Source organism: Neofelis nebulosa, chromosome 4 (assembly GCF_028018385.1).
Source record: "Neofelis nebulosa isolate mNeoNeb1 chromosome 4, mNeoNeb1.pri, whole genome shotgun sequence".
NCBI lineage: Eukaryota > Metazoa > Chordata > Mammalia > Carnivora > Felidae > Neofelis > Neofelis nebulosa.
Window position 1 is genome coordinate 38,112,134 of NC_080785.1, and position 144,179 is coordinate 38,256,312.

At 38.0% G+C, this 144,179-nt stretch overlaps 2 long non-coding RNA genes and 1 pseudogene across 3 annotated transcripts; 1 reads left to right on the forward strand and 2 right to left on the reverse strand.

Moving 5' to 3' along the window:
- Positions 1–45,136: 45,136 nt before the first annotated feature.
- LOC131508538 (melanoma-associated antigen B16-like) lies at positions 45,137–70,326 on the forward strand (annotated as a pseudogene).
- Positions 70,327–78,958: 8,632 nt separating this feature from the next.
- Positions 78,959–95,113, reverse strand: LOC131509120 (uncharacterized). 2 transcript variants are annotated; one of them, XR_009260301.1, is made up of 3 exons: positions 94,590–95,113; positions 82,633–82,696; positions 78,959–79,177 (listed from the first exon to the last, which is right to left on the reverse strand). It is a non-coding gene; the product is annotated as an uncharacterized LOC131509120 (long non-coding RNA). The 2 variants fall into 2 exon arrangements; XR_009260300.1 differs by lacking the exon at positions 82,633–82,696.
- Positions 95,114–96,157: 1,044 nt separating this feature from the next.
- On the reverse strand, positions 96,158–99,506 carry LOC131508395 (uncharacterized). Its single transcript, XR_009259992.1, has 2 exons — positions 98,274–99,506; positions 96,158–96,385 (listed from the first exon to the last, which is right to left on the reverse strand). It is a non-coding gene; the product is annotated as an uncharacterized LOC131508395 (long non-coding RNA).
- Between the last annotated feature and the right edge of the window lie 44,673 nt (positions 99,507–144,179).

Sequence of the window (144,179 nt, forward strand, 5' to 3'; positions counted from 1 at the left end):
CTTCCTCTCAGCTTCTCTTCACTGCCTATTGGATTTTTTTTCTTACACATTATTCTGTGGAGGTCATAGCCCTTTCAACAAGTTATGACTATATATGCATCTCCAGTTATGTTTCCATGTTCTTCATGGACATAGTCTTAGCTTTTCATTTCCTCAACAATTATAAATCTCAACACACAAGATTCTAGGTATCAGCGTTTGTTCTAGAGTAGTCAGGCTTCTATGTTCACTTTCTCCCCTGATGTCAACTCACTGTTTTGTTTTTTTCTTTTGGCTTTTGAGAATTTTCTTTACTTTCTTGCAAACTCAGCCATTTTTAAAAGTATTTTTGTTGTTTAGGACCTATGTGTATTTCAGCAAAATGGCTTTTCAGAAGATTTTACCCATAATAATGCTAAACATGGATCCCCTACTCTTTCTTTGGTATGAAACCTTTCCACTAATATGGACCTCTGTGTAAAATATAATCAGGTCAGAAAACCATCAGTAGATGAGTACAAGTTCCATCCACATTTCTTAAGGCTATGCCATTGGGCTTTGTAAGATCCTAAAGACCTTTAGATTTTGGTGAATACTCTTTCCATTATTTTCTGGACTGCTGATTGTGGCCAGTGGGGATGGCAGATACAAATATCAAATGCTGATGGTACTCTAGCATGTTACCAAGGATGAAAGTTGTGACGTTTACAGTTCTATGATTCTCCCCTCTTGCTCAGTTAGGTACTGGTCATTAGGATTTGCACACTTTATTAAATACTCATTCACTGCATCATGACTAGTGACCATAATCACTACACCACTGAAACAATGAACTCTAACTCAGAGGATCACGGAAGTCCAGCTGGCTTTCTCACAGCAAAACATAACTTTTGCTTTAGCATCACTGTGATTTCTATGAAATATGAAATATTCCTAAGAGGATGAACCAGATAAATCAAGTTGAGCTAAATAGTTCTCATCAACCTGCTATGAAGGATGCAGATCATGTGTGAGAAGCAAACCTGCTGGTTCATAGGCCAAAGTTTTCATGTTCCACCTGTGGTGGAAAACCCAAGCCAGAGAGAGGATCAAGACAAAGATCAAGGTGCTTGGCATGGTGCAATTACTAAGGACCACTATTAAGAGCCACACCTGTTCTTAGTTACTAGGTCTTGAATTTTTTTCAGCCATTCCCAATGACCTTTCCGTGTGTGTGTGTGTGTGTGTGTGTGTGTGTGTGTGTGTGTGTGTGCGTTTCCAGGCTAGATCTAACCAGAGACAGAATACTCCCATCTGGAAAAGAGGGGAATAAAACCAAGGAGAGAGGGCATGGGGCTTACTCAGTGCCTATGCCCTGACCCTGCCATTGCCACACTTCTCCTCCTCATTGCTGGCCTCTTCATCTAGTGGTACTCAAATTGATGTATGCATTAAGACCACAGGGGAACTTGCTAAAAATATTCTTTAAAGGTCCTTGTCCCACTTTAAAATTAGTGAGAAACTGAGGGCGGGGTCTGGAGTGGTTAGTAAGTTTCTCAGGTGGCCACACAGGTGGTCCCAGCACCACACATTAAGCCACTCTTAGGTTCTGGGCTCTAGCTTACTGGAATTACTCTTGGCCCTCTGCTATTTGTCCACCTTGTTTGCCTGACTTCCTACTCATATCTGTTCAGACTGATCTATTTGGCTCCCCCCTCCATTTCCCCTCCAGCCTTTATCCAGGGTGTAAGTCCTTGCTTCAGTGGCCCTGCTTCAGAGCCTGTCTTTTGCATGCAGGCTGGAACCACCCCTGCAGCCGATCCTATCTGTGCTGGCTGAGGAATCCAGCTCCTGACCCAAAACCAATGAGTGATTTTTCAGGCCTGACCATAGGCAATTACAAAGTCTCTACCTGGCAGGCCTCATGAGGAAACATTGCCCTCTCCACTCCAGACTTGGTGCCCAGCCAATGCATTAATGCCTCTGAAGGGAGCTTCAGTCAAGGACTCAAGTCCCTGTAGCTGGCCAGGCTTCTATGTATATTTGCAGTCCTAGCTCAGGCACCCTTCAGCCAAGGTGACTTTGTGGAGGGCTCCTTATTGGAGGAGGACCTTGAAGACACTTTCCTCCTCTCTCAGACCAAGTACTCTGTACTCCTCCACTCCTAGTCCTCATTTCCACCGCTTCTTCCCCTGTAAAGGCACACTGTTCTATGGAACAAAATGGAACCAGGGACAGTCTTCACCTTCTCTGGTTTTAGCCTCTTACACGGTGGCCATAAGTGATTAAAGCCTTCGCTATTTCTTCCATTTTGGCCTATAGCCTTAACTAGCTACACTAACACCTAACAGCTCACTTGTCTCTTCAGTTTAGCTAAGCTCCTGATACTTGAGATCCTGAGCCAAAGCAACTTACTTTCAGAAACTGAGAGATGATATAATTAATTTCTGGTGTGCCAGTTTTTAAGCTGCTAATTTGTTACACAGCATTAGCTAGCTAATACTATTATTTTTCTACTTCTTGTGTCCATTTTGATTTTGAACCATTTCAAAGTGTTTTTCGCATCTATTATCCCACTTCTTCCTAAATACAATAGCAAACACTTAGCTATAGGAAATTTAATTTGGTGCCAGGCACTACATTAAGTATTTAACAGACACTGAGTAAATTGCCACAACGCTGAGATGGCTCCTTTTACTACCTCTGCTTCATAGAGGAGACTGATACACTAGATGCTAAATAACTTGCCCAAAATTACATATATAGAAGTGCAGCTAGGATGAAAATCCTAGGTCCTACAAGAAACTAGAGCACAGAGAAGAGATGCTATTTAGACAAGGTCACAAGCAGGCCAGTATTGGAGGCAAAACCAGGACTCTGGCCCTGATTCCCCTCCATGAGGCTAGGATAACTGTTAGGGACCGTGAACAGACTTGGAAACCATTTGCAGCTTCCAGCTTGGCAGAGAGACCTGCCCAGAGGTTTGGCAGCAAACCACTCAGGTGGCAAAGTCTTCTGCACCTCTGTGTCTTCATCTATACCCCGGGGACAATAATCTGACTGATGACATGGATCAGGTCTTCTCATGTGTCTACTACATCAGACAAAACTCACTTCAGCATGACAGGAAAGACAGTAAGGAATAAAGTAAAACAGACATAGAGTTGGGACTATTCCAAGCAGTGTCTCCATGGGAAGATATGCCACACGGAGGTATGCTACAACTGCAGAGAGAAGGAAGATTTTAGGCAGGTGGTTTTCTGGAATTAAAAGTTCACTAACTTTAGACCTATGAAATGGGCATTCATGAGGATTCGGGGAAGCACTGAGCTAAAGCTGCACAACGTGGTATAATAAGGAACTGTATTTACCCATGTATTTACAGGATACTGTTGGAAGTGGGGTGCTTAAACTATTTTAGAGAACAAAGACTAAAAACTCTTAAATTTTTTACAGCACTTGAAATGCTCTCTGTGGAAATGAATTTGACAGGCTCTAAAGGGGAGTTTGCAGAAAATCAGATTCCTTGGGGCACCTGGGTGGCTCAGTTGGTTAAGTGGCTGACTTCAGCTTGGGTCATGACCTTGTAGTTTGTGAGTTTGAGCCACATGTCAGGCTCTGTGCTGACAGCTCAGAGCCTGGAAACTGCTTCAGATTCTGTGTCTCCCTCTCTCTCTGCCCCTCCCCTGCTCACGCTCAGTCTCTCTCAAAAATAAATAAACAGTAAAAAAATTTAAAAAAAAAAGAAAGAGGGGCGCCTGGGTGGCTCAGTTGGTTAAGCGGCCGACTTCGGCTCAGGTCATGATCTCGTGGTCCGTGAGTTCAAGCCCCGCATCGGGCTCTGTGCTGACAGCTCAGAGCCTGGAGCCTGTTTCAGATTCTGTGTCTCCCTCTCTCTGACCCTTCCCCGTTCATGCTTTGTCTCTCTCTGTCTCAAAAATAAATAAAAAACGTTAAAAAAAATTAAAAAAAAAAAAGAAAGAAAATCAGATTCCTAGGTTTTTCTTGCACATCCTGATTGCATAAATTGTCTGTGGTCCTGGGAAGCTAGTTCTTAAAGCACCACCAAGTGATTTTGTTTGGGGATCTCTGCTAATTATAATCATTCACCTTATCCATTTATCATTATCTATTAGTTATTAACAGATACCTTAAGGACTTCTGGTCCCCAAATAATTGAAATTTAGAAATGCTTTGTGAAATTTCTGACTACTAGTTGTTTTCACTGGAACTTTACTGATTTATCAGTACTGCAGTAACAGCAGATTAGTAAAACATCATCTGCAACTTGTATTCTCCCATTCTGCACAGAACTTATAATGAGGACAGAGCTCCTGCAACTTGAAGACTCAGCCCCAATGCAGGCTCTCAAAATAGTCCTTAATCAGTAGAATTTAAGAAATAAATGCATACACTACATTATATCTGGATGTCCTGGAAATGGTCCTTGTGCCAGGCTCATGCCTTGTGTCCCAAATCCAATAGCTAAAGCTATACATTCTTGTCCTGGCACAGCAGTCTTTCCAGGTTCATTTTCAATTTCATCAATGGCATTTTTTGTGTGTTCTGATCCCAAGGGCTGAAACTCCACCAGTGAGCCAGCCATGGATCTTTTGAGCTTTTTGGCTTGACCTCTGACCTTTACAGCTACAAGTTTCCCCTTTCTTCACTGATTACCTTTTATCGTCCATCAAGGTAACTTTCTGAATCAAATGCCACACTCTGCTGGATCTGACTATTCTCTATGGCCTTCCCCCACCCAGTTCAAGTTCTGACAGAGACTGTATATCTTACACTCTTGGAAATCCCCAAATATACAGGTTTTTTGAAACAGTATCTTTGGCATATTTAAGAGATACTAAATCTCTTTGGTTGTAATCACTTACCAAACAAACACTTCTGAACAAATTTAAGAAATGAAATGAGCAGGGTGCCTGGGTGGCTCAGTGGCTTAAGTGTCCAGCTCATGATTTTGCCTCAGGATCATAGGACAGAGCCTTGCAGTGGGCTCAGCACTATCAGTGTGGAGCCCACTTGGGATTCACGCTCTCCCTCTTTCTCTGCCCCAACCATGTGCTGTCTTTCTCTCTCTCAAAATAAATAAATAGACTTAAAAAAATAAAATAATCTACTAAAATCAAAACCCTCACATTTTTAACAGAATTTTAATATTCTCTTTTTAGGGGAAAGCCCTTTGTATCTTATTCAAATTCATGAAGAATGGATGACATTTAAGATGTCTCATTATGCTTGCAACATACAAATATACAGTTTCTTAAAATGGCTTCCTGTCAAGTACATATGATTTCTCTTTATCTGCTGTTAATGTAATTGACTAAACACTAGATTCCACTGATTATGCTTTCCCTTGTAAACCACTTACTTTATAGGCATAAGCAGCTGTGTTTATGCTTCTGTGATTTTCGGGTTTCATTATGAAGTTTCATCATGTGATTCAAGAGCCATAGGCAGTATAAGCACCCAAGCAGCAGCTGGCAACTTTTTACTGATAAAAGGAATATTCCAGCAACACTTACATACATTGTATAGAAGGATACATATGTATCCAGATGCATATGTAAAACCATTGCAACCACGTTAACTGAGATGTGAGCAGAAAGAAAACACTATTAACTTTACAGGCAATCATTGATCAACAGTCAAAGACCTGAATTTAAACAAGAACATAAGCACTTCCTCTCCTTCCCCTCTCTCAACTGAGAAATACAGAGTTTTGTTTTTTAACCTGGGAGTTTGGTGTTAAGTATTCAATAGGGGTGGTATAAGAGAGGTAGGCAGAGAGACAGCAGAGGGAGAAAGGCTGACAGAAAAAGCAGCCATCAAGTGTTTGAGGTGGGGGGCCCATGCATGGTTCAGTCGGTTTAGCAACAGACTCTTGGTTTTGGCTCAGGTCATGATCTCACGGTTTGGTGAGTTCAAGCCCTGTGTCTGGCTCTGCACTGGCAGCATCGAGCCTGTTTGGGATTCTCTCTCCCTCTCCCTCTGCCCCTTCCCCAGACTCTTTGTTTCTGTCTCTGTCAAATAAATAAATAAACTTTAAAAGAAAAAGAGAGAGAGAGAGAGAGTTTGAGGAGAAAATTCATGCAGAAAAATATGGAAAGGAGTAGCAAGGAGAAATAGGGGAACTAAGGTATAGGAAACAGAGAAGCAAAGAGGCCCACACAGCAGGTGTTTGTTATCCAAGCCTCTATGACACTTTATTACAATTATTTATTTCTACAGCCTCACATAGAAGAATACTGGAGAAAGAGCTGGATTAAAACCAAGGTTCTGCCATCTACTATCAGTGTGACCTACACCAATTCCATGACCTCTTAGGTTTCAGTCTCCCCATCTGCAAATAATAGCAGATAATACTTAGCCAGGTTTTGGTGAGGATTTAATGAGACAACAAAGCAGTATTGGTAGCAAAGTATAGTGGTTAAGAAGCCAGGCTTTGTGATCAGACTGCTTGGTTTGAATCTCAGCCTCTAGCTGGACACCTTTAAGCAAGTTAACTAGTTGGTCTGTGCTTAGTTTCTTATCTTTAAAACAGTGATCATAAAAACAATCCCTAGGTGCATGTGGTTATAATGGAAGCTCACTGGAAAATACGTGTAAAACACAGCAAACAGGTAGAACAGTGCCCAGCATTTGGTTAGTACTCAATAAATACTGACTGCTAAGGATAAGAGTTGGTGCACAAATTATGGTGTTGATGATGATGTCTCCGTCAGACAAGGGTAGACACCACTTTATTTTTTTATCCCTAGTATCTTGCTGGCATATCACAAGCACTTACCAAAAGTGTTTAATGTGATCAGAAATGATAGAAAGCATTTCAACTTTGTTTTATGCACTCTGGTATTCACACTTACTTTGCCTTGTGTAATACTGACTGGATGGTTATCCAGACTTTCAACTGGTCTTTTCTTTGAAAAGCGTTTAAGTGCATAAGAAATATATGAATATCTTCTCTTGGTTAAAAAAAAAAAGTCTTGATAATACTCAAAACTGCTTCCAAGTTAAAATTCTATCCCAGGTCCCTTCCCAAAGGCAAACATTTTATGGACTTTGAAAAGTATTTTTCCACACCTTGTATTTGACATACATGTATGAATTTACATCTATGGACTTGGGTCATTCAAGTTTCCACCAGAGAAACACAGCCTTTTCATGTCCATGGGATAACAGTGGTAGCCTCTCATTTCCAACATTATTAATTTGTGTCTTCTCTTTTTTTTCTTTGTTAGTGGGATAGAGTTTTATCAGTTTTATTGATCTTTTCCAAGAACCAACTTTGGTTTTATTGATTTTCTCTATTATTTTTGTTTTCAATTTAATTGATTTATGCTGCAATGTTTATTATTTCTTCTGGTTGCTTTAGGTTTATATTACTTTTCTTTCTCCAGTTTCCTGAGGTGGAAGCTTACATTATTATTTACATTATTACTTACATTATTATTACATTATTGCATTATTATTATTATTTATTATTATTATTTCTTGTGCACTAGCCACTCAACACTATATAATGCCCTCTAAGCAATGCTTTCATGGCATCCCACAAATTTTGATAAATTATATTTTCATTTTTATTCAAGGTATTTTTAAAATTTCTCTTGAGCCTTCTTTAAGCCATGTTTAGAAGTCTGTTGTTTCATCTCCAAACTGGGGGATTTTCCAACTCTTTCTGAAGTTGATTTCTAGTTTAATTTCATTATAGTCTAAGAGCATACGTCTTTCAAATTTGTTGAAGTGTGTTTTAACTGGCTTACCAGAATGTCGTCCATCTGGGTGAATGTTCCATGTGAGCTTGAGAAGAATGTGTGTTTTGCTGTTGTTGGATGAAATATTCTATAAATGTCCACTGGATATACTGATTGATGGTACCGTTTACTTTAACTACATTTTTACCGATTTTCTGCCTGCTGGAACTGTCAACTACTGATAGAAGGGTGTTGATGTCTCCAACTCTAATAGATTTATCTATTTCTCCTTGCAGTTCTATCCATGTTTACCTCATATTTTGATGTTCTGGTTGTTAGGCAAGTAGATAGTAGGACTTTTAAGTGTTCTTGAAGAACTGACCCCTTTTGATCATTATATAATGATACTCTCTATCCCTGATAATTGCCCTTACTCTGAATTCTGCTTTGTCTGAGATTAATACAGATACTCCCGCTTTCTTTTGACTGGTGTTAGCTGTGGTATATCTTTCTCTGTTGCTTTGCTTTAAATTATCTTTTTATGTAAAGTGGTTTCTTGTAGACAATATTTAATCGGTCTTGTTTTTGTATCCACTCTGACAGTTTCTGTCTTTTAATTGATGTATTTAGACCATTCACCTTTAAAAAGATTATTGACAGATTAATACTGATCAGTTGTGTAACTGTTTTCTATTCATTGCACTTACTGCTGCCACTATTGTTGTTCTTGTTCTTTCTCTTCTTTCTTTCTTTTCTTCCTCCTCTTCCTTTCTCTTCCTCTTCCTCCTGTCTTTCTTTCCTAACTTCTATGGTTTCTGCTTTTAATTGAGCATGTTATATGATTCCTTTTCTCTTTTAGCCTATCAATAATACTTCTTAAAATTTTTTTAGTGGCTACCCTAGAGTTGACGATATACATTTTCAATCCCAGTCCACTTTCAAATAATAATAGTATACTGCTTCATGGATAGTGTGGGCACTTTATAACGGAGAATGCTTAATCCCTCCTGTCTGTCATTTACTTCACATACTCATATACCATTATCATCAAACACATTGTTGCCATTATTATTCTGAACAAACTGTTATCTGTTAGATATCAGATGTCTATGTAATTTTCCTTCTTTCTGAGCAACTTTTTTTTACCATTTGCAGGCCAAGTCCATGGGCAACAAATTCCCCCAATGTTCATTTGTCCAAGAAGGTCTTTATTCCTCCTTCACATTTGAAAGATGATTTCACTAGATACAGACTTTAAGGCTGGTGGTTTTCAGCTTTATTAGGATAGCTCTGGAACAGACTTTCGCTAAAAGCGTGGGTCTAATTCTTAAGGCCTGGCCTTTCTGACATGTCATCAGGATGCCTGGGGTGATAGCATTTTTTCTGGGCCACAGCTATAATGCCTCCCCAAGTTGCTCAATCTTTAGAATCTTTGTTTAAATCTCTCCCTCATTGTAAATACTCTCTGTGTAGTCTCACCTCATGCATGTTTAGGACACATAAACTTCTATGCCCCTCCCCCACACTGCTCCCTACCCAATTCCTACCCCACACATTGCAGTGATTTTTATCTTCCCCAAATTGAATTTCTTCCAAGCAGGACTTCCACACTCTGCTTGGACTTTATCTCACTGTGCCACAGTTGATTAATTGTTGCCAGGCAGAAAGCCAGGGTGATTATGATATATTATCTGATGAGTTTTCTTTGCAGGGATCATAGTTTTATGCTGTTCATTGTCCAAGAACTGAAAGCAATGGCCTCATATACTTTGTGCAGTTATATGATTTCTTACAGCATGAAAACTAATCTAGTGCCAATTATTCTGTAATAGTTAGAAGCAGAAATGTTCCTTATTCAATCATCTATTCCCAGTACCTAGCACAGTTCTTGGCATTCAGAGGCAATCAACAGGAAATCAGTACATGAATTAATGTGTCCATCAGTGAATTCAGGGAAGGAAGAAAAGAGGGTGAAGGGGGGGGGATTAATTTTGAGAGCATTTGGGAAACATTAACTGAACAGCACTGTACTTGAGCAAATTAAAAGTTTTAGTATGGACTCTGACTCAAACTCAGAAGAATCAAGAGTCAGACTTAGTATCTTTTGGGAAATAACATATTCCATAATGGTTGATTCTTTATTTGTCAAATAATATATATTGAAAATCCCGAGTCAAGATTTCTGGTTTAAAATTCATCTTACATATCATGTAATCAATAAACTAGTTCCAAGGTAAATGAAAGCAAAATGGATTTTATAATATTCTGATTTAGAAGAATTGTAAGATTTCAGTGTTCTACTGATAGGTATTTTTTGAATATTAGCAACTAATAGGCTAGTGTCACCTTTTGAAATCTTTTCAGTTTTGAGGAAATCCTTTTCGGGGATTTTTAAAGACTGCTTGCTATTTCAGATATATGTTTCTGAGTATTATAATCAACCAATTAATTATGTCATTAAAATATATTTATTATTACTACATGATGAAGTAATCACTTTACTTTTTTGAAATAGATTATAGAAGAAGAATTAACCAGTCTTATATTTATCCATTTATTTTTTAATTTTTTTAATTTTTTAACGTTTTTATTTATTTTTGAGACAGAGACAGAGCAGGGGAGGGCCAGAGAGAGAGGGAGCACAGAACCCAAAGCAGGCTCCAGGCTCCGAGCTGTCGGCACAGAGCCCGGCGCGGGGCTCGAACTCACAGACTGTGAGATCATGACCTGAGCCGAAGTCAGACGCTCAACCGACTGAGCCACCCATGCACCCCTCCATTTATTTTTACAAAATATACTTAGCCAAGACATGTATAAAATCTTAAGTTTTCTGTTTAAAATCATTTTATCTTCAAGCTCTCTATATACTATCAGATGGTTTTCTGTTTTCAAGTGAGAGTTCTAGGTACTACAGTTCATTTAAATAAAAGCCATTTCATTTTTTCTGGATTTAATTTGATTTCTCAATTATCAAGCTTTGTCTTTTACATTGAAAATGCGATCTTGCTAATATTTTCTGAAAATGAAATGTATAACTATATTCCAGAAAAGTTTTAAATATGATACTGTTATAGAAGAGAATAGGCAGGATAACTTTTCTTATGCTCAAGCATAAGCTAGTGAACTATATTTAAGGATAATAAAAATATTTTATAATGAAGAAAATAAGATAAGGAAAACGAGAAAGATAAAGATTTGCAGATAAGGAATCAGGATAGAAGGGTAAACACCTCACCTGACTTTAAAGTCTTCAAATACTTACCTGTTATAAAATTTTGGGGCCCTAGTAGTGGGAGAATTTGTCAAAAACTTTTTTGCCTTGAATGATATTTTATTTTCAAGTGAAGATTGAAGGATACAGGGAAAAGTATCTTCACGTGGTCCTGAAAGAAATAAGAATTATTCATTGATAAAAAATAGATTTCAAGGAGAGAGTATATAAAGAAGAATAGCCTGGGGGCACTTGAGTGGTACAATCAGTTAAGCATCTGACTTTGGCTCAGGTCATGATCTCAGGGGTTGGTGAGTTCGAGCCGGAGTCGGGCTCTGTGCTGACTGCTCAGAGCCTGGAGCCCGCTTCAGAATCTCTCTGTCCCTCCCCAACTCATGCTCTGTCTCTGTCTCTCAAAAAATAAACGTTAAAAAAAATTTTTTTGAAGAATAGCCTGAAGAAGAGAAGGTTAAATAGGAATGTGCAATATCCTTTAAAGGTATGTATATGTGTTAGAAAATCTCCAAAGATAGATACTAAGTGTACCAAGACAGAGTAAAAAGATGAGAGAAGCCTGACCCAGAGACCAGACGTTTCATAAAACTGATAGCACAGGTAAACTTACTGATGTTGACACTCACTGTCTTACCTAATAACATTGCAAAAGCACAAGAAGATGTTTGATTAAAGCACTGAAATAATGCATAGGCTGAGACAAAACAAAGAAAACTGAAGATGCAAGCAGAGTCCATGTGTTGGATGTATTTAAACCACCGCAGCTTAATTTTTTTAACCAAAAATGTTGAATACCAATATCATGAACACAATATTTGCAAAAGCACAGTTGTTGTAATATAACTTCCAAATGGGAGCAGCAGACTAGTTGTTTTTTGTTTGATTGTTTTAATATTGTTGCAGAAAAAGCATGAATGGCTCTCTTTTGGCATGCTAATACATGGTGGTCTTTAATTTCTCCTCTTCCTGCTTATTCCTTTCTCTTTTGTTTACTACTGTTCTTTAGAGTCTCCAAAAGGAAAAAGAAAAGAAAAAGAAAAACAAAGACGCTTGATTTGATTGTCTAATGGAAGTCTATTGTGGCTTAGAATCTATTTTCAAGCAAAATTTAATCAAAATATTGTTACATCTGGGTAAAGAAGTTATAATGATTTCTATTGTCTCTTTATTCTTTCTTGAATTTTCCACATTTTTTACAATGCTCATATACTAACTCTGTAATCATAAGCAAACAAACAGATTTAAGGAACTCATGGGTCTATTTCATTCCAGTTAGGCACTTTTTTTGTTTCACTCTCCCTTGGATATTAGATCATCACACCCTTATGAAAATCTAATATTAATTTTAAAATTCTTTAGAGCATTCTAAATAAATTGCTTGTCTTAAATACTCATTATAATCTGAGCACCTTTGGCAAACAGAGGATCAAACACAACAGTCTGTCCCAGGTTTGGGGGAGGAGGGACAAGAAGGCTTTATGCTAAAGAGGGATGGATACTTGTAAGGATCTTCCAAACATTTTAAGAATTCCAAAAATAACATGGATGGTGAAAAGGAGAGAGAAAACTGAGCTTAGAAAAATTCTGAGTAGAGTTGAAGTGGATTAAAGCTAATCAGCGGTTTTGTAAGACTTTACATAAGATATTTAGCATCCGAGGAATTAAGAAAATCAATTATATCCTGATATATTAATACAAGGTAAAGGAAAATGCTAAGTTGAAATGACTCTGGAATTTTCAGAACTTATTGTTATTTAATAAATAAATATATTTATATATTATAGAAATATTAAGGAATCAATAATAAAGGAAATCAATCAATAGGAGGGGAGATACAGAGAGAAATGAAGACCATAGTTCTTGGTATATATATTACGTATGGTGGATTGTTTCTATGTTTATTCTACTTTTAATTAAGGAATATTTTTTTTTTCCTGAAAGAGACGGTGGATGATTTTGTCACTGGTGAATCACAGAAGTCTTACTATTAAGACAAAGAACATTGTCCTGGAGTTCTATGTGCTGTCTTTGAAAATGTGCTCACCAGAGAATCAACACAAATTTTCTATATCATATCCTTTCTATATTCCAAAGTTTGTTGAGCAGTGCACAATGTTAAATTGTGAATTTTTTCCTTTAGTAACTGAAATATTATTCAGGATGTGTGTTGTTGGTATTTTAAACAATGAATCAGAAACAACATTCTTTTCTAAGAGTCTAATAGTTTAGCACTATTTTTTAGCACTTTTTCTAATCGTTTAGCATAATCTTTTAACTACTTGGATAGCAAATATACATGCAAATATACAATATACAAACACTACTGTTAATGATTTGACTGCTATGTTTCAGAGTAGCCCTGCTTATTAATACAAAAATACTAAATACAAAAATACCTAGATTATAAAAAAGCATATTCAGACCAATACTTTCTAACCAAGGTTATTTACAGGTTCCATTAACTATGTGGTATACATGCACAACATTACTAACAATCTAATAATGACACATAAACAGAAACTGAATTGCTGTTACTATCTCACCAGATACTTCACCCACTAATGCCTAGAAATCTGTGTAAGTCTTGATTTCTCCAACTCACCTATCCATCCCAGAAAGCTTCAAGTATGTTGAAAGGAAGCTCAGGATTAATGGGTTGATATTTTTAATGGTTAAAGGCACATATAAATCCTATTTCACCTACATGTTGTGTTAAATTGGCTTCAAGATTGGGAAGGTGAATATGAATATGCCATTGTTTTGTGCTGGACTAAGTCTATTAATAGTAATGCTATTGGCTAGAAATGTCTGGGGGCACTCACTCACCTGGGCCTGAATGAGTTTCCCACAGACCTCTCCCCTTTCCAAATCAATGTTACAACTGGATCCACCCTTGTGGTTCTTATGCACACAATGGCCAGGGGATCTGGTTTTACTGGAGTTGAGGATAGCAGTCAAGAGTTTTGTGGGCTTACTCTTTATGGGCAAATTTAAAGCATGAGACAGATATTTAACGTATAGGGAAAAGACAAGTAACCCAAATGGTCAATTACAAAAATCGACCAAGATCCCCAAAATGGTTTATCTGATATAGCCATCTTTGAAGTGGATGCCTCTTTGAAATGCATGTGTCCACAATCAAAACTTAAGTCAGGCACTTGTATTACAAGATCATAAGAACTATGATCTCTTTAGGGCTGTTCACAAATATTCCTGTTCTCTCAACTTGTGGATAAAGGATAAGAATGCACTTCCTCTTGAATTCAGGTGTGGTGAGATGACTTGCTTTGGTCAACCAAATAAGATTGGAAGTGATCAGGTGATATTTTGTCACATTACGGTCTTCATCTGTCTTACTACTTTCTCTTTTTGGGGAGGAAGGAGGAGTGCCATGTATTATTGGGCCCACTTAAACAATGCAGTAAGAACAGTTTAGTGTATTAATTTTTTTCTTTAGTAATGAAAAATTTAAGGTTTTAAATTTTCCTCTAAGTTTTCACTGGGTCTCAAGTTTTTGTAAAGTGTAATGAAGCATTCTTTTCATTGCTTTCTAAAAGTTTATAAATTTTCTTTTGATTTCTTCTTTGATGTAAGGTTTATCTAAGAATAAAATATTTACAAAGTTTCAAAAATTTTTTTAATATTTATGTATTTATTTTTCAGGGAGAGAGAGAGAGAAAACAAGTGTGTGAGCAGGGGAGGGGCAGAGAGAGAGAGAGAGAGAGAGAGAGAGAAAGACAGTATCCAAAGCAGTCTCCAGGCTGTGAGCTGTCAGCACAGAGTCTGACCTGGGGCTCGAACCCATGAACTGCAGGATCATGACCTGAGCCAAAGTCAGACGCTTAACCAACTGAGTCAGACGCTTAACCAACTGAGCCAACAGGTGCCCCGAAGAATAAAATATTTAATTTCCAAGAGTTATATTTTTGGTCACTCTTTTTAACATATTTCTGGTTTTATTGGATGATGAGAAAAGAATGTGAACTATATTTACTTCTTTAATAAGGTTTTCCTTACAGTTGTAGCATAATCAGTTTTTATAAATCCCTTCAGGAATATATGAGACAAAATTTATTTTCTATTAAAGAGCTAGAATACAAGTACAGACTCTATCCACTACATCACATTTTAAAATTATATATTTCCAATCATGTATTTTTTTTTAACGTTTATTTATTTTTGAGACACAGAGAGACAGAGCATGAACAGAGGAGGGTCAGAGAGAGGGAGACACAGAATCTGAAACAGGCTCCAGGCTCTGAGCTGTCAGCACAGAGCCCGATGCGGGGCTTGAACTCACTGACCGCGAGATCATGACCTGAGCCGAAGTCGGCCGCTTAACCGACTGAGCCACCCAGGCGCCCCCCAATCATGTATTAAAGTCTCACACTATAAATTTATTTTTAAAAAGGTCCCTCTGTATGTGATAGATTTTGCTTTATATATTTATCTATGTTGTTTGACTCACACAGAATTTTGACTGTGCATTTTTCATAAATTGTATCTTTTTCATTACAAATTACCTCTATAGTTTTAGTGTTTTTACTCTAAATTCTACATTGTCTTATATTGTCTACATTTTTTAGTTTATCTAGTATCTCTTTTTCCACTCCTATATTTTCAACACTTCTTTCATATTTTAAATGTGTTTCCTGTAAAGAATTTACAACTAGGTTTACTTTTTAACTTAATCTGATCTTCGCTGCCCTTCAGTGGAGAAAGTCCACTTATATTTAGTGTGATGACATTTATTTTAGTTTTCTATCATGTATTCTACTTATTATTTATTTTACATTGATTTTCTATTTTGTTTTTATTTTTTATCGGATTGATCAAGTTGTACCTCACTCAATTTTTTGTCTTATTAATTTGAAAGTTATTCTATTTATTTTATTTTATTTTATTAAATTATTTTCCTCTCCTCTGGTCTTATAAAAGGCATATGCATCTTTACTTCTATTTGAATACAAGATGCCACAAAGACGCTATTTTTTCTACTCCTCCCCCAATAAAATGAGATCTTTAAATAATTTCATTTTTCCTTATTACTTACTCTCCTCCCCCAATAGATAAGTACTTTGACTTGCCCAGCCCTACCCCTTCCTACTCTTTACTAACTCTTGAGTTTTGCTGATATAACTTACTACACTTAATTTTAAACTATTTTTAGAATATCCCTTACTGTACATCTCTTCTGTGTCTATGGTTTTACTTACAATCATCTTATCCATTTGAATTTCAATTGAATAGGTAATGCTTATTTAATATATAAACAATTAGTGTTCATCACTGCATTCTTATGTCTTTGATTTCCCATATTTAGAATTTTGATGTATTCTATGGCATTTATTCTTTGTTTTTGTTAGTCTTGCTAATTTCCACTTGCATATCCTCAAATATCATTACTTTGCCTTGACAAGTGAATAATTTCTCAACTATATATAAGATTTTCAGATTGAAATTCTTTACTCTCAACAGTCCCCAGATACTATTCTACTGATTTTTAGCTTCTAGTGTTGCAGTTGAGAAGTTCAAAGGCAGTATAATTTTTCTTTACTTTATGGCTAGCCTGTTCTTTTTGACAGAAAGTTTTAAATATTTTCTATTTGTCTTTGAAACTCAGAAACTTTCTATGATATGTCTAAATATAGGTCTCTCTTTATCAATCTGGCCAGGAATGTGGCGAATATTTCAATCTAAAAATTCAGACCTTGGGTCACCTGGGTGGCTCAGTTGGTTGAGGGTCCAACTCCAGCTCAGGTCATGATCTTACAGTTGATGAGTACGAGCCCTACATCAGTCTCTGTGCTGACAGCTCAGAGCCTGGAGCCTGCTTTTGATTCTGTGTCTCCCTCTCTCTCTGTCTCTCCCCTGCTCATGCTCTGTCTCTCTCTGTCTCAAAAAGAAAAAAAATAAATAAACATTAAAAATTCAGACCTGTAGCTCAGGGACAGTCTTCCTCTTTAGCTTTCATTGTAGCCTTATCTTCATTTACAGATTTACTTCTCACCTGGAACTACTATTATTTCCAGGTTTACTTTCCTAGAGATACTAATTCTCTTACCTTTTCTCTAATGATTTATATCTCATTATACTTTTGTTTGTGCTTTGAAATATATTGTGGGTCAAATTGTGTCCCCTAAAAGATATGTTGAAGTCTTAATCCCCAGGACCTATGAAATGTGGACTTTTTTGGGAATGGGACCTTTGTAGATGGGACCTTTGTAGATGTAAATAAGTGAAGATGAGGTGGGCCCTAAATCCAATGACTGATACTGTTAGTGGGAGAGAAAAATTTGGAGACTCAGAGACACAAAGTAGAAGAAAGCCATGCAATGATGCAGACAGAGATTGAACGTCAAAGACTGGAAGCAACCACCAAAAGCTAAGACGAGGCAAAAAAGGATTCTTCCCACAGAACCTTCAGTAAAAGTATAGTCCTGTTGATTTTTTGGACTTCTAAGCATCCAAAACTATAAGAGACTACATTTCTGTTGTTTTAAGCTTCCAATTTATTGTAATTTGTTACAGCTGCCCTAGGAAATCAATGCAAGATAATTCTCCTTCTGGATATTCAAGGTCACTAATTCAAGTCATTTTATTTACTAAATCACTTAATTAAAGAATTATGTTTTGTTACCATTTACAAAATTCAGAGAGTATTTTTTTATGGTTTCCACTTGGATCTCCTTTAGTCATGTTGATATTTTATAACTCAAGTTTTGAATGTGTCTTATGTAACAGCTCCGTTTCACTAAGCATTTGGTTTTTTGGCCCAATTTTCTTTTCTTTATACTAGGTTCCCTTAGATGTAATTTTTCTTAATTGACTGAGTTCAGGTTTGATCTGAAGGTACCCTAAGTGAATGGTGGCAGGCAAAGTGACCTCTACCCCTGTGGGCTGATGATCATGATGGAGTAGGCAAGGGGATGGTTCCCTGCTAAGGTACTGGTGATAACTTCTGCAGCTTAACATTCTTATATCCAAACTTAAAAGGGCAGGATAGGTTTGGCTCATCCATTCAGCAACTGCTTAATCTCCTGGGAATCAGGAAGACATGATAGGTTCATGATGGACTAATGTTCTTTTTCTACAGAGGGCTTAGCTTCTTGAGGTCATGCTCTTCTCAGGGTCCTGTGGTTTTTGGTCCTTACCTAGGAGTCTATCCTGCTCTCTAGGTGCTTTCCCAGCCAAGAGGAAGAAAACTTCTCTTTCTTATACCCCAGCAGTATTATTTTGTACCCAAAGTATTTATACTGCTTTAGTTCTAAATTTTGAAGTAGTGAGAATAAATAGAGTCAAATAGACATATGGATATATAAGTTTAACAATAAATAACTTGCTACTTCTGGCATTCTAGAATGGTTATAAGCTAAAAACCTTGAACATGGAACAAGGATAGGGAACAGGTTACAAAAGAACACAAACATCTCACTAGAAAATATATAGGAAGAGTATTTAAGCATCATTTGGTTAACTTGATGTTATCTTAAACTGTCTTATAAATGTGCCCTCTTGTTTAACATAAAATAATTTTAATTCTATACAAATTCAGTAGCCTCTTTAGAATAATATGATTTGTCACAGCGCTGGGTGGCTCAGTTGGTTAAGCATCCACTCTTGATTTTCGCCTAGGTCATGATCTCAGGGTTGTGAGATCAAGCTCCACATTGGGCTCTGCACCAGGCATGGAATCTGCTTAAGATTCTCTCTCTCCCTCTCTCTCTGCCCCTCCCCTTTATTTCTCTGGAAGGAAGGAAGGAAGGAAGGAAGGAAGGAAGGAAGGAAGGAAGGAAGAAAAATATGATTTGAAAATAAATCTCTGGGTTTTATTAGCTGTGGTATTTATGACCTTGGTATATGGTTTCTTAGAAAACAGTTTTTGGAGATCCAAAATGGCAGAGAAGTAGGGGGATCCCTACTTCGTTCCCTCATCCCTCAAACACAGCAGTGTTGATGCCAAACGACTTTGAACGCCAAGAGTTCAGGTAGCAAAGTGACAGAGATGCCTCCAGGTACCCACTGGGACAACCTGGCAGGCCATAGGTACGTGATTGTGAACTGGGAAAGATAAAACGGGTGGTGAAGGAGTGGAGGAGAGGGAGCCCTTCTGCAGAGAGACAAAGGGAGGAGAAAGAGACTGGAGAAGTGTAGGACTGTATCTGCATGAGAGAAAAACCAAAGACTGAGATGGAGAAAGATCCAATCTCTAACTGTGGGGCTTTCCCCGGACTGGGGCTGGTTGCCCTGTTCACACACCTGGGGAGGAGAGGAGCCAGCCCCGGGCTCAGTAACTAGTTCAGAGGCGCAATCTGTAGTGGGAGAAAGCAATCCCATCCCTGGAAGGTATATAACCGACCCAAGGACAAAGACTGTCTGTATTCACCAGCCAGAGGCAATATATCAGAGGGGGAAGAGCAGCACCTCCCCGAAACTAGGGCGGATGGAGTGGGAACCTTAAAGACATTGAGGTTTAAGCCCCAGCTGAGCACCAGGGAGGAGCAGGAGTCTGAGGAGTGGGACAAACCAACGTGTTCACACCCATGACACTGTGAGGACAGCCTGAACAGAGTGGTTTGGGACTCCCGATACGTGGAGCAGAGACTGGCATGTTGCCATTTTTTCCCCCATCATCAACAAGGTGGGGCCTCAGGGAATGGGCAGTGGGCCCACGGTGGAGGTGGGACTTGCCTACACCAAACCATACCCTGGGCCTGGTAACTGCATATCTACTGGAGGAGGATAGATGCTGATGAAGAAGACAGCCCCTCCCCCAGACAAGCTCTGCCACTGGTTCCAAGACACCCAGTGGTTTTGCATTGCCTGATTTAATTCTCAGACAATTGTTATTATAAATAAATATATATATTTCCTTTCCTTTTCTCCTTCTTATCTCTTCCCTCCTCTAGTCTGGTATTCTGGTTGTTGGTTTGTTTAAGCAGACATATTTAATCTATTCTATTTATAACTGTTCTACACCTCCTTCTTTGTTTTCCTTTCTCTCTCTCTGGATTAAGCCATATAGTTTCTCTGCTGGTCAATTTTATTTTATTTTATTTTCCTTTTCCCTACCCCTGTCATTTCTCCCTGTGTATGATATAAGGCCTCTTCCGTCAGCACCACCTCTGTTGTTTATTTGTATCCGGTGTTACTGGTTTTTTGATTTTGGTGTGTGTGTGTGTGTGTGTGTGTGTGTGTGTGTGTGGTTTCTTTGTTTGTTTTCCTTTCCAGGGCTACTTCAATGAAAAAACCAAAAGCACACCTGATGGAAGGTCCAAAACATCACTACAAGTAGGGATATAAAGTAACCGAAGTCACAAGAACAGAGAGCAAGTAACACACTCCAAAAAACACCTCCTGAAGGGCCAGTTCCTAGATGTGTATGACCCCTCTTTAATATAGTAGTGCTTGCAGGTATAGGGCACACAGCAAGCTTTTAACACACATAAGAGACGGAAAACTAGCCTAAATGATTAAATGGAAGAATTCTCCTCAAAAGAAATTCCATGAAGAAATGACAGCTAAAGAATTGATCAAAACAGATATAAACAATATAATTGAACAAGAATTTAGAATAATAGTCATAGGATTAACTGCTGGGCATAGAAAACAGAAAGAAAAAAGCATACAAGACAGCAGATAATCTATTGCTGCAGAGATCAAGGAACTAAAAAATAGTCATCATTAATTTTTAAATGTTGTAAATGAGTTGCAAAATAAACTAGAGGCAGTGACAGTGAGGACCAAAGAGGCAGAGGGGAGAATACGTGAAATAGAAGATAAATTTATGGAAAAAGATGAAGCTGAGAAAAAGAGAGATAAATAAATTCTGGACCACAAGGAGAGAATTAGAGAACTAAGTGATTCAATGAAATGGAATAATATCTGTATCATAGGAGTTTCAGAAGAAGAAGAGAGAAAGAAAGGGTAAGAAGGTGAACTTGAACAACTCATAGCTGAGAACTCCCCCAGTATGGGGAAGGAAATGGACATTGAAATCCGGGAGGCACAGAGAACTCCCTTCAGACGTAACTGGAATCGATCTTCTACACAACATATCATAGTGAAACTGGCAAAATACAAGGATAAAGAGAGAATTCTGAAAGCAGCTAAGGACAAACAGGCCTTAACCTACAAGGGTAGACACATAAGGGTAGTTGCAGACTTATCTACTGAAATTTGGCAGACCAGAAAGAAGTGGCAGGAAATTTTCAATATGCTGAATAGGAAAAATATGCAGCCAAGAATCCTTTATCCAGCAAGCCTGTCATTCATAATAGAAAGAGAGAGAAAAGTTTTCCCAGACAAACAAAAACTGAAGGAATTCATCACCTCTAAACCAGCCCTACAAGAGATCCTAAGGGGACTCTCTGAGCGGAATGCTGCAAAGACCACAAAGGACCAGAGACATCACCACAAGCATGAAACCTACAGATAACACAGTGACTCTAAACCCCTATCTTTCAATAATAACACTGAATGTAAATAGACTAAATGCTCTGACCAAAAGATACAGGGTAGCAGAATGGATAAAAAAGGTAAGACCCATCTATTTGCTGTCTACATGAGACCCATTTTAGACCTGAGGACACCTTCAGATTGAAACTGAGGGGATGGAGAACCATCTATCATGCTACTGGAAGTCAAAAGAAAGCTGGAATGGCAACACTTATGTCAGAAACTAGATTTTAAGCTAAAGGCTGTAACGAGAGATGAAGAAAGGCATTATATAATAATTACAGGGTCTATCCATCAGGAAGAACTAACAATTATAAATGTCTATGCACCGAATACGGGAGCCCCCAAATATATAAAACAATTAATCACAAATATAAGCAAACTTATTGATAAGAAAGTGATAATTGCAGGGGACTTTAATACTCCACTTACAACAATGGACAGATGATCTAGATAGAAAATCAATAAAGAAACAATGGCCCTGAATGATACACTGGACCAGATGGACTTGACATATATTCAGAACTTTTCATCCTAAAGCAGCAGAATACACATTCTTCTTGAGTGCACTGGGAACATTTTCCAAGATAGATCACATACTGGGTCACAAAAAGGCCCTGAATAAATATAAAAGAATTGAGATCATACTGTGCACACTTTCAGATCACAATGCTATGAAACTTGAAATCAACCACAGGAAAAGTTTGGAAAACCTCCAAATGCATGGAGGTTAAAGAACATCTTACTAAAGAATGAATGGGCCAACCAGGCAGTTAAATAAGAAATTAAGAAATATGTGGAAACAAATGAAAATGAAAACACAACAGTCCAAACCTTTTGGGATGCAGCAAAGGCAGTCCTAACAGGAAAATACATTGCAATCCAGGCCTATCTCAAGAAACAAGAAAAATCTCAAATACAAAATCTAACACACCTAAAGGAACTAGAAGCAGAACAACAAAGAAACCCAAGTCCATCAGAAGAAGAGAAATAATAAAGGTCAGAGCAAAAATAAACAATATAGAATTTAAAAAAAAAACAGTAGAACAGATCACTGAAACTAAGAGCTGGTTTTTGAAAAAATAAACAAAATTGATAAAACCGTAGCCAGACTTCTCAAAAAGAAAAGAGAGAGAACCCAAATAGATAAAATCATGAATGAAAGTGTTTATCACAACCAATCCCTCAGAAATATAAGCAATTATCAGAGAATACTATGAAAATTTATATGCCAACAAACTGGACAACCTGGAAGAAATGGACAAATTCCTAGACACCCACACACTACCAATACTCAAATGGGAAGAAATAGAAAATTTGAACAGACCCATAACTAGTAAAGAAATTGAAACAGTTATCAAAAATCTCCCAAAAAATAAGAGTCCTGGGCCAGAAGGCTTCCCTGGGGAATTCCATCACACATTTAAAGCAGAGTTAATACCTATCCTTCTCAAGCTGTTCCAAAAAATAGAAATGGAAGGAAAACTTCTGGACTCATTCTATGAAGCCAGCATTACCTTGATTCCCTACCCAGAAACAGAGACTCCACAAAAAAGGAGAAGTACAGGCCAATATCCCTGATGAACATGGATGCAATAATTCTCAACGAGACACTAGCTAATCAAATTCAACAGCATATAAAAATAATTATTCACCATAATCAAGTGGGACTCATTCCTGGGCTGCAGGTTTGGTTCAGTTTTTACAAATCAATCAATGTGATACATCACATTAATAAAAGAAAGGATAAAAACCATATGATCCTGTCAATAGATTCAGAAAAAGCATTTGACAAAATACAGCATCTTTTCTTGATAAAACTGCTCAAGAAAGTCAGGATAGAAGGAACATACCTAAACATCAGAAAAGCCATATATGAAAACCCCACAGCTAATATCATCCTCAATGGGGAAAAACTGAGAGCTTTCCCTCGGAGATAAGTAACGCGACAAGGATGTCCACTCTCACCACTGTTGTTTAACGTAATGTTGGAAGCCCTAGCATCAGCAATCAGACAACAAAATGAAATAAAAGGCATCAAAATTAGCAAAGAAGTAAAACTTTCACTTTTTGCAGACGACATGATACTCTACATGGAAAACCCGACAGACTCCACCAAAAGGCTGCTAGAACTGATACATGAATTCAGCAAAGTTGCAGGATACAAAATTAACGTACAAAAATCGGTTGCATTTGTATACACCAATAATGAAACAACAGAAAGAGAAATCAAGAAACTGATCCCATTCACAATTGCACCAAGAATCATAAAATACCTAGGAATAAACCTAACCAAGGATGTAAAAGATCTATAGAAAACTTATGAAGGAAATTGAAGAAGATACGAAGAAATAGAAAAACATTCCATGCTCATGGACTGGAAGCATAAATACTTTTAAAATGTCAATACTACCCAAAGCAATCTACACATTCTTTTTTTAAAAATATAATTCATTGTGAAATTGGTTTCCATACGACACCCAGTGCTCATCCCAACAAGTGCCCTCCTCCATGTTCAGTACAATTCCAGTCAAAATTGCACTAGCATTCTTCTCAAAGCTAGAACAAGGAATCCTAAAATTTGTATGGACCACAAAAGACCCTGAATAGCCAAAGTAATATTGAAGAAGAAAACCAAAGTGGGAGGCATCACAATCACAGACGTTAGCCTCTACTACAAAGCTGTAATCATCAAGACAGTATGGTATTGGCACAAAAACAGACACATAGACCAATGGGATAGAATAGAGAACCCAGAGCTGGACCCACAAATGTATGGCCAACTAATCTTTGACAAAGCAGGAAAGAGTATCCAATGGAAAAAGGACAGTCTCTTTAACAAATGGTGCTGGGAGAACTGGACAGCAATGTGCAGAAGAATGAAACTAGACCACTTTCTTACACCACACACAAAGATAAACTCAAAATGGATGAAAGACCTAAATGTGAGACAGGAAACCATCAAAACCCTAGAGGAGAAAGCAGGCAACAACCTCTTTGACCTCAGCTGCAGCAATTTCTTGCTCGATACATCTCCAAAGGCAAAGGAATTAAAAGCAAAAATGAACTATTGGGACCTCATCAGGATAAAAACTTCTGCACTGCAAAGGAAACAATCAACAAAACTAAAAGGCAAACAATGGAATGGGGAAAGATATTTGCAAATGACATATCAGTTATATAAAGGGTTAGTATCCAAAATCTATAAAGAACTTATCCAATTCCACACCTGAAAAACAAATAATCCAGTGAAGAAATAGGCAGAGGATATGAATAGACACTTCTCCCAAGAAGATATCCAGATGGCCAACAGACAAATGAAAAGATGCTCAATGTCACTCATCATCAGGGAAATACAAATCAAAACCACAGATCCCACCTCATACCGGTCAGAGTGACTCAAATTAACAACTCAGGAAACAACAGATGCTGGCAAGGATGTGGAGAAATGGGAACCCTCTTGCACTATTGATGGGAATACAAAGTGGTTCAGCCTCTCTGGAAAACAGTGTGGAGGTTCCTCAAAAAATTAGAAATAATCTATCCTATGACCCCGTAATAGCACTGCTAGGAATTTATCCAAAGGATACAGGAATGCTGATTCATAGGGGCACGTGTACCCCAATGTTTATAGCAGTGCTTTCAACAATAGCCAAATTATGAAAAGAGCTTAAATGCCCATCACCTGATGAATAGATAAAGAAGATGTGGTTTATATGCACAATGGAATACTACTTGCCAATAAGAATGAAATCTTGCCATTTGTAGCAAGGTGGATGGAACTGGAAAGTATTATGCTGAGTGAAATAAGTGAGAGAAGGACAGATATCATGTTTTCACTGATATGTGGATCTTGAGAAACTTAACAGAAGACCATGGGGGAAGGGAAGGGGAAAAAATACTTACAGAGAAGGAGGGAGGCAAACCATAAGAGACTCTTCAATATAGAGAACAATCTGAAGATTTATGGGGGGTGGGGGAGAGGAGAAAATGGGTGACGGGCATTGAGGAGGGCTCTTGTTGGTACGAGCACTGGGTGTTGTATGTAAGCGATGTATCATGGGAATCTACCCCAAAAGCCAAGAGCACACTTTACACCCTGTATGTTATAAAATAAAATAAATACAGAGAACTGAAGGTTTATGAGGGTGGGAGTGGGTTACATGGGTGATAGAAATTAAGGAGGAATGAGCACTGGGTGTCATATGTAAGAGATGGATTACTGGGTTTTACTCCTGAAGCCAAGACCACATGGTATGTTAACTAACTTGAGCTTTTAAAATATCTATGTCTTTATTTAAATATCTAGCACTCATGGATAAGATGATAGCTTAACACCCAGGGTAAACAAGTGAATTTTGTTCTTAAAAACTATGATTTCCTTTTAAAAGTAACTTTTCTTTTTTTAGTTGTATCAAGATAGCAAGTTTTCCTATTCCTTCCAACTTTCATCAAAGTAAAAAAATGTATTTCTAAAAATAATAAATTATTAACAACACTAGAAAACAATATGGAGGATCAAAACTGTTGAGAAACACCCGAAAAATGAAAAGTAGACAGGGTCAGATCTCTGGAGAAAAAAATAGGAAATGATAGCTCAAAACAAGCCCTAAAGAAAAGATTGCTGTGGCTATGGAGCTAGTTTTAGAAAAGCTTCAAGTTCAGAGTCAAAAGACCCAAGGGATGAAAAGGAGTTACTTTGTAAACTTCAAGGTGGCCAAGTGGGCAGCTGCAATTGAAACACTGTCCACTCCCCTGCTTGCCCTTGCTGAGCAGAGTATGTCTTCTGGCTGTGGGACTCTGTTTTTTCTGGGGTTTTTTTGATGGTGGATGGAATGGGAACTAGCTAATAAATGATATCTTCCCATAGGCTAAAATAAGAATTATCCCTCTAGTATCAGCAAGGCAAAGCAGTACCCCAGTTAGTTTTACTGTTTTACTACTAATTTTACTGTTTAACACACCTCCAGGAAATGAGTCCCAGAAGATAAATCATGGCATACCCATATCAGCATTATGCCTTGCTTTCTCCCACAATTACCAGAAGCAAGCTAAATAGAATAGCCAGATTGTCAGACTGAAGGATGAGAGGCAGTAGCACTTATTCACATTTCTATTGATTCTATGTGAAGTTTATCTGACTAGACTAACATGCCAGACCTCCTCTATACCAAATTGTCCTCACACTTTTCCCACAGCTTAGCTTATTGATAACATATCTGCTCCAGGATTAGGAATTCCTATTTGTTTCTTGTTAATAGTATCTCTGTGAATCTTGTAAAATAGAACAAAGGGATATCAATATCAGTGTAATCTGAAGTTAGTACAGCCTAGAGATGTTAAGAATGATGTTACATCAAATAGTAGAGTTAAGGAACAGTTAATTTTTGTTTCATTTTAAAGCAAGCTTGCTCAGAGGACATAACGAATCCAGACTGTTCCCATCTCTATAACCACCTCCAAAGAGGCGTATCAGTTCTGTCTATCTGTTACCATTTATATATATCTGGAGGATAGTGTTCTGTTTCTTTCTAGCAGGAAACTAATCTGGGTAATGCATTGCAGCAGTCCAGAAATGCTTGGGCACAGATCTTCAGCAGAGCTTTGTCTGACAAAGAGGTCTTTGCTCTCTCATAGGGAAATTGGTAGCCACAAAATCAATTAGGCATGCATGTTAAACATTTGACTTTATGCACAATGGGAGCCCTAAAGGTTTCGCTGCAATCTTGTTATCAATCTTAACTGGAATGTGTCTACTGACCAGAAGACAAATATTATTTAAGACAAAGAACAAAAAGTAATAGAATCAAATTTTCAGTTTGAGTAATCCTAATTCCTGCTCTTTTGGTTTAGCAAATTCCTTTTTTGAATTAAAGAGTTCCTTCTACTATAACCACAAAAATGATAAATGTACATAATCCTCTATCTCCACTATATCAACATGTTTGTCCAGTGCAATTCTCTAGATGCTTTCCCCATCTTGTTTCCAGTTCTTATCAAATGATCTTTTAAAAAGAAAATTTGTCTAAGGAGAGTAAGGAGATTGGGAGGGAAACTGTGAATCTTAAGAATTAGTAGTACAGGGGCACCTGGGTGGCTCAGTTAGTTAAGTGTCTGACTCTTGATTTCGGCTAAGGTCATGATCTCATGGTTCATGAGATCGAGTCCTGCTTTGGGCTGTGCACTGACAGTGTGGAACCTGCTTGGGATTTTCCCCGCCCTCCCCTGCTTGCTGTAGATATGCACTCTCTTTCTAAAAATAAATACATAAACTTAAAAAAAAACAGAATTAGCAGTATAAAGGAGGAAAATAAAACATAGTATGGCTACATTGCACATGTTAGAGATAAGTAATGCTCTGTGACGCATGATAATCATCTGGTAAATTTAGAATCTAATGACAAATAGTAAGTTTAATAAAAAACATTCTGTTAAATGGCTTTTTATTTATTGGCTCTCCAAATTCCATTTTTACTTTCCAGCAAGCACATCAATTTTTTTTTCACACTGTACCAGACTTTATTAAATGCATACTGTCCAGGAGGATGCTGTATCTTGATGACTTCTCCAAAGAGAGCTGTGATGACTTCAAAGAATGTCTGAAAGGACAGGTCTGTGGTCTCCACTGGAGTGGCACCCAAGGTCATGAATGTCTACTCCTGCAGTTACGGCCACTGATGTAGGGAGCCATATTCTGATGTCTGGAGGATGCAAATGACTCTCACAAGAGGATACATGTGTGGCAGCAAAGGTTACTATAACAAAGAACCACAGACTGGGTGGCTTAAACAACACAAATTTACTTTCTCATAATTGTGAAGACTAGAAATCCGAAATCAAGGTGTTGGCAGGATTGGTTTCTTCTAAAGTCCCCTCTCCTTGGCTTACAGATGACTATCTTTCCCATGTGCCTTCATCCGGTCTTCCTTCTGTATGTCTGGGTCCCAATTCCCTCTCTCTTTAAGGACATCAGTCATATTGGATTAGGGCCCAATCATATGATCTCATTTTACCTTACTTTCCTCTTTAAAGGCCCTATCTCCAAATACAATCATGTTCTGGGGTACTGGATGTCAGGAATTTGGGGGTGGGTGGGAGACACAATTTAGCCTACAATAGTAGTCTTTTCCTCTTTAGTGGAGGGTGTTCAAACAGTGAAATCTGCTCCATGTTGCAAAATTTGCCAGAGTCAAGAAGATCATTTATTAAAACATTTATAAGAGCTGGGAAGCTTGTACAAACAGAATTTGCATCAGGATTAACTCTAAAACTGACATGACATCAATTTCTCAATCCCTAACTCCCACTTCATCTTTTACGTTGGTATTATAAGGTTAGGAGAAGAAAAATATGTTAGCAGAAATAAAGACTAGTTGCTTTTCCTCATGTCCCCAAATTTTCCTTCACTTTCCTAGATTCTCAGTCTCAGGACACAAAGTCCTTTCCTTGTTGGCTCCCTCAACTTCCCTTTTCCTACACTCCAAGTTCCTTTGTACCTTTATCCATCCTGTCTCCTTCCCACCATCCCAGCACCACCTCCTCTACTGTGTCCTTGCTTCCACAGTCAATCTTAACATCCAAAACCTTTTCCATCAATGATTGTTTCCCATCGCCCCTGTCTCTCCCTCACCAGGGAGGGACCACACGTCTCTCTTCTTCACTGGGTATATCTCTTCAGATTGCCAAAACAAGCTTGAAGTTCCAGTATTTTTCAAGTAAAACAAAACACAATTTCCCAAATGATGTGCTATCCCGTCTCTTCACTGACAGAGCTCCCGGGATAACCGTATAGTAGAATTCATTTGTCAGTCATCCTCCTTAGTCCTGGTTCAGAAACTGGCACTGTTAACATTTTCCTGAAGCACTTTCCTCCTGTGGTTTGTTCTGGCCCCGCCTGTTCTCACTCTCCCTCCACAACTCAGCTCTACATCCACCCCTCTTGCAGTGTGGCCTCTCAATATGAGATCTCATCTGCTCCCATGGCTCCAATATAAACCTTTGCTTAAATATTTACTGAATCAATATAATGTGCTTTGACCTAGAATCCTGACCCACACTGCCAGCCATTTCCTATGCAGCTCCACCTGGATGTTCACCTGGCACCTTCAAAACAACATGAGCAACAGTGAATTGTTCATTTCCCCAATACCCACACCCATTTTTTAACAAAAAAAAAAAAATTGCAATTTTTTAAAAACCAAGAGAGAAATGTAACAGAAACCTATAGATTAAAGAGATTTCAGACACGTATCAACTTTGTGGATCTTATCTTGAATCTGATGCAAACAAATTGGGGGAAAAATTATATTACAATCAAGGAAATATGAACACTGACTAGATACATGATAATATTATGGAATCTTTGCTAGATTTGTTTAGGAGTGATGATGGTATTGAAATTATGTTTTAAAACAGCTTCTCTTGGGGCGCCGGGGTGGCTCAGTCGGTTAAGCGGCCGACTTTGGCTCAGGTCATGATTTCGCGGTCCGTGAGTTCAAGCCCCGCGTCGGGCTCTGTGCTGACAGCTCAGAGCCTGGAGCCTGTTTCAGATTCTGTGTCTCCCTCTCTCTGACCCTCCCCCGTTCATGCTCTGTCTCTCTCTGTCTCAAAAATAAATAAACGTTAAAACAGCTTCTCGTTTTGAGATATATAGTAAAATATTTATGGATGAAATTATGTGATATACGAGATTTTTCTTTTAAAACCTCTGTCAGAAAAAGGAGTATGGGGAGGCGCCTGGGTGGCTCAGTCGGTTGAGCGTCCAACTTCAGCTCAGGTCATGATCTCGCAGTTCATAAGCTCAAGCCCCGCATCGGGCTCTGTGCTGACAGCTCAGAGCCTGGAGCCTGCTTTGCATTCTGTGTCTTCTCTCTCTGCCCCTTTCCCGCTCATGCTGTGTCTCTGTCTCTCAAAAATGAATAAAGTTAAAAAAAAAAAAAAGAAAGAAAAAGGAGTGTGGTTTCATAGATGAAATAAGACTAACCAAGAGTGGAGTTGGTGATGGTCACAAAGGAGTCCTGCACATAATTACCTTTACTCTGGTATTTGTTTCTCATAATAAAGAAGTTTTACAAATCAAGAAAAGGTTTAAAAATGAAATTAAGTTAAAAAATTACACTCCCTTCTCACTCCCCTAATTTTCTTGGCAGAGCTTTCCTCCATTGTTTTTGTCATTTTGTTATTCTTCACCTTCCCCTCCCCGCCCCCACCCCTCAGCAAACATACAGGAATGCATTCAACCCACTTTGCTTTCCCTCCCAAGCATACTTGTTATCTTCCTTCTCTGATTTTTCTAATCACCACCCGGGTTCACAGGGACTCATTTTTTCCCCCCATCTATAATAAATTTCGGGCTCCTGAACCCTGGTTTTCCCAAGAGCAAAGTTTATTCTAACCAGAATAAAATAATATTCTAATTCCATTTGTTTTCCCAGACCATTACCTACGGACTTATTTGAGAAAATAGAACCACCTATGGGAGACTTGCTACCTAGAAGGAAGCAATTTTGACCTTGGAATTGGTGACAGTGAGACTGGGGAAAGTTTGGAACTTGATTCGCCATTTGCATTCCAAACTTGAGTTCTACTTTTCTAATAACTGTTCAATAGGTAGAGACAGCTGAGTGTATTGGTTAAGAACCAAACAGCCTCCGAGCTCCAGGGCCTCAGTTGCCTAAGTGAAATAAGGAAATAGTTGCGCTTACTCCACAGGATCATTATAAGGATTAAATGAGATAACACGTATAAACTGCTTAAAATTGTGCCTGGTGCATACTAAGTGCCATATAAAATCAGTAAAAAAACATAATTCCTTTGCTAAGTTAGCAAAACCTTCTGTTAATAGGAACTGCTACATCTCATTGGTTTTTTGAATGTTCACATTAAAAAAAAAAAAAAAACACTGGGTTGTGAGGTTTTTCCTAAGTTTCCAAAGATAGGTGCATGCCCAAGAGATGCCTAAGAAAATTTTTGAGAAACAAGAAAATCAGGACTGCTCTTAAAATTGTTTCCCTAAAAGTAATAAGTTAGGCTTTATTCATGTTCAATATTCAGAGAGACCCTGGAGTCCTTATTCCTTCCGCTCATAAGTCCATCCATATGACAGTAAAATGTCTTAAAGAAGGAGTAAGCATCCTATAATGCAATGGAGGGTAATGGGGTGTAACTATGATATTCATCCTCATTCATTAGCTTTCAGGGTGATACAGTGTATTACAGCTATGTGTGCTGGGAAAGGGAGTTCACAGATTACATTCTATAATCTTGATGAAATAAACTTCACAAAATGAATAAACAGTTTAAAAAGATGTCTGCAAAGAAAACAGAGAATCAAGACAGAACTAATAAGGTAAATGCAGGCCAACAGTAAGAAAATGGCAGACCTGATATTTCTATTCCTGGTATAAGCCCTTGGCAGCCATATTGCAAGGTAAGAACAATGATGATGAAATTAAATTTTCACAAGAAGAAAGAGAAAGAAGAAAGAAAGAAAGAAACCAAGAATATTATTTGAAATATTAGAATATACATCTACACTTGTTGAGGATAAGCCTCTAACTTCTAAAACACACAGAGCTCCTATTTTGTCAGTCAATAAAGAAAAAATGCATCAGAGAAGATAGATAGATAGATAGATAGATAGATAGATAGATAGATTTATTTATATCCAAGTTAGTTAACATACAGTGTAGTAATAGTTTCAGGAGAATTTAGTGACTTATCACTTACATATAACACCTAGTGCTCATCCCAACAAGTGCCCTCATTAATGCCCATAGAGAAGATATAGTCCTAACAGTAAATGGCTTCTTAGCTTGAAAAAATGTTTTGTAGGAAAACTATGTTAGGTAGAACTGCTACTTTGACTGAAGACATTTTCTTAAAAAAATGATTCTAGGTCAATATTAGTACTTCAGCAAAATACTAAAGTTACAAGTGAACATTGTACTAAAGCATACAGCAAGGTATTTAATTATATAAAAAACGAGACATTGAAATACAGTATCTTACTAATATTTTGTAAAGGGATGAGGAGCTGATAGTGAATTTTAAAATTGTAATCAGAAGTTCACTGGTTACCTCACATTTACGAAGGCTACCAGATTTAAAGATAGTAGACATTTCTCTTTTACAGGTACAAATTTGTTGACCACCTCTGTGATGACAGGTGGCTGTTAAGTAGTATGCTGGCCATCAAGTGTTTTCAAACACATAAACACACCTAATCTGCTGGTTCTTTAAAGGTTAAAAAAAGAAACAAAAGAAAAAAGAAAGGACCCGATTTAAGGAAACTCTTTCAAAATAAATTGTGCTATACAAATAGTATTTTGAAAATGTTTTCCATGCTCTGCACTCTTTGAGGCAAAACAATGTAATTTATCACTGACAAATTTTTATATCTGAACATTAAAAAAATTATAAACAGAAATTTATAATTTGTTTTTAAATCTTTCAAATAAAGAATTTCATTGGCTTTTGAACCCCCATTTAAAATATATAAAAATGCAAAACTATCTAATTTAGTTTACAAAAGCAAGTGATGGGCATAACAGATAAAAATTCACTAGTCAAGTTTCAACAAAAGCCTTTGGTTCACTATTGAAAAGAAGTGAAAGTGAGTTAGTCAGTACATCCAATGATGTGCTTCTTCCATCTAGATCTAGAGTTCTTTAGTCAGTGTTTTTCCAGCTAAAGCACGATTAAAATGATCTGTCAAATAAACTGAAAGAGATCCAAGCCTTTAAAAATAAGGAAGCATTTCAATTACACTACTCTCACTAAAAATATTAATATAATTTTAATCACAATATGATGACATAATATTTTGTAAGAAGAGTAAGATATTTTATACCATGAATATATATAAAGTATGTCTTAAAAATAGTTTATTTAAGAGAAAGACAGATACCATATGTTTTCACTCATATGTGGATCTTGAGAAACTTACAAACAGAGAGGGAGGGAGGCAAACCGTAAGAGATTCTTAAATACAGAGAACAAACTGAGGGCTGATGGGGGTGGAGGAGAGGGGAAAGTGGGTGATGGGCATTGAGGAGGGCACTTGTTGGGATGAACACTGGGTGTTGTATGTAAGCCAATTTGACAATAAATTATATTAAAAATAGTTTATTTCAAATTACCTCATCATTTAAAAATGTATATATTAGTAAATTATGTATGATGTCCATAATATTAGTAAAGCACATGTATATGTGTGTATATATATATATATATATATATATATATGTGTGTGTGTGTGTGTGTGACTGTGTGTCTGTGTGTGTGTATGTGTGATATCCAATTAATTAAAATCAAATTCCACTTCTGGCAAGACACTGTGAGAAGTCCCACAGACCTACTCCCTAGTGAAATAGGTGAAAATTGTTTTAAAACAAAATTTAAGTTGGGAAATGGTTTTAAGGGCACACAGCAAATAAAGAAACATTTATTCAGGATTTCCTATAACTTTGTAACAACAGAATTTATGATATTTGAATTAATACCTCTGTCTCCCCTATCTCCTCACAGCTCAGTGAGACAAAAACTACTCTCCAGATGGGTACATAGGGTTCCCTCTCCACCACATCCCAGCTAGATGGCTATCATCTCAGGAGAAGCAGGATGTCAACATTTCTCATCCTTCCCTAGGTTACCTACTACTGAAGCTAAGCTCTGGATGACTACAGTTGAGAGGTGAGGGTTCCCTTCTTCCACCTATTACCCGCTGGTGAGATATAGGCTCTATCTTGTGTGCAGCATGCTAGCAATACAAGAGCCAAGATCACCCTTGTCATGACTCATTTGTGGTTTTTAATCAGTGGTTCCAAGCCAGGAGAGGCAAGCTGAGAAGACCTGAAGCTATTGCCATCACCTCCATTAAGCAGTCAACTCCTACAGTGAAGGTATCAGTCTGAGAGAAACGCAAGAATGTCCGCATCCCCAGCTCAAGCTCTGACTCAAGAGTTTGCTCAGAGTGGGAACTGGGACATAAAAGAGCTCCAAATCTCTTCCTAAAGTAACTGACTTCATTTATAACAGACTGCAGAGAAGTTAAAGCCTAAGCATCCTCTCAAAAACATTGAAGGTGGTGGTGAAAGGCAATTGGGAAGAGGTTGATAGATTCATTAGAGATAAAAAGCTAAACTGCATATCACATAGTTTGTCACAGAGAACAAACAGCTAGGGTGAGATATCTGGGAGAAGCTCTCCTGGGCTCAGTAAAAATCTCAGCACTGACGTGGAGTATCCCTTCAAAGGAGCCTGAATTTGACTGGATCAGACAATGATGCAATTTATGCCCCAGGACATGTTGAAAATTTAGAGCAACCAGACAACAGTACTAGCAATTAATAGATGGGTATGGTCATAAAGAAGACAATCTAAGAGAACCATCCCAAAACCCAGGGTAACTATTGCCTTCTCAAGTCTGCACCTTCCCCCTGACCCCTCACCCTGTGGAACAACATCAGAGACTTCATACTGAGGGAGGAAATAGACTTCACTAAAAAAAAAAAAAAAAAAAAAAAAAAATCTAGCCAGCCACTAAACAAATAAGCAAGTAACAATGAACAAGCCCTGGTGTTGGTGAGGGGGACTAGTATCCAGAATTGCTACAATATATTTTCTACAGTGTCTAGTTTCTAACAACAACAACAAAAAACACATGATCAATATCTTTAAAAATGCATACGATACAAACTGCTTATAAGACCAACCAGATGTTGGAATTAACAGACAAAAACTTCAAAGTAGTTATTATAAATATGTTCCAAAACTAAGGCAAATTATGATTGATTAAGGAAGGTGGTGAATATGGAATAATATATAGAATTGTCAAATCACTATACTGTACTCCTAAAACTAATAGAACATTGTATGTCAATTATACTTCAATAATAAATATTCTTAAAAAAAGAAGTAAAGGAAGGCATGATAACAATGTTGCATCAAAAAGAGAACACTAATAGGTTAAAAATTATTTTGAAAAAAAAATAAACTACCAAATGGAGAGTACAGTTGAAAAGTACAATAACTGAAGTGAAAAATTCACTATATATAATAAAAGAAACCTACAGACCAGTATCTCTAATAAACACAGTCAAAATTCCTCAACAGAATATTAGCAAAATTGAAACTAAAAATATATAAGAAGAATTATACATCATGACCAAGTGGGATTTATACTGGGTAGGCAAGGCTGATTTAATAATTGAAAATCTATTGATGTAAGCCATCACCTCACACCATAAAGACTAACTACAAAAAACCTATAGCTAACATCATATTTGATGGTGAGGAACTAGAAACTTTCCTACTAAGATCAGGTTCAAGGCAAGATCTGGTTCAAAGTCACATCTTTTCAACATCATACCAAAATCCTTGCTAATGCAATAAGGCAAGAAAAGGAAATAAAAGGTATACAGATTTGGAAAGAAGATATGGAAATGCCTTGATTATAGATGACATAATCATCTTGGTAGAAAACCCCAAAGAATTGACCAAAAAAACCTCTCAGAATCAATAAGCAATTATAGCAAGGTTGTAGGATACACTATTAGTATACAAAAGTCAAATGCTTTCCTACATACCAAAAATAAAGTAGATTGTGAAATTTAAAACACATTATGATTTACGTTAGTACCCCCCAAAATGAAATACTTCAGTATAAATATAACAAGATATATATAAGATCTATATGATGAAAACTATAAAACTCTAATGAATGAAATCAAAGAACAATATAAATGGAGAGATATTACATGTTCATGGATAGGAAGACTCAATATTGTCAAGTCGTCAGTTCTTCCAAACTTGATCTATATATTCATTGCAATCCCAGTTAAAATACTAACAAGTTTCTTTTAAGGGATATCAACAAAGTGATTCTAGATCTCATATGGAAAGACAAAAAATCTATAAAGGCCAACAAAATATTGAAGAAGAACAAAGTTGAAGGACTAATGCTATCCAACTTCAAAACTTACTATAAAGCTACAGTAATCAAGACAGCATGGTACTGACTAAAGAAGAAACAAATAGATCAATGGAATAGAATACAGAGCCTATAAAAAGACATCCCATAAGGGTACTTAACTATTCTTTGTCAAAGGAGCAAAGGTAATACAATGAAGCCAAGATAGTTTCTTCAATAAACAGTACCAGAACAAGTGACATCCACATGCTCCAAAATGAATTTGGACAGAGACCTTACATCCCTCACAAAAATTAAGTCAAAATGGATTATAGACCCAAATTTAAAATGCAAAACTATAAAATTCCAAGACGAAACATAGAAGAAAACTTAGATGACTTTGAAATATGGTGATGCCTTTTAGATACAGTACCAAGGACATTATCCATGAAAGATTGATAAATTGGACTTCATTTATGTATTCATAATTTATATATTTATACAATATATTCATAAAATGGGTTAATAGCCATTTTAACTAATTTAAAATGTGTATGGGCAAAAGATCTGAATATAGATTTCTCCAAATAAAATGGCCAATAAGCACATGAAAAAGACGTTCAATATCATCAGTAATATGATAAACACATACAAAACCACATACCATTTCACACCCACTAGGATGGTTAGAATTAAAAAGTCAGATAATACGAGTGTTTGTGAGAATGTGGAGAAGCTGAACTCTCATACACTACTAATGGAAATGTAAGATAGTGCAGCCAGTTTGGAAAACATTTCGGTAGTTCCTTCGACAATTATATATACCATGTGACCTAACAATTCTGCTACAGAGTGTATGCCCAAAAGGGATGACAACTGTACATTCATACAGAACCTCAAACACCTTCGTTTATGACAGCACTATTCATGATAGCCAAAAGGTGGAAACAGTGCAAGTGTCCATCAGCTGATGAGTGGATAAATAAAATGTAATATATTCTTATGATGGAATATTATTCAGCCATGAAAGGAACAAAGTACTGATACATGCTATAACGTGGATGAATCTTGAAGATGTTATGTTAGGTGAAAGAATTCAGTCACAAAAGACAAAATATTATATGATTCTATTTATAACAAATGCCCAGTAAAGGCAAATCTATACTGACAAAATGTACATTAGTGGTTGCATATGGCTGGGAGAAGTGGGAAAACGGGATAATTAAAGAATATGAAGTTTCTTTGTGAGGTGATAAAATTGTTTCAAAATTGACTCTGAAAGTGATTGAAAATATACTCCAAACTATTGAATTATACATCTTAATTGGATAAATTATATGGTGTGTGAATCATACCTTAATAAAATTGTTTTTTAATAAAAGAGTGGAAATTATGTTTCATAAATTTTGTTGCTAATAGCACACAATCAAAAAAGATTGAGACCACTTATTAGATGCTCTTGATGGATAGGTATACCAAAAATATAATCTAATTCTCGACAGCTCTATCACTCTTTACAAGTTATAAAGTAGCCTCACTCATAATTATGGTTGTTAATGAGCCAGTACATGTTCTAGTAAAGAAAGGTGAAACTCCACAGATCAAATTGAAACCAATTCCAGTCTCATTATATACAAGAAATAAACAGAAATAAACAGTATAAACTCTAATCTCTTTCATTCTAATTTCCTTCATCAAATGCCAATCTTGGCCAGGCTGTTACAGATCAGTAAGACAGACTTGCCTATTATCAGTTTATTTGTGTTCTCCCTTTGTCCTTTGTTTAAATTATGTGCACACTTTGTGGACAACACTATCCTAGCGTAGAGGTTGGCAAACCCTTTCCACAGAGCAAGCTTGTAAATATTTTAGGCTTTCTGAACATCAGGTCTCTGTCTCAATCACTTAACTCGCTGTTACCTTGTAAAAGAAGCAGTAATTTGTTAATGAATTAGCATAACCGTGTTCCATTAAACTTTAGAATGAACACAGAAATTTGAATTTCATATTCTTTTCAAGGGAAAAAATTGGGGGAAAATACTATTCTTCTTTTGATTACTTTCAACCATTTAAAAATATAAAAACATTCTTAGCCCATGAGCCTTACAGAAACAAATGACTGGCTGAATCTGACCTATGAGTCATAATCTGCTGACCCCTGTCTTTGACTAAGACTGAATAGAGAAATAACTAAACAGGAATTTCTCAAGTGATTTTTAAGGTTTAAATACATTAATTTTCCTCACATATCCTACTTAGGCCTCTGGGTGGAGATTGGGAAGAAAAAATCAAAAGCATTGCACTGTGATTTTAATATTTAAAACCTCTTAAAAAAATAAAACCTCTTAAATCTAATTATGTACAATTAAAAATAATTCCAGCATTGCCTGAAAACATAAATATAAACAAACAAACAATCCCCCAAGCTGCTTGGTAATCTGCTTGACAAGCTTATAAACTGAAAATTGATTCTCATCCTCTTCAACTGAGTGAATTTTATAGTCACTGTAATGTTGAAAACTAGACACGAGGGGAAAAGATTATCCAACCATTCCCAGGGGTCAATAGCAAACACTTTCTTCCCTTTCTCTCTCTCTCTCTCTCTCTCTTTGATTTATGATCATTCATAACCTTACACTTCCAATCACTGTGTTACAGAGGTTGTAGCTAAGTAACATAAAACTAATTGCTTTGAAAAAGGTGAAAAAGTCAACCCATCAAATTATAATTTTACTTTTTACAAAGCAGTTTGACTGAATTTTCAAAAATTAACTGACACGAATTATCCATCACGCATACACGTAGCAGAGACCCACACTTGTCTTTTGTTTCTGCCTATCCTGGTAGCTTTGCTTCTAGTTGAAAAACTACATTTCCTTCTAAGGTCTTGGAAATCAACACAGATTTTCTAATTAACACTTACTCTCAACTTTACACATACATATCTAGATCTGAATGTATACTGTTAGAAGATAAAGTCTATCCTTCTGATAGTTTTACCACTGTAATAGTGTGAGGAAAGTCTAGGGACCATAACAATCTAGAAGAAAGACAATTTTAAGGCAAATTTTGTTTACTCTTTTGGTTAACTTAATGTGATATGAACTGCACACATTTTTATTTAACGCAAAAAGATGAAATGTTACTCATGGTAGAAAAAAACATTAACACTAGATGAAATTGATATATTTTCCAAATACAATCCAATACAGCCATAAGAAGGGAAATCAGGGGCACCTGGGTGGCTCGGTTAGTTGAGCATCTGACTTCGGCTTAGGTCATGATCTCAAGGTTTGTGAATTCAAGCCCCACATCAACTCGCAGCTGTCAGCACAGAGCCTGCTTAGGATCCTGTCCCCCCTCTCTCTGTGCCCCTACCCTGCTTGCACTCTCTAAATAATAAATAAACAATTTTTAAAAAAGAAGGGAAATCATATTGACATATACTGCAAGGCAATCAGATTATGAATCATGTCATATTTAGTTCCACTGAGGGACCCAGTACATTTACATTTCTTTGGTGTGATAATACCTATGCCTCTTTTCCATGCATTTACTGAAGTGTATTTTCACTTTCCTGGTATCATTATCTTTTTCTATCTTCAGTTTTTCTCTAGGCCTTTTGGACAAATTTAGAACAGAATGTATTGTAACCATGGTGAGTCAGGGGTATAATCAATGCAAAATGAATGATCAGAATGAGTTTTTTTAATGCTTACAATAATCCCTTCAGTATATTGTGATATCTTTATGAAAATGGGTAATGAGATTTTAGAGCTAAATGACCCCCAGTGGGAAAAATACAAAATAAAAATTTGATGGGTATAAGCAGATGAGTTAAATTCAAGCTTTTCTGGGCTTCAGAAAAACTAACAGGGTCTACTGAATTATGAATTTCTTCCCTAGGCAAGTAAGGCTCTGACTTTAGGAATTTCTATAAGAAAACAACAATCTTGCATTATTTTCAGTCTGAAGCCAAAATATTCTTTTGAATTTGGGTTTAAAAACTTATATAACATCCCTACAGCCACCAGATACCGAGCTCAGGGATGTTGCACAAATTTAATGTAGATACATTTTAAGTACTCCAACACTGGCAAAGATACAAATGGGTGTACATTTTAGTAGTTAATTGAAACCATCTCCAACTGTTCTAGACATTTGGAAAAAGACCCAGTCTCTGTGATTTAGCCATCTAATACACAAATGCCTGGGTATTCACACCCTACATGTGTTCTCTCGACCCATGTGTTCGAGTCATTTATAGTTGCTAGCAGTGATGCACACATCATAGTTCTGATAATAAATCAAGGGAAATAAAACCATTTGATGATGGTGTAAAATTATTACCAAGAGCTCCCAAATTCTTTCTAAGCAGGGAAACTGTATTTTCAAACAAAATTATATGTGGGATTCCCAGAGCAGAATGTAGATTTTTAAAATAAGAGCTTACTGGGAGGCCTGGGGGACTTAGTAGGTTAAGAATCTGATTCTTTATCCATTCATCAGTTGATGGACATTTAGGCTCTTTCCATAATTTGGCTATTGTTGAGAGTGCTGCTATAAACACTGAGGGTTGATGGGGGGTGGGAGGGAGGGCAGGGTGGGTGATGGGTATTGAGGAGGGCACCTTTTGGGATGAGCACTGGGTGTTGTATGGAAACCAATTTGACAGTAAATTTCATATATTAAAAAATAAATAAATAAATAAATAAATAAATAAATAAATAAAAAAAAAGAATCTGATTCTTGATTTTGGCTCAGGTCATGATATCATGGTCATGAAATCCAGCCCCTTGTCTGGCTCTGCAGTGACAGCCAGGAGCCCACTTGGGATTCTCTCTCTCCCTCTCTCTCTGCCCCTCCCTTGCTCTCTCTCTCTAGATAAATGAACTTAAAAAAATAAAAATAAATAAAAATAAGAATTTACTTTGTAAAGTACATAAGCAGGTAAGATAGAGTCTCTAAATTAGTATTTACCCACCAAGGCCCAGCCCGCTAGCTGTTTTTATACAGCCCACCAATGAAGAATGGTTTTTATTTTTTTAAGTTGCTGTGCAGTATGAAAAGAAGAACAACATTCCATGAGACATGAAAAATATAGGAAACTCAGATTTCAGTGTCCATAAAGTTTTACTGAAACAAATTCATGGTCATTTTTTAATCTATTGTGTATGGCTGCTTTCACATTACAAGGGCAAATTTGAGTAGTTATGACAAACACATTGCCAACCAAGCCAAAATATTTTTATCTGGCCCTCTACAGAGAAAGTTTGCAAACCTCCTCTATAAAAGAAAATGTTTTAACTCATTTCCTAAAAAGATTTTACAACAATCTGCATTCCTCTTACACGTGGGTAAGTTCTCCACTGTGCCAGTTATAAATGTTCCTGAGAATTACTCATCCCATCTACTTGAGGGCAAGTTTCATCATTGGTAAGTTGGGTATGTGACTGCCCAGCTTTAGGCAGTTTGGCCCTGTGGAGAATTCTGAATGCCTAAAGAACTTACAATCTAGCTCAAGAGAAAACAGATGTTCCTGGGGCACCTGGGTGGCTCAGTCAGTTGGGTGTCTGACTTTGGCTCAGGTCATGATCTCACAGTTCGTGAGTTCGAGCACCATGTGGGGCTCTGTGCTGACAGCTCAGAGCCTGCAGCCTGCTTCATATTCTGTGTCTCCCTTTCTTTCTGCCCCTTCTCTACTCACGCTGTCTCTCTCAAAAATAAACAAACATTAAAAAAAGAGAGAGAGAGAGAGAAAAAACATGTTCTATTCTACATTCAATCAAATGTGAAACAACTCTTTTCTGTGGTTTCTATCAGGAAACCCTCATACTAGGCTTATATGTAGAGAGCTAATCAAAGGAAGTTTGGGGAAAATGGAAGAGGGAGCTTCCATTATAGCAAAGGAAATAATTTCAAAATGAATATCAAACCTCATGTTCTTAAAGCATTCTACATGTTGCTTGGCCCATCCCTTTATTCTTCTCTGTGCTCTCCCTTTCCCAATTCTGTCTCTAATGCAGAGGCATCAGGTATTTTTCTTCTGCCTTACTGCTACTGACCCATGCCCTCAAAGCCCCATTTTTTCACTTCAACCAGCTTATCAAACATTTGTTCTTTCCCTAAGAGAAACTTTGATGTCACTTAAGATAATGCTGTGAAGGAAGGAAGGAAGGAAGGAAGGAAGGAAGGAAGGAAGGAAGGAAGGAAGGAAGGAAATGGAGGAAGGAAGGAAGAAATGAAGGAAGAAAAGGAAAACAGCATCTCAATTGGGAAAGGGAAGGGAGAAAACAAGCATCCTTAGTGAGAGCAGCATGAGCAAAGGTTTGGAGACAGGCATTGGGCAGTGAAGCAACAAGCTAAACAAAAATGGAGTTTGGATAATAGAAGTTAAAGGAAGTTACACCTGTCAGAATGGCTAACATTAACAACTCAGGCAATAACAGATGTTGGCAAGGATGTGGAGAAAGAGGATCTCTTTTGTGCTGCTGGTGGGAATGCAAACTGGTGCAGCCACTCAGGAAAACAGTATGGAGGTTCCTCAAAAAACTAAAAATAGAACTACCCTACGACCCAGCGATTGCACTACTAGGCATTTATCGAAGGGATACAGGTGTACTGTTTCGAAGGGACACATGCACCCCCATGTTTATAGCAGCACTATCAACAATAGCCAAAGTATGGAAAGAGTCCAAATGTCCATCGCTGGATGAATGGATAAAGAAGATGTGGTATATATATACAATGGAATATTACTCAGCAGTCAAAAAGAATGAAATCTTACCATTTGCAACCACATGGATGGAACTGGAGGGTATTATGCTAAGTGAAATGCTTAGTCAGAGAAAGACAAAAATCATATGACTTCACACATATGAGGACTTTAAGAGACAAAACAGATGAACGTAAGTGAAGGGAAACAAAAATAATATAAAAACAGGGAGGGAGACAAAACAGAAGAGACTCATAAATATGGAGAACTGAGGGTTATGGGAGGGGTTGTGGGAGGTGGGATGGGCTAAATGGGTCAGGGGCACTAAGGAATCTACTCCTGAAATCATTGTTGCACCACATGCTAACTAATTTGGATGTAAATTTAAATAAATAATAGGGGCGCCTGGGTGGCGCAGTCGGTTAAGTGTCCGACTTCAGCCAGGTCACGATCTCGCGGTCCGTGAGGCTCTGGGCTGATGGCTCGGAGCCTGGAGCCTGTTTCCGATTCTGTGTCTCCCTCTCTCTCTGCCCCTCCCCCGTTCATGCTCTGTCTCTCTCTGTCCCAAAAATAAATAAAAAACGTTGAAAAATTTTAAATAAATAATAAAAAAATAAAACAAGGTAATAAAAAAAAAGAAGTTAAAAGAAGAAAGATCAGGCAAGCAAGAAATTATGGCCCAAGGATATGGCAATGAAGACAAAATTTAGCAAAGAAATGAAGAATCATTGTAAGTTTTTGAGCATAGGAGTGGCATGATGAAATGAGCACTTACTGAATGTGGATACTGAGGCTAGATTTAAGGGGACACACTTAAGAGTGTGATGAGAGAATGATGTAATAGTCTAAGCATAATATAATAAGAGTCTAAATGTCAGTGGGAGCAATGGCATTGGAGAGAAAAAATGGCTGTAAGGATTTTCTAGAGAAAAATTGATGTGACATAGCTTTGGGATTGGAGAGGAAAAGAGAAGATTATAAGATTTGGGCCTGGATGACTTGAAAAATGGTAGAGACATTATCAAACATATTACTATTTTTAAAATAAATGTATAATTTACAACTTTCCTACTTTCATAATGGAATCCAATCTTCTTATAGAAAAGGCACATACATATATACACAGGGAAGTTAAATTAAAACAGAGATCTAAGTTAATAGGAAAAAAGAAAACTGAGGGTGATATAATCCTCTTCCTGAGTACTAAATTTAGCTCTGAACTCCCTTGCAGCTGAGGCAGGTGGCTTCACAGCTGTGACTGTCTATATCATTCTTTCCAGAGACCATCTCCTGCCTGGTAATAAATTCTGGAAGAAATCACACTGATCTTTACTGAGTATTATACAGGCATGCCCCATTCTATTGTATTCCACTGTATTGCACTTCTCAGATACTGTGTGTGCATGTGTGTGTGTGTGTGTGTGTGTGTGTGTGTGTGTGTGTTTTACAGATATTGCATATGAAGGTTTGTAGCAACCCTCCATCAAAGCAAGTCTATCAGCACCATTTCTCCAATAGCATTTGCTTACTTTACATCTCTGTGTCACATTTTGGTAATCCCCCCGTCCCATATTTCAAAGCTTTTTCATCAATAATGTATTGTTATGGTGATCTGTGATCAGTGATCTTTTTAAAAAATATTTTTTAACATTTATTCATTTTTTGAGACAGAGAGTAAATGGGGGGCGAGGGTGGTGCAGAGAGCAAGGGAGACACAGAGTCCGAAGCAGGCTCCAGGCTCTGAACTGACAGCACAGAGCCCAACATGGGGCTCGAACTCACGGACAGTGAGATCATGACCTGAGCTGAAGTAGGATGCTTAACGGACTAGGCCACCCAGACGCCCCTGTGATCACTGGCCTTTGAGGTGACTATTGTAATTGTTTTAGGGTGCCATGAACCATGCCCATATAAGACAGAAAACTTAATCAATAAAGGTTGTATGTGTTCTGACTACAGATGTGGTAGAAATAGCAAGAGAACTAGAATGAGAACTGGAGCCTGAAGATGTGACTAATTTGCTGCAATGTCATGGTAACATTTTAACATTGAGGAGGTGCTTCTTATAGATGAGCAAAGAAAGTGGTTTCTTGATAGACTTTCCTCCTTGAAAACTCTCTGAAGGCTACTGAAATGACAACAAAGGATTAGAATATGACATGAACTTAGTTGATGAAGCAGCAGCAGGACTGGAGGAGATTCCAGTTTTGAACGAAGTTCTACTGTGGGTAAAATGCTATCAAACAGCATCACAGACTACAGAGAAATTACTCATGAAAGCATCAATCAATGAGGCAGACTTCATTATTGTCTTATCTTAAGAGATTGCCACAGCCACCCCAACCTTCAGCAACTACCACCCTGATCCGTCAGCAGCCTCAACACTGAGGCAAGACCCTCCACCAGTAAAAAAATTATGACCTACTGAAAGCTCATTTGGTTGGTAGTTTTTAGCAATAAAGCATTTTTAAATTAAGATTTGCACAATTTTTAAACATTGTTACTACACATTTAATAGATTACAGTATAGTGTAAACATAACTTTTTAAATTTATTTTTGAGAGACAGAGAGAGCAGAGCAGGGGAGGGGCAGATAGAGGGGACAGAGGATCTGAAGCAGGCTCTGCACTGCCTGACTTGGGACTTGAGCTCATGAACTGTAAGATCATGATCTGAGCTGAAGCCGGACGCTTCACCGCTTCACCAACTGAGTCACTCAGATGTCCCTCAACATAACTTTTACATGCACCAGGAGACCAAAACTTCCATTTGGCCCACTTTATTGTGATATTCATTTTATTGCAGTAGTCTGGAACCCAACCTGCAACATGTCTGGGATATGCCTGTAATAGATATAGTCTCAGTAGTAGTTCCTTAAAAGCTATAGAAAAGGTTCTTTGTATGACTGATGAATTGATCAATACTTGAGAGCATCTATGGGCGCAGTCTTAAGTCATAGTGCTGTGAAGTCTTTTCTAAATGAAATGAGGTTGATGTGGATCAAGTTGGGGGGCGGGTAACTGTCTGCTCATGGCCAGGACATGGAGCTGGGCTGAGGTGGAGAGGCAAGTCATCGCATATCCCTTCTTGCACTAGAGATACTCAACCTGAATTCTGGAGCAAAAAGGGAGATACAAAGACCAGGTCCAAGAGAGAAGGAATATGAGGACAAAGTCTAAGAGTGAAGCTAATTTGCCATGTTTCTTCAGGAATCTCTGGTCATTTCCCTGTCTTCTCTGGGGTCTCATTGACATAGAACAAACAGTCTGTTACCTTGACAAGATCCTCACCAGGTTAACCCAAACCACCTTTCATTGCAACAGGAAATTATCATATGTGTCCTCTTCCCAATCTGTTCCTTGGCATGTGGGACGTGAAGGAATGCCAAGGGTGTAAGTGTGGAGGGAGGGTAGACCTGGGCAGTCACATGCCCTACCCAGAGTTGGCCAGAGAGGAGCATGACCCCATGGAAAATCTTAGAATGAGAGTGTTCTACAGTCACAATTTACCTCCATTTCAGTTGTTACCATTAAAATGTTTTTAAACACATCCCTTCAAAATTTTCAGAAAAATACAGCAAACCCTAGGCTGAAACAGAAAATGCTTGCCCTCAAATCACCCTGTCCTTTCTGTAACAGCACTTATCACACTGTAATTGCTTGTTTTCTTGTCTGTCTTTCTGGCTGAATAATAAATAAGTTTCAGAGGGCAATACCGTGTAACCTCATTCCTCACTGTATCTCTGGCACCTATCATTTGTGTTCAATAAATACTTGTTGATTAATGTTGAACAAAAGCCTTCCCACATCTCTCTGCTTTAGCTATTTCTACTGTTCTTAATCCTGACCCAATTTCTTCCTAGGCAAAGAGACTGTCTCTCATTCGGACTTCAGAGGCTTGAAGCTGGAGGTTTGGAATCAAAATTATTGTCCAGTATTTTGTTTTATTAATTTTTAGTAGAGTTGTATTAATAATAAGGGTATATATCAAATATTCTTTTCTCTCTAATATTCTCTATTTCCTATACCCTAGTTCTTTCAAAAGAAAATTCCTGTGCTTAGTGGAAATCCCTACTACGCTTTTGCCTAAATTTTAAAGAAAACTAATGACAACATGGCATTTACTGAATGTTTACTATATGCCAGCTTCTGTTCTAAACACTTCATAAGTATGAAACCATTTAAAACTCTCCCCAATTGGGAGGGGAGGGTGGGTGATGGGTATTGAGGAGGGCACCTTTTGGGATGAGCACTGGGTGTTGTATGGAAACCAATTTGACAATAAATTTCATATATTGAAAAAATAAAAAATAAAAATAAATAAAAAAATAAAAAAAATTAAAGTCAATCATTTAATTAAATAAAAAAGCAATTTCCTAAGAAAAAATAAAAATAAAAAAAAAATAAAACTCTCCCCAATTCTATGGGGTAGGTAGTTATTATCTCCATTTACAAATAAGGAAAAAGAGACAGAGAATAATTTATAACTTTTTTAATGTTTACTTATTTCCAAAGGAGAGAGAGACAGAGCATGAGTGGGGGAGGGACAGAGAGAGAGAGAGTGAGAGAGAGAGAGAGAGAGAGAGACAGATCTGAAGCAGGCTCCAGGCTCTGAACTGTCAGCACAGAGCCCGACGCAGGGCTCGAACTCACAAACTGCGAGATCATGACCTGAGCCAAAGTGGATGCTTCGGAGTTACCCAGGGGCCCTGAGACAGAGAATAATTTAAAGAGGTGCCTAAGATCCAGGGCTATACATACAGCTGTGCAGATTGTACACCACACAACTCTAGTGGGCACCATTATATGCCCTATACTGCTGTATGCAGTTGCTTTGCCAAGGCCACAGAGCTGGTAATCAGTGCAGATAAGATTCTAACCCAGGCACTCTGGCTCCAGCCCCTACCTTTTTTTTTTTTTTTTCAATATATGAAGTTTATTGTCACATTGGTTTCCATACAACACCCAGTGCTCATCCCAAAAGGTGCCCTCCTCAATACCCATCACCCACCCTCCTCACCCTCCCACCCCCCATCAACCCTCAGTTTGTTCTCGGTTTTTAAGAGTCTCTTATGCTTTGTCCAGCCCCTACCCTTAACCATTACACTAATCTAGGGCTTTTTCCTTTCACATAATTTGAGCGAGCCCCTGTGGGGTTATGCTTGGAGTTGGCAATATCGACCCCTCAAAGCTCACTACTGGTGAGTCCCTGATTCCGTCAAGGTCACTTCTTTTATATTATTTGGGGACTACTCATTATCATGCATATTGTTTTTATAATCTAGTTAAACAGAACCTCCAAGTAGCTAGAACTATGATGGGTAAGTCACGGGTAGAAGCTGAAGAAATAAGAGACTTTTTTTTCTTTTTTACCTTCCCTCATACCTTATAAAACCTTTTTTTTTCTTAATGCTAGCAGGACGCCTGAGGTCTCCTGTACGTTCTTAATGCCAGCGTAGCAGAGAATAAAAATAAACAGAGTTAGACTGTTCCAGGCCAGTGGTTCTAAACCTGTAGTTACACTAGCAGCAGCAGCATCACCTGGGAGCTAGGTAGAAATGCAGAATCTCAGGCCCACCCCCGATATACTGTATTTTAACAGGATCCCCACGTGATCGATGTACACTTCAGGTTTGAGAAGGACTACTCTTGTCTCTTATTTGCTGTGCTGTGATATAATCCCTTGCCTTCACCTCTTAAGTCCTCCATGCCCCCAAACCTGTGATACTACTCCGTTAACTGCAAGAGCCTCGTATTCATATTACTTTGTGGGATTGCAGAAAAGCAGGCTGTTCCATATTTGTGTTGGTGTGGGGCAGACAGAGCAGACTAGCTGAAGGAAGCAAGACATAGAGGAAATCAAGAGCTTGGTAAAAGCAGGAACTCAAAGCAAAAGATGAGGAGGAGAAACACAGGCCCCCAAATTTTCAGTAATGTGGGAAGCGGCAGGGTTGCTGGTTCCGTGTATGGTATGGGATGATAGCTATTGTTAAAGGAAAAATGACTGTTCCATGCCATTCATGTTAAAGAAACTCCTAAAAAGTAGGAGAGGAGGACTCAGAACAGGTATCTCTAAATTCACATTCAATTCTCTGTATGTTCTATATGTCAAACTTGGTTACTTCCTCATTCTAAGGAAAGGCATAAATATTTCTAGAAATAAATCTTTTTTCTGAGATTTCTGGTTTCAGTTAATCTGTATTTATAACTAAAGTCTCCATATAATGAAAATCCTAACTTGAATAATTTTAGTAAAGATCTTTCCATTAACTTCAATATAAACAAGGGCAGAAGCAGGACAAGTGAGTGACATATTTGTGCTACAGCCCAGGCAATGAATGGATGCCTCAAATGGATAATGAGATTATATTTGGCATATCAGCTCTAAATAGCTTGAAAAAAATCTATTGGAATAAACCTGAGTTTGTCAATCAGAAATTCTAAAACATTATGAGCTCGATCAAGACTCATTTTCATTAACTAATTTAAAATTTTTTTTAACATTTATTCATTTTTGAGAGACAAAGAGAGACAGAGCATGAGCGGGAAAGGGGCAGAGAGAGAGGGAGATACAGAGTCCGAAGCAGGCTCCAGGCTCTCAGCTATCAGCACAGAGCCCAACGCAGGGCTCGAACTCACGAACTGCGAGATCATGACCTGAGCCAAAGTCGGACGCTCAACCAACTGAGCCACCCAGGCGCCCCTTAACTAGTTTAAACAGTACCCTTCCTCCCACCCCCTTGGGGAATCAAGTGTCCTAAACAGTGCAAGTTTAAGTTTACGTTGAAGAAATGTTTGTTTTGTAAACAATCTGCTTGATTTCCATTTCAGAAAACAGTACTGCACTTTCTTAAATAAACATACACTTGCTATATGATCTGGCCATCCCACTCTTAAGTATTTACCCAACATAACTGCAGGAAGATAGACATACACAGATAGTACATAAATGTTCATAACACATTTGCAAGAGCCTGAAGTTAGGAAAAAGCAAAAACAAAAATAAAAACAAAAAAACCCCCACAAATGTCCATTAACAGGTGAATGAACAAACAAATCACAGACTATCCATACAATGGAATACAACTCAACAATAAAAAGCAAGGAACTATTTATATACATTAAGAACATGGATGGATCTCAAGTTAAAAAGAGTACCCACTACATCACTGTATTTTATAAAACTCTAGAAAATGCAAACTAACCTGTTGTGATGGAAGGCACATTAGTGGCTGTCTGGGGAGCAGGGGCTTGGAAAGTGAACTACAAAGGGGCATCACTTTTGGGGTGATGGGTATATTATCTCTATTGTGGTGATGGTTTAACAGTATATATGTAAGTCAAAACTCATAAAATTGTGCACCATAAATATATACCATTTTTGTCAATGAACCCTCAGCAAAACTGTAAGAAAAACATGAAACCAAAAACTGTTTTAAAAATAATTATCAGCCATAAATTAATCACAAAAACACTAAGTGCTACATATGTTCAACATTTTTAAAGCAAAAATGAACCACACCCTCCTATTTCATAGAAATCCTTCCAATCAATCTTATGTACCAATGGAGCCTGTTTTATTTCAGCATATTCCAATACTCAGTGGGTAGACCACTGTCATTTTGGATGCTAGAGTGCTTTCTTTGTGTCTACATAAACTTTTTATTGAAATGGGCCTGAGAACAGAGGTCGTTCTCTGTGGTTGTGAGAAAAGAGATGCCCCCGCTTAAATATGGCATTTTGTTTGCCAAAAGTCTGGTTGCATGTATGCTACATGCATTGCAAGCTCATTTATCAAATAAGATAAATCTGTGAGAGCACTTTGTAAATTGTAAGACACTAGAGAGGCAGAAGTTGTTACTGCCACTGCTTCTGTTGCTATTAATTAACCAGGATGGTGACTGGTGATTATGAATTCATTTGATCAATACAATTAGCTAATTTAGCAGACTCAAAGGGCAGAGTGAACCGATTCATTAATAATAAAGTTAACATGAACTGATATAGGAGTGAATGAGGTATACATTCCGTAGGCACACACCGCAAATGGGTGTGACCAGAACTGCTTCTTTCTTCTCTAAAGGAGTTATAATATTTATACATATATACACAGGTATGTGTTTGGGAGGGTATGTACATATGGCAGCCCCAGGGATTATTAAGACTATAAAGAAATAATAAAGTTAGGTATAAGCTCTGGTCAATGAATGCCATAAACACCTAACAGGAGGTCAAATAAATGACTCTGAAATGAGAACCCCTCTCATTGGGGTGCCTGGGTGGCTCAGTTGGTAAGTGTTGGACTCTTAATTTCAGCTCAAGTCATGATCTTATGGTTAGTGAGTCAAGTCCCAGGTCGGGCTCTGAGCACACAGCGCAGAGCCTGCTCGGGATTCTCTCTCTCCCTCTCTCTCTGCCCCTCCACCACTCTCGCCCTTGCTCTCTCAAAAATAAATCATAAACTTAAAAAAAAAAACACTCTCACACTTTTCCACACATTACAGAGTATCATCTTTTAATTTGATTTTATGATTTATTTATTTATTTATTTTGAAATTTACATCCAAATTAGTTAGCATATAGTGCAACAATGATTTCAGGAGTAGATTTCTTAGTGCCCCTCACCCATTTAGCCCATCCCCCCTCCCACAACCCCTCCAGTAACCCTCAGTTTGTTCTCCATACTCTTCTGTTTTGTCACCCTCCCTGTTTCTATCATCTTAAGACAAAGATATCTCACAATCTCCTGTATTATAGAAGCTTCTCTTTCTACCCCCTACATTTTACCTTTCCTGTTCTGTTCCTGACTTCCTCCCTTTAATTCCCTCCGGTCTGCTGTGCTCTTGTAGGATAAATCAAAAGTTCAATTTTCTCTGCCTCTTTCTCTTCCTAGGCCTTTTCTTTCCTGCAGGGATAATCTATGTCAGTCAAATCTTTACACATCTCCTCCTTTCACAAAGTTTTCTCAGAGCAATGTCACAATGCTAAGTTTTGCTGTTATTTGTTGTTTTTCTTGCTCATTTTGAGGACAGCACACACAAAAAGATCTTTGAGTGCTTCCTTATTTACACATTCCAAAGAATTTGAAATGAAAACATATTTTTCTGCTTCTTAGCTGAAGCTTTAAAAACCTGGAATTATCCCTGACTCATGCCTCTCTTACATTTCTGAGCCTGGAGAAGGTCTGGGATTATCTTTCTTACACCTGATTCACCTTCTCAATTCACCATATAATGGATTTAAAAAAAACAAACAAACAATCACTATAGTAATAATTTAATTAGTGGAAGCCTTATAGACCCCAAATTATGAACAACGTAACATGATGATATAAATGTTGGATTTAGATTTTAAATAGCGTGAATGTTTGTATGGAGAAAAGAGTAAATGACTGGATTATCTGGTAGCACTGCTAAGAACCACAATACCCTCTTAGCCTCATAAAGATAGAGACTTCTCTCCCACAAACCTGTTGGATTAGCAGTATCACTTTGGCCAGCCATGCACACTGCTTGCCGTGCTGGGAACTGGTGACTGAAGAGGTTATTGTGATTGCAGGAAGCATAAACCAGGGTCCTAGAGGACCTTCAGGATGCTGAGATCTTGGTCTCTATTAGCATGGACTGAAGAGCACCCAGCTGGAGAGACTGCAGGATATACCTCCCACACACAGGGGAACCCTCCCACAGATGGAAGGAACTAACAAAACTTCTATTTTTAACGTGAATGTCTACGTATACGACTGCTCTTTGTTGTAAGATGCAGCCAAAAGGTAAAACATCTGACGTGATAGCGCCTGTCCACCATCAACACATTCCACAAACCAATCCAAGTCCATGTGATTTTCCTTCCAAATATTCATTTCATTATTTCTCATTACTGGTATCCAGCCCACGCCTTGGTTTTATTCATGTGCAGACTATATAGCTATCTTTTTTTTTTTTTAATTTTTTTTTCAACATTTTTTATTTATTTTTGGGACAGAGAGAGACAGAGCATGAACGGGGGAGGGGCAGAGAGAGAGGGAGACACAGAATCGGAAACAGGCTCCAGGCTCCGAGCCATCAGCCCAGAGCCCGACGAGGGGCTCGAACTCACGGACCGCGAGATTGTGACCTGGCTGAAGTCGGACGCTTAACCGACTGCGCCACCCAGGCGCCCCTCTTTTCTCAGAATTTAATAACTGTAGCTAAGGGAAGAGTCTGTTCTTGCTGGTGAAAGAACTAGGAACAGGTGAGTGGGCATAGTCACCAGTACCCACCTTCATTACTCCATAGTGGAAACCACCCTGCACCCTGCTCTTCCTCAGAGATGAAAAAAGTTCCCACAGGTTTTAAATCTCTAGTTCCATTTCTTGAATACCACTGCCCCCAGCCCCAGCTGCCTCAGTTCTTGTTTTCCCAACAGTTGGCTACTCAGCTCTCCCTTAGCTTTGGAAGTCAATCCAGTAATTGTCCAGTTTTTAAAATTCTGTTTTTAAACCTAGATTTAATTTTCAATAACTTGCTAGCAAATGATTATTGACCAACTGCCTTGAAAACAATGACAGAGAAAAAGGAGCCTCAGAGAGGCTAGGCTTTTCTGATTTGAAAGCACCTGTCTATCCTGCCTGACCACATACACTCCTCACTGACCTGCTGTCCAAAGAATCACCACTGCAGATTCTTCCGCTCACCACTGCACAGGTAGCCTTTCTTAAATACTATTTTCATCATTCTTCAATTTCGCCAATAGTTTCCCACATTTTCTGATGCATCAAATGCACTGCCTCTGCCCAGTTTTCGATGGCCTCCAAATCAGGCCTCACTTAAATTGGAAAACCTTCCTGCCATCTCCCACCCATCAAGGACCTAGCCCAACCCATGTCTTACACACTTCTGTTATTCCTTCACTCAAGCCCTTTCAAATGACAAAATCAAACTCATTAATGACACAGTTCAAGTCTTGCTCCTTTCCAGAAATCCTGATTAATCATTAATAATTTCTTCAACCAAGAGTACTGAAACCACTTTGTTTGGAAGCTAATTTAACAAGGCAAGTGGAACCAGTGTATTTGTCTTCATATTTATAAATAGTTTTATTTCATTTGTTAGCTATTTCATGAAAATACTGCTGATTGGGAAGTATGAAATTGGAGTTATTTTAAAAAAGAACAACTGTAGAATAGATTCCATTTTAAGAAATTGTGAAGCTGACTTCCTCGATACTTTTTTCTTTCAGTGAAATGGCTCATGTTTTGGTTAGTGTTCAGTGAAAAACACACCAGAATTCAGATAAAAATCCAACTATGAAAAAACAGCACTATGACTTTCTCCAAACATCTATTTCTTAGCTGAAATATATTGCCTTTCCTACAAGGAAGGTGTTCAAAGCCCTTTCTCTGAGTAAGGTGAGCTGCTCCCCCTTATGGTCTTCAGGGAAGCTGGGTTTGCATCCCTCACATCCCAAAACAATTCATTCCTTAACACACTCAGGAATACTGCAATCCAATTAGTAGCAAATCACAAAGCCCGCTAATGCCAGGATCCACAACCATCATTGTCCTTCAAAATGCTATTTATATCTCCCTTCTTCTGAACTTCAGTCTATGTAATTTTTTTTTTCAGTAAAAGCTGCTTGGGTCCTTGACTTGGAACCATTTATATCGAACTTAAGATCTCCACTTTTCCTAGATAACACTCTATACAAGCCTTGTTTGACTTGTTCTCTAATCCCCACAACATCCAAAAGTGATTTTTAAAAGGTAAATCAATAAAACATTTAGAAGATGATATAGGAAATACCCTCATGCCTCCAGGATAAGAAAATGACTTCTTCAACAGAATGTAAAAAGTACTAATATTAGGTAGAAGCCAGATGTGAGCAGTGGAAGGAACACCCCCAGGCAGAGTCCCACGACCTTGATGTGGGGGAGGGAATGATTACAGAGACAGGAGCGGAGGGGAGACAAGAAGAGTGATAAATAGGTTACACATTAGAAACCTGGGACACAACATCCAGATCCTGCTGCTTCCAAGACCTTGGGGCTGACAGACCAAGAGCCCCAGGTGCAGAGCATGGCTCTCCATCCCCACTGGAGAAAGACTGCCATGACAGTTCTGGTACAAATCTTGTCAATGGTTGAAAATGATTGGAAACAGCCTCCATTAGAAACCACCCCCTTGTGTGCCACAGCTCCTCCCAGCCCAGAAAGTCTCAATAGTGTCCAATCCCCAAACAACCTCTGGGCTGGTACCGTGTTGGAAACCTGCCTGCTCTCCCACCTTGAGTGTGTACTTCTCCTTTAATAAACTGTTTTGTGCTTGCTACTTTCCTTCTGTCTTTATTCCACTGCAGAATCCTCGCATAAATCTTTACCTAGGGAATCCAAGAACTGAGACTTCCATTCATACAATGCAGACACTCCTACTGGTAACACTAACGGCAAAGGGAAAAATTGACAAATTTGATTTCATTGAAATTAAAAATGTATGTTGATCAAAAGACACATTTAAGACAGTAAAAAGGCAAGCCACAGACTGGGAGGAGATATGGGGATACATATAACTACAAAACAATAGGAAAAATCAGCCCATTAAAAAAAATGAGGAGGAGCCTTGAAACAGCACTACACACACACACACACACACACACACACACACACATACGAAAAAAAGAAAAAAGAAAGAAATCCAAACAGAATGTTAAAAGTGACAAATTTCATTAGTAATCAGGGAAGTGCAAATAAAAATGCAATGAGATATTACTAATCACCTACTGAAAGAGTGAAAATTCAAGACTCAGAATAACGTTTGTATAACGAAGTCTCATATACCACTGGTTGAGGCATAAACTGTTACCACCATTTTGAGAAAAATTTGGCATTGTCCACAGAAGTTGGAATATTTATTCTATGACATAGCAATCCACTCCACTCCTTTTGATATTTATATCTATCTATACACACACACACACACACACACACACACACACACGTGTGTTTGAGCCCCACATAGGGCTCTGTGCTGACAGCTCAGAGCCTAGAGCCTACATGAAATCCTGTGTCTCCCTCTCTCTGCACCTCCCCCATTTGTGCTCTGTCTGTCTCTCAATAAATAAACAATAAAAAAAATGTTTTTAAATGCACTGTGGAGCAAAGAAGAAAGAGAGAATTGTATGATTGTATTTACATGAAGTTTAAAACTCAGGCAAAACTAAACCATAAAAGGTAAGGATAGTGGTTACTTTTAGATGAGAGAATTCATTGAGACGTACAGTTATGATCTATGTAATTTTCAACGTGGTATGTTAAACTTCAGTTAATAATATATTAAAAATCATTGGTACTAGCAGTTAAAAATCGTTGGATTTCTCACAACATTTTCAGTAGAACAATTTGGCTAAAACTAGGTTTAAAGTTTTTACAGAAAATGAAAATAAGGAAGAAATAGAGATAGATAAATGTTGAAAAGAGGGGAGCAACCAGTACCAGATCACCCAAACATAAACAATGGAGCAGCCTATCTATGTGCATATTAAATTTGTCTTTATTTTCACGTTAGTGAGAATCTCCACAAAGTTGCTCTACTTCCTATTATTTAAATTAACCAACATGGTTAACCATAAACTGAATAATGAACATTTATAGCCTTATCTACAGAGACAAGAAGCATTTTCAGTTTGAGAGAGAAATGGCCAATAATGAAGCAAAAATAGTTTTGAGTTTGCATTAATATTATATAACTTAAAAATTTGTTTTTAAAATAGTAAGTATTGAAAAGTGAGTTTTCATGATCAATACAGTTTATCTTAAGTTCTAATAGCAATATGTCTTCAGTATTCCTGTTCTGTTTTGCACATTCTGGGTAAGATGATTCAGCAACACTTACTGTAATTAAAAACTTAATATAAATATAGGAAATATACTCCATTATAAAAGTTAATGCAGAGGCAAATGGAACAAAATAAATTTTCATTAAAAAAAGTAATTAATAAGAACTTTGCTGTCCGTGTTCCTAAGTCTGATTTCCTCATGAGAATTAGTTTTTCAGTCTTCCATTTTGGAACTTGCTTACTTTCTTTTTATATAACACAAAGAACCATTATCATTTAATTAAAACTATGCCATTAAATAAGTGACCTTTCACTTCATAAGACTTGGTGCTAAGTTTGATTCAAATTCCAAGTTTAAAGCACTCTTAGCTGGAGGCAGAGGTATATTTGTGAGTCTCAGATTCAGGGAGCTGGCTTTAATGCAGCTCTTTGTGAATTAATGTTTTCTGCCTAAGTCATGTACTCAGACTGCACATCTTTAGGAATGGTGCCCCTTGGGAGGGATTGCTGAAACCCTAAGTCACAAATTTGATTGAGAGTATTAAATCAATCCCATGGTCACAAAGCTATCCAAAATATTTTGAAATGTTGATCAAATTTTCAATTCCATACAATCATAATTTATGAAGGTATTCTCCAAATGAAAGTCAAATCCATTTTGGAAAAATGCCAAAAGTGTAAACTTATTAACACAAACCTTTTTTTTAAATTGTTATGAGGTTAAGACTACTGGATCAAAGGACATGATAATTTTCCAGGCTATAATTATACAGTCAGGTTGCCTTCCAAAAATATGAATAGTAGGTTCTTTTCTGTGTGCTAGATTCTTTTTTATTTGGATTTTTGACCTTTTTTTTTTGGCATCTTGTTGTTGGTGGTGGAGAGGGAGAAAGAGAGAGAGAGCAAGGGAGAGGAGCAGATAGATAGATAGATAGATAGATAGATAGATAGATAGATGATAGATAGATAGAGCGAGCCTTAAGCAGGCTCCATGCTCAGCACAGAGCCCAATATAAGGGTATATCCCACAACCCTGGGATCATGACCCTAGCTGAAATCAAGAGTCAGATGTTCAACTGACTGAGCCACCTAGGCACCCCTCTTTTTGGTATTTTAAATTATACTTACAATGTTAAGATGAAGCCATTGCCACAATACATTAATGTATTCATCTCTCAAACACGTGAAGCAAAGTGTCTCCAAAGCCCCCTGATAAGACTGCTACAGAGATGCTAAAATAGCCCTGATTCTTGTTCCTTCTGAAATCTGGTGAGCAAATTCTTCTAATACATTCATCTTTTATTGGTCTGTTACTTGCAACCAACAACCTCTAACTAAAATACCTCCCTACATGTAGGACATTTGCAGATAATTCACCTTTCCATTTGGACCTTAAGCCACAAAGAGTAAAGATTAATTAAGACAGACCTAAGACAAGGGAGTAGTTAAGATGGTGGAGCAGCATGGAGACCCTGAGCTTGTACTGTCCCTGAAATGCAGCTAGACCAGCACCAAATAATTTTGAACACATGGATATTGATCTGAGGATTAATGCAACAGTCTGCATAACTTGAGCCACAAAACTCAGCAGGTACACAGTGTAGAGAGGTTAACTGGGGGAGAGAAAATCCATGGAGGGTAGGGAGGTTTTTTTTTTTTTACAGAGAACAGAGAAAGAAAAAGGGGAGAGTGTGATGCACTGGGATCATGCAAGAAAATCACTCCCCCTGAAAGTAGCTGGAGAGAAAGAGAGATAAAGAGTGAAACCATTCACAGGATACTGAACTAGAAATATGTTCCCCAAGACCATTGATTGGAAGAAAGGAAAAGGTTTCAATACCACCAGGATTCTATCAACATTGGAGCACAGTGTTTGAAGTTTCAGAGTTCAGTGCCTGGGAGTGCTCTGGTGAGGAAGTAGGGAGAATCCCCAGGAGAAGACAATGTGGTCTGAGGAGTCCATGTGCCACATGGGGAGAAGCGGTTACCATGCTTGGAGTGCATTTGGTAGAGGCCATAGGGCCTCCCCACGGGCAAAGGTCCTAGTGACCCTGTGACCCTGGAGAGCAGCCATGTTTGCTGGTATTGAGACAAAGATGCCAGAGTGCAGGGAAATGTGGCACCAGCTGTGTTTTGTGATTTGCCTTATTCTTTGAACCTCTGCCACTGCACTATCACATCAATATTTTCTGTGGCAAGCAGGCACCCAGCCACTGCTCAGTGAGACCAACCCTCAGAAAGTCAGCATGGGTCCAAGCTGCAGGGGTTTCTGAAGTGTGGGGTTTTGTAACACAATGCCATCTGAGATAAAACTGTGGAGGGAGGTGATGCCTGGCAGACAAACAGCTTAGACACGGGTAGGGTAGAGGCAGGGAGTGGACAGAAGCCTAAGACAAAGGAGGGGTGCTTGATAGCAGGTCAATAAGAGTGCAAACTTCCTGTGCCAGAGACTAGGGAGCTGGGCGAAGCCATTTCTACCTCTCCCCCATCCCCACACACAGGGGTCCACCCCAGTAAGCTAAGCTAGTGGAGAATGGAGCTGTTACACCAAGTCCCACCAAACTGCGCCCTCCAAGCACATCCCCCAGAAGACAAGCACAAGTCACTCCACCTGCTTAGTGTACAGACTATAGAGTGTTTCGTAGTTTCATGAGGGAAAACTGGATGTAACTTCATTTGGGTTTTATTCTGTTGGGTTCACTTACTTGTTCGTTTTCTTTGCTTCTATTCTTGCTTACATTGTTTTCTTTTTTCTTTCTTTCTCTTCTCTCTTTTTCTTGGATACAGAAAAAGAAAAATTTGTTTTTGTTTTTTTACTTTATCTTTTATTTTAAAAAATTTTTTACTCTATTTCATTTCTTTTATTTTATTCAATTTTATTATTTAATTTTTCAATTTTTTCTTACTTTTTCTTTCCTTTCCATTTTTCTCTATTGTATCAAGCTTCTTTCAACAAGAAGACTGAAACACACCTAGTATCTAGCTTCCTTTATTTATTTTTTGTTTTGTTTTAAATTTTTTAATTTTATCATTTTTTTTCTGCATCCAAAATGACAAAATGAAGGAATTCACCCCAAAAGAAAGAACAGGAAGATATGACAGACAGGGACATAATCAACACTGATATACTAAATGTATGAACTAGAATTTAGAACCACAATAATAAGAATACTAACTGGGGTTTAAAAAAAACATAGAAAACACCTTTCTGTGGAGATCAAAGAAATAAACTCTAATCAGGTTGAAATTAAAAATGCTATAACTGAGGTGTAATCTCAAATGGATGCCACAATGGCAAGGACAGACAAAGCAGAGCAGTGAATCAGCAATATAAAAGATAAAATTATAAAGAATAATGAAGCAAAACAAAAGAGGGAAACAAAGACAAAAGATCATGGTATAAGACTTTGAGAGCTCAGTGACTTATTAAAAAGGAAGAACATCCAAAACATAGGAGTCCCAGAAGATGAAGAGAGAGAAAAATGGGCAGAAGGTTTATGTGAGCAATTAAATTGGAAAACTTTCCTATTCTGGGGAAGAACATCAAAACCCAAGAAGCACAGAGAACTTCCATTAGATTCAACAAAAACCTACCATCAGCAAGGCATATCAAAGTCAAATTCACAAAATACACAAACAAGGAAAGAATTATGAAAGCAGCAAGGGGAAAAAAAGTCCTTAACCTATAAAGGAAGAGAGATCAGGTTCACAGCAGATCTATCCACAGAAATTCGGCAGACCAGAAAGGAGTGGCAGTTTATATTCAACATGCTGAATTGTAAAAATATGCAGCTAAGAATTTTTTATCGAGCAAGGGTGTCATTCAAAATAGAAGAGAGTTTCCCAGACCAAACAAAACAAAACAAAGCCAACAACAACAACAACAAAAACTGAAGGAGTTTAAGACCACTAAACCAGCTCTGCAGGAAATTTTAAGGGGGACTCTTTGAGTGTAGTAAAGATGAACAAAACAAAAAAGACCAAAAGCAATAAAGAAAGGACCAGAGAACATCACCAGAAACTCTACAGTTAACATAATGGCACCAAATTCATATATTTCAGTACTCACTCTAAATGTAAATTGACTAAATGTTCCAATCAAAAGACATGGGGTATAAGAATGGATAAGAAAACAAGACCCATCTATATGCTGCTTACAAGAGTCATTTTATTTTATTTTATTTTATTTTATTTAACCAAATATGAAAGATTTATTTTTAGAGGACTCCTCTGCAATAAAAATACTACTTGTTCGACTTGTCAGAAAATCATATTGTGTAACAAGAAAAATTGTATGGACTATCTAAAAGTCAACACTGTGGCATAACCTATTGTTTTATTTATTTCTTTATTTTGGATTTTTTTTATTAATATGAAATTTATTGTCAAATTGGTTTCCATACAACACCCAGTGCTCATCCCAACAGGTGCCCTCCTCAATGCCCATCACCCATCCTCCCCTCCCTCCCATCCCCATCAACCCTCAGTTTATTCTCAGTTTTTAAGAGCCTACAAGAGACTCATTTTTTACCTAAAGACACCTGCGGATTGAAAGTAAGGGGATGGAGAATCATCTATCATGCTAATGGTCATCAAAAGAAAGGTGGAGTAACCACACTTATATCAAACAAACTAGATTCTAAAATAAAGACTGTAACAAGAGATGAAAAAGGGCATTATATCATAACTAAGGGATCTATCCACCAAGAAGATCTAAAAATTATGAATATTTATGCTCCCAATGAAGAGAAACCAAGTATATAAATCAATTAATCACAAACATAAAGAAACTCATTGATCATAATACCATAATAATAGGGAACTTTAACACCCCACTTAAAACAATGGGCAGATCATCTAAACAGCAAATCAACAAGGAAACAATGGCTTTGAATGACATACTGGGCCAGATGGACTTAACAGATATATTCAGAACATTTTATCCTACAGCAAAAGAATACACATTCTCCTCGAGTGTACATGGGACATTCTCCAGAATAGATCACATACTGGGTCACAAATCAGCTTTCAACAAGTACAAAAAGGTCGAGATCACACCTTGCATATTTTCAGACCACAATGTTATGAAACTCGAAATCAACCACAAGAAAAAATTTGGAAAGACTATGAATACTTGGAGATTAAAGAACATCCTACTAAAGAATGAATGGGTTAACCAAGAAATTAAAAAGTACATAGAAGTCAATAAAAATGAAAACACAACAGCCCGGAACCTCTGAAATGCCACAAAGGTGGTCATAAGAGGGAAGTAAACAGCAATCCAGGCTTTCCTAAAGAAGGAAGAAAGGTCTCAAATACACAACCTAATCTTACACCTAAGAGAGCTGGAAAAAGAACAGTAAATAAAGCCCAAAACCAGCAGATGAAGGGAAATAATAAAAATTAGAGCAGAAATCAATGATATCAGAAAACAAAACAAAAAATAGTAGAACAGATCAAAAAAACCGGGAACTGGTTCTTTGAAAGAATTAACAAAACTGATAAACCCCTAGTCAGACTGAACAAAACGAAAAAGGAAAGGACCCAACTAAAATTATGAATGAAAGAGGAGAGATCACAACCAACACTGCAGAAATACTAATAATAGTAAAAGACTATTATGAGCAATTATATGCCAACAAATTGGGCAATCTGGAAGAAATGGACAAATTCCTAGAAACATATAAAATACCAAAAATGAATCAGAAAGAAATAGAAGTAGAAAAGAAATGGAAAATTTGAACAGACAATAACCAGTAAAGAAATTGAATCAGTAAACAAAAATCTCCCAAAAAAACAAGAGTCCAGGGCCGGATGGCTTTCCAGGGGAGTGCTACCAAACATTTAAAGAAGAGTTAACACCCATTCTTTTTGAAGCTGTTCCAAAAAACAGAAATGAAAGAACCATTCTATGAAGCCAGCATTACCTTGATTCCAAAATCAGACAAAGATCTCACTAAAAAGAACTACAGACCAATTTCCCTGATGAACATGGATGAAAAAAATTCTTTAAAAAAAATTTTTTTAATGTTTATTTATTTTTGACAGAGAGAGACAGAGCATGAGTGGGGGAGGGATGGAGACAGAGAGGGAGAGACACAGAATCCGAAGCAGGCTCCAGGCTCCGAGCTCCAAGCTGTCAGCACAAAGCCCGATGTGGGGCTTGAACTCACAGACTGCGAGATCATGACCTGAGCCGAAGTCGGACACTCAACCGACTGAGCCACCCAGGCACCCCTGGATGAAAAAATTCTAAACAAGATACTAGCAAACCGGATCCAACAACATATTAAAAGAATCATTCACCACAATCAAGTGGGATTTATTCCTAGGATGCAGACCTTGTTCAACATCCACAAATCAATCAATATGATATATCACATTAATAAAAGAAAAGATCAGAACCACATGATCCTCTCAACAGATGTAGAAAAGGAATTTGACAAAATACAGCACCTTTCTTGATAAAAACCCTCAAGAAAGTAAGGATAGAAGGAACATACCTCAACATACCTCAACATACCTCAATATCTCATATGTGAAGACCCATAGCTAATATCCTCAATGGGGAAAAACTGAGAGCTTTCCCCCTAAGGTCAGGAACACACCAGGGATGCCCACTCTTACCACTGTCCACTGCTATTTAACATAGGGTTGAAAGTCTTAGCCTCAGCAATCATACAACAAAAAGAAATAAAAGGCACCAAAATGTACAAGGAAGAAGTCAAACTTATACTCTTCATGGATGGTATGTTACTCTATGTGGATAACCTAAAAGATTCCACCAAAAAAAAACTCCTAGAACAGATACAAGAATTCAGCCAAGTCACAGTATATAAAATCAATATACAGAAATCAGTTGGCTTTCCATACACCAATAATGAAGCAAATGAAAGAGAAAACAAGGAATTGATCCCATTTACAATTGCACCAAAAACCATAAAATACCAGGAATAAACCTAACTAAAGAGGTGAAAAATCTAAACACTGAAAACTATAGAAAGCTTATGAAAGAAATTGAAGACACAAAAAAATGGAAAAACATTCCAAACTCTTAGATTGGAAGAACAACTATTGTCAAAATGTCGATACTACCCAAAGCAATCTACATATTCAATGCAATCCCTATCTATCAAAATAACACCAGCATTCTTCACAGAGCTAAAACAAACAATTCTAAAATCTGTATGGAACCAGAAAAGACCCCAAATAGCCAAAGCAATCCTGAAAAAGAAAACCAAAGCTGGAAGCACCACAATTCTGGACTTCAATATGTATTACAAAGCTATAAACAAGACAGTATGGTACTGGCACAAAAACAGACACTTAGATCAATGGAACAGAAAAGAGAACCCAGAAATGGACACACAAATATATGGCTAACTAATCTTTGACAATCAGCAAAACTAAAAGGCAACTGATGGAATGGGAGAAGATATTTGCAAATGACATATCAGATAAAGGGTTTAGTATCCAAAATCTATAAAGAACTTATCAAACTCAACACTCCCCAAAAAAATAATCCAGTAGAGAAATGGGTAAAAGACATAGGCACTTTTCCAAAGAAGACATTCAGATGGCTAACAAACACAGAAAAAATGCTCAACATCAGTCATTATCAGGGAAATACAAGTCAAAACCACAATGAGATACCACCTCACACCTGTCAGAATGGCTAAAATTAACAACTCAGGCAACAACAGATGTTGGTGAGGATGTGGAGAATGAGGGACCCTTTTGCACTGCTGGTGGCAATGCAAACTGGTGCAGCCACTCTGGAAAACAGTATGGAGATTCCTTAAAAAGTTAAAAATAGAACTAGCCTATGACCTGACAATAGCACCACTAGGTATTTATCCAAAGGATACACGTGTGCTGATTTGAAGGGGCACATGCACCCCAATGTTTACAGCAGCACTGTCAACAATAGCAAAGTATGGAAAGAGCCCAAATGTCCATCAACTGATGAATGGATAAAGAAGATATGGTGTATGTATACACACACACACACACACACACACACACACACACACACTGGAATATTACTCAGCCACTAAAAAGAATGAAATCTTGCCATTTACAACAATGTGGATGGAACTAGAGTGTATTATGCTAAGCGAAATAAGTCAGAGAAAGACAAATATGTGATTTCACTCAAATGTGGAATTTAAGAAACAAAACAGAAGAATATAGCAGAAGGGAAGCAAAATTAAGATAAAAACAGAGAGGGAGACAAACCATAAGAGACTCTTAAATACAAAGAACAAACTGAGGGTTGCTGGCAGGGTGTTGGATGGGGGGATGGGCTAAATGGGTGATGGACATTAAGGAGGGCACTTGTTAAACTCAGCACTGGGTGTTAAATGTAAGTGATGAGTCACTAAATTCTATTCCTGAAATCATTATTACACTATATGTTAACTAACTTGGATTTAAATTAAAAAAAAAAAAAGACAGATGTAAGAGAAGTGTGAGTAAGTAAATATTTGGCTATGTTATTCCATTTCTTTGAAGACTTGACTAAGTAGGGATGAATGGACTTGCAGAGTAATATCCTCAAAGAAACTGGCATTTCTTTTTTTTTTTTTTTTTTTTTTTTTAATTTTTTTTCAACGTTTTTTATTTATTTTTGGGACAGAGAGAGACAGAGCATGAACGGGGGAGGGGCAGAGAGAGAGGGAGACACAGAATCGGAAACAGGCTCCAGGCTCCGAGCCATCAGCCCAGAGCCTGACGCGGGGCTCGAACTCACGGACCGTGAGATCGTGACCTGGCTGAAGTCGGACGCTTAACCGACTGCGCCACCCAGGCGCCCCGAAACTGGCATTTCTGATCCAGATGTATAAAGGCTGGGAGGAGGTAATACTAAAAATAATAAATAAATAAATAAATAAATAAATAAGTAAGTAAGTAAGTAAGGATTTGGATTGTCTGAACGTGAAAGAGATTGGGGTACTCCTTGAGTATAAAAGTAGTTCAAACATAATAAAAACAAATTAGTGTTTTATAGAGTAGGCACTAAAAGAATACAATCTGTCATCTTAAAAGGGACAAAATTTCAGAATGATCAAGGCAAATAGTAGAGTAGAAATTTTCATTAGAGAAATAATTCAATAATTTTTCTGTTTTCTCAGTAATAGTACCTTTTTGGTCTCCCGTTGGCAATTATTTATCTTTATATATTTAAAGATTCATCATCATTTATTTGAAAATAAAAATAGATTTGACTATTGTTAAGCAGAAACAGCCCCAAAATGGAGTCACTTGCTAAACCCCACCTTCATACCTAACTTAATTGCAGTTTCAGCCTGTCCCAGGAGTGGAATTTGAAACCAATCAGTGTGGAATTTCCTGATCAGCATTTGGGAGATAATCTGCTTGATAAGACCTCCTACCCTTTCCCCTAAGGGAAGGTGACCTTGCCTGAAACAATTCTGTCTTTTCTTTTGTTAGTAACTTTCTTGTCCTGCCCCATTTCTGCCTATAGAAGACTTCCATTTTTAGGTGCTTCTGGGAGCACCCTTCTGTTTGTTAAATGGAATGTTGCCTGATTCATGAATTGGTGAATAAATCCAAATAGGTCTTTAACTTCACTAGGTTGGTATTTGTTCATTAACACTGCACATTGATAATATGAAAAAGAAAGAAAAAGGTTAGACTATTTATGGAAGCTAAACTCACAGAGAATCTAGAGTCTTTGAGGCATGTTACCCCATTCCAAGGTGCTTTCTCCACACCAGCCCCTTGCTTAAATCCTTTCATGACCTCCCATTGCTCTCGTAATAAAACCCCAAATTCCAAGACCTTGATATGGTCTGGCCCCTGTCTGCATCTCTAGGTTCACATCACACCATCCCTGTCTGACCCTCTACACTCCAACCATGCTGTTTTCTCTCAGATCCTCAATCATCTTGCTCCCTCTAACCACAGTGCCTTTATATATGCTCTCCTCCTTCACAAGATCATCCTTCCTCCACATTACAATGCCCCATTCTCAAATTAACTTAGCATAGACATTATTGCTCAGGGAAGGCTTACCTGCTCCAGCAACCAGGATAAACTCTTTAGCTCCTCACCCTCATATCACTGTACTCAATCAGGCTGTAAGTATACAATTATTTTTGTAATTATTTGATTTCAATTCTTTTCTACTAGACTATAAGCCACATGAGAGTAGGGACTGCATCTGGTTTTACCTGCCCTTTTATCCCCTGCAACTAAAGCTAGCTGTGGTATAATGACTTGACAAATTAAGGAAGGAACCAGTTCCCTTGGTACCAATGTCAGGAGCAGAATCCTGGGCTGGTGACTGGAAGTTTGAGTTTGTCTAACTTGCTCATTTTTCCTGATACCCAGGTATGGGGCTGAGAGAAATATGTGCAGGGCAGCCTTCCATGGGTTTGCAGTTCTACAAAGATCTACAGGACCTGACATAGGTGTAGGTAGTGATGAGGGACCATAAGGCAAACCGAGGGCAAAGCACAAGCTAGCAAACCATCCCCTCACTCCCAGGTGGGATCTGTGTGAAATTCCTCAGGCACTCCTGGCTGCCCAAGAACAAAGGAAAGGACAGAAAACAAATGGTTAAACTGATGGTCTCCATCAGTTTACAAGTATCTCATCAATGGCCTAATCTCCAGGAACTCCCTACTGTCTTAATGATAATGCTTTGCTAGAGGGAAAATTTTAGCTTGACAATAGCTAGACCTCCAGAAATCCGGGAGTCTTCTTTAGCACGTGGAAATCTCTTTAAGAAACTTCAATTTATCTCCTTCCATAGTATATAACCAGTCACTCTTCACAACCCCAGTGCAGCTCTTTCTGCCCACAGGTCCTGTTCCAGTGCTTTAATAAAGTCACCTTTCTTTGGACCAAATATGTCTCAGGAATTCTTTCTTAGCCATTGGCTCTGGACCTCCATCACTCCAAAACCCCATTAGGTAGCATTCCATGCAGCCCTCTCTCCTCACAGGATTTAAGCAGATCCAGAGTTTGTTGGTAACATGTAGATGACCTTGAATTATTGCTTCTCATCTCTCAGAGAAAGCATTGATGGGCTAACAGGTACAAATAGAACATGCTTTGAACCTCTCTAGTGATACTGGAAGAAGGAAGGTGATGAGAAGCACTGTTTTGACATGCTTCTGTTTTCTAATTTCTTTAGGTTCAAGATCAAACATCTAAAAATATGACTACAGAACACGTACCCCAATGTTTACAACAGTACTTTCAACAATAGCCAAATTATCGAAAGAGCCTAAATGTCCATTAGCTGATGAATGGATAAAGAAGATGTGGTTTATATATACAATGGAATACTACTTGACCATGAGAAAGAATGAAATCCTGCCATTTGCATCAATGTGGAGGGAACTGGAAGGTATTATGCCAAGTGAAATAAGTCAGTCAGAGAAAGACATATATATGTTTTCACTCATATGTGGACCTTGAGAAACTTAACAGAAGACCATGGGGGAAGGGAAGGGAAAAATAGTTACACAGAGGGAGGGAAGGAGGCAAACCATAAGAGACTCTTAAATACAGAGAACAAACTGATGGTTGATGGGCGGTGGGGGAGAGGGGGAAATAGGTGATGGGCATTGATGAGAGCACTTGTTGGGATGAACACTGGGTGTTGTATTTAAGCAATGAACCATGGGAATCTACCCCAAAACCCAAGAGCATGCTTTACACCCTGTATGTTAGCCAATTTGATAATAAATTATAGTTAAAAAAAAATACAAGTTAAAACAATAAAATAAAATTCATATGCTTTCATATATATATACATATATATGTGTGTGTGTGTATATATATGTATATGTATATGTGTGTGTGTGTGTGTGTATATATATACATACATATATATATAACATATATATATATGTATATGTATATATGTGTGTGTGTGTGTATATATATACATACATATATATAACATATATATATATATGTATATGTATATGTATATATGTGTGTGTGTGTATAGAATAGGTACAGAGACTGGTTCCAAGCAGGCCACCAAGAGCAAAGAAGACCACCAGTTTAAGGATGCATAAGTACTTTCTTTATCATAAAAAATTGGATTAGCAAATGAAAAGGAACAGAAGTGGAATGAAAAATGCTTGTTTTAAAAATAATAATGCACAATTTCCAGGCTGGGGAACATGTGGGGATTTGGGAGTGTGGCACACCTGGAGAGGGCATGTAAGCTCCATGCCCTTTCCCCCTGCGTCACCCTATGCATCTCTTCCACGTGGCTGTTCTTGACTTCTATCCTTTTCTAATAAACCAGAGATCTATCTTTTATGCTCTTGAATGCCTCAAAGTTGAAGAAGTCTAAGTTCATCTTGTACATGACAGAACTGAGCCTTCTAGGATATTTTCATATCCCTAAGAAAATTTACATCTGTCAGATTCCAGAAATTCAAGCTACATTAACTCAGTCTCAAAAAGACATCTTCTTCACAGATATGACTGATAATAAAAAAGCAGTTGCCATACCATTTTACATCACCACCAGCAGTTTATGGGTGGATCATTTCTCTGCACCATTACCAACATTTGGCAGTGATTCCTCATTGCCCATCTTCCTGTCCACACTCCTGCCCACTGCCATCCACAAGTGACATACCTCTACCCCAGAAGAATCCACAATGCTTACATGATCTACCCACTCAGACATGCAGTGAGACCAGGGCCTGCAGGATGCACAGGTCTCCATGGCTCTGGAGGAGACCCATCTTTCTTCCCATCCTCGAAAGCTTCACAATTTGCAGGCAGCTCCTGATATTAGTGTAACTAGGACTCCTGAGAATCCTCAGACTTTCTGCTCATCTTCCAATGCCACCACAGCCACCTCATCAAGCAAATCAGGTGTGGGATCCAATAACCAAGAAGAACTAAGATAGCGCTTCACAGTCTGGGCCAGCCTCCAAGAATGCACCATAGACGAGAATGATACCCAGGTATCAAATGAAAGAACCAATGACAAAGGCAGATACATTGAAGATTATCATCAAAGAATATGAAGACTGCTTCACCGAGATCCTCCCGGGAGCCTCTGAGCACATGGAGGTGATCTTTGGCCTTGCTGTGAAGAAAGTGGATCCCATCAACTTCTATGACCTCCTCATCAAACTGGGCCTCATATATGATGCGGTTCCTAATGGTGAACAGGGCATGCCCAAGCCCAGCATCCTGGTACTTATCCTGGGTATGATCTTTGTGAAGGGCAACTGTGCCACTGAAGAAAATCTAGGAAGTTTTTAATTTGATATGGATGTATTCTGGAAGGAAGTACTTTGTCTTTAGGGAGCCCAGGAAGCTCATCACTGAAGATGTCATGAAGGAAAAGTACCAGGAATAACAACAGGTGTTTCTATAGTGATCCTACACAATTTGAATTCCTCTGGGGCCTAAGGGCCCACAACGAAACCACCAAGGTCAAAGTCCTCGAGTTTCTGGCCAGGATTCATGGGACTGATGCAAGTTCTTTCCCATGTCAATATGAGCAGGCTTTGCAAGATGAAGAATAGAAAGTCTGAGCCAGAATTTCAGCCAGGCCTGTCTCTACATCTGTGGCCACTGCACATTCTAGTGCCAAGACTAGTCATTGCTCTTGCCCCCAGTGAAGCCTGAGGCAGATTCTCCACTTCATTTGAAAAGGTCAGTTAGTGATCATAGAATTTAGGTCTGAGGTAGGGCAGAAAGGAACACAGTACATAGCCCTATATCTCCTATTTGAAATGTGTAAATTGAAATTTTTTTTTTTGGAAAATTTGTACTTTTTATTTTTTGATGTATGTATTTTTCAAATATTGTTTCTTTCAATGTAGGTTCAATTAACTTCGAATTCTCCAAGGTTATGAATGATATTGGTCACACATTTAATGCTGTAATGAGCCCTAATGGGAAGAGTTTTATTTTGTAAAAGAAACTGTGAAACTATCCATCTTATTTTGTCATCTAGAATAAGAACATGGCATTGCTTTAGGCATTTCCTTGGAACTATGAAAAAATTCTGCTTTAAAATAGTTGGGATCAATAGGAAAAATAGAGAAGAAAATCTAAAAGATGCTCAAATCTTGGCATTCCTATTCTTTTTTTATTTCTTATTCCATAAAGTTAAAGGATACATACATGGATTCACTTAGCTCTTTCAAGAATGTATAATAAATAGATCTTAATAAATTAGAACCCATGCTTACTGGGGGGAAAAAAAAACAATGCAGAATTTTATTTTCTTTTGCAAAAATCTTGACAAAACATTGAAAATACAATCATGAAAAGATACTAGGTTAAGATAAACACAGCAAGTTTTCCTGATTCAGTAAATATAATACCAGTTAATGTTCTTCCATGGTACAGCTATTTAGGTAGAATGCATTTTAACAATTCCAGACAGTACCATTTATGCCTGCACCTTTCCAAACGTACCTAGCAATTTGCATGCAGCATTTTTCTTCAAAGAGCAAGGGAAAAATAAACTAGTAGCTAAAAACAGAAGAGAAAGCTGTTGGATTCAATGAGAGTTTTGCATTTGAATAGTTGGGTGTGAATCTTTAAGTACTATACTGATGGAATATGAAAAGCTTCTTTCTTATTTTAAGTAAAGATAATTTAGGGATGGGGCGCCTGGGTGGCGCAGTCGGTTAAGCGTCCGACTTCAGCCAGGTCACGATCTCACGGTCCGTGAGTTCGAGCCCCGCGTCGGGCTCTGGGCTGATGGCTCAGAGCCTGGAGCCTGTTTCCACTTCTGTGTCTCCCTCTCTCTCTGCCCCTCCCCCGTTCATGCTCTGTCTCTCTCTGTCCCAAAAATAAATAAAAAAGCGTTGAAAAAAAAAATTAAAAAAAAAAAAAAAAGATAACTTAGGGGTGCCTGGGTGGCTCAGTCTGGTTAAGCATCAGACTTCAGCTCAGGTCATGATCTCAAGGTTTGTGGGTTCAAGCCCCACATCGGGCTCTGTGCTGACAGCTCAGACCCTGGAGCCTACTTTGGATTTTGTGTCTCCCTCTCTCTCTGCTCCTCCCCTGCCCATTCTCTCCTCTCTCTCTCTCTCAGAAATAAACAATTTTTTTTTAAAAAAAGTAAAGATAACTTGGATTGCCAAATATTTTTTTTCTCCTCAAAGCCCAGAAATTTGATGCAAAATTTTCATTTGAATTTCAGGCAAAATTTCAATACCATTTTGCTTTAAAAATACAATCACCAATCTATTTCTCCAATCTGCAAGGTAATAACATGGAAAGACTTCTCTGAACTTTCATCTCTATTATCAATAATGACTGGATCCTGCAGGATGTATCTACATGAATGGTTTTCATCCAATCCATGAAACCAGGTTGCAAATGTATAAAATTTGTATTTACTTTCTTCTCTCACTAGATCACAGGCTCTGTGAGGGCAGGGATTATCCGAGTCATGACTGTGCTTGGTACTCAAGGCCAGGTGTACAGCAGGCAGGCCATGTACCTCCTTGTTTAGTCAATGCACAAGCAACTGTTCATGCTGAGAAAAATTATTAAATGATTGAGGAAAAACCTCTTCTGTATCTTCTAGAGAGGAACTGTATATAAGTATTTAATATTTAGCACGTAGCATTCATTTGAATCAGTCCAAGTGCCTAAAATGAAATTCATCCCCTGCAATTCTCAGGGCTGAGATTTGCAGATGTCCAGAAGTAGCCTTGTGTGGGGAGTGAGAAGGGCAGGAGAGACCATGGACTGGAAAGAAGGACTGTCTACCTGGACAAGGAGCTGAAGGTTGTGATGGAAACACGCACACACACATACACTGATGCTTTAAACCTAGTAGGTCCACACCGCTCAAATGAATAGTTTCCAGAGCTGGATGATACCTGTTATAACCTGTCATTCAATATACCCTTAAAACTATTGTGAAAGACTCATTCTTCATTCCAAAATAATCTGGAACCAGGCTGATAGTGGATTATAAAATGAGATCCTGCCCTTGGGGGCTTATGTGCTACTAAGTGGCAGTTTGGTGCAGAATTTAAGAAGCCCATGCCTCAAGCCAAGGTGACAAAACAACAAAAGTAGCAAATAACAAACAGTCAGCACTGTTAATAGGAAAGAATCCCAAACTCAGACCTTACATTTTGAGAAATATTATCTTAAACCGGAACAATCTAGAACAAAGTGAAAAGAGAAAAAGCCAGGAACCAACATGCTGTAGAATAGAAGAAGGAAACTGATGAAGAAAGGAGACAAAATTCTGAAAAACGAAACCAAAGCAAACTATTAACCGTACTTTGAGGTTACCAGGACGGTAGTGTGGCAATCCGTGAGAAAAATGAAAACATCCCAGGATGAATCCTTCTTCCCTACCATCAGAGAAGAGAGATTCAGCCCAGGCTGCAAGAATCACAGACTCTTCTGTCAGCAGAAGAAAAGCAAAGAGAATGTAAGGAACAATGTTTTAAGGATAACAATCTTGACAACACACACAGGCTTGACCAGATGGGAGAAAAATGAGAATAAGGGAAAGGCCTGAGGCCACAGAACCTGTGAATCAGATAAGAAAGAGCCCTCCCAGGAAAAAAAAAATAGACCCCAAGTTACAGAGTGACCTTTGTGTGGTTTTGGAACATAATTTCAAGTTAAAAGAACACAGACTGGATATAGCTTTCCCGGCCTGAGTCTCCTTTCCTCCCCAGGCTCTCAGATCTTGGTGTGGGTGCATGTTTATCCCAAAAGATTGAAAAAAAAAATTAATTAAGCCTATTTCATTATAAGAATGAATTTTTTTGGAGTAGCTTAAATTCTTCTCATCTGTTACAGCACTTACTTGCCACAGGAATCAGCCTCTTCAGGACTGTTGAAATCTGTAACACCCACAAAATGCTTATTAGTTGGCATATTTTACAAACCTATTAAAGAAAGAAAATGACACCTCAACTGTATTATGTGAATTGCTAACACTTCATTAATGATGCCTAAATGCAATGATCACTTAGTGAACAAAGATGTAAGAAATTTTTATCTCAAAAGTCATTACTGTTTTAAGTTATGAGTTTGTTTATGGTGACTAATTGTATACTTATTATTATACAAACTCTATTTCCACGGTACAAAAAGCTGTTTTACAATTACAAGCAATCTAACAAATGAATCTGAATAATTTGATGGTAATGTAAGCATCCAACTATTAGTCTTTTTATCAGGCTCATTGCTTCGTTGCAGTAAGAAACCTAATTGTTCAGAAATATACAGCAGAAATTTTTTACACTCATGGTTACTAATTTTTTCAAACAATACCAGGTTGAATTTTTCTACTAATAACTCAATAAAAGCAAAGTAAGCTGCTTTATTAATTGAAGCCAGGATTTTAGCGGCCAGGGGTTATGAGTGGATGGTTTTAATAACTCTCCACTCCACTCCATTGTCAGAGGGTATTCATTTAATTCTATTACTTTAGAGTGTGCAAAACCTACACAAGGGACATTTTCTCTTGTTTTTCCACATTTCTTTCTTCTAGAAATGTGAACGTTGTTGGTGGTATCCCATAACTTTCCATTCTGGCAATTATTAAATCTCAAAGTTAAGGTCAAATCTGACCCTCCAAATACTCCTTAATTCAAATTAGAATGTTTCATGTTGAGGTGGCTTCTTATTCTTTATAATACTAAGAGAGAGAGAGAGAGAGAGAGAGAGAGAGAGAGAGAGAGAGAAACAGACAAAGAAATAGAACCTTCTTGTATGAGACATCTGAAATTTGGAGAGTTGCTTAGACTTTGAAGATAAATTTCAAATACTATAAAGTCATGGAAAAGGTCAATGTGTGTGTGTGTTGATATGGAAAGATCTTTAAGACAAACTGTTAACAAAGCAGTTTGCAAAACAGTATTATATCTTCCTGTTTGGATTTGAGTACCTTTAAAGAATATGAATCCTCTTGTATTAACCACCTGCTTACACCTCCTGGAAGGGTATAAACTGCTACTGGCAAGAGGACTGGAAATCAGCAGTATAAGTAAGATTCACCTCTCATCCCTAACACCCAGGTTCTCTGGGTCTTTCTACCCCTTTCTCTGCCCCATGTCAGTTGCCTTTACTTTCCCTCTTACTGTTCTCACATGCTAAATATTGGTAAGCCCCAGAGCCTATGCTAAGCTCCTTTCTCTTCATTCTCCATTACTCGGGAGCATGGCTATCGATATCCTCAAAAGCTGATGACTCTCAAGTCAAAATTTCTATTCTTTATATATTTCAGGAAATGTTGAATCAGATAGCAAATTAGCCACTTAATATGACCACATGGTTCAGTAATGGCATCTCAAACTTAATTTGACAAAACAAAAAAATAGAACTCTTGCTTTTATCACTTAGTCCTTTTCAACTGAACAAATTAAACCACTCTTCCCCCAGTTACATAAGCCAAAGTCCAGGAATTATCCTTGATTTCTCTTGATTACACCCAATATTCAATTTATCAAGGATTCCTTCTAGCTTTGTTTTTAAATTCTCCTTTACCCATCCATTTTATTCTATCTCTTTGACTAGAGTTCATATCCAATCAACTATCATATGTTGTGTGAACTTCTTATCAGAGTCCCTCTCCTGCTCATTTCCCTATAGTCCACTTCTCCCACGGTACCCAGAATGACCCAACTTTTTCTCTTTCTCTGCTTAACATACTCCAATGGCTTCTCATTGCTCCTGGGACAAATCCTTACTTTTTACCCTGGCTAGAAAGCCCACAAGCCTGGCCTTCGTTCGTCTCAGATTGTTCCAGCCCTTTTCCAGTAAGTTCCATTCACACTGGCTTTATTTTGGTACTCAAATAGACCAAGCATATTTCTGCTCTTTTTTTTTTTTTTAATTTTTTTTTTCAACATTTTTTATTTATTTTTGGGACAGAGAGAGACAGAGCATGAACAGGGGAAGGGCAGAGAGAGAGGGAGACACAGAATCGGAAACAGGCTCCAGGCTCCGAGCCATCAGCCCAGAGCCTGACGCGGGGCTCGAACTCACGGACCGCGAGATCGTGACCTGGCTGAAGTCGGACGCTTAACCAACTGCGCCACCCAGGCGCCCCAAGCATATTTCTACTCTTACATCTTTCCATTACTGTTTCTTCTTTCCAAAATCTCTTTTTTTTTCCTTGTCATTCAAATCTGTAACAAAGACTAGTACTCAGAAGTGGAATGTTATCCTAACAACATTAGGACACTGTGGTGGCAGGAAGATTGGACACAAAATGTGGTGACTCTTGCTATGCTGCAACAAAACTTTTGGTGACAGTGTCTCCTGTGATAATTTGGAAGATTAATCATATGCCTATCATGCCTACAGCTCCAAGGGAAGCAGCTAAAAACAGCCAGGATATCACTACGCATTTGCAGCTCCATGCCACTTTTTGGCAAGTTATTACAAGGGTGAGATGACATCAGGCAAGGACTGGCCAGTGTGCAAGAGGTAAAAGAATAGGGTATCCATACATCCGGGGCTTGACAAGGTTGGAGAAACATAACAGGGTCTGCAAATCCCAAACAAGAGGAGACAAGATTGGTTTTGCTGACATCATTTTTCAAAAACTTTATATGAATGCAAACAAAGGAAAAAAGCAGCGATTCTCAAGTGGGCACAGTTTGGCCCACCAAAGAATAGTTGGTGATGTCTGGAGACACTTTTGGTTCTTGCAAGTGAAAGAGAGGGAACTACTAGCATCTTCTGAGTTGAGTCCAGGGATGCTGTTCAACATCCTTCATGGACATGAAAGCTCCACGTGATACAGACTTAACCAAGACCTGAAACCATAAAACTCTTATGAAAAGCATAGGGGAAATTTTCTTTGAAATTAGTCCTGGCAATGATTTTATGGATATGACACACAAAGCATAAGCAACAAAGCAAATATAAACAAGGGAACTGCATCGAACTAAAAAACTTCTGCACAGAAAAAGAAACAATCAACAAAATGAAAAGGCAACCTAAAAATGGGAGAAAATATTTGTAAACCACATATCTGAGAAAAGGTTAAAATCCAAAAGTAACTCATACAAGCCAATAGCAAAATCACCATCACCATCATCATGGGTAAAGGACCTGAAGAGACATTTTCTCAAAAAGGAAATTCTATGGGCACCTGGATGGCTCAGTTGGTTAAGCATCCAACTCTTGATTCGGCTCAGGTTGTAGGAGCCCATGATGGGCTCCTGCTGAGCGTGGAGTCTACTTAGGATTTTCTCTCCGTCTCTGTCTCTTTCTTTTGCCCCCTCCCTTGCTCACTCACTGTAAAATTAAAAAAAAAAGATATTCTAATGGCCAATAAGTACATGAAAAGGTGCTCAACTCTATTAACCATTGGAGAAATTCAAATCAGAGCGACAATGTGACATCACCTTAAACCTGTTAGAATGACTAAAATCAAAAAAGAGAAGAGATAAAAAGGACTGGTGAGGATGTGAAGGAAAAGGAACCCTGTATACTGTTAGTAAGAATGTAAATTAGTACAGACATTATGGAAAACAGTATGGAGCTTCCTCAAAAAACTAAAAATAGAACTACCATATGATCCAGCAAACCCACTTCTGGGTATACATTCAAATGAAACCCAATCACTATCTTGAAGAGATACCTACACCCCCATGTTCATGGCGGCATTATTTACAATAGCTAAGACATGGAATCAACCTAAATGTCTATCAACAGAAAAATGGATAAAGACACACACACACACACACACACACACACACACACACGCACAGACACAGGAATATTATTTGGCCATGAAAAAGAAGGAAATTCTGCAATTTGCAACATAAATGAACCCTGAGAGCATTATACTAATCGAAATAAGTCAGGGTAAGATAAATATTGTATGATCTCAACTGAACTCACAGAGACAGAGGACAGTTGGTGGTTGCCAGGCATGGGGGATCAGGGTGGGGGAAATGGCTGAAGGTGGTCAAAAGGTACAACTTCCAATTATAAGATGGATTAACTCTGGGGATGTGAGGTATAGGATGGTGGCTATAGTTAACAATAGTGTACTGTATGTTTGAAAGTTGATAAGGGAAAAGATTTTTTTTTGATAAGAGAAAGATTTTTAAAGTTTTCACCACACACACAAAACTGCAACTCTGTGAGGTGATAGATGTGTTAACTAACCTTCACATGGTAATAATTTTGCAATATATACATATATCAAATAATTACAATGTGTATCTTGAACTTATACAGTGTTATGTCAATTATATCTCACCAAATCTGAACTTAACTGGTTCAAAATGCCAGTGGTGCTGAGATTGAGTAACCCTACATAAAGTTGTGTGGCAAAGATCAGATGAGGTTGGACTGCCTACCTAATAACACAGGTGCAAGAACTGTGTGGCAATAGATTAGACTGAAACTAAAGATCTAGAAGTCTAAGCTTTCTAAGTCGTTTCAAGAGAGCTCAGGAGAATCCCACAGGATTACATCTGATTGGTCAGGAATTGCATTTTCCACAATACCAAAAGATAGTTTCATATCCTGCAAAGTGGGTTTGTGGCAAAAACAGGACTATTTGCAACTCATTTCATGCTTAATTAATGGTCAGGTGCCATCCATGTGACACTGATGTAACAGGTATAAAAATTAATGTTTCCTTTAGACATTTTCCAAATACTTAAAATTGAAAAGGCATGTTAGAGTATTATACTTTGAGAGTTTATGTGATACACCTTTACATCAATCATGTACTCAAGGTCTTCTTTTTCTGTTTTATCATTTTTGTCTAGGCTAATGCTATCATGAGGGAATGATTTCTAAATTTCTCCCCCCAAATTCATAATTACTAATTTTCACCTCACATTTCATATTAGGGTTAAAACTTTAGATAACAGGGGGTGCCTATGTAGCTCAGTTGGTTAAGTGCCCAACTCTTGATTTCAGCTCAGGTCATGATCTCACAGTTCATGAGTTCAAGCCCCGCATTGGGCCCTGTGCTGACAGTATGGAGCCTGCTTAGGATTCTCTCCCTCCCTCCCTCTTTCTCTTTCTCTCTGCCCCTCTCCTGCTCATCCACTGGCACTCTCTCTCTCTCTCTCACACACACACATACACACACACACACACACACACACACACACACACACACAATAAATAAATAAACTTAAAAAAACCTTTAGATAACAGAAGGAACATGTATTAATTTACAATTCATAATTTCAAAAGCTTTTTGAAAACTATATTTGCCTTTCCATGATCTTCATTCTCATCAAACTCCTTATTTTCATCTGTAATAGACTTGATGATGGCTTCTTTGAATATTAAGGTACAAATGTGAGAAGGATTTAACCCAAGGCCATAGTTCAAATAATAAAAGGCTCTTTTCCTTTCTTTGCATGAATTCCACAGGAAAGCCCTAACATAGCACACATCCTGAAAAACATAAACATCATGAGAAAAGTGGTTAATCATTAGGCTTTTTAAAAACGGAATCAAAACAAACAGAAAAAGACACCAGGAAGGCTAGTGGAGCATAGGTGAAGGAGCCCCACTCCGGGATCTCACAGATCATCATTTTTGTCCCACGAGTTACATCAACTAAGAGGGCTGTACTAATTTGTAGTCATGCAGGTTGTGCCCTGGAAACTCAGGGGCACCATTCACATGGTCTAAACTTAGATCATGCAAATGATGCCTCTCAGTGTTGGTGTCCTTTACAATCTGATAGCCCTGGAGCCCAGATTAATGAATCAGTTCCCTGGATCTGAGGTTCCTCATCTGCAAAATGAGAGAAGTGGAACAGTACCTTTCAGGCTTCTCAAGCTACAGACTTAACAGTGACTTTCTCCGAGTGTTTACATTCCTTACATTCATTAGCTCTGCTTATCTTTTTAGAAAAATGCATACATTGGTGACAAATTGTTAATAATGTTAATATGACACTTTGTCAATCCATTTCAAGTGAAGTTTTTAAAGGCACAGTTTATGAAGTCAATGTATAGTATCATGTTATTGATTATAATAATTTTTAACTTACTCAGATCTCCCTAAATCTCGTTCTTGTATCCCAAGGTGCACCATTTCCACTGACTTAAAAACTAGTCAGGGAGATACACGGTGTCACAGACACACATAAAAAAGGAAGAAGTAATAACAATATCTAAAAAATAGCAAGCAGAGATGCTAAGGAAAAGAATCATAGGAATCATTATAAGTCATTTATTTTACTTTTTTTTTTTTTTTTTAATTTTTTTTTTTTTTGACATTTATTTTTGAGACAGAGAGAGACCAAGCATGAATGGGGGAGGGTCAGAGAGAGAGGGAGACACAGAATGTGAAACAGGCTCCAGGCTCCGAGCAGTCAGCACAGAGCCCGACGCGGGGCTCGAACTCACGGACCGTGAGATCGTGACCTGAGCCGAAGTCGGACGCTCAACCGACTGAGCCACCCAGGCGCCCCTCATTTATTTTACTTTTAAAATTTGTCAACTGTTGGGTTCAGAATGTCCAAAGAAATAGCTTTGCTTCTCTCACTTGCCCTAAATCAATATAGAGAATGTCAAGAATATTTTTCCATAGTCTCTCTGTACATTTTATTGTCAAGGACAAAATGGATAATAAATGCATACAATATTCTGATTAATATTCATTTACATAACATGTTCATAAATGGTTATAATTCAGTCAAAGTCACCACAGGACATGCTGAAATTCTCACACATTTATGAAGTGAGAAAAAGCTGTTAAAATGAAAATGGGCCACTGGAGTAATCTAAAAGCAATTGATGGCAGTAAAGGGCCTACTACCTGAAACCAGACCAGAAGAGGTGGCTTTGGACATAGTTTGCACTGGAAGTGAAGATGGGCAGATAGAGAAGGGCTAGAGAAGAAAGCAGATGATTAATCTGAGTGGAAAATAGGCTTTAATAACTCTTTACTTCTTTGAATAGAAAACTAATAAAATGTTTGAGAAGACTTTGACAAAGCTTAGTAAGATAAAATACAATTGTTTCCCCCTCAAAACTTAATACATTAACTGTTTGTATTCCCTGGGGAAGAAAGTGAAGCTTGTCAGGATTTTTGCCTCATGGGCTAAAATGTTAGGTATCTATTGCTGAATAACTAATTACTGCAATACAAAGATCCTGGCCCGGGCTGAGGTTCAACTAGGGAAAGATCCACTTCCCTGCTCATGTGGTTGTTGGAAGCATTCACTTCCTTGCAGCTACATGATTCACAGAGACTTACTTGTTCAAAAAGAGCAAGTGAAGAGACAGAGAAAATCTACTGGCAAGACAGAATCTAGTAAAATGTAACACAGTCATTATAGTGACATTCCATTGTTTTACCCTATTCTAATGGTTAGAATCAAGTCGTAGGTCCTGCAAGAAAAGGTAATAACACCAGGAAATGGGGATCATGGGGGCCACCTTAGAGTCCATTTGCCACAGTCTAGCCTCTGGCCATCAGAGATTCATATCTCTTCCACACGCAAAATACATTTTCCTCTTCCTAAGATTCCCAAGAGGCTCAATGCATTAAAGTACGAACACAAAGTCCAAACTCTCATCATCTAAATCAGGTCCAGGTACAGATTAGGCTCCTGGGTACAACCTATCAAGTACAGCTCCTGAGAAACAATTCTTCTCCATAGGTACATCTGTGAAACTAAAGTTATCTGTCCCAACACACCCAACATGCCATGGTGGGACAGGTGTAGGAAAACAGCTCTAGACATTCCCATTCATAAAGAGGGGGAAATGGGAGGTAAAAAAAAAGAGTTACTAGTCGATAGCAGTTCAAAAATCAGTCTAGCTAGACAAAAGTTGGGAGTTCCTTTATTTAGTTTCAACAATTCTCCATGGTCCAGTCATCTGGGATCTTGGTTCTGCCCTTTGAATCATCTTTCCTTTGTCATAAAGGATAGCAAATGTTTACAGCCAAGTAGCTTTATCAGTCTACTTGCTGACAGGAGAATGTTGGGAGTCTAACAGCCTCCTTTCATTTTGTACTCTCTCTTTCCACCTAAATGGAAGTGTTTCTGCTGAAATAATTTTCTCAAAAATTTTTTGTGTCTCCCGTGGATTTCAATGGGGGCTCATTCCATAAGACAAAAGCTACACCCACAGATCTTTCCAAGATAACATTTTTTTCTATCTTTGGCTTCCATTGAGATGCATGAACAACAAACTAAAGCCTCCTAGAGTCCCTGATCATTTCTCTACTGCTTCCTCATATCCAATTTTTCCACCACAAGGAAGTATTAGAAATTCCTCATCTCTGAGCCTGTTTCTTCCATTCTCTTTCTCCTAACTGGAATGTCTTTTGTCCACTTCTAACTGTTGGTGCACACATGCATTGGTTAAGCTGCTTAGTACTCCGGAGTGGAAGTCAGATCTGCTCTCAACTCAGACGCCTGTCAAAATATTGGGTTCTACTCTACCTACACAGATTCTTTCTAACTTGGGATCTTAGCAAAAAATATAACTTTGGCCCATCTGCTACAAGAGAGCTATCTATGGGAAGCTTTAGGAAAGATAACACAGACTCTGTTTTCCTCTAATTATATTCAATTTTATTCTTGATTCAATTCATATCTTTGGTTTCTGGTTCCTGACCTCAAGTGCAGCCCTGACCATGCTCCCAATTTGGCTTCCCCCTCACTAACTTTAGAATACTTATCAGAGCTCAATACTTGCTTCTAGCTCAAATCTGGGCCAGATCTGAAGATAGCGCCCCTCCCACTTTTTCTCCTCCTAAAGTCTCCCACCTATGAAAACCAAAACTCATCTCTCTGGAGCATCATGTCAGCTTTATCTGAACTCTACCCTATGTAGAGAATTTACTAAATCATTCATTCACTCAACTAATGTATCCTGAGTCCTTACCTTCTGTTATGTGCTTGGTACAGTGATGAACAAGACATGGCCTCTGTCCTGAGTGACTGACACTCTAGTGAGGGAGACAGATGTAAGCAGTTAACAACCAAATGTTTACAACATGCTACAGAGAAGATTTTCAAACAAAGGCTTTCCAGACTGAGGAAATTAAAATAGTTTGCTGTGTCTGAATCAGATGTGAAGTGCATAAAGTCTAAGTTAAACAATAAAGCTAGGAGAATTAAAGGTGGGTGACCAGTTACTAGCTCTTAATTTTTCAAATTGAAAGAAATCTGGATCTTTTGTGGGCAGTAAAAAGCCACCAAAATTTTTTTATATGAAAGAAAAAATTTTCACTTTTTGTTTTAGAGAGAGAGAGCCTAAGTGTGTGTGTGTGTGTGTGTGTGTGAGAGAGAGAGAGAGAGAGAGAGAGAGAGAGAGAGGTAATCTTAAGCAGACTCCATGCTCAGCACAGAGCTCAACGTGGGGCTCAATCCCATGACCCTGGGATCATGACCTGAGCCCAGATCAAGAGTCAGACACTTAACCGACTGAGCCACTCAGGTGCCCCTGAGAGTAAAAACAGTTCTAAGTACCATTTGGGAAAGATGAGTTTGGTAGAAGAATGTCAAAAGCTAATACAACAGTCCAGGTGTAGAAATAAAGAAGGAATCAACTTAAGAAGCATTTTAGAGATTTAGCTGACAGAAGGTGATAGTCTCTGGATGAAGGAAAGGGGTGTCTGAAATAGTTCTGAGGTGTTTCTTTTAGGTAAATTCCTGAAAGATGAATCAAGATGAGGAACAGAGGAAGAGATGCAGACTTGAGGAGAAAGGCTCAGGAATGTGGGATCTTGTGTGAAATTGGATATAGCATCAGGGTTAGAGCTCAAGTTATTTACACCACTCTCTGCCCAACCCAAGAGGCAGATTTCTCTCCAAGTCAGGTTTTAGGAGATCTAGGAAGTGAATGATAGAAATAAAGTGAAATCTTCATTCATCCTCCAAGGGATGAACAACTTGGATTTAAGTGCATCTCTTTTGGCACACATAACATGGTTTTACTAAGTGGTAAAAATAAATTAAATAAAATAAAGTTAAATTAAATTAAATTAAATTAAATTAAATTAAATGCACTTTTAAGATCCCAGTGCTTTAATCAAGCTGATTGTTTATGAGTTATAAATGTAGAAAAACATCTTAGTATAGGAAGCACTTGATATTTCAAAATAATGCCTTTTTGTTAATTACTGCTTATGTACAGTGACCATAAGGTCTCTTGTGGAAACTTAATTTCATAAAGGAAACAGGTTGAAAATACAGCCCAATTCAGAGGGAAATGATGCATACTGCATGAGAATATGCTATTCTTGAAAATATTGGTGTGTGGAAGAAAGTTTCATATTTACAGCCAACACTAGAGCTATTCTGGAAATAAGAATATCATTTATACACTATAAATTAAGAATTTTATTGTTAAAGCATTATAACAACATTGTAGAAGATTTGAAAAATAGAGGGGGAAATATGTAATCTTATTATCCTTAAGTTACAAACTATTTTATATGTCCTCTTTTGCTTTTCTCTACATAAATGTATAAGGTATAACAGCCTACACTCTATTTCATATTTTCACTTAGTATTCTATGTAAGGAATTTCTGTGTTTCCTTTCCCTATCATTTCCACTAGTCACACAATCTTCTAACAAGTAGGTCTACCCTAATTTACCTAGTGTGATATTATTGCTGGGTATTTTTTTCTTCCAATATGTTTGTCATTATAGAGAATACTGCAATGAACATCTTCCTCAACAAGATTTTCCTCCTTATTTTAGTTTAGCTTTGTAAGGTAAATTCAATAAATTGGCTTGCTAGTTAAAATGCATAAAAGTATGCATCTTTTTATGGGTCTTGATTTTTACTGCCACATTGTTCCTTAAGAAGGTGGCATTATTCATCATCCCACTTGCACAGTATAGGAGTACCATTTTCAGGGTGCCTGGGTGGCTCAGTGGGTTAAGCATCTGACTCTTGGTCTTGGCTCAGGTTATGATCTCATGACTTGTGAGATCAAGCCCTGCGTCAGGCTCAGCACTCACAGAGCCGAGCCTACTAAGGATTTTCTCTCTCCCTCTCTCTCTGCTCTTCCCCCACTTGTACTCTCTCTATTAAAAAAAAAAAAGCAAAAAAAACAACCCCACCATTTTTATTATACCTTCTCAATCCTTTTCTTTAATCTGAGTGGAAAACAACTTATTTTGCCTTTTAAATTGCATTTTATGATTACTAGTAACCACCAACATCAATTTGTCTCATGCTTACTGTCTGTATTATGCCACTAGAAAGTAATCTTGAGCACAGGGATTTTATTTTTCTCACTGCTGTATCTCCAGCACCTAGAAAAGTATATTCAATAGAAACCTGCTGAATGGAGAAACTGTGATACCACTCTCAACCCAGGTTTATCCTATCACTTTCCTCCACTATTTAGTTTCCTTAAAAAATTATTTAATAGACAAAAATATAATCTACATAATATGACAAACTTGTTTATTTTTCATTTGCTATTTAATTCATAAATGAGAGAACATTTTTGACTGCGAAAACCTCAGCAATATGCTTGAATTCCTCCTACACAGTTTAAAGATGCTATTCTAGGCTGGAGTGTCCAATCTATCTTCCCAATTCATATAAAATTGAGATTAAACATTAAAATACCAAGACATTAGACTGTTCATTCAATAAAATCTTTGGGCCTAATGTTGAATCTGGTGGAATTCTCCAAGCTGGACATCAAAGTCTGAGTCAGCATGAATCTGTGGGGCTAGAGAGTCTTCAAATCCAGTTTGTGTGTTATCGTGTATGAGTTTATTAAACAAGTCAACAGTTTCTATCTTCAAAATTCATGTGGGAAGAAGAACCATGAAAATAGTTTTCTTGTGTGGCTGGCTAGAAATAACAGCTTTGGAAACAGAAAGCTGAGTCATTTCCTAGCTCCATCACTGATCAGCTGTGTGACTTCTAATAAAGTATTTAATCCCCCTCAGCCTTAGTTTCCACATTTGTAAATGACAATAATATTATTTGCCTTCTGAGGCTGTGAGGACTGAATGGGATCCACAGGGAAAGTAGCAGCACAGTGCCTTACGTAATGGAGAAACTCAGTAAAGCAGTTAGTTCCCTCCCTCTGCTCCTTTCACCTTAAGGTAGTATAAGGATTTCAGAGGAGTGAATTTGAATCCTAGTTCCCTCACTACCAGCTGTGTGCCCTTAGGCATTTTATTTATCACTCTGTGCTTCCACTAACCCGTAGTGCCAGTCTCCTAGGTTTCTCGTGAGGACTAAGGGAGATAATTCATATGCAGTGTTTAACACTTTGCCTGACAGATGCTAAGGGCTTAGCAAAAGAGTTTATTATTAGTAGTAATAATATCAATGTAAGTAAAATGACAGTGGAGAACAGTGAAAAGGGCTAATTTCTCCTTAAGCTTATGATATTAGACACATATCTGATGTAAAACAAAAGAAAAATTCTGTTCTTAACAAAAGTCTCTCATTTACATATTTGAGAGTGATGTCATCACTTTAGGAAACACAGATGATGCTATGGTTGGTAGGATTTGTACCTTTCTTCATTTTCCAAATTCTCAACACACAGTGCATATGCCCTCTACAAGCTGAAAAATATTTACTTAACAAAAAAACATGAGGCAGCATAAAATATTCAGAAAAATGGTTTATCGTACTGCCTGATGCGAACCCAGCAGTGCATTGTTTCTGGCCTAGAGTATTTCATGTATTTTACATGATGTCCTGTACGGCTGCTGCAAACATATTGGCTGTCAGTCACCTTCAAATAAATGTGTTGTGATAAAAAACCAGCACATTAGAGTGCTACAATGTGCACGTTTTTGAAAATTCTAAGCAATAGCCCCCCAGGTTTACCTTTGGTATGGAGGCAATTTTGCAGCGTTTAATTGCTGTATGGCTTTCTTGTGGAAATTCAGGTTTTAGAAAGCGACTGCGAGATGAAAATGTCTCACATAGAACAGAAAGATAAAAATGGTGTCAAAGTACTTAAGGTTTTTTTGGATTTGGTATTGTTTCAGTGTGTGTGTGTGCGTGTGTGTGTGTGTGTGTGTGTGTGTGCGTGCTTAAGTAGCGAACTTTAGGCTTAGTTTCAACTACAAAACATATTTTTGGGGGCGCCTGGGTGTCTACCTTGGTTAAGCGACTGACTCTTGATTTCGGCTCAGGTCATAATCTTGAAGTTTGTGAGATCAAGTCCCATGTCGGGCTATGCGATGACAGCTCAGAGCCTGCTTGGGATTCTGTCTCCTCTCTCTGCCCTTCCTCTACTCTCTCTCTCTCTCTCTCTCTCTCTCTCTCTCTCTCTCTCTCTCACACACACACACACACACACACACAAATTCTCTCTCTCTAAGATAAATAAACATTTAAAAACCCAGATATTCTTTCTGACCCTTTTCTAATGTCATCCATGACATCAGGTTTAAGTTGCATCAGTCTGTCCAATGCCACTGAGAACAGACCAGTCCAAAGACACACAAGCTGAAGCAAGCTTGCAGTTCTGTGATGACACTTACACAGACCCCTGCGCAGTGCAGCCCCAGCCTCGCTAGTCCAGGAGCTCAGTAGCTGGAAATTGCAGTCACATTCTTTTGTATTACAAACTAGCTTACAGTTCCTTCTTGAAACAGTGACACACACTTCCTACAGGAGCAGTACAGGTAGAAAAATCACAAGGCTACCTCCAGCAATGGGCCTCTATGGTAATGGGCTAAACCACCCCAAATTATACAAAAACTCATTCTTAAAATCTCAACCACTGTTATTTTCTATATTGTTCAATACTGCAAGTTATGTGTCACAATTTTAAAGTCTTTAAATAGATCTCCATTTCCAGAAGGAAGATGTATTTCTTTCTGACACTAATGATTCTAAATATGCTCTTATTATATCTAACAGAGGCATTGAAACACCCAAAGCACTGAACCAAACAAACCAGGCACAGCTCATTGTATTCATGGAGGATTAAAAACAAACAAACCTCTTCATTTGGTCTCACTCCATGATGTGGCGCTTGAAGTCTATGGAATCTATGGAAGTCTATGGAGTCTATCAAAGTCAGAAGACAGTGTAATGCCTTTAGCTGACTCTATCTGTTGTTCCAAACCCACAGTGAGACAAAAAATAGAGACCTATATTCAACTCAAACCTCCAGGCCCAACTTGGAGCCTCCCTGCCGGGAGTCACTCAAACACTCTGTGCCTCAATTTCCTCCCCAGCCCTCCCAGATAAGATGAAATGAGCCAGGATAAATTCCTGAGATCCTTCTCATTGTTGACATTCTGTGGTTCTCTGACTTTGCTGGTACAGAAGTTCTGGGCAAGATTTTGGGGGCTTGGCCCAGAAAGCAACAATTCACTCTTTCTGTCTACCCAAAACAAACAAAAATATAGCAGAAATGAAACAAAATAAAATTTAAAAACAAATAATACAAAATGAAGTGTAGGAATATTTACTGATATTTATACCTAATATTTATAATAGTTTGTGGAGGTCGTCAATTACCACCTACTTCCCAAATCTTTTTTTCCTCATTCATCACTCTCTCCCATTTCTCTGAAAGACTTAACCATCTTTATTTTGTGTTCATCCTTTGGGCAAGTGGGTCTTAACCTTCCTCTGATTCTCCTCCCACCTTTATGACTGTTGTTGATTTTTTTTTTTAACGTTTTATTTATTTTTGAGACAGAGAGAGACAGAGCATGAACGGGGGAGGGGCAGAGAGAGAGGGAGACACAGAATCGGAAGCAGGCTCCAGGCTCCGAGCCATCAGCCCAGAGCCCGACACCGGGCTCGAACTCACGGACCGCGAGATCGTGACCTGAACTGAAGTCGGCCGCTCAACCGACTGAGCCACCCAGGCGCCCCATGACTGTTGTTGATTTTTGGTTTCTCTTCTTTTCTCCCATCTTTAACTGTGTATTTACCATAAAGTTCAACTCCATTTTCTCTACTCTTCTTTCTGCATGTGTGCTTGCGTGGAAAAAATTATACTTTCTTATCTATTAACCTACCTTTTTCCTGTTAAGGATTCTCCAATCCCTATGCACAGCACAGGTTTCTACCCCAATCACATATGTAAATGTCTAGAGGACAGATATCTTTATATCCCGATGTACATCACTCTAATATTTTCTTCTCCATTTGCCAAGAAAAATTCAGTCTGAATCATGTCCCCAGTTCTCTCATTTTCACTGATAACACTATTCTTATCTCAAGCCCCTACTAGAAAGCTTTGGCCACCTTTCTGTAATTCTGCTGTGGTTAAGGGGGTCAGGATGCCTGTGTTCACATTTCAAGGTGAACAAGTTATTCCACCTCTCTATGACTCAGTTTCCTCATTTGTAAGATGGGGATGATAAAAATACCTACCTCACAGGAGACGTGCAAGAGATAAAATGCTGCCGTATTGTAAAGTGTTTAGCACAGTGTCTGCCATATACTAAGTTCAGTAAAAAAAAAATAGCTAACCAAGCAAACAAAAACACTGAAGTATATTAATGCCAGGAGAAACAACAAGCCCTACAAGAAAGGAAATGTAATAACCGTACACTATGCATGGGACACCTGTGAATCATAACTGTGTCCTAATGATGCAAATACTAAATAGGGACTTAACCAAAAACTGTGAAATAATTACATCGGGAGGACTGAGACGGGGCATTACATGCAGAGTACATGCAGCTGGGAGACTGAGTATGTGAGAGAGAGAGAGACAGAGACAGAGAGACAGAGGTTGTCTGTGTCTGAAAGAGATGATTTAAGAGAGCTGAATCATCATCTCCCAGGGTAGAAAGCCAATATGTAATGTCTATAAAAGAAACATAAAAAAATAGCAATATAAGCATGTTATTGAGAAATATACAGGTAAATTCCAGGAGAAATCATTAAATAGAAAGACTAGAAACAGGAATCAGGGTAGGGATGAGATATATCTAAAGGCTACTCTTTGTTCTTTAAAAATCTTATAGTAGTATTTTACTTAAACACTATATCCAAATATTACTTGATAAAAATAGAAAATTTTATAGTAATTCATTAAATCATGGATTATGTGTTTAGAGGTCATATGAATCTTGAGAAAATGCTGATATGTGAAGAAGGTATTTGTACATTTTAATTGCCCACAGTGAACTTGTAGTCTAAACTAAAAATACAAACTGATTCAGAAAATGGTTAGGAAAATTCATGATAAATTTAGAAACAAGGCTTAAAAAAATGTATGGAAATCTGACTGCTTAGCCTTTTTAGGTATCATGAAAAGCAATCATGATCTCTGAAAAATATCCCTTATCACTGTTAGGAACAGAAATCCAGATTTAAATCTGACTGGCAATTCAACAAGCAGTGTTTCTTCATGTGGTGGTTAGGCCCAAGATGGTTTTGGTAATAGTGTCCAAAATAATCTTTGCAAATAATCTTTTCTATTTAAGCATGAGACTTACCATTTTTATTGTTTTATAATATTTCCATAAGATATCATTGCCACCAACACACTTGGAACAATACTTGGAAACCAATTATTTGTAAAGCATATTGAATCTCTTTCAATCTCTGATTGAAAGCACAACTTCAGTACACTTTAAAGATATCCTCTAAATATGTACTGCCTAATAAATTTAGATGGGTTTGCTATTCTTCCCTAGAAACACAATGAGATCAACAAAATTTACAGTAATTAGTAGAAAAGAGGAATTCAAAATCTCCAGTTAATTTTTAGTAATTAATGACTTAGAAGATGATTTGTTAAGATGGTTAGGTGAAGTTAAGATGGTTCAGAGGACTGGGAGAGCTTTAACTGGAAAATGTCTTGGGACTGATCTTTGCTTTGTTATGGTCTATTCCAATGAGCTTTTGAATATTAATCATATCTCAGAAGTCGAAAAACCCCATCTCTGCTATTGAGCTCTGAACAAGGAGGGTGGCTTTCTGAGGAGCAATACCACTAAGATCCTAAGCAAGTTCTGGTTGGCAAAATGGAGGGTTTCATCATAGAAGATACTCAGAAACAGTTCTTAAAATATACATTCAAGCACTTGGTGTAGTTTTTGTTCTATCTCTTTAGTATCTTCAGGAGGAAGAAAATAAGTTAATCAGAAGAGTTATTCTGACCTGAACATGTGAATGAAGGAAAATCATCCGGAGGCCCTCAAAAAGGTGAGTGCTTCTAAAATCAACACTGGGAATGCCAACACAAGAAATACAACAGGACTTGATGTGATTTCTTTTCACACTTGGGTTACGAGGATGCCGGTGAGCACGTTTCCAGAAACAGCCATGAAATAAGTTTGTGTGCTCAGATGTTTCTTTCTTTTCCCCTAAGAGATGGAGTTTTGAAGTATTACAATGAACTAAGAATCGTTTTACACTTTGCTTTCTTGCCTAAAAGTCACACCATCTTGGTTCCTAACTCTCCCCTTTGTCAGACAGTGAAATAGTATTAAAAGAACTCTAAATCTGCCTCTGTAATCCCCACATTAAAATTTGCATTTGTTTTAAATTCAGACTCATATTTAAAAGGCTTTTTTCAAGGTTTAAAAGAATGAAATTCATTAACAAGGTGATACATTCATACTTAATTCTCCAACCTGACTCCTCGAGGAAATTGTCTGTGAGCTTTCAAAAGTCCTCATCCTGGGTCATAGCCCCAGAGATTCCAATGTACAGCCAGGGTATTCAAACTTTTATAAGCTCCCCAGAACAGTGTAACATGCAACCTCGCATGAGAAACCCTGCCCTGGAGAACGGTGCTCTCAACGTTACAGAGTTTGTATGCTTATCACTCTCATTCCATTGTACACTCCTTGAGCCGGGTGGATAGGTTTGGCTTTCTGTCTATGACTTTGAATTCTGTTTTGTTTTATTCTTTGTAAAGGTGAACCCAATAGAATGATGCTGCATAAGTCATTTAAGGAAGGCCTACAAATAACACATCTGTTTGTGATCCAGTCTCACTGGTTTTTCTGAATTACAAACCAAAAAACCCTATTTTGTACCCATAACAGCTCTTAGTTCTTAGGAAATAGTTCTTAAGATAGTTAGGATAATACTAATCAACAAAACTCAATAATGAAAATCATAATATATACTTTGTACTTTTCATTCCAGAAATTCAATTCTATTTTCAAAGACCATCTTATTACTACCCCTAAGAAGACTCTTTGACAAGATAGTCAGAAATTACCAGCTGAACCTAAGGAATGTCAGGGTTGGATATCTGGTATATTTCTACTTGGTTTAGAATGTCCAGTCCTTCCTAAAATTGGAAGGAAAGGGGAGTTTATTGGCTTGGACATATTAATTTTTAGAATTTTATTTTCATCCTTATAATTACATAGGAGAGCCTTATTTTAAGAGCAATGAAAAGTCACTGAAGTCTCTTTAGTAATGACATGATTTCCCCATAGGAAAACTGGAAGAGCACCAAGTAGAAAAACATGAATTCCATTTGGGCTACTGAATTTGAAATGTCTTTAAGACACCCAAGTAAACATGTTAGTCAGTGGCTGTTCTGTGAGAAGAGAAGGAAATTTGTAGGCTTCTACAAAGAGAAGGTAATAGAAATTATGGGCAAGGTGAAGGGGATTTGGGAAAGAGGAGAATTGGAAGAATGACGAACTCAGACAACTCAGCCATGACAAGAGAGCAACTAAAGTGTAAAAAGCTGCAATAAATACACTTCTAACCCAATCTCCGGCCACACTTCTATTTACTCCCTGTATAAAACTAGAAGTGCGATTATTAAGTTAAAGAGCATTTGAAGCCTCTTGATTCAGACTGACAGCTTTTCAGATATACCGACTTTCCTCTCCCCTCACCAACACTACGATCTTGGTCAACTTGGTTGATAAAAATGTCATCCCACTGTCTCAGGCAACTGTTTGAAATAAATCACATTATGAAGCCTAAATGGTGTTGCTACATAAATGCACCCAAGAGACTCCCAAATGCAGAAATGTATTTAAACTGGGACTATGTAGCAAACATCATAAATACCCAACAAACCTGCTGAATTAAATTGAAATCAAAACATGATATTTGTTTTTCCCAGTTTCTTTTAAGTGCAGGTTCCGGTATCTGCTTTCCTGGCTATGTTAAGGTCCCAAGGCTGCTCAGCTGGTTGGTTCAGGCAGATCACCTTTAAGAATCTGTCCTCCAGCAGCCACTACCAGGATGCTGTTCAGCGGGACGGAAACTCAAGACTGGTGTGTCCAAATTTAGCTTGGAACTTCACAATCATCTTATTAAATATTTTTAATACTGCTTAGAAAATGTGTAAGCAAAGCCTAAGATATTTCTTTGCCAATCAATCAGTATAAATTCACATATAAATTTACTGATGCGTACTCGATTTTCTGGTTACCCCAAGATTAATGCATCACACTCCTGAATATACTGTGATTAACTTCAAAGCCTTCAGGGTTCGCTGTCTAATCTTAATGTGACTAGATCAGGGTTTATTCCAATTGACATCTTTCTGGTTGTAGTACATAAATTATTTTTCTTAAAGGAGATTGCAGTCTCTTGTATTTATACTTTTAATTGAGTCCTTTTGGGATAGTATAGCCTGAAAAGAATGTTTTACATGGACCACGTTTTAAAACTGGTTCTTCCTCTGTTACCTGTGGATCCTGTTACTGTCGCCAGCTCACTAATACTCTACTTAAAAGGTCAATATAACTCTTTGTGTAGAAACTGAGACCCTCCAATCTTCACTCAGTCAAGGTGATTGGCTTGGCCTGTTTTGAACTTGTTCTAGTCACTATATGTTGCTTCAAGTTTCTACATTCAAGTTACACATTTGCTTCTAGTTGCTTTCTTTGGGGAGTGGGTACAGACTTCTGCTTGGATTTGAATACTGACATCACCCCTCAAAACCCACATGATCCCAGGAAGATTCTTCAACCTCTCAGCTGCCTTAGGTTCTTCATTGGTACACAAGTGGTAAATACTACCTATCTCACATTAAGTAGTAAAAATATGAATTACTGTCATTTTGCATGGCTGGGTTTTTTTTTTTAACGTTTATTTATTTATTTTGAGAAAGAGGGAGAGAGGCAGAGGGAGAGAGAGAGAATCCCAAGCAGGCTCTGCACTGTCAGTGCCTAGCCCAACATGGGGCTTGAACTCATAAACTGAACTGTGAGATCATAACCTGAGCGGAAAAGAGTCAGAGGTTTTACCCACCGAGCTACACAGGTGCCCCACCTGTTTTTGCCATTGCTTGCTGTTGTTACTGTTTGTTTTATGGGTGATGGTGGGGTGGTTGGTGAGCAGCGTGCCACTTACAACTGTATGCAGTTTACAAAACAGCCACAAGAATAGTGACCCGTCCTTTCTAATTTGTCAGCCTTGCTGACTGAGGAGCTGGGATCTTGGTGCACTCTGGCTTGCCAAAGCAAAAGCAAGGCTCATGGGACTCTCTGGCACTCATTTCCCAGAGACCATAAGTACAGCACATACCCAGGAGTCCTCTCTGAGTATACATACCAGTAAACACATGAATCTGGGCATATAAAATTCAGCTCCCTGCCCCCTACGAAATAGATAAGCCATAGAATCCCCTCCCCCTCCCCCCCCCCGTCTCTCTCTCTCCTCTCTCTCTCTCTCTCTCTCTCTCTCACACACACACACACACACACACACACGCACGCACACACACACACACACACACACACACACATCTGGTCGGACAATCAAGAAGGAATTTGAGAGCAAGTCTGAGGTTGGGAGGCCATTTGGAAAATTAGTGCAACCATCTCTGGACACTTGGAGGGGTGGGGATGGGGGTGGGAGAACAAGTAGGGAAACAGAAAAAGATACATTTACGGAGGTGAAAAAGTATGAACAGTACATTTTCACATGTTTTTAATGTACCATTTCTAAAGCAGACATGACATTGGAAACAGCATCTAGGGTTATAACCATGATCTACAGGGCAGGAAGGGCTTTTCAGGGACTGGAACCACCTAGCTGGCCCAGCCTGCATCCCTCACATCACTGGGAGCTCGACTCTGCAGCCCCTGGAGTCCGGTCTTCGTGGGTTACCTTAGTCAGGAGCGTGTGCTGGCTGACCAGGGCCCCAATGCTGGCAGAGCAAGGACTGCCTGGCCCACTGCTGTGGGCCTGCTAGACAGGAACAGGTGACTCATATCTGACAGGGACATCTGCCTGAGGCAAGTGGCAGTGGGTGTGCGAGGGAGTCATAAGAGCCCCTCCTGGGCACTTACATCAGCATCACAAAGGGACCAGCTCACCTGGGGAGGGGCAGAAACCAGGGTGGGGGACAGCGCCCCTCTGGGAGGCCATGGAGACCCCAAAGGGCAGGCTCTGCAGGCGCAACCTGAATTCTAAACCAAGCAAACAAAAGCTCTTTACTTGAAGCACATCCATGCAAATATTGCCAGGTATAAGCCTTACTGCTGCCCCCATTCTATTAATAATAAAAGACAAAGCTGTGTTGTTCCACTTTCTATTTTTTTCCTTGCTAGAAACTCCCTCCACCCCTTCAGGGGAGACTTGTCAATGAAAGGCTTCTTCCCCACATTGCTTTCCCTGACCCCGCCCTGTCTGATCACCTTGCCCACTCATACCTTTGGGAATCTCTTTGAATGTCACTTTTGTTTCCCACTAGAGCCCTAATTGGAAGGCCCATATTTGCCTGAAATTCTTCCCTTTTAGTTATACAGTCTGAAATTCACCTACTACCACTAAACTACCTATTTAAAATGCAAATACTTCTGCATGGGTAGGCAGTCTGATCTACCCAAATTAGAAATGTTCCATCAAGTTGGGTTTTCCTAAAAAGCCAAGAGGGCAGTTTCAGTGGGAAGTTGTACAGAGGAATCCGTGCATCCTGGTGGACCAAGGTACTTGGGGAGAACAGCCTTGCCCTCCTACAGCCATGCTGTGCAGGGAATTATAGTTACTTTAGAAAGCATGGGCATCCAAGGCTCCAGCAGAAGGAAAGGAGTCCCAGGCTCAAAGTCTCCTTTCTTGTCTCACCAGACCCAGATTGTGGATGTGGCTTCTATGGTCAGGAAAAGAAACCACAAGTTATGATACAAACACTAACCTGTTACAAAGACTGTGAGCCAAAAATAATTATTGAAAAGCAAATTAAGACCTCACCAAAATCTGCAAAACAAAAAACAAAGACTCCATTCACAATATGCAGTAAAACATGATAACCTGTACTCCACCTGCCCTTTCCACACCTTGCACACACATACCAGGAATGCCCCTTGAGATCTTCTCTCACACATCACACTCCCCAAACTCGCACCCCAACCCAGAAAGAACAGGTCTTCTTTTGTTTTCTTCATCTGTATTCTCTGACTGGTCTGGATGAAAAGAAATGTTGGCTTTCATTGTAATTCCTTGATAATAAACTTTTGTCTAAACTGTCAAGAAATAAATGTGTCACTAGAGAAGAAAAGAGAGACGAGAGAAAACAGACTTTATTTTCTGATAAGACAAGGGTGTTGATTGTCCTGTCTTCCTAATGTTCTATTTCTTTATGGTTGGTTGCTTTGCATTTTTTCTAAAACGCAAGACACATATTCCAACCTCCTTGTTAACATCAGAACAGTTTCCATTTTCATTTGGAGAACTACACAATGTTTGATTTTTACAGTCCAGGAAGCTAGTGACCATATAATCATCTTCAGTTCCTAAAATTAAGCAGAAAGATAAACAAATAAGCAAAAACAGGGACTATATTTACTTGTGGATATATTCACAAAGTTCTAGAAGAGAGTGCGAATATGAAGACTTGTGGAATCAGTGGCAATGGCCCATGGGAACAAAATAGCTTTTAATCGGGATTTTTAAAAAACGCATTTTAGAAGGAAGTGACAGGGAATTCAGTCACTCCTGACTTGGAGTAAAAGACTGACTGAACTTCCTTTGGATTAAATAAGGCTGGCATTACTGGATGATCCTAGGACAAGGGCCAGAACTATACTTTCTAGAAGATCATGCCACACTGGAAGGACATGATGGATGTCCTACCATTCCAAGCAGGTAAGGACAAGCAGGTACATAATGTGTAGGTGCAGTTCCTCAGGATGTTCCAAACTGAAATCCACATCAACGACTTCCTCTATTCTCCACTGTCAGCTACCTCACTCACCCAGGGATCATTTTGGAACACAATACCATCAGTATTCCAAATTACTTTTTTCTACACTGCTTTTCCTTTGTCTGAATCTTCTTAGTAATTATTTAGCTTAAAAAATATATTGTATTCAACTTGTAAACTACCTTATATATTCAGGAATGGGAAAAATATCTATTGAGAGACAGTAAGGTGGAGATAAGAGTGAAAAGGAGAGAGAAGGAATAGAGAAGAAAAGAGAATGGTAGTTTTCTGTGTTGCCTTTGTCCTCCACTAACACACAGCACTTATCATCACCGTGCTCAGAGCACAACATGCCTGCGAGAAAGAGAAAGGAAAGAATTATCCTCAGCGTAGTAATCTATTCACATAACTTCAGCTGTCATATTTCTGTGGAAGATCCCACAATGTTTATCTTCAGTCACAAGCTTTCTCCTGGTTTCCTATCTCCGCTTGTCTGTCTAGTAGATTATTTCCACTTGGAGGTTTTACTGTCACTTCAAAGCAACCATTTCTAAAATCATATTAACTGGCTTCATTCCCAAACCAGCTTCATTTTCTTGCAGTTGCATTTCTATTAATGGCAACAAAACTTTCTAAATGACTCAGCCTAACCCCCTAGCACCATCATTGTTGCCATCTTCCTCCTTCTTCTCACCTCCATGTCATTAATGTTTTCATCTTCCTGATGAATATATGTGTCTCTCTCTCTCTCTCTCTCTCTCTCTCTCTCTCTCTCTCTCTCTCTCTCTCTCTCCTCTATTCCTTCCTTTCCATTCTTAACCCCATTAGCCCTTTATCACTTCATGGGCACCTGGAGTTCTAAAGATAAACAACTGCACAGTTCTATCTGGGCTCATCTTGATTCAGGATATTCTGAACTCAATGGAAAAAATTACCAAAGGGAATAAAGAAGAGGTAAAAACTGTCATGATGATGATAATAATGTTTCTTGAGCACTTACTATTTGTCACGTACTTCTCCAAAGCTCTTAACATAGATTAACACAGTTAAGTCTCACAATAAAACTCTACAAAATGGATACTATTTGTACTTTCCTCATAATAGGTAGAGAAACATGACAGTGGAAATAAAATGTACATGGTGTTCTGGGAGTTAGAAGACCTGAGTTCAAGGTTTCAAAATCATTTTGTAAAATCATTTGGCAAAACAGATAAATCTATAAATTCTTTTTCTTGGAAATAATCTAAGATTCTATTTCATAGCTGAGATGTGAAATTTAGTATGACATAGAAAGGGAACCCTGGAATTCTCCAAATTCTTTTCTATTTCCAGGGTCATTCATAAAGAAACAATGATTCATTCATTCAAAACATTCTTGAGCACCTACAATGTACCATTACCAACGAATGGTTGTTGTGTCATTACATTGAGCCTTCTCATTTGTATTTGCTTTTCCCTAATTATTGCTAAAGTCTTACCTGAGGCAGATAACAGGCCAAAGAAAAGAAGAGCTAAAAAAAGGAAAGGAATCTTCATAGCAAGTCCTCTCAGAAGCAACTAAGCGTCTCAAAAAGATAAACCAAGGTAAACGGAGATGATTTCAGGATCAGAATCCCTGTACTTCGAGACTTTCCTGGATGAGCTGGACCTTATATGACTTGGTCTTTCTTAGATTTGTGGGGATCCAACTCCTCATAACTCCTGTATACTTCCTATTTGTTTAATCATATTATGACATGCACAAGCCCTTATTACATCTTTATAACACTTTTTACTCATCCATGTCCCTCCTCACTGTCTCAGTGACCCACCAATAGGACTTAACTGGGAGGCCTCTTATCACTTGAAGGATCACTTGAGGGCTCCCTTAAAGTTGGCACTGCCTTTCCTGATGCCCACAGTACTCCCTCCCTACAGGAGCAGTGCTTTCCCTTACCTTACATATCTCTTTTCCTAGTGTGGACATCATGTTCACCAGTGGTGCCTTGAATATTCTTATCAGGTTGTTAGTAAATCTGAATCTTCACAGCCCCCAATCCACCTCCTGTCCTGCAGAGTCCAGCAAGCATTGCTAAAGATCATCGTGTGATTATGCTAATGTTAATGTTCATATCCTTTCAACAGGGCCCTGGTGGTGGCTTTCCCATTTAGAGGGACAACCACAAGGAAAGGGATTATATCTTCTCTGACCCTGTGCCTACACAGTATTGTAACATAGTAGTACTCAGAGAAATTTGTTGAACTGTTGAAATGACCTATTTCCCTACTTTTTTTGTTAGTCTTTTATTCACTCCTCTCGCCCCACTGGAGCTCTTCATATCAGAACTAACCTTATCCCTCCCTTTTCATGAAGATAACTTAAAATTCCCCTCTTATTTCTCCCTTTACTGAAAGTACTGAGCCATCACTTGCCTATTCCTTCTCACATTCTATCCACATTAAAATATCTTTATATTTACTTCTATCCTTTTTATCTTCTGTTTCACAAGAAATAATCACTTTCTCCTTCAAAATGGATGTCATCTTCCCAGGCTCTTTCCCTAATTCTTTTCTATCATGTCCCTCAATCCTAAACTTCACAATCCTCCACCTGTTATGTAGACCACAAATACTTACAGACTGATATCATCTTGGGTCACAATGGCTTTAAGTACTTCTAAAGATGGGTGGGGAAGTTATGTTTAATGTTGGGCATAGGTGGTTATTGCAACCCTTAGCACAACATAAGAAACTGTCACAAGAAATTAATGATGAATTCAAGTTATAGTTATTATTTTTATCATATATTTTTCAAAAATAATATATATACAAGAGGTTAAAAATTAACATATTATAAAATTGGGTTGTGACAAATAAGATACAATTATAGGTAAACTAGATATGGGCCACAAATTGTGGTTGAATTTTATGCAGTAAAAATAAGAGAAACTTGGGGCACCTGGGTGGCTCAGTCAGTTAAGTTCAGGTCATGATCTCACAGTTCACAAGTTCGAGCCCCATGTAGGGCTCTGTGCTGAGAGCTCAGAGCCTGGAACCTGCTTCTGATTCTGTGTCTCCCTCTCTCTCTGCCCCTCACCCACTTATTCTCTCTCTCTCTCTCAAAAATAAATTAAAATATTAAAAAAGATTTTAAAAAGAGAGAGAGAGAGACTTGATAATTACAGGAGTCATCAGGCCAAAGCAATCTTAAGAAAGAAGAACAAATCTGAAGCTATTACATTTTCTGATTTCAAATAATATTACAAAACTGGGTGGGGATGTGGTTTAAATAGGTGACAGGGATTAAGGAGTGAACTTGTTGTACACACTGGGTGATGCATGGAAATATTGAATCACTATATTGTACACCTGAAACTAATATTATACCAAATGCTAACTAACTAGAATTTGAATAAAAACTTAACAGAAACTATATTGCAAAGCTATAGTAATCAATACAATATAATATTCGCATTAAAAACAGACACCTAGGGGTGCCTGGGTGGCTCAGTTGATTAAGCATCCGACTCTTGCTTTCAGCTCAGATCATGATTTCACAGTTTGTGAATTTGAGCCACACATTGTGCTCTGCACTGACAGTGTGAGCCTGCTTGGGATTCTCTCTTTCCCTCTCTGCCTCTCCCCTGTCATGCCCTAACTCTCAAAATAAATAAGTAAACATTTAAAAAAGTTTTTAAAAAACCATAAAGATCAAAGGAACAGAATAGAAAACCCAGAAGTAAGACCATGAATATATGGTCACTTGATTTATGATAAAGGAGTCAAGAATATACATTGGGGAAAGAATAGTCTCTTTAAAAAATGGTGTTGAGAAAAGTGGACAGGTGCATACAAAAGAATGAAACTGGACCACTTTCTTTCACCATACACAAAAATTATTAAAAATGGATTTGCATGTAGTACCTGAAACCATAAAATTCCTAAAAGAAAACATAGGAGGAAAGCTCCTTGACATGGGTCTTGTTGATGATTTTCCAGATTTTAAAGCAAAAGCAAAGGCAACAAAAGTGAAAATAAGCAAGTGGCACTATATCAAACTAAAAAGCTTCTGCACAGCAAAGAATATTATCAACAAAATGAAAAGGCAACCCACCAAATGCAAGAGAATATTTTCAAATCATAAATCTGATAAGAGGTTAATATCCATAATACAAAGAACTCACATAATTCAAAAGAAAAAAAAACAATTCAATTTAAAATGGGTAGTTGACCGGCTCAGTTTGTTAAATATGTGACTCTTCATTTCAGATGTGTGAGTTTGAGTCCCATATTGGGTGCAGAGATTACTTAAAAGTAAAATCTTTAAAAAAAAAAAAAAAAAAAAAACGGGCCAAAGATCTAAAAAGTCATCTTTCCAAAGGAGCATATAGATGGCCAATGGGTCCAAGGAAAGGTATTCAACATCACTAATTATCAGGGAAATGCCAATCAAAATCATGAAGAGAGATCATCTCACACTTGTTAGGATGGCTATTATCAAAGATAAGAAATAACAAGTGTTGGCAAGGATGTGGAGAAAAAGAAATCCTTATGCACTGTTGGTGGAAAGGTACATTGGTGTAGCCACTATGAAAAACATCATGAAGGTTCTTGAAAAAATTAAAAATTAAACCATATGATCCATCAATTCCACTTCTGGGCATTTTTCCAAAAGAACTAAAAACACTAACTTGAAAAGTTTATGTCACTCCATGTTTATTTCAGTATTATTTACAATAGCCATGTGTCTGCATGTTCCTATTTACAGTAGCAATCTAAGTGATCCTTGATGAATTAATGGATAAAGAAGATGTGGTGTATACATAAAATGGAATATTAGTCATACATTAAAAAAAGGATATCTTGCCATTTGAGATAGCATGAAAGGACCTTGAAGGCATTATGTTGAGAAAAATAAGTCAGAGCAAGACAAACATCATATGACCTCACTTATATGTGGAGTCTAAAGCAATACAAGAGCATAACCAAACCAAAAAACTGAACTCCTAGAGAAATCAGATTGGTGGTTGCCAGAGATAGTTAGGGTGAAGGTGGTCAAAAGGTACAAATTTCCAGTTATACAGTATATAAGTACTGGGGATGTGATGTAAAACTTGGAGACTACATGGGCGCCTGGGTGGCGCAGTCGGTTAAGCGTCCGACTTCAGCCAGGTCACGATCTCCCGGTCCGTGAGTTCGAGCCCCGCGTCAGGCTCTGGGCTGATGGCTCGGAGCCTGGAGCCTGTTTCCGATTCTGTGTCTCCCTCTCTCTCTGCCCCTCCCCCATTCATGCTTTGTCTCTCTCTGTCCCAAAAATAAATTAAAAAAAAAAAAAAAAACTTGGAGACTACAGTTAATAATACTGAATTACATATTTCAAAGTTTCTAAGAGAGTAGATCATGAAAGTTCCCATCACAAGAAAAATAATTGTAAGTCTGTGGTGATGGATAGTAAGTAGACTTCTTATGGTGATTAGTTTGCAATATATACAAATATCAAATCATTATGTTGAACACCTGAAACATTATGTTATATGCCAATTATATTTCAATAATTTTTTTTGTTTTAAAAAGCAATTCAGTAAAGGAAGGCTCTATGATGCCAAATAATATGTCCCATGTTTGCAACTAAGTATCTGACTCAGTCAAGTTTTAACATATGGAAAATCTTTAGGCTTTCGGAGTTAGAAATTCCTTTTAGAATTTAGTGAAATGCAGGCTCTGCCTAGAAAAAAAAAAGAGAAATCCGCCCATGCACTTATCCATAAAAGTCCACAAATAATGCAAGAAGTTTTCACAGGCTCCCCCCATCCCCAGCCAATTCCTTAAGGATCCATGAATCCCAGGTTCAGGACCTGTGCTGTAGAAGAAACCAGATAAAACAGGAAATAAGAAATCTAAGAGATCAAAATTCTGGACAATACTAGAGACTCAGAAGATGGACCACAAGCTAGACATCAAGGGATCATGAACCAGAAAACTCATTAAGACTGAAGGATAGGGCAGGGCTATCATCTTACTCTCAAGATACCAATTTCACATAACCTATGACCACACAAAAAAATAATAATCCAAAAGATAAGAAGTGACAAAGATGCCCCACCTCCTTACCTCTTCCTTCTCCAAATAGACTATCCACCAGTCACAAGACAACAACAACAAATCTTTAATAATCAGAACACCTTACTATCCTATTCAAAAATCCCCTTATACTTTCTAAGACATCAGCCAAATCCAGGGCATGACCATTCTGAGGCTTTGAGGGTAGGTAAATGGACTGTAGTTAAAGTCTATTAGAAGTTTCATAAAAAGATATAATAGTGGTTGTTGATAAAGGGGAATGAAAGCAAATACATGGGCAGGTACTGCCACCAGGATAAGGGGTAGAGAATAGATTTAACTTACAACTGTATTAGTTAGGATTAGTTAGGTTTAGCTATGAGAAATATAAATTTAAAATAACAGTGACTTAAACTTGTTAGAATTTAATATGTTTATTATTGACTTATTTTGAGAGAGGGAGCATGCACGCATGCACCTGAGTGGGGAAAGGGCAGAGGGAGAGAGAGAATCCTAAGCAGGCTCCGCGCTCAGTGTGCACAGAGCCACATGCAACTCTCCATCTCATAACAGCGAGATCATGACCTGAACTAATATCAACAGTGGGAAGCTCTAATGACTGAGTCACCCAGGCATCCCAATTATTTTTTCTCTCATAAAGACTGGAGGTTAAAACAAACAACTATTCAGGGCTAAATGGTGTTTTCATGATTGCCCATCTCCTCCCGTCCTGTTAGTTTATCATACTTAAGACATGGACCCACGATGGCCACTCAAGCTTCAACTATCTGCATTCCAATTAACAGGAAGGAAGAAGTATAAGGAAGGGCATACTCCTTCTCTTTGAGGATACTTCCTGAAGGATGCACATAATGCTTCCACTTATATCTCATTGACTAGAATATAGTCATATAGCCATACCTAACTGCAAGAGAGGCTGGGCAATTTAGTCTTGATTCTGGACAGTCATGTGCTCAGCTATAAATTAGCAGTTTTACTACTAAGCAGCAAGGGGATAATGTATATTGAAGTAGCTAAGTTAAGACTACAGATACTTTACATGGAAAACCAGAAAGACTCCACCAAAAAAGCTGCTAGAACTGATACATGAATTCAGCAAAGTCACAGGATACAAAATCAATGTACATAAATTGGTTGCATTTCTATACACCAATAATAAAACAAGAGAAAGAGAAATCAAGAAATTGATCCCATTTACAATTGCACCAAGAACCATAAAATACCTGGAATAAACATAGCCAAAGATGTAAAAGATCTGTATGCTGTAAACTATAGAAAACTTATGAATAAAATTGAAGAAGACACAAAGAAATGGAAAAACATTCCATGCTCATGGATTGGAAGAATAAATACTGTTAAAATGTCAATACCACCCAAAGCAATCTACACATTCAATACAATCCCAATCAAAATTGCACCAGCATTCTTCTCAAAACTAGAACAAACAATCCTACAATTTGTATGGAACCACAAAGACCCTGAATAGCCAAAGTAATATTGAAAAACAAAAACAAAGTGGGAGGCACCACAATCCCAGACTTTAGCCTCCACTACAAAGCTGTAATCATCAAGACAGTATGGTATTGGCACAAAAACAGACACATACACCAATGGAATAGAATAGACAACCTGGAATTGAACCCACAAAAGTATGGCCAACTAATCTTTGACAAAGCAAGAAAGAGTATCCAAAGGAAAAAAGACAGTCTCTTTAGCAAATGTTGCTGGGAGAACTGGACAGCAACATGCAGAAGAATGAAACTAGACCACTTTCTTACACCACACACAAAAATAAACCCAAAATGGATGAAAGACCTAAATATGAGATCGGAAACCATCAAAACCTTAGAGGAGAAAGCAGGCAACAACCTCTTTGACCTCAGCCGCAGCAATTTCTTGCTTGACATGTCTCCAAAGGCAAGGGAATTAAAAGCAAAAATGAACTATTGGGACATCATCAAGATAAAAAGCTTCTGCACACCAAAGGAAACAATCAACAAAACCAAAAGGCAGCTGATGGAATGGGAAAGATATCTGCAAATAATATATCAGATAAAGGGTTAGTATCCAAAATCTATTAAGAACTTACCAAACTCCACACCTGAAAAACAAATAATCCAGTGAAGAAATGGGCAGAAGACATGAATAGACACTTTTCCAAAAAAGACATCCAGATGACCAACAGACATGAAATGATGCTCAACATCACTTACCATCAGGGAAATACAAATCAAAACCACACTGAGATACCACCTCACACAGGTCAGAGTGACTAAAATTAACAACTCAGGAAACAATAGATAGTGGCGAGGATGTGGAGAAATGGGAACCCTCTTGCACTGTTGGTGGGAATGCAAACTGGTACAGCCGCTCTGGAAAGCAGTGTGGAGGTTCCTCAGAAAATTAAAAATAGATCTACCCCATGACCCAACAATAGCACTGCTAGGAATTTACCCAAGGGATACAAGAGTGCTGATGCATAGTGGCACTTGTACCCCAATGTTTATAGCAGCAATTTCAACAATAGCCAAATTATGGAAAGAGCCTAAGTATCCATCAACTGATGAATGGATAAAGAAGATATGGTTTATATATACAATGAGATATTACTTGGCAATGAGAAAGAAAGAATGAAATCCTGCCATTTGCAGCAATGTGGGTGGAACTGGAGAGTATTATGCTAAGTGAAATAAGTCAAAGAAAGACAGATATCATATGTTTTCACTGATATGTGGATCTTGAGAAACTTAACAGAAGACCATGGGGGAAGAGAAGGGGAAAAAATAGTTACAAACCAAGAGAGAGGGAGGCAAACCATAAGAGACTATTAAATACAGAGAACAAACTGAGGGCTGATGGGGGGGGAGGGAAGGGGGAAATGGGTGATGGGCATTGAGGAGGCCACTTGTTGGAATGAGCACTGGGTGTTGTATGTAAGCAATGAATCACAGGAATCTACCCTCAAAACCAAAAGCACACTGTATGCACTGTATGTTAGCCAACTTGACAATAAATTATATTTTTAAAAAAGTGAATGTCAGCTATGTCAGTCTCTACCATGCTATAAGATGCTTATCAATATTATTCATCTCTCTACAATATAGAGATACCATGTCAACATGAAAACAAATGGGGAAAAAACACAGTGCTTGTCGGGATTTTAAGAAGCTTTATCTTTATAAGATTGGATTTTATATAAGCTTCTGGAGGGAGGAAGGGGTCATTCCCAAGGAAGCACATCCAAACCAGATGGGAGAAGACCATGAGGAGACAGAAGCATGGGACTTTATGTGTATCACAAGACTACATAAGTTAGGGTCTGACAGGACAGAAGGATACATGAGCAAATACTTTTAATAGAACATAGCCAAATGTAGTGAAAGAAATATACAGAGTGTGCTTTGTCAGTCCTGTCTGGTTCTCATCCCTACACAGATTCTCCCTCTGCATCTGGCACTATAATCAGGCCCTCCTTTAACCAATAGAAGATTGTCTTGGATCTTGACATTTTCTAGTAAAAATATTCAGATCTACATTGGCACTAGGAGTCTTATTTTGATTATGCATTTGGAGAAGGAAGGAAGTAGAGTCTGTACAGTGCAGTGGCTAAAAGCACAGATTCTAGAGCCAGACTACATGAATTTGAACAATGAAATCTCCAACCATGTGATCTTGAACAAGTTATTAACCTCTGCATGCTTCAGGCTTCTTCTCTCTAAAATGAGGTTAATAAGAGAACATCCCATGTTATTTGAATCTGGTTGGTTCCTGAATTAAAACAGAAATTAAGATACTACTTGTATCTACCTCGTGGGGGTGTGGCGTAAACAAGCTAATGCAAGTAGGATGTTATACAACATGGAATATTTTAAGTGCTATGAAAGTGTTTCCTATTGTTCTTAGGGCTGTATTTTACCCACTAGATGAGAGTCTCAGCACCCCAACATGCATCCGCCCTCCGGTGTCGATCTGGTGGCAGGGGGCAAGGATAGCTCACATTCTGGGCCTTCCCAGCTGGCTCTGTCTTACTGCTATTAACTAGGTCCTACTCGATGGGTCCCTCTTTGAAAGGACACTAAAGACAGAGGACATTTTTGACCTTTAAGAAGAAGACAAATGACGTTTCAGATCTTTAATAGGTAAAACAGTAAAGTAGAAAGTAAAAACTTCAATTAGAAAGAACAGGTTAAAAAATAAAACCGATGCACCCAAACAAATTAAAGGCTTACACAGGAAGTCCCTTTGTGGTCAGGGACTATATCTATTCAATTCACCAATATACCAGAAGGTAGCACAGTGCTTAACATAAACATTTTAATACATTTTTCTTGACTAAATAAATAAATGGTGAATACCTTAAGATGTTCTGGCAATTTACTTCAATACTATGATTTAAGTCACAAAGAAGTGAGTAGAAACTTCAGGCAGTTTCCTTGTGTTTTCTCAGAGCTAGCCCTGCTCCCAAAAGGGAAGATAGTAAAAAGAATCCCACCTTCTCTACACTCCTCACCAATGGCATCTCCAATGAGGAACATTTATGAATGGCAGAGGTTTGCTTTCAATTCTTTGATACTCTTCCTCGGAGCCTAAAGTTTTCTTTTAAGTTTTGTTTTCAAATTTAAAATATAATGTAATAATATGTCTTAAAATATTACAGCTCATTCTTACTCTGTATGGGTCAACCATTTTTTCTGAGTCTTACACAGCTTTAGTAACATATATTTGGCACTTTTTTTTTACCCCTGTAATAACATGCCTAAAGTAAAAAAAGATAATCTATTTTTAATAATCATATATATATATATATATATATATATATATATATCTCAAATTCAAAATGCTTAGGGATGAAGAGGTGTTTGGGGATTTTTAAATAGATAGATAGATAGATAGATAGATAGATAGATAGATAGATAGATAAGTAGATACAATTTTGATCTGGAGACATGGCAGCTGTTTTTAACGAGAGATTTGATGCCACGGTACAGACAAACCATCTAGCTTAGGTCAACCCTATAGAATGGAGCTTCTGTGAAACAATATCTAAAGCATCAATTTGAAGGGCTTTATTGTAGTTTCAAATGCCTTAAAACAGATGAGGACTACCTCTCTTCCATGCACTTTTTTTTTAATTGAGGCTTCTGACCTGAATAAAAATCCATCAAAAGGCAATTCTTATATTAAAGAAGAGTAAAAAATATTCTGCATTAAAAATTAGAATGGGGAACATCTAACTATTCAATATTTTATTGCTGTACCATATTTAGTTAAGGAGGTAAGGTTGAGTGTGAAAGATGGGGGTGGAGAAATCTAAGACACAGGGTAGATGAAAATCCAATATTCATCATATTCTTAAAGAACAAAACTTGAGGGGATTCATCAGTATTATTTTATGCTATTTCTAACCTCAGAAAATCCAACTTTTTTTTTTTACAATTATTTCTGTTTTCCTAATTTTAAATTGGGGGGAAAAGCAGACTTTACAAAAATTTATGACCACTGAATGAAAAATGAACTTTAATATATTAATCACATTATCTAAGTGGTTTCCATTTGGGTCCCACAAAAAAATTTCTGAACAAACATAATCAAAAACTTCTTGAAAAAAAATTTTTTTTGAGAGAGAGACAGCATGCATGAGAGTGCATGCAAGTGTGGGAGGGGCAGAGGGAGAAAGAGAGGGAGAGAGTGAGTGACAGATTGAGAAAAGAGAGCAGTTTCCACACTCAGCTTCACACTCAGTGCAGATCCTGATGCAGGGCTTGATCTCACCACCAGATCATGACCCAAGTCGAAATCAGGAGTCAGAGGCTTAACTGACTGAATCACCCAGGCACCCCTAGTCAGAAACTTTTAATAAAGAAATGGGAGGGGCACCTGGGTGGCTCAGTCAGTTGAGCTTTGGCTTAGGTCAAAATCTTGCAGTTTGTGAGTTACAGTCTCACACTGGACTCACTGCTGTCAGCCTGTCAGCAGAGTCAGCTTTGGATCCTCTGTCCTCCTCTCTTTGCCCCTCCTCTGATGGTGCGCTCTCAAAAATAAGTAAACATTTTTTTAAAAATTGGGAAAGATAATTTCCAAACATGATGCTAGTTGAAGCTTTGGCTGCACTCTTGCAGCGATGTCTGAAGTCCAATATAAAACTCTTCCCACAGTCAGTCTTCTGTTCCTCTTAGCATTATCTTGGATAAAGCTTTTTTTCCTCCAACTCATCAACAGGATACTATATAAATAAATTGTGACTCATTTATCAAAAGAAGTTAGAGTAGTTAAAATTTATAAACTGAGGCTATATGTATTTTCACAGATAAATCTTAAGCATAATTGCTCAGCAACAGGAAAAGCAATTTCCAAAAGGACACATATAGTGTGATCCAATTACATAAGTTTTAAAAACAGCATAAAGTCCGTGCTGCTTGTGGGCACATATAAATGTAGTAAATAGAAAAGCATTTCTACTACAATTTAGGGCAGTAGTTATTTCTGGTGAGGGATTCATAAGAGACTTAATACCTGAAATATTGTATCCCTTAAATTATCTGAAGCAAATTTGGCAAAATGTTAGGATTTGTCCAAGTTGTATGGAGAATATAAGCATATCCATCTCTACACTTCCCTCTTTGCTTGATATAGTTTATAATTTTAAGAAAAAATAAAGTAAATAAGTTAACAGCTCAGATCAGTAAGGTAGAAAAACAATAATAAAATACCTCAAGAGAAAGAAAAAAAAGGAATTTATAAAAGATTACATTTAAAAGAATGGAATAAAAAACATAAAGGATTAAAATTGGTCAATAAAATCAAATGATCACAATCTACAAAGTCCCATAAAATAGGTAACAGCTTTGGATCTTTTTCTAAGAAGAAAAGAAGAAAAATAAACACTATGCATAATGAGAAAAGATATATCTATAGAAGACATTGTTTAAAGTCTAAAAGAATACTAAACTTTCTAATACTGATTAACTTGAAAATACAGATGAAATTATATAATTTATATTATATATTATGTTATATATAATATACATTATCAGATTGAACCAAATAGGAGAAAAAAAGCATAAATATAACAATAATTATAAAAATAATTGCAAGTGTTGTCCAAGCTCTCGCCCAAAAATAGGCTCTGGTCCCAGATGGTTTTATAAGTTTTACTAAAGATATAAAGGGCAGGTAATTATTATGTAATGCAAATTCTTTCAGAGCATAGAAGGCTTGCAAATCTTTCCATATTATTCTATAAGAATAGCCTAGCTTCATATCAAAAATAAGGATAGCTCAAAAAAAAATATTATAATTTCATTTTTAAATATAATCATAAAATTTTAAATAAAATGTTATCTAATTGAATCCAGGAACTTATATTTTCAATAATATATCAGAACTATCAGGGACATTAGTCATCTTTCTGGCTTACTCAGTATCTGACAAACTTTCTGTTGTTCAGGGAATTCCTAATCTCCCATCAAAGAGGCTGCCCATGCCATGTATTTTCTTTCCCAGTTTCTCCTTAAGTTTAAGTAGGAGGTACATGACCTAAGCTTTGCCCATCAGATACCACCACTGAAGACTTTTGGTTGGACGCAAGTGACATGAAGTAGGGACTGCTTAGAATCCGTTTGTTGGGCAGTAGAATCTATATCCAAGTACATCCAAAAATGATGGGGCCAAAGGGCATGTCTGCTGTCCACCTTAGGTAACAAAGTTAGGGTGTCAGTGGTCAGTTGTTTCTGCAGTATGTCTTTGCTGGACCAGTTCTTGAAAATAATGTGAGACTTTGTTCTGGACCATGTAGCCTACAAGACTGATTCTTTTAACTTTCCAGAGATTCCAGGAGTTTCTTGATAGCTTTTAATAACTTGCTTTTCTACTTAACTAGCATGAGTTGGTTTTGTTGCTTGTAACAACCATATACTAATATGTTGACAAAGGATAATTTATTCAAGGATGCAAAGATAACTTAATAAATCTATTGATGTGATTCACTATATGAACAGATTAAAGAGGAAAAGCTAAAGATTATACAACCCAAGACCATTTGATGAAGTTCAACACCTCTTATTGACTAAAAACAATATAACACAAAATCTTACCAAGCTAGAAATAGGATTTTTTTTAATTCATACAGAATATTTACCAAAAACAGAGAACAAGAATCATGCTCTATGTAAACACATTGGAAGTACTTCCACTGATGTCTGTAACAAGATAGAAATGTCCAACCTCACCAGGGCTATGTATTTAGCCATGAACGTGAGATCCTGGCCAACACAATTGGACAACTAAATAAATGAGATAAATAATAGAAAAGTAGTCAAACTGTCATTCTTTGCAAAGGAATATGATTGCTTACTTAGAAAATCAAGAGAAACCCATTGATAAACTGTTAGATTTTTTAAAGGGGTTTAGTAACACAGGCAGATATAAAATTGGTGTATAAAATTCTATGGCACTGTGACATACTAGTAATAACCAATTGTTTTAATATGGTAGAAAAACTACCATTTGTAACAGTAAAAGAAATGTAAAATATATAGGATGTCACCTATCAAAAATTTTCAATGTTTATATCCTTAAAGGATATAAAAATATATTCAAATAAACACAGAGTTCCAACTTTTCTTGAATTGTTTCTTCAAATTGGTCTTTTCATTTAATATAGTTTCATTCAAAATCCCAAAAGGAATTTTGTTTTGTATATAGGTTGACAAGCTGATTCTAAAATTCATCTGGAAGAAAAAGTACCCAGTAATATTGAAAATGTTTGCACAGGAAAAAGAATAAGAGAGGAATGATCCTAACACTTATTCAAATATACTATGGATCCTTGACAATAAAAACAGAGTTGAACTGGCACTGAGATATACAAAACCAAATCAAGGAAATAGACTAAAGAGTCCAGAAATTACTCTTCAGATATATGAAATGGAATGCTCAATGAAACTGATGTCTAAAATCCGTGTAGAAATGATGAACTCTTCTAAATATGGTGTGACAGCTAACTATACTTTAAAGTGGGGGAGAATTAAATCACTTTTCCTACCAATAGTAAATATCTAAGCAAAAAGGGATTTAAAAAATGAGAAAAATTTTAAAATCTTAGGAAGGGAAGGGACTTCTTAAGCAAGACACAAAACCCAGAAACTACAAATAAAAAGGCTGAAATTTTGGACTACGCTGAAACTTAAAACTTCATATGGTAAAAGGTACCATGAAGAAAGTTTTAAAAGGGGGGAAGCAAGGACAGACTATCACAGAATAATAATAAAGAACAGATGGGGATATGTATCTATAATACATAAAGAGCACATACTCATGAAAAGAAACTTACACTTTTTCACTTATTATTCCATATACTTCTATACTGTTTCCATTCCCAGCAAGAAATTTTTCATATACTGTTTCATAATCAAAAAGCTAAAAAGAAATTTTAAGGTGGGAAATATATCACTCTTCACCAAGATTGTCCATCTCAGCTTTTCTATTTTAAAATATCTCAAGTTTGAGACTTCAAAATCTATAAAAATATTCCATCTACTCAATTATTTAAGTTTAAAATAATCTTAATTAGAATGAGGAAACTGCACAGTATATATGTCTGTTCTTTGTTGAAGCATTAACAAAGTAAAATAACATTACCATTACCTGCAGTCAAGATCAATTTGCAACTTGGGCTGCTTTAATATTCTTAAACTATAATTCACAAATTCTAATAAATAGCTTATAAACAGCAGTGCTAAATCATAAAAAAAAAAAACACTTAGGATACCAGAATAAATTAGTGGCACTGTCTCTTATTAATATGACTGTTTACCACAAAGACAATCTTGGAAACAAATTCCCACACACTTGGTGTTTTGAAATAACAGAAATCTATTTTCCCACAGTTCTGGAGGACAGAATCTGCAATCAAGGTGATGGCAGGGTTGATTCCTTCTGGAGGTTCTGGAGGAGGACATGTTCCATGACTCTCTTCTAGCTTCTTATGGCTACTGGAAATCCTTGGTATTCTTTGGCATGTGGATACCCTCTAATCTCAGCCATTGCTTTCACATGGCCTTTTCATCCTTTTCTCTCCTCTGTATCTGTGTGTCTCTGGGACATCTTTTTTTTTCTGTCTTTCATAAGAATATTTACTATTGGCTTAAGGTCTATCCCAAATTTAAGATGATCTCATCTCAAGATCCTTAACTTAATTACATCTGTAAGACCCTATTTCCAAATAAGATCACATTCACAGGTGCCAACCTTAGGACAAAGACATGTCTTCTGAAGATACATAGCTTAACCCAACTACAGGCATCAAGGCAGGATAGATCCCTGGGCTAAGAAGACTGGAGAAGGCTGAATGCATGAGATGACACCTGAGCCTTGAAGTATGTCCAAGAATTTGAGAACTCAAGAGGAGAACACAGGACTTTAGAGAAGGAGGAAAATGTTAGAAATGTTGGGTCTGGAGGAAGGGCAGTGTCAGGAAGTAGTATTTCTCAGGGAGATAGTTAGAGGCTCTACTAGCTTACTAAGGATGTGTCAAATTATGTTTGGATACTTAGCAGAAAGCCAGAAAGGTTTTCTAAAACACAGAATTAACTAAGTATATTATTCATAATAAAGTTATTTGTGTCTAGAAATAACAAAATCTCCACATGAGGGTTTTTTCTTTGAGATTTTTACTTCTATAAATTATTCTAAAATGTTTTAGATTATTATTAATGGGAAAAACAAATTTCCATGGAAAATTAGATAAAAACTGGTTGCACTGAAAACCCATTGCTTGAGCTAGAAGGTTAGGGTTGTACATTGCAATGATGTACTTGGTTAATTTGCATGAACAGTTCCATCTAATTAGCAGGTGCAGGCCAGTTGATAACCTTTTGGTAACTAGCAGTGGGAAGGAATATCAACTCTTAAATCTGTGGGAGACGTTGAGGGTGGTAGTTAAGGACAATAGCTATTAAATAGTCTTGCTTCAAATCTTGGCTCTACTCTTGTTCGTTTACTGGCTATGTAATTTTAAGCAAGTTGCTTGATTTTCTAGTCTCTATAATAGGAGTAATAATACCTAAGTCATATGTTTGCTGAGAGGGTTAAATGAGATGATGTGTTAGTTTCCAGGGGCTACTGTAACAAAAGACCATAAACTGGGTAGTTTAAAATAACAGGGATTTAGCATCTCATAGTTGTGGAGGCTAGAATTCCAAAATTAAGATGTTGGCCAGACCATGCCTTACTCTGAAACCTGTAGGAGAGAATCCTTCCTTGACTCTTCAAGCTTCTAATATTTGCTAGTAATCCTTGGTGATCCTCGGTTCACAGAAGCCTCACTCCAATTTCTGCCTCTATCATCACATGGCCATCTTCTCCCTGTGTTCCTCTGCTCCTTCTGGGGAATCCCTAATGCTGGCTTAAGGCCCACCTACTCCAGTATGACTTCATTTTGGCTAATTATATTTGTAACTACCCTACTTGCAAAGAAAGTCACATTTTAAGGCACTTAGGATTTCACCATATTTTTGTGGAGGCACAATTCAACCCATAAGAAATGGTATGTGAAAATCCCTTTGCTCTCAACAAATAATCAACATTTGCTACTGTCTTGGAGGCAGAAGAAGGCAACAATTTTGATATAAACTGACATTATATTATCTTAGACTTGGCAGACATTTGGTAAAGGTTGTTGATGAGATGGTTTTGTATGTATTTATATTTTTATTTTAGGAATTTAAATAAGCAGAAAGTATCTTTTTTTGTAAATTTTTTAATGTTTGTTTATTTTTGAGAGAGAGAGAGACCACAAGAGGGGGAGGAGCAGAGAGAGAGGGAGACACAGAATGTGAAGCAATCTCCAGGCCCTGAGCTGTCAGCACAGAGCCCAAAGCAGGGCTTGAACTCACAAGCCATGAGATAGTGACCTGAGCCGAAGTCCGACGCTTAACCTACTGAGCCACCCAGGCGCTCCAACTGAAAAAGTATCCTTAAGTACAAGAAGTAGTCCTCTACTTCTCTTGTGTGGTTCAGAGTTTACAAAGATATGTTATAAGAGTTTAAATGCCAGAGAATAAATAACATACTTTTTAAGCACAGTTCTAAAAATTTAAAGGCACATACAATGTTATAAAACTTGTTTATGTTTACAATAAAAAGAAATCTGAAAAAATAATCTGACATAATCCCACCTTCCTTGAGGTAAGAAGAGGCTTCTTTACCTTATTCAGTGACAATCTTTCTATTAATTCTTCTAGTAAACTTTTTTATAGTCCTAACAGATTCTTCCATAAGCTACCCTTCCCCATGTTGCTATATACTCAGTAGTGCTCATTTTCCATTTCCAAAAATGAAAAGAAGAAGAACGCCATTCCTTGTAAACATTTTTATAGTGATTTTAAAATACAAAAACCAAGGGCACCTGGGTGGCTTAGTTGGTTAAGCATCTGACTTCAGCTCAGGTCACAATTTCACAGTTCATGAGCTCGAGCCCCACGTTGGGCTCTGTGCTGACAGCTCAGAGCCTGAAGCCTGCTTTGGATTCTGTGTTTCCTTCTCCCTCTGACCCTGCCCCACTCCTGCTCTGTCTCTCTCTGTCTCTCAAAAATAAGTAAACATTTATATATCCAATGGAATACTACTTGGCAATGAGAAAGAATGAAATATGGCCTTTTGTAGCAACATGGATGGAACTGGAGAGTGTTATGCTAAGTGAAACAAGTCGTACAGAGAAAGACAGATACCATATGTTTTCACTCTTCTGTGGATCCTGAGAAACTTAACAGAAGACCATGTAGGAGGGGAAGAAAAAAAAGAGAGAGAGGGAGAGAGCCAAACCATAAGAGACTCTTAAAAAACAGAATAAACTGAGGGTTGATGGGGAGTGGGACGGAGGGGAACGTGGGTGATGGGCATTGAGGAGGGCCCCTGTCGGGATGAGCACTGGGTGTTGTATGGAAACAAATTTGACAATAAATTTCATATTAAAAAAAAAGAAAACCAAAAATAAATAAATAAGTAAACATTAAAAAAATAATAAATAAAATAATCAATGGGAGAAGTGCCAAAATTGAATTAAGTCATAAGATTTATCAAGATGAAAATCTCCCATTCAGAATTAAATGGCTGTAAGCGTTCCAGAATCCGTTGTTAAATACAAAGTCAGTTTAATTATCAGACTAGGAAATATATGTGAGGAAACTTTTGTATTGAAATCTTATTATATTTCCTTAAATGTACTACTTAATGTTATATCTGGGACAAACTGCAACTTTAGACCTGAAATTTTTTTCAAAACCAAAAAATGGCAACAGACAGACTGCAAAAATTTGGGAAAGGTACACTGATGAAAAAAAAATGTTAAATGAGCAAATTTAACCATATATGCTGACCTTAAGCAAATACATAATGGAAAAAAGCAAATGAAACTAAGATGGAAGGCAATGTGAAAAAAGAAGAATTACTGTCTTCTGATAGGAACAAATTAGGCGTAAGAACTCAAGTAGAGGAAGATGGCCCAAAAAGTCTGGGAAAACCTTTTCCTAGCAAGATACCTCTCACAGAATGGGAATTCTAGGAATGTTAAAGGGGAGAAAGCCAGGCAGAAGGAGCTGGAAGATGAGGAAAGTGGCATCAAGAAGGAAAAATCAAGAAGGAAAAATATTTACATTCATTGGTTTTAGCAATAGTTAAGATACTAAGGCCAGTAAGGAGAACTGAAGCCCAGACTGAAAATGATTCACTCTGTTGAAAGGTAAAGAACAATTTTCCCAAATGTACCCAGAAGTTTATCTTTATTTAATCTTTGATGTCTGATGGAAGTTGTCAACACACAGCAGAGTGCACTTAAACCAGAGACTTGGCAGATCTGGGTTATAGGCTTGTTTCTATCTCTTACCAGTTCTCTCTTCTCAGCTAAGCCACAAAAACTCTCTGGTTTCCAATGCAGCCATTAATGATTTGTTTCTCTATGCATGATTCAGTGTGCAAATCTAAAATCTAAAATTGTACGACTCTGAGTTTATGGATTTGTTCTTTTAATGGAGATGGATTCTGTGAATAGATACACACATGCATGCACACACGCACACACAAAGTGATAGTCAAAATATTTCACAACCAGTTCAGCATCAACTAATCATGACAGAGGCTGGATGCAAACAACCAATATGGCCAGACCAGTGCATGCCTCCTGCGTATCAGCTCTACAAGGAAAAAGATGAAAACATGGGTAAGCTGTTTTGAGTGTAAAGGTGGGTTGTTCATAAATTCAGTAAACCAAATCTATATTTGCACCCTAAAAATGCAATCCATGTGTAACTGTTCACCTGGCAGTATCCTTCCTGCATTGTAGACCTAGGGAGCAAGAGGAAATATATATAGCTTCTGGGAAGGGAGTGAAGGAGGGAGGGAGAAGCTTCTGCATTTCAGGATCATGATTCCTACATGTAGCAACGGTTCTGATTAGACCATAGCCAGAACTTGGAATCGCTTAGCAAGCAAATACTGGTTCCCATCCTCTGACCTATACAGGCACTAGGGAACCTCTTGGGGAAAAAAAAATCTTAAACCATAAATCAAATTCAGATGTTCAGATTCCAAAGACTCATCTGATGAACCAGGCAAGAATGAGGGGAGCTGAGAGAATCTCCCCTTAGAGAAGGAAGAGTCTGGCATGAGGCCAGATTTAGCTAGAAGAGCAGAATGGTTCCAGATGCAGCTAGGTTCCAGTGTACAGCTTCAAGGCATTGTCCTGGGAGTAAGAACATGGCCTCTGGACTCTTCTGATAGGGGCTTCTGAACTGCCTCCAGCATCACCTCCTTTGTAACCTTGGCAATTACTTAGCGTCTCTAGACTTCAGTATCTTTACCTGTAAAACGGGGATGCTAAGTGTCACAGACCATGTATCATAGGGTGGCCATGAGGATAAATGGAGGTAATGCATATAAAGCCTTTGGAGAGAATTTAACGCATCTTAACCATTGTTACCCTGGACGTCCAGGTACATTTGGAACAGGAAACATGAGTTGTTTGTGCATAAACTGAAAACCCAACAATGATAACTGCAACAATCATGAGAACAACCTCACTATATATTCTGTGTCATTTAGGGACCCTGCTTAGGGTGTCCTACCCCCATTCTACTCAGTCATGTCCCTCCTTAAAAGAAAGTATTTTTCTTTTCCCTTCCAAGAAGGTAGCTTGGGGTTGGAGAATGTTTGGATTTCTCTCCCTCTGGGAGGAGAATGTGAAGCTTTTGATTTAAAGGCTGAAGCCCCCAGAGCTGGATTGTCTGAGGGAAAAGAGCTCCTAGCCTTGAGCGAGGAGGAAACGGCTGACCTGAGGGAGATGGGAAACAATGAAGGAGCAGAAAGGGGTGCTTGTTCCCCATTCCCATCAGCACTTCAACTTTTCTAATTAAACAAACTATCGTCTTAGAAGAACATCTTTATAAACAGGTTGAAGAACTGGTTGAGAGGTGATGACAGGGTTGGAAACAAGAACTATCTGGAAAACAGGTGAGGCTACATGGCACTACCTAGGGTCCAAGTCACAAGTCAAGGATGTCATAGATGAAGAAGGCCTGGATTAAGTTAGAAGATGGAAGGAGGATCAAGGTCATACAGAATCAGGCGCCAGATCAGCAACCCAAAACAAGACAGGAGACAGCTGTCGAACCCTAGGTGCATCTGGTCTGCTGGCTCCCCCAACAATGGAGCCAATGAAAGACTGACCCTATGAGAGGGGTCCAGCTCAAGTTGATTATTTTGAGGTTTTTTCCTATGTCATGAATTGATATAAAAAATTCCATTTAGCGGGCACTGGGGTGGCTCAGTCGATTAAGCAGCCGACTCTTGATTTCAGCTCAGGTCATGACCTCATGGTTCGTGAGTTGGAGCCCCACATTGGACTCTGTGTTCACAGCATGGAGCCTGCTTCCTCTGTCTCCCTCTCTCTACCCCTGCCCCACTCATGCTCACTCTCTCTTTCTCTCTCAAAAATAAATGTGGAAAAAAAATTCTTTTAAATGCCGTTTATAGCCAAAAGCCACTAAATTGTTAAAAATGTCATAAGTAAGTTCAGAATTAATAAGTCAACTAGAAACAAGTGTATGCTCTTATCAAGAGTTAAATATGCAGTTTGGGTGAGGATTTGGGGCCATTAGATATATAATCACAAAGACACTTTTGTTTTTGGATGAGAGGATTCACTTTTGGTTTTGAAATGCAAAAATTGCCATCTTTATTTTTTCTAGTCTACTCTGTGTCCTTATGTGATACGAGTTCACAAGTAAAAGCAGTTACCATGGCAGCTAGAGACCTTCCTTTCATAAAAGATAAAAGTCAGTAGTAATGTTTTAGACCCATTGTTTTCAACTCTGTTCCTTCTATAGATGTGTCTTCCCCATTAATTTTACAGCATTAAGATGACCCACAACACACTTAAACCCTTTGCTTTGAATATCAAGATGACTCAGCCACCCTGTCCTGTAAATAATAAGGTTTCGACATTTACAGATTACTCCTGTCAACTAAAAAGCGGTTAAAGTGAAAATTACACAGTCCTGGCAGACATTCATGTGACCTAAGGTTTGGGTTTTTTTCTTAGGATTTATAACTCTGACAGTTAATTTTGTGGGCCTCCTTTAAAGCCTGTCATTTAGCACAAATTGACATTTAAGCAGCTTTTTAAAGCTCTAGTATAAAAATGTTAAAACAGCCTGGGTTTTTTTCCTATTAACATCACCTATTATTTATTATCATAGTCAGAGAAGTGAATCATCAATTTCTCCCTTTCAACATTTTTTTAGGAATTGGAGGCAGTGGGGAAGATAGGACATCCTCAGTCAATTTTATTTCCTTCTTTGAAAAGAAAAAAAAAATAAGCTTCTTAGATTAACATTAAAATCTTTTGTACAAAAGACACCACAAAATGAAGAAAAGATACCACTGAGTGTTGTGGTGCATTTAACAGCAGAGGGTTAGTGTCCAGAATATATATAAATTTATATTATATAACGTATATTATATATATATATATACAATTTTACATACAATATAAAATAGTACATTATAAAATATATATATAATATGCAAATATATATTTCTACAAATTATTAGAAAAAATAAACAACTCAATAGGACAATGGGAAAGAATATAAAAGTATCAATTTACAAAAGAGAGTTTGAATGGCCACATAAAGGGGCGTCCGGATGGTTCAGTCGGTTAAGCGTCTGACTCCTGATTTCAGCTCAGGTCATGATCTCACTATTCATGAGTTCAAGCCCCACAATGGGCTCTGTGCTGACAGCATGGAGCCTGGAGCCTGCTCCAGACTCTGTGTCTCCCTCTCTCTCTGCTCCTCCCCTGCTCGTTCTGTGTCTCTGTCTCTCTCAAAAATAAATAAACATTAAAAAAATTTTTTTAACTGGTCTCTGCTCTCGTGTTGGCTGGCCCCACCTCCTATCCAAAAGCCATACCACTTTCCAGCCAAATGTCTCCCAGGCTTGGGCTTGGAGGGTGTGCGCAGGCTGTGATTCTCATCAGTCCAAACATGGAGAGATGAACCTACGGCTTACCTGGGGCCAGCAGGAAGGAGGCAAACCAGTAGCTGAGGGTTCTAGAGAAATCTTGGCCTGTGGAGATCCTTGCCCCCCTACTCTTTTGGCCGACTGGGAAGCTACAGAGGAGCCAGGCAGGTGCCCAAGTCTCCCTGTCTTGAAAGATGGGAGAATGACACCCTTTGCTACTATTTTGTTTTCTTTTTAGGGATTGTATTTTCTTTTTAACTCCAAGAGCATAGAGCTTAGTTAACCTGAAGGGATGCACATTTATTACAAAGGGCCACAGAGGGACTTCAGTCACATCAGTATAGAACTCAGTCTCCTGGGGCACCTGGGTGGCTCAGTGGGTTAAGTGTCTGACTTTGGCTCAGATCAAGAATCTCCCAGTTCCTGAGTTCGAGCCCCACAGTGGGCTCTGCACTTACAGTGTGAAGCCTGCTTGAGAGTCTCTCTCTCTCCCTCTCTCTCTCTGCCCCTCTCCCACTCACACTTTCTCTCTCATAATAAATAAATAAATTTTAAAATAAATAAATAAAAGTTTCAAATGCATAAAAGAAGAAGAAGAAGAAGAAGAAGAAGAAGAAGAACAACAACAACAACAACAACAACAACAACAACAACAACAACCCAATCTTCTTGGAAAGAGAAAGAATAAGGCCCTGCATGACAAATGTGGGGAGGCAAAAAGGAACTTGCTACATGTAGTTCCCACTACGTCATCATGTAAAAACATCATAAGGCAGCAACACTGGTCTTTCTTTACAGGATGAGGTCTCTGCATGCTTACTTCTCCCACAACATTGTGATTCAGGAGAATGGGTCTCTTTCTTTGTTAACATTTTATTTATTTTTGACAGAGAGAGAGAGAAACGGAGTGCAAGTCGGGGTGGGGCAGAGAGAGAGAGAGAGAGACAGACAGAATCCTAAGCAGGCTCCAGGCTCTAAGCTGTCAGCACAGAGCCCAACATGGGGCTCGAACTCACAAACTGCGAGATCATGATCTGACACAAAGTCGATGCTTAACCAACTGAGCCACCTGGGCACCCCTGGGTCTCTTCTTGAAATCAGAAATTGCTTGGGTAGAAAACATATCCACAAGATTTGGGTAAGGCAGACCATTACTTGTTCAGTATTTCAAGCTGAGAAAGATGAGTTAATTCTTGAGGGAAATAATTCTATGCTTGTGCTGAATTCAGGTGCTTCCATTCAAAAAGCCCTAATAGTTAAAAACAAGGGTATCAGAAAGGTTTGGGATATTATCTGTCTCTGATAAAGGAACAATACAGTAGGCAGATTAATAACATCTGGGAGCTGCCCAGCTATGGAAACAATGAGATATTGAATGATACTTAAGACCCATCTGTGACAAAGAGCACAGTTGAGTTCATCTATCTTAAGAAAAAAAATAAAAAAGATGTGAGGGTAAAATAAAGGCATTTTGAGACCATTTTTTTCTAAATAATTCTTGGGTTAAAGCAAAAATCCAAAATTACGAATAAAATGAACAGCAGAGTCCTACACTTCACATATGTGGCATGCAGCCAAAGCAATACTCAGCAGGAATGTACATTCTAAGTGCATTTATTAGAAAACAAGCAAGACAGAAAATAAATGCATTAAACTTTCAACCTCATGATAATACAAAAACAACCAAACCAAACAAAAAATTAGGAGGAAATTTAAAAAGATAAAAACAGAAATAGACTGAATAGAAAATAACCCCAAAAGGCAGACTGGATTAATTAAAATAAAATTAGTTCTTTGAAAAGCCCAATAAACTACACAAGCCTCTGGTAATTCTGATGATAGAGAGGGAGAGAGAGAACACCAGAAGTAAGAATTAAAACATAGCCAAAGGGGTTCCAGAGTGGCTCAGTCGGGTAAGCGTCCAAGTCTTAATTTCGGCTCAGGTCATGATCTCGCAATTGTGAGATCAAGCCCTGCATCGCGCTCTGCACTGACAACGGGGCGCCTGCTTGGGATTCTCTCTCTCCCTCTCTCTCTCTGCCCCTTACCTGCTCACGCTCACGCGCGCACTCTCTCTCTCTCTTAAAATAAATAAATAAACTTAAAAAAAATTTTTTTAAATAGCCAAAGATACAGATAATATTTGTAAAATCCAAAAAGTTGTATCTAACACTTATACCATTAAACTTAAAATTCTAGAAAAAAAGAATTGTTTGGGACACATAAATTATCACAATATTAACGACAATGTAAAACTGAATAAACAGCCATAGAAAAACCTGAAAACCTAATTTTAAAAAAAAATCTACTCTTTAAAAAAGGTATCAGTCCCAGACCATTTTATGGGTGAATTCTACATAACCTTTAAAGGGCAGATTTTTTTTGCATGCTTTATTTAAATTGTTTCAGGACGTAGAATAGATATAAAATTCTTACTTATTCTATAAGGCTGGTATAACACCAAATTGAGTAAAGACTGCCCCAAATACCCTTTTCTAAATCTCATATAATGAAAGTAAAAATATTTTTCTTTTCTTTTTTTTAATTTTAATGTTTATTTTTAAGAGGGAGAGAGAGAGAGAGAGACGGCGTGGGGGTGGGGGGAGGAGCAGAGAGGAAGAGAGAGGGAGACACAGAATCTGAAGCAGGCTCCAGGCTCTGAGCTGTCAGCACAGAGCCTGACACGGGGCTCAAACTCACAAACCACGAAATCATGACCTGAGCTGAAGTCAGAGGCTTAGCCAACTAAGCCACCCAGGCACCCCTAAAAATATTTTTCAAAAATTACAAATCAAAACTGTATTAAAGGAATGATATCTCATGACCAAGGAGAACTTCAAAAGTGGCTAAATTGTTAAACAATGGGAAATGTATTAATTCTTTATAAATAGAAAAACAAAATCTATATAATTCTTGCAACGGAGGTTGAAAAGGAGTTAAAAAAAAATCTCAAACCTATTTCTGAAATAATCTCACTAATCCAGAAATAACATGAGACTAGGGTGCTTTGTAAGAAATTAATGGGTCTTGTTCTCACTCCTCTAGACACATTAGATAGGAATAAAAGATAGTTTTACCCCTTTTCAAGAGGATAGCCAAGCCATGGCCAGGTTTTCCTTACCCCAAACTGGGATGGAGCTTTTGTGTCTCCAAGCTAGTAACGGAGAAGTTAGCTCTCAAGTACGGGCTACCCTGGAGATAATCAGGCTCTGATAAGGAGATCTGGTTTAACCAAGGGATTTAAACTAGACTATACAAGAGAAGACAGAAAAGGCTTTTGACTTGTGGAATTTGAAAGGCTGAACGGCTCTCCTGAAAACTCAAATGGGGAAAACACTGCCGTTTTTAAAGAGGTGATGATTTGAAGGGTGGGGAATGGCTTAAGTCAAATGGAATGTCACTCTGGCTCCGAGTTGGCAGGGATCCTGTTGTTGCAGGGATAGATGTCAAGGCTTGTAGAAGCTGAGCCAGCAGGACTGAAACCCTGGATGGTTTGCTGAGGGTTCCAAGTGCTCTGCAACATACTGTGCACTCTCATGTGGTTTATGTGCACACGCACACACACTTGTGTGCATATACACACCCATGTGTGATGTTCTGGATTTGGCTTATCAGTTGTCATGATGAATGCATAGTTTTCATGAAATATTTTTAAGACTATGAGAACAAGAGAATTTTATCAGATGGCCAAATATAAGATTAACGTATGGAAGTGACTGGCTTTCCTGAATGCTGGCATTAACCAATCCGCAAAATAAAGAGAAAAATATTCACTGACACTAGCAACAAAACCTATTACACCTGTTGGAATAAACATCATAAAAAATTCCAACCTTATGAGAAAAATGGATTGGTAACACAAATTTCCAGCATATTTGAGAAACTTAGTCCATGAGAAGACAGAGATCCATCTGATTTAACTGAGAGAGGTCCTCCAGTTGAAGGAATTGTCTATGTGTAGACAATTCTTAATGCTTAAAAACTAAGTCATGTGACAGGTATCCGGGTGGTTCAGTCAGTTAAGTGTCCAACTCTTTGTCTCAGCTCAGGTCATGACCTCGTGTCTTGCGAGTTCAAGCCCCGTGTTGGGCTCTGTGCTGACAGCTCAGAGCTTAGAGCCTGCTCCAGATTCTATGTCTCCTTCTCTCTCTGTCCCTTACCCACTCATGCTCTGTCTCTGTTTCTCAAAAATGAATAAATGTTTAAAATTTTTTTAAAAAATCTAAGTCATGTGAAATAGATATCCTTGATAAAATTAAGAGGGGGGAGTAATTTGGTGATTACGTTTTAAGGCTTAAGTTCGTTTGGTGCTAAATGAAAAGTACTGGTCACTGTTATGTCCACTCTCCATTATTCCAACAGAGACTCAAGTGAGGGGTGTCAGATGAGAGTAAAGGTTAACTCAGTAGATCTCAAAATGTGGTCCTCAGATCAGCAGCATCAATATCAGGTAGGAACTTGTTAGCAGTAAACTCTCAGCCCGCACTCCAGACCTACTGAATCAGAAAGTCCACGGATGGGGTCCAGCAACTGTGTTTCAACAAGCCCTTCATGTGACTCTGACCCCCAGTCCACAGTCAAGTTTAAGAACCATTATACTAAGGCAAGCAGTCATTCACATGCAACCAGTTAATGGATTTAATTTAACCAGCTATTTCTTGTTTATGTACCAGCAGAAAGGAGGAAACATGGCAGAAAGGAGAACTTAAGAAAGTTTTTGCTATTTCTCAAATACGTTCATGTAAATAATATTTAATAGGGAGTACATAAGTGAAAATACTCCTTTTATTTTAAAGAGAACAGCCCTATTTTGGTCTCTGTTGCTTCTTAGGCTTCAGAGAATCAGTGGAAGGACCAGGACCAGTCTTCACAGTGACAAAGCAGGCAATTTTTGATTGGTTGTGACTTGAGGAAGATGCTCCTGGCCTCAAACACGTGTACGACCAGAGGCCACATAACTAAAAGTCCACTATCAGAGATTAACTTTTTCCCCCGTAAGTGAAGCACTTCTCCGAGTGTTCTTAAAAATTCAAATCCCCTCTGGAGGAATACACTTAAATTGTCACCAATCTGAATCAACCATGAATTCCTTAAAAATAGGCTTTTCTTCTGAAACCAGGGGTCTAGAAAGCATACGCAGTAAGGCCCTGGTCTGTCTGGGTGGGAAATAAAGCTGATAGGAAAAGTGGAGGCATTAGTCTTTGGAAATAAATTTCCACCTTTTCATCCACTATGTACTTAACATTCTTCAGAATCTAATTCTGGTGCACCATTAGATAACTCCTCTATCCCCTCAATGCCTCAGATTCTCAGATGTTTAAAGTCTCATAAGTTTAGAGTTTTAAAAGTACTTGGCAGTCTTTAAGCGTTAAATATGTGGAGAGGAGGGGCGCCTGGGTGGCGCAGTCGGTTAAGCGTCCGACTTCAGCCAGGTCACGATCTCGCGGTCCGTGAGTTCGAGCCCCGCGTCAGGCTCTGGGATCAGCCCAGAGCCTGAAGCCTGTTTCCGATTCTGTGTCTCCCTCTCTCTCTGCCCCTCCCCCGTTCATGTTCTGTCTCTCTCTGTCCCAAAAATAAATAAAAAACGTTGAAAAAAAGATTTAAAAAAAAAAAAAAAAAAGAATATGTGGAGAGGAAAAAAAATCACATCAGTGTATGGGAGATAATCATTCTGGCTAACTTCACTCATTACTCCTATTATTAGTGCCAATCTAAAGCCCATCTAGAGTCCTTGGTGAGATTAGAAAAGTCATTTGCTGGCACCCAAGTATTGTCTCCTGGTGACAGCTTATTTTACCCAGTGAATGAAAAGGTTGATTAAGTTATAGCCAAATATTAATGGATGCTCAAAGCCCTGATTTATTATTGTGGAGACTGAAGCCATGCCAGGTGGAGACAAGTCTTATTTTTCAGTAACCTATACCACTCATACTGTTTGGTTTACATATGGTTGTTTTCTTCAATATTCCTTTAAGATGAGAAGAAAGAATTCCTTATATTTTGTTACAGAACTGAGTTAAGTGGTTAATTAATAACTTGGACAGCAGCTTTAAACCACTTTCCCTGCCGCCTAATGAAGAATAAGATGTCTCAGGATTTTCTTTCTATTCTTGGCAGCAGAGCTGCTGAAGAGCTAAACAACCAGAGCAGCTAACATAAATCACACTCAAGGAGATAAACTGCCTGACCTTTTGGGGGAACCATTTACACTTGTATAACACTGAAACCCAAGGCACTCAAAACACTTGGGGGAGGTTACTAGGCACACACATTTTTAAGTATTTAATCTTACCACTCATTAAGCGAGGAAATAGGAAGAAAGAGTTATGAATATCCTCTCCTGGACCTAATACCACAGTAGGGGGAAATCAAAGAAAGCCAAATCTTTTTACACCCTAGTTTCATTCATTCCTCTCTCTCATCTTCTCCCTTTGTAGGCAGTTTTCTTGGTGGCAAAGGTGCTCTTGGGCAGCAATTTTTTGTTCTCCATGGTCACCCACACAACACAAATCTTGTTCCTCAGAAGCTGGCACTACCGGGGCGCCTGGGTGGCGCAGTCGGTTAAGCGTCCGACTTCAGCCAGGTCACGATCTCGCGGTCCGTGAGTTCGAGCCCCGCGTCAGGCTCTGGGCTGATGGCTCAGAGCCTGGAGCCTGTTTCCGATTCTGTGTCTCCCTCTCTCTCTGCCCCTCCCCCGTTCATGCTCTGTCTCTCTCTGTCCCAAAAATAAATAAAAAACGTTGAAAAAAAAATTAAAAAAAAAAAAAGAAGCTGGCACTACCATTCACCTGTTGCTCAAGGCTAAGTCCTAGAATCATCCTGGACTGGTCTCTTTTCCTGCCCCCCTCCTCAGCCCATCAGATCAGCCACGTCCTACCTCCAATACATATACGTCAAACCCAACCACTTCTCAACACCCCTCTCTACCCCAGCGCCAACATCTCTCACCTGGATCCTGATTCTTCCCTTGCTCCCTACAGTCCACTCATCACAGAGAGTCTGATTCATCTAAAATATGTCAGATTTTATGACTACCCTGTTTCAAACTCTCCAGCAACTTCTGAGTATAATTACAATAAATTTCAAATTCTATCACAGTTCCTAAGGTTCTGTCTCTTTATCCTCATCATGTTCTCGTTGTCCCCTCAGTGCAGATACACCAACTTCACGGGTCCTCTCTTGGGTCCCTCAAACATACCTAGCTTATTAACTTCAAGAGTCCTCTCCCAGAAAGCTCATCATCTGGATCTTTGCCCAGCAGGCACCTTTTTATTATTCAAATCTCAGCATACATATTACCTCCTCAGAGAAGAATTTTCTGAAATGCCTGCCCATGCCATAGCTCAGTCATTTTATCACCTTATTTGTTTAAATTTTCTTTGGATCACTCATCATACATGATGTTTTCTTATTTATTAAATCTCTATCTCTCCATACTAGACTAGAAATTTCATGAAAGCAGGGACCTTGTTCCCTCATGCTTTAATTCCTAAAGCCCAGAGCAGTGCCAAGGACAGAATGACATTTGATACGTATTTGCTGAAGTAATGAATAAATGAATAAACCCTTCTGACTCAACCCCCCTTATAAAAGTTTCAATCATATATGTAATGCTAAGAACAATCAATTCAACAAATATTTTTATGTGTCTACAAGTGCCAGGCACTGTTCTAGTGTTTTGTTGGAGCTGGCTTCCACATATCTACTAAAGTTGAATAAAACATGGTTTTGATCATAATAATATACCAGTTAAGTTCCACTTGAATAAAAGCCCAACTTGAGTAGCATAGGTTACTGACATGAATGTTGCCACTGGGCTGCCAAGGACACCACTAAAAAGCACAATCTTATTATTGCTTCTGTAGAAACAAATCACAGAATGTCTTTCCTTAGGATGGTCAAGCAGAAGTGCATCTACAGACATGCAGCAGTAAGGAGACAAAGTTCAAGTCCTTGGTCTGCCATTTACAACACATGTAACTTTATACCTCTGTGCCTCAGTTATACATCGTTTAAAGCTAAGAATATCAACAACTTTCCTGCCTACTTCATAGAGCTAGCCATCAAAGAAATACTGTAACTAAGAATACTGCATTCTGAAGACATATGTGGTTTAAGATTATAAACATGTATATGTTCATAAAGGATAACAATGAAACAATTTATGAATTATATTTACCACTTAGACTCAATTAAGTCACATTCAATACAAACTATTACTCATGAGAAGTAAAAGTAGTTAGATCTTTCCAAACACATTTGTTTATAATAGATTTCCCCAACAGAGCCTCATTTCCAGGGCCCCTTCTTTGCACCTGTCCTTGTACATGAATCCACTACCTAAGAAGAAGTCTCCAGCATTTGGGATGTCCATAGTTATGAGCAATGTCTCTTCCTAAAGAGAAAAAACTGAGAATATAGTCCAGTTATGACTGCAGTGACACACTTAGTGGCCTAAAATTCCCCAAATTATTCCTTGCTGAAACTAAATATAAACCACCAAGGGTGAGACCAGTCAGAGAGAATAAGTCATGCCGAATCCCCAGTGTTGGCACAACATGCATATAGGCCAGGATAGTCCCCTTTGATAGAACGTTATCTATGTATCTATGTAGTTCTTAGGTCTCTTTGGATGCTGTGTAGATGCTCATAATCAATAAACTTCTCCTCCCACATAGTTTTCCAGCTACAGATTTGATAAAATGGAGAGAAGAGCCATCTTAAAAGTCTAACTTTAGTGACTTTTTGACAAATAATCCTAGACAAAACTTAACAATATATTTTTAAGTGCTTTCTCTTGACTATCTTACCTTGGAGGCTCAATCTACTGTTGCTCTGTCTTTCCAGTTGAAAGTCATTCGTATTTCATCAATTATTAGGCACCTGTTTCATTTGACAATTTCTTGAGGCTCCTTCTTAATTATTTAAATACTCAGGAATATAAACTAAATAAACTTGTGTGAATGTCCAGCTTAAAAAGCCTTCTAGCAATTTTCTCAGATATGCAGTTTGAAGAATTGCACCATAAATGTGCCACAAATGTGTAAAGAGAACAAAAGTCTTCAAAGGGGGAAAATAAAAGGTAATTCCAGTCTAAGTATCCATTAGAACTGCTTGACAATATAATCTAGATATTAGGACTCACCCTTCTTTCTATCTTACGTAGTTCATCCCAAGTTCATCCTCTTTAGCCTCACTCCATCTAGACCTTGCAGGGGTCCCACAGTAATACTGGTTTCTGAGTGACCAGAGTGTATAAGGAGACTCTTGGTGAAAGGAGAGGATAACTTCAGAATCAAGAACCTTGGAGCCTGCCGAATGCTGCCCCATTATGGTTTTGCAGGAGGTTTCAGACGTTGTCTCAATTTTGGGTCTGTATCCAAATTCCAGAGCCCGTGTTGGGTGTCTGTTGATCTAAACATCTATACAGATTGGCAATCCTATGTGGTCCAGAAATAATTCAGAACTATGCATGTGTGTGGTTGTGTGTGTGTCTGTATGTGTTTTAGGAAGGAGAACAAAAGGTTTTATTAGAAATTAAGAACCAACGATCTCCACTATCTGTGTTCTTCTAGTTCCTACATTCTTTCTAGTTTGACTCACTGCCTTGCTTCAAACTCAGTCTTCAGGGTGTACCCAGATATAGAAGCACAACCTCACTCTGGCTGTTTGGACAGCTCATCTCATTCCAGTCATTGTCTATCTTTATCCATCATCCCCCTGGGCACCTTCCTAGCCTCCCACTTCTCCTGAGTCTACTTTCTTCTTTGCACACTTTGCTACAGCTTTTGTTCTTGATCCTAATGTCAATTGTCGATATGCAAATTCATGGCTCAACCATACATGCTTATCTTTGACCCAGTTCTTATGATCCTACTCACTGTAAACACTATTTTCTCTCACTGATTTTAAGTACATTATCCTAAACAGATTTCATTCACTCACTACTCAGATACTATGAAAGGAAAGAAAAGTATCCATTTAATAAAAATTTTAAGTTTTTGATACAATGTGCTCTGTGGCCTGTTGATTTGGTCAGGAAAAGGACTTTCCATAAATGTTCGTGGTTTAGACATAACATAAACCAATCATGACAGGGGTTTTGCATTAGCTATCACGGTCCATAAATAAATGCTTGAAATTGGGCAATAGACTTAAGAAATAAGGAGCCCTCAGGCCTAACAGGTAACTATTGGGAAAAGCCCAGTATATTACAACATTAGAGTGAGGATTTAGATGACCTGAAAGTCCTACCTGTACAGATGAACTATTTCATCCAAAACTCAAGAGGAAATGTACCTTTAAATTCAGTAAAAGATCATACATCCTCATAGTCTGATTTCTGGCTTTCATATAATATACAAATGGTGTTATATACTGCCATAACTAGTAACTTTCCTGAAGATAGCAGCCATGTTATTAGCCAATTAAAGTTGAATAATCTAAACTGCATATATAATATAGATTACATGTATTTATAAATATAATAATTTTCTTATTTTAGATAATGTCCCTGTATGTTTTAAGCAGAACTCTCAGACTCCCAAGATTCCTGTCCCCTAGTTATTCACTCAGATGCTAATCTAAGTACTGTTATAAAGAGATTTTTAAGATGTAAAGCCCCAAATCAATTGACCTTTAGAGGCAGAGGCTATATGGACACTCCTGACCTCATTGCACAAGCCTGTAAAAGCAGCATTTTCTCTGGCTGGTAGTAAAGGGTGAAGTTCCAGAGATGTGAGCGTGAAAAATAATTTAATGCACCACTCCTGGTTTTGCAGGTGAAGGGGCTGCATACAAGGACAAGAGAGCAGCTTCTAAGAGGTATGAGAGACCCCCCACACCCACCCAACAGCCAGCAAAGAAATGGCAATCTGAGTCTCATAGCTGAAAGGAACTGAATTATGTCAACATCCTAAATGAATTTGGAAGTATATTCTTCCCCAGAGTCTCTAGATTAGAGATCTCCTTTTCCCACAGGCCAATCCCTTGATTTCTGCCTGTGAGACCCCAAGCAGAGAACTCACAGGAGCCCCTGTCATATTTCTGACCTGCCCAACTCTGCTAATAAATGGGTGTCATTTAAGCCACTAACTGTGGTAATTTGTTACACTGCAAGAGATAACTAATATTCTATCCTTCTGGGACCTTACATGCCATGCTTCTTTTGTATCTAATATTTTAGTGCAGCTTAACACAAAGACTCAAAATTTGGCTTACAAGGAGAGACAGCAAGGCCACCAGGTGACTTTCAAGAGAGGTCTGTTGACCATTCTGAAGAATGATCATTGGTTGAGTTACAATGAGCTATTGTAGGAAAAGGAGTCACTTGGCTTCAATTACAAGTCTAAGTAGAAGAATCAGCAGAACCAGCTAACTAAAATGACTCTAACAACCATTTTCTAGACTGGAATGCATATTAGGAAGTTTTAACAGAGTTGTTAGATGAGATTAAATGCTCAATTTTAGAGCAAACGACTTTCTAATAAAAGCGAGTGATTGTGAAAACAAAGAGGCGGAACTGCATTGAATGATTCCATGGAAACATTCAGGTAAATTCATACCTACGGGCATGCCAAAGTAGGTTTCAACATTGTCACCCAGCACATCTCAACATTGCTCAACTGTGTTTACCTTTCCCCAGCTTCCTGCCTTCCTCTCAAGAGAATAAACATAATTGGGTGACGAGGAAATTGGTGGTCTACAGGGACCACAAAGAAAGTGCATTAATCAGAATTCCACTGGAAAAGCAGTACAGAGCTGCTTCAACTCATAGTCTGGAAATAGCTCAGCATGATTCTCCAATTAAAAATTAATCAAGTGAGTAAGACCCTGCAATACAAAACAGAAAAAGAAAATTAAACATCTCCCCAGGGGAAAGCCCACAAGTCATAAAAAATTAAAATGTAGAACTGTGAATATTTACAAATATAATTTACAAACTTAAGGTTGTTGATGACTCATGCCCAGGGCAAGATCACAGGTCCTTAGAGAGCTTGAAAACTTTTCAGGGGTCAAGACAACTTTCTCTCCCCTGAGTTTACACCAGAACCACCACCTGGAGGATGATGGGGACAGTTAATAAAACAAAGACTCTCAGTACCCACCCCCAGAAGTGCTGACTCAGAAGGTCTGGAATGCAGATGGTCTAGCTTTGGTAATTGTGACAAGCAATCTGAAGGGATTCTGATGGGCATCTAATCTGAGAATCATTGTAATAGCTGCCAGCTTCACAATTGTCTACAAGTCTGGGGCCCTCACAGTGTAACACACCATTTATTGCTCTGCTGCTTACTCAGAAAGTGAACTTGTATTTGTAAACACTCAGATGCTTTCCAATTTTTTTCCCAGTTACAAATGAGATTATCCCAAACAGAACTAACTTTAGGATAAACATTGGTGAATAAACTTTTCCCATTGCTAGGTCCTTCATTCATTCATTAATGCAACAAATAATAAAAAGCTATTATATGCGAGGCACTGTCCTGGAGATTCAACACGAAGTAAGTAAGAAAGAGCCCCTGCTCTCAGTCTAATGACAGCCTAATGTCATTAATAAGCAGATGTAATATAGTTTGATGAATGGCAGGATGGGAAAAATACAAGCATCAGAGAAAGAGTTGTTGGCAGGAGGAACAACACATTCAAAGCCTAGAGTTAAAAAGGAAGCCTAGTATGGTAGAAGAGAGTGTGTGTGTGGATAGATGTCTGGGTGTGTGGACATGCGCAATGAGTGTTAGAGGGAATAATGAAAGATGATGTTGGGGAGAAAATGGGGCCATATTTTGCCTCCTTAAAAATAATCTCATCTTGGCAAAGCAGGTTGGTAAACTTGCCCAGAGCCATTATCCAACAGACTCTGTACACATCAAGATAAAAACAGTAAGACTACATACTATTACACAGGGTGTTTTAAACCCATTAAAGTCTTCTAACAGCTCAACACTTCCTGATATAGCAGTTCCTGTGTAAATTCAGAAAGAATTAGGACATTTTTCCCCTTTTTCCATTTGCCTAACAGTTTTCAGGAAAAGTTGTCCGAGAAGATAATTGATCTACAAAGACAGTATTGTGCACATTGGCATAGTGCCAATAATGTCATGCTTCTAACTGACAGTATTCGTGGAGTTCAGAAGTCATGATCCAAGTGTCGATGAAAGAAAACAATGTCTTCTAAATTTTACATATTCTTGAGGGTGGGGGGAAGCACCAAATAGAGCTGCAATTCCCTTTGAGTGGCTTGTTCTGAATTTAGGAAGCCATCTCATCTCGTTCAAGATAATGCTCTTCTGGACTAGAATGGAGATTTGAGCTGTAGTTCTAGAAGTAAATAATTTGGAATGGGAAAAAGATAAGGCATATCATCCAATATGTATAAATGGAAGAGAAAGTGTGAGAGTAAATGAAACATTTGATATAGCAAGAAGGAAGTAATTGGTGTCACTCAAGGGAAGAAGTGATGCTGATATGCAGACCAATGAAAGTGAAGACCCCAAGTGAATTGACGTAAGCAAGAGATCAAGTTTAGTCCATGAGCTGGAAATATTTCACTTGCTCTTCCAGAGCAAATTCAGTCTTCAAGCTTCTCTTCCTTTCTCTCTGTTCTGGTGGCTGACTTATATGAATTGCATCAATGGGCTATTATCTTCTAGTTTCCAATTTGGGTTCAGCCAAGGGAAGGCACTAGTAGAAGATCAAAGTAAGGTAGAGGAGAATGAAACTAGGTATTTGATTGCTTGGCTATGGTTTGATTCTTTCCCTCTACCAAAGGCCACAGCATCTGTCAGACAGACTCACAGCTGCATTCTCTCTCTGGGGTTCTGGTAACTTCTATCTTAGCTTGCTGTTTCAAGGCTAGGATGATATGGCTCCCTATTATTGTAAGTCCTGTAGTGCTTCATTCCTTGATGGTTCACTTTGACCTGAAACTTTGTAAACAGTTCTTTCATTGAACTCCTCTCCATTACTCTAAGTGAGCCATTTATTTCCTGTCTATATCCTGACTGATACAACCTGCTATGGACTGCGTGCTTTTTATATTGACAATGGAGAGTTATCCTGACTCTCAGAGGCAGTTAAAACAATAACTATTGTTATTAACAGTTACATAGAAATTATAGTTCACATATGCTCTTTTCTCATTCTCTACCCATGACTATTAAAACTGAGACCTCACCTGCTCTATACATAATGAACATACATAAACATAATGAATGGAATAATAATATACATAATGAATCTAAATGTAGGTATTTTCTACCAGGTCTAATATTCTTAAGAATCCAAGAGTCCAGGGGCACATGGCTGACTCAGCGAGAAGAGCATGCAACTCTTGATCTCAAGGTCATGAATTCAAATCTTCAAATGCTGGTATAGAGGTTACTTAAAAATAAATGAGTAAGTAAATATGGGGCACCTGGGAGGCTCAGTTGGTTGCATGCCCAACTCTTGATTTTGGCTTAGATCATGATCCCAGAGTCATGGGATCAAGTCCCGTGTTGGGCTCCATGCTGAGCATGGAGCCTGCTTAAGAGCCTCTCTCTCTGTCTCTGTCTCTCTCTCTCTCTCTCTGCACCCTCCAGCCCTTCCTCCCTTCTCAAGCTCTCTCTCTGTAAAATAATATATAAATAAATAAATCTTTCAAAAAAGAATTCAAGAAACCAAATGTTGTATAGTCTTTTAAAGTTGAATGAATTACAATCTCATTATATAAACTGGTTCTATTTCCTTCTTCAGGGCTCCAGGTTCTTCAAATTAGCTAATACTCATTTTTCGAGCTTTCATACACACTCACCTTATACAGAGAGCCAAAGGGCTTAAATCATTGAATATAAAAAAAATTAGATTTATGCAATCCAAATCTCCTTCTACTCTAGGTATATCAAAAATAAAACAATTGACCCCCTTCCCCCCCTCTTAAATTGCACACAATAAAGACACTGTCTCCTTTCAGGAGAGGAACCATCATCACTGAAAGGGATATTCCAGATGTGAAAGAATGAAATTTATGACTTGAAGATATGACTTAGCATGAATAGAACCTCAACTTCCCACTGAGTGGCTTACCCCAAATTTAGCAAGCCAAGCTCACAAGTTCAAGATAAAACTTTTCTAACCAAGTTTCAGACAAAGCGTCTCTAGAATGGAATGAATATTTGAGCTATAGTTCTAGTAAGAAATAATTTAAGGGTAGGATGGAGAGATGAAGGAGACTGTCAATATGTACAACAGAGAGAAGAAAGGGGTGCCTGGATGGCTCAGTCAGTTAAGCTTCCAACTCTTGATTTTGGCTCAGGTCATGATCTCATGGTTCATGATTTTGAGTCCCACAATGGGCTCTGTGGTGACAGCATGGAGCCTACTTGGAATTCTCTCTCTCCCTCTCTCTGCTCCTCCTCCACTCATGTTCTCTCTCTCTCTCTCTCTCTCTCTCGCAAAAATAAACCTTAAAAAAAAAAGAAAGAAGAGAAAGCATGAGAGTAAAAGAAACATAATTTTTCAATAAGGAAGTAATGAGTGACATTCAAGGGTGTATCTTATCAGGGGGACAGGTATGTACCAAACTATTATAATGAGGGGACAGAAAGGAAATGAAGACAGTGATCAAAGCTCACACACACAAAAAAAAGTGGGTGAAAAGAAGGAAAAAGATCACTGTAGTGACAGATTTATCTATAGGACACTATCAGCTCATTTTGCAGAATTTTATTTTTAATTGATTCAATTATCATAATAAATAATGGTTTTTGACATCGACCTACTCATGATTAGCTCATGATGAATTTCCAAGCATTCAGAAGTTTACTTATGAAAAGGAAAGAACTATAACTTGTGCTACTCTGCACTAATGCCTGGCGAACAGATGCCCAGACCATGTGCCTCAAGTCAATCATTAGTTCAACCAAGTGACAGAAAGGGCTTAAGACCAAGAGAAGGTTTTTCATGTTAAAAGAGACCTGTGTACTTTTGAGAGAAAAAAAAAAAAACACCAATGGATAGAAGAAAGCAACCATGTTAAAACACCTGGATTAAAAGAGAGACATAGGAAAATGTTCTGAGGGGCAATGGCCAAAATGACACAGGAGCCTTCCCAGGACCTCTCCCCACTGTTTCTAGGAATTGTTTCCATGCCTTCTTCTCTTCATTGCCAACAATCTTCCTTCCCCTTCAACTTCCCAGTGCTTCCTTTCCATTTCTTCTTTTCCTCACTTCACTTATCTAGCCACAATTTAAAAGTGAAATAAAAATAATGCTAACTCTTGTAAAATTATATTAAGTTTAATAACTAGTCTTAAGGTAAAAGCAGTCAAATTAAATGTTATATTTATATCAAACTTTTTTTGTATTTTACTCTAGAATAAATGTTTTTCTTCTGTGCAAAAGTTAATATAAGAAAAACTTCATCCAAATTTAGACTCCTAGGAAAAGAATTTGATTTTTGGTAGACAAGGGTGCAGTTTGTGGTGAAAAGCATTATGATATAGTCATAGTAAAACATGTGCTCCAAAGTTCAGCAGACCTGCCCTGAAATCACAGAGCCACCATTTACTGACTGTGGGACTTGACAAGTCTCGTCATCTACAAAGCGGTGCTATTATCTTCCTCTATAGAGAGGCCCTAAATTTTAAAGGAGGGTATGGTAAAGTTTGAACCTAGTACCCAGCACAGAGTAAACACTCAATAATGGTAGCCAGTGCCATTATTAGCTACTTTATATGTCCTAAACTTCTTGGACGGATGAATTAAGCCAAGAAAATATTCACCTAGACATTTAACTTCTTACAGCCTTAGTTTGGTAAATTTGCCACCCGCATTATTCTCATTATGCTCATCTAAGTTTAAAAAAAAAAAGAAGAAAAGAAAGAAATCGAATCAAATCCACTCTGTTGCTAATAGGCACAGAATTAACTACTGATTGCAGTCAACTGCCCCAAGATGTAGCAGTGCTGGAGAAGCAAAAGGTGAATGTATTGATTTGACAGTTTGAGAGGCAAATAAGCACATCAATTTTAATTTAACTTCCCGAGCATGTAAGCTGTCACTCACGATCATTGTTATGCCAATTATCTGGCATTAAATATTGTTATGATTTCTGACATCAAATCCATAGGAGAACACAGTTTTAGAGTGACATTTCAGTGGAAAATCCCCAGTACTTTCCGTCTGCAGTCTGGGCTGGTGAGGTTTAATTAAACAGCCAAATTACAAGCTGCCTCAGAAGATTTTGTAACAAAATTGCTGGCTGGCCTCTAGTGATAATGGTGCTACAGACCACTGCTTATTGTCACATGAGCTTACTTGGATATGAGAGGATTGGTCACTGATTCAGTCATAGAAGCCAAGACTTTTTATCGCTGTCATTTCTGCTGTTTACATTGACAATGAAAGAACGAGATTTAAAGTCTCAGTTGTTCTCACAGACATGCCCAAACATGGGAAAGCATGCATGGGGAAGTACCCATACTTAAAAGGTCACACATCTGAAAATCTGCTAAAGGTTACATAATGTATAGTCTTAAGGAAATTGAATTCAATTCGAAATACTAATGAAAAATATCGTTTGGTCTGGGCTCAAGCAAGGCATTTTTGAGCCTCCCTGCCCCTGGTTGCCAGCTCAGTCCCAGATGCTTGTAGAACAAGAGAGGCCAGCCAGTTCTGCAGTTCTGCTCATGAGTAGGGATTTAAATGGGGCATCAGGCTCCCTGCTTCAGCAACAGATTGCTCCCCAGTGATTGCTCTGCATTTTTAGAGCTAGAAAAGCTTATCTGAGGATTCTATCATTCCTTTCCACCTAGTGACATGAGCTCACAATCTTCTCCTTTTTCTTAAGTTTACTTATTTATTTTGAGACAGACAGACAGACAATCCCAAGCAGACTTCACACTATCAGCACAGAGCCCAACTCGGGGATCAAATTCACAAACCGTGAGATCATGGCCTGAGCTGAAACCAAGAGCCAGACGCTAAACCAACTGAGCCACCCAGGCGCCCTTAGCTCATAACCTTCTAATTAATATATATTCTTCAGCACCTTGCTTTATTCTATTTCACACATCTCTTTTTAAGTCTTTTGAGGCTTCAGTCTACTTTTTCAAACTAGTATCAGTCCTCTCTTGTCCCCTATTTGGTCCAACTCTGCCTTTCTTTTCTTTAGTCATAGTGCCAGCAGCTTATACCGCTCTAAAGTCTATAAGACTATATGAATAAGCAATCTCTGGTTCAGGTTAGAGTGTGAAAAAATAACCAAAAGCAGATTTCTTTGTATTATGGTTAATGGGTTTAATGGAACTCCTTTAAAATATGATATCTGAGGGGCGCCTGGGTGGCTCAGTCGGTTAAGCATCCGACTTCGGCTCAGGTCATGATCTCATGATCTGTGAGTTCGAACCTGGCATCGGGCTCTGTGCTGACAGCTCAGAGCCTGGAGCCCGTTTCAGATTCTGTGTCTCCCTCTCTCTCTGCCCCTCCCCTGTTCATGCTCTGTCTCTCTCTGTCTCAAAAATAAATAAACGTTAAAAAAATAATAATAAAATAAAATACGATATCTGAAAGCTTCTTCTCCCACTATTACCACTCAGGAATGTCTAAGGTGGCATTATATCCTTCTATTTACTTGGCCTCTTGCCTTGCAAATCTTTAGGATTAAAATGTGAAGAAAAATCAATGGGATATATTATTACACCTCTTATTTTAAAAATTTATAATCATGACAGTGAGAATTGTCAAGATGGTCTAGAAAGAGAAAATTTTGTCCAAGAATCTTACTTCTAGTACCAAATCTTTCACCCAATATTCTAGTGAGAGTCACTCAATTATTCAAGCAATACATGTGAAATGATCTTTGACTGACAATGAACATTAAATTACCATAAAACTTTTACCCATTAGTAAAATAGTTGCCCATTTAGAGCTCCAATGACAAACCTCATTCCTATTTCATTTTCTCTCATAGTCATGAATACGTCACAGAGACAGCTCTGGAGCTATACTGCCTCGGTTTGAAACCACCAACTCTTTTTAACTGTGCAACTACAGGCAAGTTTCTTAACCTCACTGAGCCTCAAATTCCTTATTGGTAAAATAAAGATGGATAATAATAACATTACTGAATAGAGTTCTCATGAAGATTCAACAGTTAGTATGTGTGATGTATGAGAACTCTGCCTAGAACAAATTAAGCACTCTATTAGGGTTAGATACTCTAGGATACCTGTACCACAAAGGTAGGAACTTGGTCTCAGTCCTGGGACAGTGCCCAGCATAGAGTACATGCTCAATAAATATTTGCTAAATGAATGAACTAGAATATTCAAGCACAAAAATAGTTCGTAAAAATCATTTTTATTGGGGTGCTTGGCTGGCTTAGTTGGTAGAGTGTATGACTCTCGATCTCAGGGTTGTGAGTGCGAGCCCCACGGTGGGAATAGAGATTGCTTAAAAATAAAATCTCTTTAAAAATTATTTTTATTATTTTTTGTTTGTTTACTTAATATTTATTAAACACCTATTATGTACATTTTCCAAATACATTTCTGTTAACGTAATCCATACGAACAAGGACAGAAAGTAATGGAAATATAGACTCCACCAACATTGGTTATGGTGACAAGTTGCAAATTCTGCCTGCATCTATTAATACTATAAAGAAACTTGGTCTTTAAGCAACTGCCTGTGGTTCCAAGTTGCAGACCTAATTAACCAAATAAGAAAACATGTATTTAAGATTTTCATTAGTTTTCACTCCTAATAAGTACAACCTAAATGCATTTCCCCCTATTCTTCCTTGAAATAAACTTGTAATAGATTATTTCTATCTTGCACAAGGTTCTTGGGATATAAAATCTAGTGGTACACCATGATTTGCTCAACTATTGGGTAGTTCTACAGTCATATGTCAGTAAGTAAATAATTGTGTGCTGATCATATACAGTTGAGTCAGAAAATGTATACCAGTTCAAAAGCTCATAATTCTATATACCAGGTTAATTTAAGTATGCACCTTTAATCAGTTTGAGCCTCAAGACTATGACTTATAATACAACGTCCCTCCAAACTGTCAGTGTTTTCTATTCAAAAATATGTCAATTATTTCTCATGTTTTATTCACTCATTAGAGAAAATATTTGTTGAGCACTCACAATGAGCTAGGCCCTCTACTACATATTGGGGATAAAACACAAATATAGTACCTGCCATCGTGGGATTTATAATCTAGTTCAATTTATAGATGGTAGTTTCGTATTTGTATTTTAAATTTTGTTATTTTATCTCATAACATTATATAATTTAATTTACATTCTATTGTCATAAGAATAGTAAAATGAAGCCTTAATTAAAAACCTCAGTGTATTTGACAATAAATTTCATATATTAAAAAAATAATAAAAACTTCAGTTTATTCAACCATCATTTAATTATTTCAAATCATATCTGAAATCAGCACAAGCCAAAAGAAACTATTAGTTTTGATAACTCATAAGCCTGATTATCTGTGTCAAGATAGGCTCTTACAATAGAGCTCCCAACTATTTTTATATTTATGGATTTGAAAGGAAAGAAAAACTTAAAGTTGGATTAAACGTAACAAATTCACACAAACTGGAGGGAGGGCAAGTCTAGAGTTCATAGCATACAGACCTATAGTCACACTGCTGACTGGGAAGGGAGTAAAACGGGGCTGCAGGTCTTAGGAAATGTTCATGAGTTCTTTAGTAAATAATTAATCATTTGTCATTAATATATTCATTTGTACTATTCAAATACTATAAACATAGTTTATAAATAAGCTTTTGAAAATAGCTTATTGGACTAAGGGGTTCCATTCAAATAAGCTACCCATTTTCTTTATTTACATGATTAATATTCATATCAAACACATTTCTTTAAATGCAGAGTTATCTCCTCACTCCATTCTGCAGGTCAGAATTATCACCAATTCCAGTGAAGTCTGTTAATGAGGTGTTTGTTTTTGCAAAGAGTGCTATTCAAACCATTACTATACATCCCAAGTAGTTTATAGAGATTTTTTATTACACAGTCAAGTATATTTACAGGGACAACATGCCCTTGTCTCCTTACTATTTCTCTTTGCTTATTTACTCAATGATTTGTGAAGTGAAATACACTACAAAAACTCTTAGTAATTATGGGAAATTACTAAGGTTCCTCTGTATAGTATTTCTCATTATACTGTAACAAGAGTTCACAGAGAAGTCATTTATGTAAACTACAGATTAAGACTGTGTCCAGGTAATGACAAAAAGCTTGGTAAACCCAGTCTAATTTCAATTAGTTCAGAAAAAAAGAAAATTGCCCAATGTTTGGTTGAGTGTATAGGCCAATGATTGGAAATCTTTTGGGATCGAAGACCACTTTGAGAATTTAATGAAAGTTGTGGATCCTCTGACCAGAAGAACCGGGCAAAGTGAAGAACTTGGGGGTGGGGTGGGGGGGAACACATGATTTTTCACTTTTCAACCAGTGTATGTGCATCATTAGTCTTCAAATGCCAACACCTCGTTTTCCAAGCTCTGAATGTTTCTACCAGTATATTTATTAAATAAGTTCAACCTGACCCACAAATTCCTAATTATAACTTGAAATTAAGGGCATGCCCCAGAGTTGCTTTACTCCTACTCTTACCTAAAAGCCTTTACAATTCTAATGCTTAGAATAGTAAGGCTCCCAAGATATCTCATCACTGAAGTTGGTGTTCTGAGACCCTCTTGGCCCTTCTCAGGGTGGAGACCTCATATTAGTGATTCTATCTCTCCTCTTTCGGAAGTCTGCAGGTCTCCCATGGTCACTGCTCCCCACCTCCTTCTTGAATCTGACCCAGCACCCCCCACCACTTTCCCTTCCACATGATCCTCTTGAATTCTCTAAAATCCCTAAGCAGTGAACACTGTACCTTCAACATCTTCTCTGAACATACCCTTCTCCTCTTTGCCTTAAATGAAACTAGGCTATCTTCTAAGGGCATTACTTCCCCAGTAATCTTGTCAAAGAGAGGATGTTCTTCTCTCACACATCCACAAAGAAAAGAGTTAGAAGGTAGATTTTCCTCCATGCTTTCCACAGCAACCTCAAATCATTTCCCCCTCACTTCTATTGCTTTGAAGCTCATGCCAGCCAGCTATGATAACCACTCTACCTCATCAATGTTATCACCTCAACTCCAAGTTATTGTCCTCCTTTCCTTGACAAGATTAAATCCTGGATTCTACATTCTAGATCAGAGTCTTTTTTATCACCCTTACTTTTGTAATCATTCTTAGTGATGGTAACATCCACATGGATGACCTATCTTACATCTCAGTTTAACTGCCTCTACTGCAGGGACTGTTTCTTCCACACCATCTCAGCCAGCCATTCCCATAACCATATTTTGGGTACTGTCATTATCTTTTCTGCAATCTCAGTTTCAAACATCCCATTTCTGGCCACTAACTTTCATTTCTTTGAGCTTACTTATTCTATTAACAACCTCTTCCACTGCTACAACGTTTAATCTTGGCCTTTTATCTTTTGCTGAAATACCCATCTCCTGTCTTCAATTACCTTTTTTTTCCAACCTTATATGCTATGGTCCACTGGCACTATCAATCCCTTGACACACTCTCTTTAAAGTATACTATTCTAACAAAACCCTGATTGAACATGAATATCCATTTTTCCTGTGTCTTGAGTGAGGCTAGAGATAATCACTTAAATTCATGAATACAAATCTTATATGGGCACATAACACTTCTTGGAATGTCTACTATGTTTCCCTAGTAAGCTCACTTTTCCACTCTCTAAGACAATTATTTCAAAATTCCTCCCCTCACCAAAACCTTCTGTACTGTAGACATTAAATGGAAACTCTCACATCCTCACCTCCATATGTAAAACCTACCTGTGTCAACACCAGTTTCTCCTCCTTTCTTCCCATTACAATGGAAAATTTGTCACTCTGCTCCTCAAAGGTTAATCTTTCCTTTAGGTTCTAGAACCCCTCACATCACTCTTGCAAGTTAGTGTGCCCCTCATAAATCATACAGATTGATGAGGATGCTTACAGGCTCATGGATTCCAAATGCCAGAAGAAGGATTGTTCTGTCTAAACTATAATGTAATCCAAACCCCACTATACTTCCCTTAAGTATCATGTCTGGATCCAATTATGGAACTACCCCAAGAAAAAATCCATATGTACCAGCCATGCAGCAAAACTGGAAACCTTGTTTCTCCATCTCAGGCTAGATACCTATTTTGTATAGGAATTAGCAAAGAAGCCCTGGATCCCCTATGACATGGGGATTGAGGCACCAAGCTTTCCTCCTTGGAAGGGACATAAAGATTTTGACCAACCTTTATAATATCCTATTCTTACTTTATAGCAAGACCATTCGTTCATATACTTTCTAAATTCTGCTGATACTTGTTAAAATCAAGAATTTTAGAGCCAGTGAGGAGATTATAAATTATTCATTCATTCCCATTTCAAAGGCTCAGCAAAGCAGAGTTGATTAGGCTAACATCACACATTAGAAAGTGAACACACTATCAGAATCATGTTCTCTAAGACAAACTATTTCCACTATGCTACTTATAATTGTGGGCTCCATGGAGTAATAATATTACCCTCAAAGTACTGTTTTGTGAGCATTTGACTAAGACTATGAAATAGATTTATGGATTCACCTAGTGGGTTCCATGTGGATATCCACAATAGCAGACTAGAAACCATTCACCAGTGTGTAAAAGTAACAATCCAGGAGTGGACCAACTTCTTATATTACTTCTTCTTAACAGTAATCTCTATC